The 113,612-nt window shown below is 43.3% G+C and overlaps 1 protein-coding gene across 2 annotated transcripts; it reads right to left on the bottom strand.

Moving 5' to 3' along the window:
* Window positions 1-730: 730 nt before the first annotated feature.
* Window positions 731-67,091, bottom strand: LOC112252482 (genetic suppressor element 1). Of its 2 annotated transcripts, none has more exons than XM_024423731.2 (15): window positions 66,927-67,091; window positions 24,651-24,818; window positions 14,735-14,937; window positions 11,967-12,139; window positions 11,616-11,810; window positions 8,264-8,425; window positions 7,410-7,687; window positions 6,911-7,187; window positions 6,091-6,704; window positions 5,829-5,941; window positions 5,461-5,743; window positions 5,095-5,208; window positions 4,406-5,017; window positions 4,068-4,171; window positions 731-3,805 (listed from the first exon to the last, which is right to left on the bottom strand). In XM_024423731.2, the coding sequence occupies exons 2-15, from the start codon at window positions 24,814-24,816 to the stop codon at window positions 3,494-3,496; spliced, it is 3,606 nt and encodes a 1,201-aa protein (XP_024279499.1). In that variant the 5' UTR covers window positions 24,817-24,818; window positions 66,927-67,091; the 3' UTR covers window positions 731-3,493. The 2 variants fall into 2 exon arrangements, with proteins under 2 accessions (XP_024279499.1, XP_024279498.1); XM_024423730.2 differs by lacking the exon at window positions 66,927-67,091 and adding an exon at window positions 44,885-45,121.
* Window positions 67,092-113,612: the final 46,521 nt, after the last annotated feature.

Below are 113,612 nucleotides of genomic sequence, written 5' to 3'. Positions count from 1 at the left end.
GGAGGTTTGCCAGTTCTCTGGGGGAAAAGTCCTGGAGGAAGTGAGCTGGCAACCGTTGCGTTGCTGGCATCAAATCCTAGATGCCATTGTAAGGCGTTGTGCCCTTGAGCAAGGCACTTAGACCCCCACAACAACAGTTCCCCGGTCCCCAATGTGTCACCCTCTCGCACCTCTCCAAAACCTGTATGTATGCGTGTGTGTCTTTCGGAGAAGTAACATTTTGGTTGGAACTTGTGGGCAATTGAACAATAAAGTGTTATGCCAGGTCTGGCCAGCAGAGGGCATAAACTACATGTAAATACTTGAAGCTTTTCTACCTTTCAATGTCCTTTACTCTCTTTGGTCAGACATATTCTCAGATATTAGAGTCTACATAGTATACAGTGGTTTCCTTTCCTTGTCTCCTCTCATCTGTACTGATCTAAAAAATAATAATACAATAAACCCCCCCAGTTCAGAGTGGATGGACAGGAGATGTAGCCTAGCTGAGGAGTAAAATGTTGTCAACGATGACTCCAATTTAAACATTTTTATTGATCAAAAGGATTATTTATACAGGTAAATCCCATTTACATTGATCTACACAAGTTCTAAATTATACAAACATTTTATTTGCATTTCCATCAGAAAATTACAGCAATATTTCCATAAATATATATTACATTATAGGCCTACAAGCAAAAGATTAACTAGAGCAGGTAGAAACATGTTTTCACAGAATGTGTCGTAGTTTTGTTTTTCATTTGTTGTGGGGGAAGGGGGGGGGGGCAGATAGTGGTTATGTACTGTAGGTAGGCTAGGTTAGGCGTGAGGTAGAGCGGGCAGACTTTGGGGTTAGACTGGGTATCTACAATGGAAAGGGCTGAGTTCCTCTAAAGTCAATAGGATGTAGAGAGATGACCCGTCATTACTAAAATGTGCAGTAGGTCTCTGTGGTAAACCTGTGTCAGCATGGGGACCATCTGTTTACAATTAGCTGGGTGACTTTTATTTGTCATTTCTGTCCTGTGGCAGAAGATGGCTCAATGACAGACAGGTTATGAGGTGATTGTGGCTGGGACTCAGTTTAAAAGAAGATAAAATAGCTATCATTATCGAAATATTACCCTTCGTGTCCCCCGCCTCCAGCGCACAGCCATCTGCCCGCTCATTAGGCGGGATTAGGCTAGATTGACGAGGGCGGCAACAATACATAAAACCTCACATAATTCTGCCCCAAAACAATGACAATTTCTCTCAACCAGTGGGATATTTAGGTGATCGCTGATTCCACCCTGTGATAAGCAGTGCCCACTTTGTCAAAGGTAGGGGCGAACAATATTTTGCTTCCTCATTCCCAGCGTGCCTCTCCAGGGTGCTGTTGGAGAGACTCATCGCTGCAGCGCTCCACCAACGTTCCGTCAAAAAAAAGAATCGAACATAAATCATGTAGCAGATATAAGATATGGTAGATAGGGTATGTAGCCATTTCTGTAGGCCAAGGAATGGAGATATAAAACGTAAGACAATGTAATGAGACGGACACTTTTTTTTACATCATGTAGGTTTCTCCGATCAAATTGCCTAACTAACCTAAATGGTGCTAAATCTAATAAAATATGTGCTGTAATTTTAACAAACAACATATCCTAAAAACAGGACAGGTCAAACAAAGTAAAATGGACAAAATGGAATGGACAATCACAGCTGTTGTCCAGGAGTTTCACCCCTTTGTCATGATCAATGGTTTAAAGTTTGTATCTGTACAAGCTGGTCATAGTGAAAAAGAAAATCATTCTGCTTTCCCCGCCGTGTAAACACATTGCAAACAGGCTCACGATAACTCCTGATAAAGTTGAGTAGCTGATATACAGAATTTAAATAGCCAAATTGATTATTCACAGGAATCAGGACTAATAAAGCCAATACAACAGCCTGTTTTTACAAATGGTGGTCCTACCACATGAATGAGCATTTATAAAATTCCATTGTGGCTGACATGGTAGGCTACACCCCAGTAAGCACGAGCCAACGTCTTTTGATGTCTTTTTTTAATTTTAAAGGGTAGGTTTACCACATAGATGGACATTCATAAAATTCAATTTCAGGCTACACCTCAGTAAGCAATGACCGACGGCGACGCCTTTTGGACATTTTTTTGGGGGGCAGTCTGGACCAGCCTTGATTGCCACAGACATTGGTTTTTGGTCCGGTCCAGACCAAATCTGAACAAATCATAGACGTCTATGTTTGGTTCAGATTTGATTTCAACGTCCACAGACATACATTTATGGACCAGCCTTGATTTGAGCCAAACATAGACGTCTATAAATGACCTCTTTTCAACTTTAATTTAAAACCAAAAATGTACCTGAATTCAACGTCCGGAAAATACATATTTTTCAACGTCCAGAAAACACGCCTTTTCAACATCCTGGAAAATATGTATTTTAAACATACGAAAAATACATTTTCACCTTTTATTCAGAACCTACATTTACCCTAACTTCAACGTCTAGAAAATACTTATTTTCAATGTCATTTTGCTTACGGGGATTATTCTAGTTTTGCAGGGGGCAGCATTTTTTGGTTTCCCCTAGGGCGGCAGAACGGAAAGGACCAGCTCCAGGGTACTTCTTTCTCACCTCCCCAAACTGTTTAAAATGGGATCAGATTGACATGGCATTGTCCAATGAGGTTGTAGAGTAAGCCCAAGCACGTGCATGTCTTTGTGCACAGCTGCAGGGGCTCGAGAGCAATTACGCGATGACATAGTACACAACTTTTATGGAGCGCCTTTAACATACAGCGGTTCTAAAATGTTTACTTCTCTGTGAATATTTCATACTGGCCAGCAACAGCACAAAATTATCCCAAGCATCTTGTTTTTACCCCAAATGTTTATTCTAAAGCAGGCTTTTAAATAACAATAATTAAAATAATAAAACATACAACATTCTGGCTTAATAGGTAGGCAATTTACATTATCAATGGCATAATTATTAAAAACATAACAGAGACTTCTAAATCCTATAAAAATGTATTTAACCTGATTTAAAAATATATTTTTCAAAACCTCCAGTTATTTCCTTATAGAAACACTGTCTTAAATATTCTGCACCTGTGTTTTTGCTCTTCCATGAACCCAAGTGAAAAAAGCTCCAGAATAGTAAAAGCTCTACAACACAGTGTTTAGTTCTAGGTAGTTTCAACAGTACTGTCACTAGTATGATCACTAGTAGCTCTTCTAGGTCTTTAAGTGCATCTTGGCTGATTCAAGTCCTTTCAGTTCAGTGGTTGGTTGGCTGGCTATTGGTTGCTTCCAAACCCTTCCAGACCATAGAGGGAGAAAGGGAGGACATATGACTGCTCCCAAAGTCTACGATTGGTTAAAGTGTGTCCCAATATTATGCCATACCCTTATGTAGCTATGTCCTCTAGCTTTTAGACTACCAGTCTTTCACCAGTGGTGAGTCTGACCACACGACAAAGTCTAGGAGAGTGGCATGTGAGGTTACAGGGCCTGTCCTCCTTTTCTCCCTCCTTCCTTTCTATCATCCTGTCTTCCTTCCCAGTCCAGAGCTCTCTTCCCCCTCTGCCTCTGACTGGGAAACAATTCAGTGTCCTCTCTCACTCCATCAGTCATCGGTCGTCGGTCTGTCTGTCGGTCTGCAGCTGGGCAGGGGGTCACCGGGGAGGGGCGACCTTTGGCCTGCCCCTTGCCCCAGTGCACGTTGGGAATGGTCAGACACTTCCTGAAGTGCTCCAGCTGAGCCTGTAGCCTCTCTCTCTCATCTCTCACCCTCTGTCTCTGACTCACCAGCTCCTAGAGAGAGAAAGAGAGGGATGGGAGCAAGAGAGAGATAAAGATCGAGAGCGTCACTAAAAGTGAGAGTGGGGGTGAACAAGCACATCAGTGTAGACAGAAACAGACAGTCAGAGTGCTGATCAAGCTTTACTTTCCACTTTTAGATCATAATAAATAAGATTGTATGGACAGATCCTATATCAGCACTCCTACTATGAGACACTGTGTATATGTGGACTTCGAGGACACTTTGTGCATCTATGCGCCTTGAGGTTCTTACCGCCATGCTGTGTGAGAGTTGTTCAGCTGTCAGACTGAGAGTGTAGTTCTGAGTCTCCAGCCTCCGGCACTGACTGTGAAGAACCTGTCTCTCCATACTCCGCTCTGAGAGAGAGGGTAAGAGAGATATAGAGAGTGCGACAGGAGGGTAAAGGGAGACATGGGGTCATAGAGGCAGAGAGAAGAAGACCGATAGAGAGAGCGGCATAGAGGGTGAGAAAGTGAGTGTGTGGGGGGGACAGCAAGTGAGACAAAAACATAAAAAACAAACATATTTGTAGATGAAACAGGTGTATTTTTATTTGACTCATCCCAAATAAAGTCCAAAGGTAAACGCACCATCCACATACTCCTGATACGCCTCAAAGACTGACTCTATGCCCCTCCACTTCCTAGGGGCTTCTCCCTCCTCCTCCTCCTCCTCCTCCTCATCCTCTTCCTCTGACAGCTCATCACGTACGTCAAGGTGTACATGGTGGGCTGGAGAGGGGTAAGGGTGATGCCCGTTGGTGGGGTGTAGGGATGTGTTGAGGAGGACTGGTCTCTTCAGTGGGGGGATGTTGTAGGGCACTGAGGGCTCAGACTTTATACTGGACTCTGGAACGCAGGTGGAGCCACTCAGTGTCTTGTGGGTAGACTGCAACACAGACTGGTGGAAGTCCTTCGGGATGAATCTTTCCCAGGTTATGTTCTGCCCGTTCTGCACAGCCAGGGGCACCTTCTGTTGAGGATGATGGCCAGGGTGGCCTCCTCCATCCTGGAGGCACTGGAGCCTCTTAGCTGGGTGACCTCCACCCAGTCCTTTCCTGTTTGGGTCGGGGGCCAGGGGAGGCGGTTGGCTGGGTGGAGGGGTGGATGGTTTTAGTGGGTCTGTATGGAGGTTGTTGGGGTGGTGGGGGTAGGAGGGCGAGGGGCTTGGGGAGTCTTGGTAGTGGAGTCCGTTTGATTCGCCTGATAACATAAACATAAACGCAGTATAAGGATCTCATGGGTGTTACCCTTTGTGTGTGTGTGTGTGTTTGTCTTACCAGTTGCGGAAACAAGGGGGCTTCTACAGAGGGGTAATGGGTTGTATCTGATGGTGTCCAACGTCACACTCTTCAGCTTTATAGCCTTCAACAACCCCTCCATCTTCTCCTTATCTAGAGAGAGAGGGGGCGTGTGGGGGATGGGACGGACGGACGGACGGGGGAGGGTGAGAATGAGACTGATTTAGACCTGGAACACCAATTAATTATCAGGTAGAAAAGAAAACCAGCAGTACTCTTGACCTCTTCGAGCAAGATTTGAATACCCCTGGGATATAGCATTACAGTACACTAGAGTGTAGTGGTTAGGGGTTGGAGAATAAGAGCTAGGGTGTAGTGCATAGGGGTTAGTGTAGTGTTTGTTACCTCTCCTCTGCTGGTTGGTCACATGGGACAGGCTGAACATGTTGAGGAAGTGTTTCTTGTCCTCCAGGTGAGGGGAGCAATTCATCTCCTCTGGGGTGAGAGTGGTGCAGAGGGTGGGAGCGGGTGCCGCAGGATGCGGAGAGGTCTTCCTCTTGCCTCGTCCTGCTGGAGGGGAGATGCTGCGCTCTCTCAACATCCTCCTCCTCTTCCTCCTCTTCTGATGAAGCAGCTGGTCACGATGGGCCAGCGTGGTCAGGCCACAGACACGCAGGAAACACACCTTCTACAAAAAAAACAGATTACAGAGAACGGACAATCACACAACATTATAGTAAGGACGTGGCGGTTCTTAAGTGTGTGGCAGTTACCTCTGAGGATGTGTCCAGTTTTAACGGGGGCTGCTCTGCTACCCTTCTGAGGTGGGCCCTCACTTCCTCCTCATCACTGTCATCATACCACTCATCTAGATCATAGTCATACCCTGGGGGAGAGAGAGATGGAGAGAGAGTGAGGGAGAGAGAGAGTGAGAGAGCACCGACAATATTTATGTTAAAGACCACACCAGATCTCGTCTCATACACCCCTCTCCTCACCTCCCTCTCTCTTATATCCCGTCCCCTCTCTTCTTACCTCCTTCCCTGGCCTCTCTCCTCCTGCTCTCCTCCAGGTCCAGCTTGCTGACCAGCCTGCGGTACTGCTGGAGGATCTCATCGTACACCACTGGGTTCTGAGGCTCCTGGCCTGGCCGTTCAGACCTCTGGAGGTCCATGGAGGGAGATGGGGAGCTGGCGTGGTGCTGGACCCCTAGGTTGGAGCTGGGGCTGGGGGAGGAGACGGACAGCGAACCACTCTGGTGGAGGTGGTTATGGTGGTGGAGACTGTGAGTGGATCTTTCAAGCTCAGCCCAGCCCCAGAGGCCAGGCTCCTGCAGAATGGGTCCCCTGACAGACGAGAGCCTCTCTGGGTCCTTCCCCCTCTTCCTGCACCCATCCTCCCCCCTCTCCCAGCTGGGGGACCGCTCGATTCTGGTCAGATCAGGAGGGGAGCGAGATGGAGGAACAGGGGAGTCAAACCTGAAACGGGGGTCTGGGGGGGTCTCAGTGAGGGAGGCAGGGTTCCAGAGGGTGGTGGAAGGGGCAGGGGGATGGGGGAGGAGGTGAGGTTTGGGTGAGATGAGTGGAGGCGGGGCTCCTCGGTGAGGTTGAGATTCTCTGTTGCCTGTGTCACGTTGGCTGGCGTTGGATCTGTGAAGACAACAAACACAATGTAGTCACAAACACACACTGGGTTTTATCCAAGTTGACCTTGATGATGCAGCCAATTTAAAAGTAGATGTCAGCAGAGTAGAGAGAGTACTGACTCGGGGGATACTGTAGTGTTATCAAACAAACACACACACACAGGTCAACCCCACTTTTCTCAACTGCTTGTTCCTTGATTAAACACTGACCTGTAGCTGTCTCTCCTAGGCTCCACCCCTTCCCCAGGTGGCCACACCTCCCTCTCCTGTCCCTGCCTGCGTTGACGTGCCAATCTGCGCTCGTCCCCATTGGCCTGTTGGAGCATCATGGCAGAGAGCAGTGTTCCATGGAGCCCCCCGGAAGAGGCTGAGGCAGTGTGTCTGTTCCCCATCTGAGAGGGCACCAGGCTGGGCATGAGGTGAGGGGCTGACTGGAGGCCTGGCTGTAGATGTTTAGGTACTGGGAGGGCAGGGAGGGTGGGCTTATCTGGGGAAAATAGATGAGTTATTACAATGAATGCTTCATTTTATTTTAGGAACACACTTTGAAATACATTATGGATGTTATAATGTATGATATTGATGGCAATCAGGCTCTACTTAAAAGATAAATCTCTGGTCCATAATTAACGGGAAATCAACCAATCAATGTGTGTGTATTGCGTCTATACTGTGTGTGTGTGCATGTATCTGTGTGTGTACACCGTACCCAGTCTGTTAGGTGTCAGCCTCTCCCCAGGTCTGACCCTGTCCTCCGGCAGAGCCGTGAGAGCCTTCAGCCCAGCAAGGTACTGGCTCTTCACCGCTCTCACCATCTGTCTCTCCCTCTCTCTCTCCCTCTGCCTATCCTTCTGTCTTTCCATCTCTGTCTCCCTCTCTCTCTCCCGCTCCCTCTCTCTCTCCCGTTCAAGCTCTCGCTCCCTCTCTCTCTCTCGTTCATGCTCTCGCTCCCTCTCTCGTTGGCGAAGCTCTTCCTCCATCTGTATTCTGTGGGGAGGTCAAAAAATACACACACACACACACACACACACACACACACACACACACACACACACACACACACACACACACACACACACACACACACACACACACACACACACACACACACACACACACACACACACACACACACACACACACACACACCAAGGACACAGGGGAGAGAGAGGGTGAGAGATGCAACACCCACCATGGGGCAGATTAACCACACACTGTTTAACACACACACCTATGCACACACACGCCCAAGCAGGCACACACACACACACACACCATATTAGACATAAACAGCATGAGTGAGCAAGAGCAGATGAACAATTAATAGGTAACCACAGGATGAACACACACACACTGATGTGGGTATTGGTGTGTGTTCGTGATGTGTCTATGGTAGCATGGTGGGGTGTGTTCTAAAAATATAACAGTCAGCAACCTGTGCCTTTCCTGCAGAGAGATGTGTGTTTGTGTGCATGTATGAGTGTAACACCTTTCAGCCAGTGTGATGTGTGGGAAGGTGCAGGTGTGTGTGTGTGTGTCTTATACGTGTGTGTGTTACTGTACCTCTCAGCCAGTGCACTGTGTGTGTGGCTGAACTCCCCAGGGTAGCGTGCCCCAGGCAGTTGCATGTGGAGGGCAGAGGGGTGGAGGTGAGGGAAGGCCCCCCCTGCTGGTACAGAGTAGAACTGAGACCGTAGTGCAGAAAGACACAAAGACTCCTCCATCCTGGAACACACAGGGACAAGTGGAAAAGAAGGAGGGAGAAAACGAAAACAGTAAGGCACACTTTGGGGTTCAGTCGCGTTTGTACAGCTCATCCTGGAAACACAAACACACAGGCTGCTGCAAACCCCTGTCTCCCTGTGTCCCTGTCTGTCTTTTCATCTTTCTGTCTGCCTGTCTCTGGGTCTCTGTCTCCATATCTGCAAAAAAATGACTCTGATAATTGCAGAGCCAGACTGAGGTAGGCAGGGTGGTCTGTAGAATGACTGTGTAGGTGGTGGAGGTAGGCAGGGTGGTATATAGACTGACCTGTGGAGGTTGTGGAGGGAAACAGGGTGGTCTATAGACTGACCTGTGTAGATGGTGGAGGTAGGCAGGGTAGTTATAGACTGACTTGTGTAGGTGGTGTTGGTAAGGTGGTCTATAGACTGGCCTGCATATGTGGTTGAGGTAGGCAGGGTGGTCTATAGACTGACTTGTGTAGATGGTGGAGGAAGGCAGGGTAGTCTATAGACTGACTTGTGTAGATGGTGCAGGAAGGCAGGGTAGTCTATAGATTGACTTGTGTAGGTGGTGTAGGCAGGGTGGTCTATAGATTGACCTGTGTAGGTGGTTTAGGCAGGGTGGTCTATAGATTGACCTGTGTAGGTGGTTGAGGTAGGCAGGATGATCTATAGACTGTCCTGTGTAGGTGTCAGGGTAGTCTATAGACTGACATATGTAGGTGGAAGAGGTAGGTATTGTGGTCTATAAACTGATCTGTGGAGGTGGTGGAGGTAGGCACGATGGTATAGACTGACCTGTGTATGTGGTGGAGAAAGGCAGGGTCGTCTATAGACTGACCTGTGTAGGTGGTGGAGGTAGAGTGATCTATAGACTGACCTGTGTAGATGATGTACACAGGGTGGTCTATAGACTGACCTGTGTTGGTGGTTGAGGTAGGCATGGTGGCCTATAGACTGACCTGTGTAGGTGGTAGAAGTAGGCATGGTGGTCTATAAACCTACCTGTGTATGTGGTGGAGGTAGGCAGGGTGATCTATAGACTGACTAGTGTAGGTGGTGGAGGTAGGCATAGTGGTCTATAGACTGACCTGTGTAGGTGGTGTAGGCAGGATGGTCTATAGACTGACCTGCTGAGGTAGGCAGGGTAGTCTATAGACTGACCTGTGTAGGTGGTGGAGTTGGGCAGGGTGGTATATAGACTGACTTGTGGAGGAAGGCATGGTAGTCTATAGAGTGAACTGTGTAGGTGGTATAGGTAGGGTTGTCTATATACTGGCCTGTGTTGGTGGTGGAGGTAGGCTTGGTGGCCTATAGACTGACCTGTGTAGGTGATGGAATTGATATGCTGGTCTATAGACTGACTTGTGTAGGTGTTGGAGGTAGCCAGGATGGTATAGACTGAGCTGTGTATGTGGTGGAGGTCGGCAGGGTGGTCTATCGACAGACCTTAGTTGGTGGTTGAGGTAGGCAGGGTGGTTTATAAACTTACCTGTGTAGGTGGTGGATGTAGGTATGCTAGTCTATAGACTGTCCTGTTCAGGTGGTGGAGGTAGGCCCGGTTGTCTATAGACTGACCTGTGTAGGTGGTGTAGGCAGGATGGTCTATAGACTGACCTGTGTTGTTGGTGGAGGTAGGCATGTTGGTCTATAGACTGACCTGCTGCAGTAGGCAGGGCAGTCTATAGACTGCAGTTTGTAGGTGGTGGAGTTAGGCAGGGTGGTATATAGACTGACCTGTGTTGGTGGTGGATGTAGGTATGCTGGTCTATAGACTGACCTGTGTAGGTGGTGGAATTGGTATGCTGGTCTATAGACTGACCTGTGTAGGTGTTGGAGGTAGCCAGGATGGTATAGACTGAGCTGTGTATCTGGTGGAGGTTGGCAGGGTGGTCTATCGACTGACCTTAGTTGGTGGTTGAGGTAGGCAGGGTGGTCTATAAATTGACCTGTGTAGGTGGTGGATGTAGGTATACTAGTCTATAGACTGTCCTGTTCATGTGGTGGATGTAGGCAGGATGGTCTATAGACTGAGTTGTGTAGGTGGTGTAGGTAGGTATGATAGTCTATAGACTGACCCGTGTAGGTGGTGGAGGTAGGCATGCTGGTCTATAGACTGACCTGTGTTGGTGGTTGAGGTAGGCAGGATAGTCTATAGACTGACATGTGTAGATGATGTAGGCAGGGTGGTCTATAGACTGAACTGTGTAGTTGGTGTATGCAGAGCGGTCTACAGACTGACCTGTGTAGGTGGTGGAGGCAGGCAGGGTAGTCTATAGACATGTGTAGGTGTTGGAGGTAGCCAGGATGGTATAGACGGACCTGTGTAGCTGGTGGAGGTAGGCAGGCTGGTCTATAGACTGACATGTGTTGGTGGTCTACAGACAGAACTGTGTAGTTGGTGTATGCAGGGCAGTCTATAGACTGATCTGTGTAGTTGGTGGAGGTACACAGCGTGGTCTATAGACTGACCTGTGTAGGTGGTGGAGGTAGGTAGGGTGGTCTATAGACTGGCCTGTGTAGGTGGTATAGGCAGGGTTGTCTCTAGACTGACCTGTGTAAGTGGTGGAGGTAGGCAGGGTGATCTATAGACTGAGTAGTGTAGGTGGTGGAGGTAGGCAGGGTGGTCTACAGAATAACCTGTGTAGGTGCTGGAGGTAGACAGGATGTTATAGACTTACCTGTGTATGTGGTAGAGGTTGGCAGTGTGATCTATAGACTGATATGTGTTGGTGGTTGAGGTAGGCAGGGTAGTCTATACATGGACCTCTGTATGTGGTGGATGTAGGTATGCTAGTCTATAGACTGTCCTGTTCAGTGGTGGAGTTAGCCAGGATGGCATAGACTTACCTGTGTAGCTGGTGGTGGTAGACAGGGTGGTCTTTAGACTGACCTGTGTAGGTGGTGGGGATAGGTTGGGTGGTCTATAAACTGACCTGTGTAGGTGGTGGAGGTAGGCAGGGTGGTCTATAGACTGACCTGTGTAGGTGGTGGAGGTAGGCACGGTGGTCTATAGACCGACCTGTGTAGGGGGTGGGGATAGGTAGGGTGGTCTATACACTGACCTGTGTAGGTGGAGGTAGGCAGGGTGGTCTATAGACTGACCTGTGTAGGTGGTGGGGATAGGTTGGGTGGTCTATAGACTGACCTGTGTAGGTGGTAGAAGTAGGCAGGGTGGTCTATAGACTGACCTGTGTAGGTGGTGGAGGTAGGCAGGGTGGTAGTAGGCAGCAGCAGCAGTAACGTGGGCAGCAGTGGTGGGGTCGAGCCCCAGGGGCAGCGAGCGCAGGCGGAGGTCATCTGAGGTGGCGAAGGGGCGTAGTCCTCTTAGGTACTCCTCTTGGACCGCCCCTGAGTGAACTGCAGGTTGTACCAGACCAGGTAGACTACAGGAGGGGGAGGAGTTGGGGATCAGATTGCAAATTGGAGTTAAAGGAGGTGTATGCGTTTTAAGCAAGTATAGAGACATGTGTGTGTGTGTGTGTGTGTGTGTGTGTGTGTGTGTGTGTGTGTGTAGGCATCCAGGTGATAGAGTGGCTCACCTGAGGCCCTGTAGTCGCCGGTCCTGCATGACAGAGCTGGGGGTGAGGGTGAAGGGGTAGGATGGGTGAGCCAGGATGTGAGGAGAGAGGACAGGATGAGCCCCTTTCTCCTGAGGAAGGCTGGGCTCAGACCCCACAGGCTCCCTACTCACCCCCAGAACACCCAACTCAGCCTGACAGAGAGAGAGGGAGAGACAGCAGGAGAGAGACAGAAAGACAATCTTTGTTTGGCAAAAAAGTTCCTACCCACAACATGTGGAACTTCCATTTATGGACATTTTTCAAGTCAGGATTTGTCCCTTAATGTTGATCTATCCATAGCATCCTAACGCTGTCACATCCTAGCTAATCCAACCACCCACTCTGTTTTCAGCAAGCATCGCTGACTCACATGCCAGTAATGCTCTCATCGTTACTTTGGCACCTTTGTCATATCTGTTCGCCATTCACACACACACACACACACACACACACACACACACACACACACACACACACACACACACACACACCTTCTTCTTGGTCAGGTTAGAGACTCACACGTTAATAGCTCTAAGAGCCTTGAGGCAGGGAGGGAGAGCGAGAGGAGAAAGGATGGAGAGTAGGGTAGAGGAAGGAGAGTAGGGTAGAGGAAGGAGAGTATGGTAGAGGAAGGAGAGTAGGGTAGAGGAAGGAGAGTAGGGTAGAGGAAGGAGAGTATGGTAGAGGAAGGAGAGTAGGGTAGAGGAAGGAGAGAAGAGGGGGGAAAGGGAGGGGAGATGACCTCTCAGCTGCGAACTAAAAGCCCACCCGGGTGGAGAAGTGCTTCTGATATGTCAGAGGAAGTCTAGATCAGGGCAGGAGGGGACATCCTAAAACTCATCCTCCCTATACTACACCCTTCATCTTTCTCTGCTGTCTACCTCTCTCCATAAAGTATAAACATTCACTCACTCATTCACTCACTCCACCAAACTACTCCCTCACATGAGTAACCTTGCTGAGGACTTGTATTAGCTCCCAGTGCTAATGCCTAGTGTTGGATAATAAAGTCTAGGTTCACTCCAACAACCAGGGTTTCTGGCTGCAGCAGTGAAATCTCTGTGCTTTGAATATCTTTGACTATCTCTCTCAGGGAAATCAGATTCACACCAGGCTTTCCAATAATGATCAAACACACTCCAGTCTCTTTCTGGTCTCTCTTTGGTCTTTGGTCTCTGATCTCTGATCTCTCTCTCTGATCTCTCTCCCTAGTCATTATCGCCTCTCTCTGGTCTCCATCCACCGTTGTAAAGAGGAGGATCAAGGGACAAAGCATGCTTGTGTCTGCGTGTGTATATATGTATGTGTGCGTGTGCACGTGTGTGTGTGTGTTGGGGTTATCCGGTGCAGAAAAAATTGCAGCAGCTCCCAGAACACACCTTGACCCCTGGCCTTACAGACACAGGACAAGCTGTCCTTATTGGTTGAACTGGATGTACTCTGACTGAATGTGAAGCACCTGCTACATCAATGTACCGGAAGTCAAAACATCACATCCTTTCAATCTTTAACTTCCTTCATACTCCCTTTTATTTATCCCCTCTCCCCCTTTCTTTTTCAGTCTGTCCCACTCCCTCCCCTCTCTCTGTCCCACTCCTCTCTCTCTCTCTCTCTCTACCTCTCTCTCTCTACCTCTCTCTCTCTACCTCTCTCTCTCTACCTCTCTCTCTCTACCTCTCTCTCTCTACCTCTCTCTCTCTCTCTACCTCTCTACCTCTCTCTCCTCTCTACCTCTCTACCTACCTCGCTCTCTCTCTACCCGCTCTCTACCTACCTCTCTCTCTACCCCTCCCCTCTCTCTCTCTCTACTTTCCTCTCTCCCCCACTCTCTCTCCATCTCTCCCCCCTCTCTCCCCCACACTCTCTCTCTCTCCCCAACTCTCTCTCAACCCCTCCTCTCTCTCTCCCCCAACTTTCTCTCTCCCCCATCTCTCTCCCCCACTCTCTCTCCCCCACTCGCTCTCTCCCAATCTCCCTCCCCACTCTCTCTCCCCCACTCTCTCTCCCCCACTCTCTCTCTTTCTCTCTCCCCCACTCTCTCTCCCCCACTCTGTCCATTTCTCTGCATCTTTAACCCTCACTCTCCTTGCTCTCTCTTTCTCTCTTCCGCTGACCCCTCTCTGAATAGGAGCCCCAGGGTAGGAAGCCGAGCCAGACAGACTGCTCTTTGTGAGGGGGAAAAAGGCTGCTCAGGGGGCTAACCCCTGGATTGTTTAGGGGGCTTGGTTCCTCACTCCAGCTTAAATACAAACACACATACACAGAGGGGTCTTGGGACAAAAGCAAATGTACACAAAGCTCCCTCAAACTACACACACACACCACACACACACAATCCGGAAATATAACAATTGGAGACAGCGTCTACAGCTACTGCTTTTTCTCTCCAGTATGGGCCCACTGGGTGACTCCCTCTTTACCCTCTCTCTCAGAGAGAAGCAGAGATGGGGACAGAAATAGAGATGAGAGGGACGGGTGATTTTGACACATTGACTTGGATAAACGTTGGGACTATTTCTTTAATGGTGGAAGTGGTAGCAGGTGGGGTGGGGGAAAGACAGAAAAAGACAGAGAAGATAAGAGGGAGAAAAAATTAGAAAGCGAGAGGGAGATGACTCCATGGCTCATTGACCCCCTATATAACCTTGTCAGGAAAAGAAGGGAGAAGGGGTAGATAAAGAGATAAAGACAGAGTAAAGTGGAGGAGTGAAGAGAAGAGTTCTAAGGTTCTGTGTGTGTTTTCTTACCTGGCGCCCTTCTCCTCTCCAGAGAATGCTGCCGCTCTTGGTGGGAGTGGGGGCGATAGTGACTACAGAAGGGGTGGAGGGAAGGCCGTGTCCCCGAATTGGGGTCTGGAGTGGTCCTGACAACCCCCTCTTAGGAGTGTTGACTGGAGAACTGAGACTGGTGGCTGGAGAGGAGACTGGAGACTCACTATTGGGAGAAGAACCTAGGGGGGAGAGAGAGAGAGAGGGGGATTTCACAACAAAGAGGCCATCAGAAAGCCATTACTATAAAAATTAGATGTCTCACTAATCAACACAAGCATGCACACGCACGCACATAGACACACAAAATCAGCTAATGGGGCTCATCCACAGAGAGAGAAAGAGAGAGGAAGAGGGAGAGAGATGCCAGAAAAACAAATGGAAGAGAATTGTGAAAGAGAGAGGGATAGTATAAAGGAGTTAGTATAAGGGATAGGCAGGGAGAGAACGAGAGAGTGAGTGGGAGTGAAAGAGAAGGAAAGAGAGGGTGAGAGAGTCAGTGGGAGTGAGAGAGAAGGAAAGAGAGGGTGAGAGAGTCAGTGGAAGTGAGAGAGAAGGAAAGGGAGGGTGAGAGTGAGAGAGAAGGAAAGGGAGGGTGAGAGTGAGAGAGAAGGAAAGAGAGGGTGAGAGAGAGAGAAGGAAAGAGAGAGAGAAGGAAAGAGAGAGTGAGAGAGTGAGTGGGAGGGAGAGAGAAGGAAAGAGAGGGTGAGAGAGAGAGAGAAGGAAAGAGAGAGTGAGAGAGTGAGTGAGTGGGAGGGAGAGAGAAGGAAAGAGAGAGAGAGAGAGAGAGAGAGAAGGAAAGAGAGAGTGAGAGAGTGAGTGTGAGGGAGAGAGAAGGAAAGAGAGAGTGAGAGAGTGAGAGATAAGGAAAGAGAGGGTGAGATAGTGAGTGGGAGTGAGAGAGAAGGAAAGAGAGGGTGAGAGAGTGAGTGGGAGGGAGAGAGAGGAAAGAGAGGGTGAGAGAGTGAGTGGGAGGGAGAGAGAAGGAAAGAGAGGGTGAGAGAGTGAGTGGGAGGGAGAGGGAAGGAAAGATGGTGAGAGAGTGAGTGGGAGGGAGAGAGAAGGAAAGATGGTGAGAGAGTGAGTGGGAGGGAGAGAGAAGGAAAGAGAGGGTGAGATAGTGAGTGGGAGTGAGAGAGAAGGAAAGAGAGGGTGAGAGAGTGAGTGGGAGTGAGAGAGAAGGAAAGAGGGTGAGATAGTGAGAGAGAAGGAAAGAGAGGGTGAGAGAGTGAGAGAGAGAGAGAGAAGGAAAGAGAGGGCAAGAGAGTGAGTGGGAGTGGGAGTGAGAGAAGGAAAGAGAGGGTGAGAGAGTGAGTGGGAGTGGGAGTGAGAGAGTGAGTGGGAGGGAGAGAGAAGGAAAGAGAGAGTGAGAGAGAAGGAAAGAGAGAGTGAGAGAGCGAGTGGGAGAGAGAGAGAAGGAAAGAGAGTGAGAGAGTGAGAGATAAGGAAAGACAGGGTGAGAGAGAAGGAAAGAGAGGGTGAGATAGTGAGTGGGAGTGAGAGAGAAGGAAAGAGAGGGTGAGATAGTGAGTGGGAGTGAGAGAGAAGGAAAGAGAGGGGGAGAGAGTGAGTGGGAGGGAGAGAGAAGGAAAGATGGTGAGAGAGTGAGTGGGAGGGAGAGAGAAGGAAAGAGAGGGTGAGATAGTGAGTGGGAGTGAGAGAGAAGGAAAGAGAGGGTGAGAGAGTGAGTGGGAGGGAGAGAGAAGGAAAGAGAGGGTGTGATAGTGAGAGAGAAGGAAAGTGAGGGTGAGAGTGAGTGGGAGTGAGAGAGAAGGAAAGAGAGTGAGAGAGTGAGTGGGAGTGAGAGAGAAGGAAAGAGAGTGAGAGAGTGAGAGATAAGGAAAGACAGGGTGAGAGAGTGCGAGAGAAGGAAAGAGAGGGTGAGATAGTGAGTGGGAGTGAGAGAGAGGAAAGAGGGTGAGATAGTGAGTGGGAGTGAGAGAGAAGGAAAGAGAGGGTGAGAGAAGGAAAGATGGTGAGAGAGTGAGTGGGAGGGAGAAAGAAGGAAAGATGGTGAGAGAGTGAGTGGGAGGGAGAGAGAAGGAAAGAGAGGGTGTGATAGTGAGAGAGAAGGAAAGTGAGGGTGAGAGTGAGTGGGAGTGAGAGAGAAGGAAAGAGAGAGAGAGTGAGTGGGAGTGAGAGAGAAGGAAAGAGAGTGAGAGAGTGAGAGATAAGGAAAGACAGGGTGAGATAGTGAGAGAGAAGGAAAGAGAGGGTGAGATAGTGAGTGGGAGGAGAGAGAGGAAAGAGGGTGAGATAGTGAGTGGGAGTGAGAGAGAAGGAAAGAGAGGGTGAGAGAAGGAAAGATGGTGAGAGAGTGAGTGGGAGGGAGAGAGAAGGAAAGATGGTGAGAGAGTGAGTGGGAGGGAGAGAGAAGGAAAGAGAGGGTGAGAGAGTGAGTGGGAGGGAGAGAGAAGGAAAGAGAGGGTGTGATAGTGAGAGAGAAGGAAAGAGAGGGTGTGATAGTGAGAGAGAAGGAAAGAGAGGGTGAGAGTGAGTTGGAGTGAGAGAGAGAGAAAGAGTGAGTGGGAGTGGGAGTGAGAGAGAAGGAAAGAGAGGGTGAGAGAGTGAGTGGGAGTGGGAGGAGAGAGAAGTAAAGAGAGGGTGAGAGAGTGAGTGGGAGGGAGAGAGAAGGAAAGAGAGAGTGGGAGAGAGAGAGAATGAAAGAGAGTGAGAGATAAGGAAAGACAGGGTGAGATAGTGAGAGAGAAGGGAAGAGAGGGTGAGATAGTGAGTGGGAGTGAGAGAGAAGGAAAGAGAGGGTGAGATAGTGAGTGGGAGTGAGAGAGAAGGAAAGAGAGGGTGTGATAGTGAGAGAGAAGGAAAGTGAGGGTGAGAGAGTGAGTGGGAGTGAGAGAGAGGGAAAGTGAGGGTGAGAGTGAGTGGGAGTGAGAGAGAAGGAAAGAGAGGGCAAGAGAGTGAGTTGGAGTGAGAGAGAGAGAAAGAGTGAGAGAGTGAGTGGGAGTGAGAGAGAGGGAAAGAGAGGGTGAGAGAGAGAGAGAAGGAAAGAGAGAGTGAGAGAGTGAGAGAGAAGGAAAGAGAGAGTGAGAGAGTGAGAGATAAGGAAAGACAGGGTGAGATAGTGAGAGAGAAGGAAAGAGGGTGAGAGAGTCAGTGGGAGTGAGAGAGAAGGAAAGAGAGGGTGAGATAGTGAGTGGGAGTGAGAGAGAAGGAAAGAGAGGGTGAGATAGTGAGTGGGAGTGAGAGAGAAGGAAAGAGAGGGTGAGATAGTGAGTGGGAGTGAGAGAGAAGGAAAGAGAGGGTGAGAGAGTGAGTGGGAGTGAGAGAGAAGGAAAGAGAGGGTGAGAGTGAGTGGGAGTGAGAGAGAAGGAAAGAGAGGAGATAGTGAGTGGGAGTGAGAGAGAAGGAAAGAGAGGGTGAGAGAGTGAGTGGGAGTGAGAGAGAGAGAGAGAAGGAAAGAGAGGGTGAGAGAGTGAGTTGGAGTGAGAGAGAGAGAAAGAGAGTGAGAGAGTGAGTGGGAGTGAGAGAGAGGGAAAGAGAGGGTGAGAGAGAGTGGGAGTGAGAGAGAAGGAAAGAGAGGGTGAGAGTGAGTGGGAGGGAGAGAGAGAGAAAGAGAGGGTGAGAGAGAGTGGGAGTGAGAGAGAAGGAAAGAGAGGGTGAGTGAGAGAGAGGGAAAGAGAGGGTGAGAGAGTGAGTGGGAGGGAGAGAGAAGGAAAGAGGGGGTGAGAGTGAGTGGGAGTGAGAGAAAAGGAAAGAGAGGGCAAGAGAGTGAGTGGGAGTGAGAGAGGGGGAAGGAAAGAGGGTGAGAGAGAGTGGGAGTGAGAGAGAAAGAAAGAGAGGGTGAGAGAGTGGGAGTGAGAGAGAAGAGAAGAGAGGGTGAGAGAGAGTGGGAGAGAAGGAAAGAGAGGGTGAGAGAGTGAGTGGGAGTGAGAGAGAGAGAAAGAGTGAGAGAGTGAGTGGGAGGAGAGAGAGGGAAAGAGAGGGTGAGAGTGAGAGAGAAGGAAAGTGAGGGTGAGATAGTGAGTGGGAGTGAGAGAGAGGAAAGTGAGGGTGAGAGAGTGCAAGAGAAGGAAAGAGAGGGTGAGAGAGTGAGTGGGAGTGAGAGAGAGAGAAAGAGTGAGAGAGTGAGTGGGAGTGAGAGAGAGGGAAAGAGAGGGTGAGAGTGAGAGAGAAGGAAAGAGAGAGTGAGAGAGAAGGAAGGAGAGAGTGAGAGAGTGAGAGATAAGGAAAGACAGGGTGAGATAGTGAGAGAGAAGGAAAGAGAGGGTGAGATAGTGAGTGTGGGTGAGAGAGAAGGAAAGAGAGGGTGAGATAGTGAGTGGGAGTGAGAGAGAAGGAAAGAGAGGTTGAGATAGTGAGTGGGAGTGAGAGAGAAGGAAAGAGAGGGTGAGAGAGTGAGTGGGAGTGAGAGAGAAGGAAAGAGAGGGTGAGAGTGAGTGGGAGTGAGAGAGAGGGAAAGAGAGGGTGAGAGAGTGAGTGGGAGGAGAGAGAGAGAGAAGGAAAGAGAGGGCAAGAGAGTGAGTTGGAGTGAGAGAGAGAGAAAGAGAGTGAGAGAGTGAGTGGGAGTGAGAGGGTGAGAGGGTGAGAGTGAGTGGGAGGGAGAGAGAGAGAAAGAGAGGGTGAGAGAGAGTGGGAGTGAGAGAGAGGAAAGAGAGGGTGAGAGTGAGTGGGAGGGAGAGAGAAGGAAAGAGAGGGTGTGATAGTGAGAGAGAAGGAAAGTGAGGGTGAGAGAGTGAGTGGGAGTGAGAGAGAGAGAAAGAGAGGGTGAGAGAGAGGGAAAGAGAGGGTGAGAGTGAGTGGGAGTGAGAGAGAAGGAAAGAGAGGGTGAGAGTGAGTGAGAGAGAAGGAAAGAGAGGGCAAGAGAGTGAGTGAGAGAGAGTGAGTGGGAGTGAGAGAGGGACAGAGAGGGCGAGAGAGTGAGTGGGAGTGAGAGAGAAGGAAAGAGAGGGCAAGAGGGTGAGTGGGAGTGAGAGAGGGGGAAAGAGAGGGTGAGAGAGTGAGTGGGAGTGAGAGAGAGGGTGACAGAGTGAGTGGGAGGGAGAGAGAGAGAAAGAGAGGGTGAGAGAGTGGGAGTGAAGGAGAAGGAAAGAGAGGGTGAGTGAGAGAGAGGGAAAGAGAGGGTGAGAGAGTAGGAAAGAGAGGGTGAGAGAGTGAGTGGGAGTGAGAGAGAGAGAGAAGGAAAGAGAGGGCAAGAGAGTGAGTTGGAGTGGAGAGAGAGAGGGAAAGAGAGGGTGAGAGAGGGTGGGAGTGAGAGAGAGGAAAGAGAGGGTGAGAGTGAGTGGGAGGGAGAGAGAGAGAAAGAGAGGGTGAGAGAGTGGGAGTGAGAGAGAAGGAAAGAGAGGGTGAGTGAGAGAGAGGGAAAGAGAGGGTGAGAGAGTGAGTGGGAGGGAGGGAGAGAGAAGGAAAGAGGGGGTGAGAGAAAAGGAAAGAGAGGGCAAGAGAGTGAGTGGGAGTGAGAGAGGGGGAAGGAAAGAGGGTGAGAGAGAGAGAAAGAGAGGGTGAGAGAGAGGGAGGAGAGAGAAGAAAAGAGAGGGTGAGATAGTGAGTGGGAGTGAGAGAGAGGAAAGTGAGGGTGAGAGAGTGCGAGAGAAGGAAAGAGAGGGTGAGAGAGTGAGTGGGAGTGAGAGAGAGAGAAGGAAAGAGTGGGCAAGAGAGTGAGTTGGAGTGAGAGAGAGAGAAAGAGAGTGAGAGAGTGAGTGGGAGTGAGAGAGAGGGAAAGAGAGGGTGAGAGAGAGTGGGAGTGAGAGAAGGAAAGAGAGGGTGAGAGTGAGTGTGAGTGAGAGAGAGAGAAAGAGAGGGTGAGAGAGAAGGAAAGAGAGGGTGAGAGTGAGTGGGAGTGAGAGAGAAGGAAAGAGAGGGCAAGAGAGTGAGTGAGAGAGAGTGAGTGGGAGTGAGAGAGGGACAGAGAGGGCAAAGAGAGTGAGTGGGGTGAGAGAGAAGGAAAGTGAGGGTGAGAGAGTGAGTGGGAGTGAGCGAGAGGAAAGAGAGGGTGAGAGAGTAGGAAAGAGAGGGTGAGAGAGTGAGTGGGAGTGAGAGAGAGAGAGAAGGAAAGAGAGGGCAAGAGAGTGAGTTGGAGTGAGAGAGAGAAAGAGAGTGAGTGGGAGTGAGAGAGAGGGAAAGAGAGGGTGAGAGTGAGTGGGAGGGAGAGAGAGAAAAAGAGAGGGTGAGAGAGAGTGGGAGTGAGAGAGAAGGAAAGAGAGGGTGAGTGAGAGAGAGGGAAAGAGAGGGTGAGAGAGTGGGAGTGAGAGAGAGAGAAAGAGAGGGTGAGAGAGTGGGAGTGAGAGAGAAGAAAAGAGAGGGTGAGAGAGAGTGGGAGAGAAGGAAAGAGAGGGTGAGAGTGAGTTGGAGTGAGAGAATGAAAGAGAGGGTGTGATAGTGTTAGAGAAGGAAAGTGAGGGAGAAATAGTGAGCGGGAGTGAGAGAGAGGAAAGTGAGGGTGAGAGAGTGCGAGAGAAGGAAAGAGAGGGTGAGAGAGTGAGTGGGAGTGAGAGAGAGAGAAGGAAAGAGAGGGCAAGAGAGTGAGTTGGAGTGAGAGAGAGAGAGAAAGAGAGTGAGAGAGTGAGTGGGAGTGAGAGAGAGGGAAAGAGAGGGTGAGAGAGAGTGGGAGTGAGAGAAGGAAAGAGAGGGTGAGAGAGAAGGAAAGAGAGGGTGAGAGTGAGTGGGAGTGAGAGAGAGAGAAAGAGAGGGTGAGAGTGAGTGGGAGTGAGAGAGAAGGAAAGAGAGTGAGTGAGAGGGAGTGAGAGAGGGACAGAGAGGGCGAGAGAGTGAGTGGGAGTGAGAGAGAAGGAAAGAGAGGGCAAGAGGGTGAGTGGGAGTGAGAGAGGGGGAAAGAGAGGGTGAGAGAGTGAGTGGGAGTGAGAGAGAAGGAAAGTGAGGGTGAGAGAGTGAGTGGGAGTGAGCGAGAGGAAAGAGAGGGTGAGAGAGTAGGAAAGAGAGGGTGAGAGAGTGAGTGGGAGTGAGAGAGAGAGAAGGAAAGAGAGGGCAAGAGAGTGAGTTGGAGTGAGAGAGAGAAAGAGAAAGAGAGTGAGAGTGAGTGGGAGTGAGAGAGAAGGAAAGAGAGGGTGAGAGAGAGTGGGAGTGAGAGAGAAGGAAAGAGAGAGTGAGTGGGAGGGAGAGAGAGAGAAAGAGAGGGTGAGAGAGTGGGAGTGAGAGAGAAGGAAAGAGAGGGTGAGTGAGAGAGAGGGAAAGAGAGGGTGAGAGAGTGAGTGGGAGGGAGGGAGAGAGAAGGAAAGAGGGGGTGAGAGAGTGAGTGGGAGTGAGAGAAAAGGAAAGAGAGGGCAAGAGAGTGAGTGGGAGTGAGAGAGGGGGAAGGAAAGAGGGTGAGAGAGAGTGGGAGTGAGAGAGAGAGAGAAAGAGAGGGTGAGAGAGTGGGAGTGAGAGAGAAGAAAAGAGAGGGTGAGAGAGAGTGGGAGAGAAGGAAAGAGAGGGTGAGAGTGAGTTGGAGTGAGAGAATGAAAGAGAGGGTGTGATAGTGTTAGAGAAGGAAAGTGAGGGAGAAATAGTGAGCGGGAGTGAGAGAGAGGAAAGTGAGGGTGAGAGAGTGCGAGAGAAGGAAAGAGAGGGTGAGAGAGTGAGTGGGAGTGAGAGAGAGAGAAGGAAAGAGAGGGCAAGAGAGTGAGTTGGAGTGAGAGAGAGAGAAAGAGAGTGAGAGAGTGAGTGGGAGTGAGAGAGAGGGAAAGAGAGGGTGAGAGAGAGTGGGAGTGAGAGAGAGGGAAAGAGAGGGAAAGAGAGGGTGAGAGAGAGTGGGAGTGAGAGAGAAGGAAAGAGAGGGTGAGAGTGAGTGGGAGTGAGAGAGAGAGAAAGAGAGGGTGAGAGTGAGTGGGAGTGAGAGAGAAGGAAAGAGAGGAGTGAGAGGGAGTGAGAGAGGGACAGAGAGGGCGAGAGAGTGAGTGGGAGTGAAAGAGAAGGAAAGAGAGGGCAAGAGGGTGAGTGGGAGTGAGAGAGGGGGAAAGAGAGGGTGAGAGAGTGAGTGGGGGAGAGAGAGAAGGAAAGTGAGGGTGAGAGAGTGAGTGGGAGTGAGCGAGAGGAAAGAGAGGGTGAGAGAGTAGGAAAGAGAGGGTGAGAGAGTGAGTGGGAGTGAGAGAGAGAGAAGGAAAGAGAGGGCAAGAGAGTGAGTTGGAGTGAGAGAGAGAGAAAGAGAGTGAGAGTGAGTGGGAGTGAGAGAGAGGGAAAGAGAGGGTGAGAGAGAGTGGGAGTGAGAGAGAAGGAAAGAGAGAGTGAGTGGGAGGGAGAGAGAGAGAAAGAGAGGGTGAGAGAGTGGGAGTGAGAGAGAAGGAAAGAGAGGGTGAGTGAGAGAGAGGGAAAGAGAGGGTGAGAGAGTGAGTGGGAGGGAGAGAGAAGGAAAGAGGGGGTGAGAGAGTGAGTGGGAGTGAGAGAAAAGGAAAGAGAGGGCAAGAGAGTGAGTGGGAGTGAGAGAGGGGGAAGGAAAGAGGGTGAGAGAGAGTGGGAGTGAGAGAGAGAGAAAGAGAGGGTGAGAGAGTGGGAGTGAGAGAGAAGAAAAGAGAGGGTGAGAGAGAGTGGGAGAGAAGGAAAGAGAGGGTGAGAGTGAGTTGGAGTGAGAGAATGAAAGAGAGGGTGTGATAGTGAGAGAGAAGGAAAGTGAGGGTGAGATAGTGAGTGGGAGTGAGAGAGAGGAAAGTGAGGGTGAGAGAGTGAGTGAGAGAAGGAAAGAGAGGGTGAGAGAGTGAGTGGGAGTGAGAGAGAGAAGGAAAGAGAGGGCAAGAGAGTGAGTTGGAGTGAGAGAGAGAGAAAGAGAGTGAGAGAGTGAGTGTGAGTGAGAGAGAGGGAAAGAGAGGGTGAGTGAGAGAGAGGGAAAGAGAGGGTGAGAGAGAGTGGGAGTGAGAGAGAGGGAAAGAGAGGGAAAGAGAGGGTGAGAGAGAGTGGGAGTGAGAGAAGGAAAGAGAGGGTGAGAGTGAGTGGGAGTGAGAGAGAGAGAAAGAGAGGGTGAGAGAGAAGGAAAGAGAGGGCAAGAGGGTGAGTGGGAGTGAGAGAGGGGGAAAGAGAGGGCAAAAGAGTGAGTGGGAGTGAGAGAGAAGGAAAGAGAGGGCAAGAGAGTGAGTGGGAGTGAGAGAGAGGGTGAGAGAGTGAGTGGGAGTGAGAGAGGGACAGAGAGGGCGAGAGAGTGAGTGGGAGTGAGAGAGAAGGAAAGAGAGGGCAAGAGGGTGAGTGGGAGTGAGAGAGGGGGAAAGAGAGGGCAAAAGAGTGAGTGGGAGTGAGAGAGAAGGAAAGAGAGGGCAAGAGAGTGAGTGGGAGTGAGAGAGAGGGTGAGAGAGTGAGTGGGAGGGAGAGAGAGGGAAAGAGAGGGTGAGATAGTGAGTGGGAGTGAGAGAGAGGGAAAGAGAGGGTGAGAGAGTGAGTGGGAGTGAGAGAGAAGGGAAGAGAGGGTGAGAGTGAGTGAGAGAGAAGGAAAGAGAGGGCAAGAGAGTGAGTGAGAGAGAGTGAGTGGGAGTGAGAGGGTGAGAGAGTGAGTGGGAGTGAGAGAGAGGGTGACAGAGTGAGTGGGAGGGAGAGAGAGGGAAAGAGAGGGTGAGATAGTGAGTGGGAGTGAGAGAGAGGGAAAGAGAGGGTGAGAGAGTGAGTGGGATGGAGAGAGAAGGAAAGAGAGGGCAAGATAGTGAGTGGGAGTGAGAGAGAGGGAAAGAGAGGGTGAGAGAGTGAGTGGGAGTGAGAGAGAAGGAAAGAGAGGGCAAGATAGTGAGTGGGAGTGAGAGAGAGGGAAAGAGAGGGCAAGAGAGTGAGTGGGAGTGAGAGAGAAGGAAAGAGAGGGCAAGAGAGTGAGTGGGAGTGAGAGAGAAGGAAAGAGAGGGTGAGAGGGAGTATGTAATAGCAGGTAATTACCTGCATTAGGAGCTAACACACAAACACGGATGGATGGATTTTGTATAGATGATATTGTCTGTCCTGAGGTAAGATGAGGCGGGGTCACTGTGCTAACCTCTGGGGTCTTCAGCCTGTTTGGCCAGTTGACGGAGAGCGGCAGCGAATCCGGAGTGAGCAGCCACACTCCCGTTGGCTAGCGGGGTAAGAGGGCTGACCGTCGCCGTGGTGCGAGTTGCAGTGGAGATCATTCCTAATGACCGCGACTTTGACTCATGGTTCATACCTGGAAAGATAGAGGGAGAAGAAGAGGACAAAAAAGTGAAATGAGGAATATTTAGCCTCTTTGGATTCTCTCTATCATAATAGAGCAGTGTGTGTGTGACGGCTCTGAGAGATGGGAAGGAGCTGAGGTCAAGTATAAGGTCAAGTTAGTCTGTCAGAGCCGTGACAATGACACACACACACGCAAGCAAGCAGACACACACACACACACACGCATAGACGCGCACGCACACACACACACACACACACACACACACACTAACATTATTACTGTTCCCCCACTGCCCTCCCAGTGACCCACATACAGCTATTAGCACTGAATTTAACCCAAGCATCATACACTCTACCGCCCCACCCCCACACCACTTCGACAGACAGAGAGACACACACACACAGATCCTTACAGCTGCATGTGAGTTGAGACATCGCCACATCCTCTCTCTCTCCTATTCCCACTCCTTTAGCCCCCCCTCTCTCTCTGTTTGCCCTGTTTCTCTCTCTGTTTTTCCCTGTTTCTATCTCTCTCTGTTTCTCTGTCTCTCTCTCTGTTTCTCTCTCTCTCTGTTTTTCCCTGTTTCTATCTCTCTCTGTTTCTCTCTGTCTCTCTGTTTCTCTCTCTCTCTGTTTCTCTCTCTCTCTGTTTTCCCTGTTTCTATCTCTCTCTGTTTCTCTCTGTTTCTCTGTCTCTCTCTCTGTTTCTCTCTCTCTGTTTCTCTCTCTCTCTCTGTTTCTCTCTCTGTTTTCTCTCTCTCTCTGTTTCTCTCTCTCTGTTTCTCTCTCTCTCTGTTTCTCTCTCTCTCTGTTTTTCCCTGTTTCTCTCTCTCTCTGTTTCTCTCTGTTTCTCTGTCTCTCTCTCTGTTTCTATCTCTCTCTGTTTCTCTCTCTCTCTGTTTCTCTCTCTCTCTGTTTCTCTCTCTCTCTCTGTTTTTCTCTCTCTGTTTCTCTCTCTCTCTGTTTCTCTCTCTCTCTGTTTCTCTGTTTCTCTCTGTTTCTCTCTCTCTCTGTTTCTCTCTCACACTGTTTCTCTCTCTGTTTCTCTTTTTCTCTGTTTCTCTCTCTCACACTGTTTCTCTGTTTCTCTCTCTCACACTGTTTCTCTGTTTCTCTCTCTCTCTGTTTCTCTCTGTTTCTCTCTCACACTGTTTCTCTGTTTCTCTCTCTCTCACACTGTTTCTCTGTTTCTCTCTCTCACACTGTTTCTCTGTTTCTCTGTATCTCTCACTGTTTCTCTGTTTTTCTCTCACACTGTTTTTCTGTTTCTCTCTCTCACACTGTTTCTCTGTTTCTCTGTTTCTCTCTCACACACTGTTTCTCTCTGTTGCTCTGTTTCTCTCTCTCACACTGTTTCTCTGTTTCTCTCTCTCACTGTTTCTCTGTTCTCACTCTCTCTCACACTGTTTCTCTGTTTCTCTCTCTCACACTGTTTCTCTGTTTCTCTGTTTCTCTCTGTTTCTCTCTCTCTGTTTCTCTCTGTTTCTCTCTCTCTCTGTTTCTCTCTGTTTCTCTCTGTTTCTCTCTGTTTCTCTCTCTCTCTCGGTTTCTCTCTGTTTCTCTCTCACACTGTTTCTCTGTTTCTCTCTGTTTCTCTCTGTTTCTCTCTCTCTCTGTTTCTCTGTTTCTCAGTTTCTCTGTTTCTCTGTTTCTCTCTGTTTCTCTCTGTTTCTCTCTCTCTCTGTTTCTCTCTGTTTCTCTCTCTCTCTGTTTCTCTGTTTCTCTGTTTCTCTCTCTCACTGTTTCTCTCTGTTTCTCTGTTTCTCTCTCACACTTTTTCTCTCTGTTTCTCTCTCTCACACTGTTTCTCTGTTTCTCTCTCTCACACTGTTTCTCTGTTTCTCTCTGTTTCTCTCTCTCACACTGTTTCTCTGTTTCTCTCTGTTTCTCTCTCTCACACTGTTTCTCTGTTTCTCTCTCTCACACTGTTTCTCTGTTTCTCTCTGTTTCTCTCTCACACTGTTTCTCTGTTTCTCTCTCTCACACTGTTTCTCTGTTTCTCTCTCTCACTGTTTCTCTGTTTCTCTCTCTCACACTGTTTCTCTGTTTCTCTCTCTCACTGTTTCTCTGTTTCTCTGTTTCTCTCTCTCACTGTTTCTCTGTTTCTCTCTCTCACTGTTTCTCTGTTTCTCTCTCTACACTGTTTCTCTGTTTCTCTCTCTACACTGTTTCTCTGTTTCTCTCTCTCACACTGTTTCTCTGTTTCTCTCTGTTTCTCTCTCTCACTGTTTCTCTGTTTCTCTCTCTACACTGTTTCTCTGTTTCTCTCTCTCACACTGTTTCTCTGTTTCTCTCTCACACACTGTTTCTCTGTTTCTCTCTCTCACACTGTTTCTCTGTTTCTCGCTCTCACACTGTTTCTCTGTTTCTCTGTTTCTCTCTCTCACACTGTTTCTCTCTGTTTCTCTGTTTCTCTCTCACACTGTTTCTCTGTTTCTCTCTGTTTCTGTTTCTCTCTGTTTTCTCTCTCTCACTGTTTCTCTGTTTCTCTGTTTCTCTCTGTTTCTCTGTTTCTCTCTCACACTGTTTTCTCTCTGTTTTCTCTCTCACACTGTTTCTCTCTGTCACACTGTTTCTCTCTCTGTTTCTCTCTCACACTGTTTCTCTGTTTCTCTCTGTTTCTCTCTCACACTGTTTCTCTGTTTCTCTCTCTCACACTGTTTCTCTGTTTCTCTCTTTCTCTTTCTGTTTTTTTCTGTTTCTCTCTCTCTCTGTTTCTCTCTGTTTCTCTCTCACTGTTTCTCTGTTTCTCTGTTTCTCTCTCTCACACTGTTTCTCTGTTTCTCTCTCTCACACTGTTTCTCTGTTTCTCTCTCTCACACTGTTTCTCTGTATCTCTCTCTCACTGTTTCTCTCTCTCACACTGTTTCTCTGTTTCTCTCTCTCACACTGTTTATCTGTTTCTCTCTCTCACACTGTTTCTCTGTTTCTCTCTCACACTGTTTCTCTGTTTCTTCTCTCTCACACTGTTTCTCTGTTTCTCTCTCTCACACTGTTTCTCTGTTTCTCTCTCTCACTGTTTCTCTGTTTTCTCTGTTTTTCTCTCTCACTGTTTCTCTGTTTCTCTCTCTCACACTGTTTCTCTGTTTCTCTCTCTACACTGTTTCTCTGTTTCTCTCTCTCACACTGTTTCTCTGTTTCTCTGTCTCTCTGTTTCTCTCTGTTTCTCTCTCTCACTGTTTCTCTGTTTCTTCTCTCTCTTCACACTGTTTCTCTGTTTCTCTCTCTCACACTGTTTCTCTGTTTCTCTCTGTTTCTCTCTCTCACACTGTTTCTCTGTTTCTCTCTGTTTCTCTCTCTCACACTGTTTCTCTGTTTCTCTCTCTCACACTGTTTCTCTGTTTCTCTCTCTCACACTGTTTCTCTGTTTCTCTCTCTCACTGTTTCTCTGTTTCTCTCTCTCACACTGTTTCTCTGTTTCTCTCTCACACTGTTTCTCTGTTTCTCTCTGTTTCTCTCTCTCACTGTTTCTCTGTTTCTCTCTCTCACACTGTTTCTCTGTTTCTCTCTCACACTGTTTCTCTGTTTCTCTCTTTTCTCTCTGTTTTCTCTCTCTGTTTCTCTGTTTTCTCTGTTTCTCTCTCACACTGTTTCTCTGTTTCTCTCTCTCACTGTTTCTCTGTTTCTCTCTCTCTGTTTCTCTGTTTTCTCTGTTTCTCTCTCTCTGTTTCTCTGTTTCTCTCTCTACACTGTTTCTCTGTTTCTCTCTCTCACACTGTTTCTCTGTTTCTCTCTGTTTCTCTCTCTCACTGTTTCTCTGTTTCTCTCTCTACACTGTTTCTCTGTTCTCTCTCTACACTGTTTCTCTGTTTCTCTCTTACACTGTTTCTCTGTTTCTCTCTCACACTGTTTCTCTGTTTCTCTTTCTCTGTTTTCTCTGTTTCTCTGTTTCTCTGTTTCTCTGTTTCTCTGTTTCTCTCTCTCTCTTTCTCTGTTTCTCTGTTTCTCTCTTTCACTGTTTCTCTGTTTCTCTCTCTCACACTGTTTCTCTGTTTCTCTCTGTTTCTCTGTATCTCTCACTGTTTCTCTGTTTTCTCTCACACTGTTTCTCTGTTTCTCTCTCTCTGTTTCTCTGTTTCTCTGTTTCTCTCTCTCACACTGTTTCTCTGTTTCTCTCTCTCACTGTTTCTCTCTGTTTTCTCTCTCACACTGTTTCTCTGTTTCTCTCTCTGTTTCTCTGTTTCTCTGTTTCTCTCTGTTTTCTCTCTCGGTTTCTCTCTGTTTCTCTCTCTCTCTGTTTCTCTGTTTCTCTGTTTCTCTCTGTTTCTCTCTGTTTCTCTCTCTCTCTGTTTCTCTCTGTTTCTCTCTGTTTCTCTCTCTCTCTGTTTCTCTCTGTTTCTCTCTCACACTGTTTCTCTGTTTCTCTGTTTCTCTCTCTCACTGTTTCTCTCTGTTTCTCTGTTTCTCTCTCTCACACTTTTTCTCTCTGTTTCTCTCTCTCACACTGTTTCTCTGTTTCTCTCTCTCACACTGTTTCTCTGTTTCTCTCTGTTTCTCTCTTTCTCTGTTTCTCTGTTTCTCTCTCACTGTTTCTCTGTTTCTCTCTCTCACTGTTTCTCTGTTTCTCTGTTTCTCTCTTCTCTCTGTTTTCTCTCTCTGTTTCTGTTTCTCTGTTTCTCTGTTTCTCTCTCTCACACTGTTTCTCTGTTTCTCTCTCTCACACTGTTTCTCTGTTTTTCTCTCTCTCTCTGTTTCTCTGTTTCTCTCTCTCACACTGTTTCTCTGTTTCTCTCTCTCACACTGTTTCTCTGTTTCTCTCTCTCACACTGTTTCTCTGTTTCTCTCTCTCACTGTTTCTCTGTTTCTCTCTCACACTGTTTCTCTGTTTCTCTCTCTCACACTGTTTCTCTCTGTTTCTCTGTTTCTCTCTCTCACACTGTTTCTCTGTTTCTCTCTGTTTCTCTCTCACTGTTTCTCTGTTTCTCTCTCTCACTGTTTCTCTGTTTCTCTCTCTCTGTTTCTCTGTTTCTCTCTCTCACTGTTTCTCTGTTTCTCTCTGTTTCTGTTTCTCTGTTTCTCTCTCTCACACTGTTTCTCTGTTTCTCTCTGTTTCTCTCTCACACTGTTTCTCTGTTTCTCTCTCTCACACTGTTTCTCTGTTTCTCTCTCTCACTGTTTCTCTGTTTCTCTCTCTCACTGTTTCTCTGTTTCTCTCTCTCTCTGTCTCTCTGTTTCTCTGTTTCTCTCTCTCACACTGTTTCTCTGTTTCTCTCTCTCACACTGTTTCTCTGTTTCTCTCTCTCACACTGTTTCTCTGTTTCTCTCTCTCACTGTTTCTCTGTTTCTCTCTCTCACACTGTTTCTCTGTTTCTCTCTCTCACTGTTTCTCTGTTTCTCTCTCTCTGTTTCTCTGTTTCTCTGTTTCTCTCTCTCACACTGTTTCTCTGTTTCTCTCTCTCACACTGTTTCTCTGTTTCTCTCTGTTTCTCTGTTTCTCTCTCTCACTGTTTCTCTGTTTCTCTCTCTCACACTGTTTCTCTGTTTCTCTCTGTTTCTCTGTTTCTTTCTCACACACTGTTTCTCTCCTTCTCCCTGTCTCTCTCTCACACTGTTTCTCTCTCTGTTTCTCTCTCTCACACTGTTTCTCTGTTTCTCTCTGTCACACTGTTTCTCTCTCTGTTTCTCTCTCTCTGTTTCTCTTTTTTTCTGTTTCTCTCTGTTTCTCTCTGTTTCTCTCTCACACTGTTTCTCTGTTTCTCTCTGTTTCTCTCTCACACTGTTTCTCTGTTTCTCTCTCTCACACTGTTTCTCTCTCTGTTTCTCTTTTTTTCTGTTTCTCTCTCTCTGTTTCTCTCTGTTTCTCTCTCACACTGTTTCTCTGTTTCTCTCTGTTTCTCTCTCTCTGTTTCTCTCTGTTTCTCTCTGTTTCTCTCTCACACTGTTTCTCTCTCTCTGTTTTCTCTGTTTCTCTCTCACACTGTTTTCTTCTGTTTCTCTCTCTCTCTGTTTTCTCTGTTTCTCTCTCACACTGTTTCTCTCTCTCTCTGTTTCTCTCTCTGTTTCTCTCTCTCTCTGTTTTCTCTGTTTCTCTCTCTCTCTGTTTCTCTCTGTTTCTCTCTCTCTCTGTTTTCTCTGTTTCTCTCTCACACTGTTTCTCTCTCTCTCTGTTTCTCTTTCTCTCTCACACTGTTTCTCTCTGTTTCTCTCTCTCTCTGTTTCTCTGTTTCTCTCTCACACTGTTTCTCTCTCTCTCTGTTTCTCTCTCTGTTTTCTCTTTCTGTTTTCTGTCTCTGTTTCTCTCTCACACTGTTTTCTCTCTCTGTTTCTCTCTTTTCTCTCTCACACTGTTTCTCTGTTTCTCTGTTTCTCTCTCTCACACTGTTTCTCTGTTTCTCTCTCTCTGTTTCTCTGTTTCTCTGTTTTCTCTCTCTCTTTCTGTTGTTTCTCTGTTTCTCTCTCTCACTGTTTCTCTCTCTCACACTGTTTTTCTCTGTTTCTCTCTCTCACACTGTTTCTCTGTTTCTCTCTCTCACACTGTTTCTCTCTCACACTGTTTCTCTGTTTCTCTCTCTCACTGTTTCTCTGTTTCTCTTCTCACACTGTTTCTCTGTTTCTCTCTCTCACACTGTTTCTCTGTTTCTCTCTCTCTGTTTCTCTGTTTCTCTCTGTTTTCTCTCTCACTGTTTCTCTGTTTCTCTCTGTTTCTCTCTGTTTCTCTCTCACACTGTTTCTCTCTGTTTCTCTCTCTCTGTTTCTCTCTGTTTCTCTCTCTCTCTGTTTCTCTCTGTTTCTCTCTGTCTCTCTCGGTTTCTCTCTGTTTCTCTCTCACACTGTTTCTCTGTTTCTCTCTGTTTCTCTCTCGAACTTTTTCTCTGTTTCTCTCTCTCACACTGTTTCTCTGTTTCTCTGTTTCTCTCTCTCTCTCTGTTTCTCTCTCACACTGTTTCTCTCTGTTTCTCTGTTTCTCTCTCTCACACTGTTTCTCTGTTTCTCTCTCTCACACTGATTCTCTGTTTCTCTCTGTTTCTCTCACACTGATTCTCTGTTTCTCTCTCTCACACTGTTTCTCTGTTTCTCTCTCTCACTGTTTCTCTGTTTCTCTGTTTCTCTCTCACACTGTTTCTCTGTTTCTCAGTTTCTCTCTCACACTGTTTCTCTGTTTCTCTCTGTTTTTCTCTGTTTCTCTGTTTCTCTCTCACACTGTTTCTCTGTTTCTCAGTTTCTCTCTCTCACTGTTTCTCTGTTTCTCTGTTTCTCTCTCACACTGTTTCTCTGTTTTCTGTTTCTCTCTCTTTCACTGTTTCTCTGTTTCTCTCTGTTTCTCTCTGTTCTCTGTTTCTCTCTCACACTGTTTCTCTGTTTCTCTGTTTCTCTCTCTCTCTGTTTCTCTGTTTCTCTGTTTCTCTCTCACACTGTTTCTCTGTTTCTGTTTCTCTCTCTCTGTTTCTCTGTTTCTCTCTTTCTTTGTTTCTCTGTTTCTCTGTTCTCTCTCTCACACTGTTTCTCTGTTTCTCTCTGTTTCTCTCTGTTTCTCTGTTTCTCTCTTTCTGTTTCTCTGTTTCTGTTTCTCTGTTTCTCTCTGTTTCTCTGTGTTTCTCTGTTTCTCTGTTTTCTCTGTTTCTCTCTCTCTCTGTTTCTCTGTTTCTCTCTGTTTCTCTCTGTTTCTCTCTGTTTCTCTGTTTCTCTGTTTCTCTGTTTCTCTCTGTTTCTCTCTCTCACACTGTTTCTCTGTTTCTCTCTCTCTTTTCTGTTTCTCTGTTTCTCTCTCTCACACTGTTTCTCTGTTTCTCTCTGTTTCTCTCTGTTTCTCTGTTTCTCTCTGTTTCTCTCTCTCACACTGTTTCTGTTTCTCTCTCTCACTGTTTCTCTGTTTCTCTCTGTTTCTCTCTCTCACACTGTTTCTCTCTCTCTCTGTTTCTCTCGCTCACACTGTTTCTCTCTGTTTCTCTCTCTCTCACACTGTTTCTCTGTTTCTCTCTCTCACACTGTTTCTCTGTTTCTCTCTGTTTCTCTCTCTCACTGTTTCTCTGTTTCTCTCTCTCACACTGTTTCTCTGTTTCTCTCTGTTTCTCTCTCTCACACTGTTTCTCTGTTTCTCTCTCACACTGTTTCTCTGTTTCTCTCTCTCACACTGTTTCTCTGTTTCTCTCTGTTTCTCTCTCTCTCACTGTTTCTCTCTTTTCTCTCTACACTGTTTCTCTGTTTCTCTCTACACTGTTTCTCTGTTTCTCTCTCTTTCTCTCTGTTTCTCTGTTTCTCTCTCTCACACTGTTTCTCTGTTTCTCTCTCACTGTTTCTTCTGTTTCTCTCTCACTGTTTCTCTGTTTCTCTCTCTCACACTGTTTCTCTGTTTCTCTCTGTTTCTCTGTTTCTCTCTCTCACTGTTTCTCTCTTTCTCTCTCTCTCTCACTGTTTCTCTGTTTCTCTCTCTCACACTGTTTCTGTTTCTCTCTGTTTCTCTCTCTCACACTGTTTTCTCTGTTTCTCTGTTTCTCTTTCTCTGTTTCTCTGTTTCTCTCTTTCACTGTTTCTCTGTTTCTCTCTCTCACTGTTTCTCTCTTTCTTCTCTCTCTCACTGTTTCTCTGTTTCTCTCTCTCACACTGTTTCTCTGTTTCTCTCTGTTTCTCTGTTTCTCTTTCTCACACACTGTTTCTCTTCTCTCTGTCTCTCTGTTTCTCTCTCTCACTGTTTCTCTCTCTCTGTTTCTCTCTCTCACTGTTTCTCTCTGTTCTCTCTCTCTGTTTTCTCTGTTTTCTCTCTGTTTCTCTCTCTCTGTTTCTCTTTTTCTGTCTGTTTCTCTCTTCACTGTTTCTCTGTTTCTCTCTCTTCACTGTTTCTCTGTTTTCTCTCTCTCACACTGTTTCTCTGTTTCTCTCTCTCACACTGTTTCTCTGTTTCTCTGTTTCTCTGTTTCTCTGTTTCTCTGTTTCTCTGTTTCTCTGTCTCTCTGTTTTTCTCTCACACTGTTTCTCTGTTTCTCTCTCTCACACTGTTTCTCTGTTTCTCTGTTTCTCTGTTTCTCTGTTTCTCTGTTTCTCTGTTTCTCTCTGTTTTCTCTGTTTCACTGTTTCTCTGTTTCTCTCTCACACTGTTTCTCTGTTTCTCTGTTTCTCTCTGTTTTTCTCTCACACTGTTTCTCTGTTTCTCTCTCTCACTGTTTCTCTGTTTCTCTGTTTCTCTCTCTCACACTGTTTCTCTGTTTCTCTCTCTCACACTGTTTCTCTGTTTCTCTCTCTCTGTTTCTCTGTTTCTCTCTCACACTGTTTCTCTGTTTCTCTCTCTCACTGTTTCTCTGTTTCTCTCTCTCACTGTTTCTCTGTTTCTCTCTCTCACTGTTTCTCTGTTTCTCTCTCTCACTGTTTCTCTGTTTCTCTCTCTCACACTGTTTCTCTGTTTCTCTCTCTCTCTGTTTCTCTGTTTCTCTCTCTCACTGTTTCTCTGTTTCTCTCTCTCACTGTTTCTCTGTTTCTCTCTGTTTTTCTCTCACACTGTTTCTCTCTCTCTCACACTGTTTCTCTGTTTCTCTCTCTCTCACACTGTTTCTCTGTTTCTCTCTCTCACACTGTTTCTCTGTTCTCTCTCACACGGTTTCTCTGTTTCTCTCTCTGTTTCTCTCTGTTTCTCTCTCACACTGTTTCTCTCTCTCACACGGTTTCTCTCTGTTTCTCTGTTTCTCTCTCTCACACTGTTTCTCTGTTTCTCTCCGTTTCTCTCTCTCACACTGTTTCTCTGTTTCTCTCTCTCACACTGTTTCTCTGTTTCTCTCTCTCTCTGTTTCTCTGTTTTTCTCTCTCACACTGTTTCTCTGTTTCTCTCTCTCACTGTTTCTCTGTTTCTCTCTGTTTCTCTGTTTCTCTCTCTCACACTTTCTCTGTTTCTCTCTGTTTCTCTCTCTCACTGTTTCTCTGTTTCTCTCTCTCACACTGTTTCTCTGTTTCTCTCTCACACTGTTTCTCTGTTTCTCTCTCACACTGTTTCTCTCTTCTCTGTTTCTCTGTTTCTCTGTTTCTCTGTTTCTCTGTTTCTCTCTCTCACACTGTTTCTGTTTCTCTCTGTTTCTCTCTCTCTCACTGTTTCTGTTTCTCTCTGTTTCTCTCTGTTTCTCTGTTTCTCTCTGTTTCTCTCTCTCACACTGTTTCTGTTTCTCTCTCTCACTGTTTCTCTGTTTCTCTCTGTTTCTCTCTCTCACACTGTTTCTCTCTCTCTCTGTTTCTCTCGCTCACACTGTTTCTCTCTGTTTCTCTCTCTCTCACACTGTTTCTCTGTTTCTCTCTCTCACACTGTTTCTCTGTTTCTCTCTGTTTCTCTCTCTCACACTGTTTCTCTGTTTTCTCTCTCTCACACTGTTTCTCTGTTTCTCTCTGTTTCTCTCTCTCACACTGTTTCTCTGTTTCTCTCTCTCACACTGTTTCTCTGTTTCTCTCTCTCACACTGTTTCTCTGTTTCTCTCTCTCACTGTTTCTCTGTTTCTCTGTTTCTCTCTCTCACTGTTTCTCTGTTTCTCTGTTTCTCTCTCTCACACTGTTTCTCTGTTTCTCTCTGTTTCTCTCTCTCACTGTTTCTCTGTTTCTCTCTCTCACTGTTTCTCTGTTTCTCTCTCTCACACTGTTTCTCTGTTTCTCTCTCTCTCACTGTTTCTCTGTTTCTCTCTCTCACACTGTTTCTCTGTTTCTCTCTCTCACACTGTTTCTCTGTTTCTCTCTTTTTCTCTCTCTCTCTGTTTCTCTCTCTCACTGTTTCTCTCTCTGTTTCTCTTTTTCTCTGTTTCTCTCTCTCACACTGTTTCTCTGTTTCTCTCTCTCACACTGTTTCTCTGTTTCTCTCTCTCTCTGTTTCTCTCTGTTTCTCTCTCACACTGTTTCTCTGTTTCTCTGTTTCTCTCTTTCACTGTTTCTCTGTTTCTCTCTGTTTTCTCTCTGTTTCTCTGTGTTTCTCTGTTTCTCTCTTTTCTCTGTTTCTCTCTCACACTGTTTCTCTGTTTCTCTCTGTTTCTCTGTTTCTCTCTGTTTCTCTGTTTCTCTCTGTTTCTCTCTCTCACACTGTTTCTGTTTCTCTCTGTTTCTCTGTTTCTCTCTGTTTCTCAATTTCTCTCTGTTTCTCTGTTTCTCTCTCTCACACTGTTTCTGTTTCTCTCTGTTTCTCTGTTTCTCTCTCTCACACTGTTTCTGTTTCTCTCTGTTTCTCTCTTTCTCTGTTTCTCTGTTTCTCTCTCTCACTGTTTCTGTTTCTCTCTCTCTGTTTCTCTGTCTCTCTGTTTCTCTGTCTCTCTCACACTGTTTCTCTGTTTCTCTCTCTCACACTGTTTCTCTGTTTTCTCTGTTTCTCTCTCTCACTGTTTCTCTGTTTCTCTCTCTCTCTGTTTCTCTGTTTCTCTCTCTCACTGTTTCTCTCTCTCTCACACTGTTTCTCTGTTTCTCTCTCTCTCTCTGTTTCTCTCTGTTTCTCTGTTTCTCTCTCTCTGTTTCTCTGTTTCTCTCTCTCTGTTTCTCTGTTTCTCTCTCTCTCTCTGTTTCTCTCTGTTTCTCTCTCTCTCTCTGTTTCTCTGTTTCTCTCTCTCTGTTTCTCTGTTTCTCTCTCTCTCTCTGTTTCTCTCTGTTTCTCTCTCTCTCTGTTTCTCTTTCTCTCTTTCTCTGTTTCTCTGTTTCTCTCTGTTTCTCTGTTTCTCTCTCTGTTTCTCTGTTTCTCTGTTTCTCTGTGTTTCTCTGTTTCTCTCTCTCTCTGTTTCTGTTTCTCTCTGTTTCTCTCTCACACTGTTTCTCTGTTTCTCTGTTTCTCTCTCTCACTGTTTCTCTGTTTCTCTCTTTCACTGTTTCTCTGTTTTCTCTCTCACTCTGTTTTCTCTGTTTCTCTCTCTCTGTTTCTCTGTTTCTCTCTCTCACACTGTTTCTCTGTTTCTCTCTGTTTCTCTGTTTTCTCTGTCTCACTGTTTCTCTCTTTCTCTTTCTCTCTCTCTGTTTCTCTGTTTCTGTTCTCTCTCTCACTGTTTCTCTGTTTCTCTCTCTGTTTCTCTCTGTTTTCTCTCTGTTTCTCTCTCTTTTCTTCTCTGTTTCTCTGTTTCTCTGTTTCTCTCTTTCTCTGTTTCTCTGTTTCTCTCTCTCACACTGTTTCTCTGTTTCTCTCTCTGTTTCTCTGTTTCTCTGTTTCTCTCTGTTTCTGTTTTTCTCTGTTTCTCTCTCTTCTCTGTTTCTCTGTTTCTCTCTCTCACACTGTTTCTCTGTTTCTCTGTTTCACACTGTTTCTCTGTTCTCTCTGTTTCTCTCTCTCACACTGTTTCTCTGTTTCTCTCTCTCTCTCTGTTTCTCTGTTTCTCTTTCACTGTTTCTCTGTTTCTCTCTCTCTGTTTCTCTATTTTCTCTGTTTCTCTCTCTGTTTCTCTGTTTTCTCTGTTTTTCTCTGTTCTCTCTGTTTCTCTCTTTCTCTGTTTCTCTGTTTCTCTCTCTCACTGTTTCTCTGTTTCTCTCTCTGTTTCTCTGTTTCTCTCTCTCACACTGTTTCTCTGTTTCTCTTTCTGTTTCTCTGTTTCTGTTTCTCTGTTTCTCTGTTTCTCTGTTTCTCTCTCTCACTGTTTCTCTGTTCTCTCTCTCACACTGTTTCTCTGTTTCTCTCTCTCTTTCTCTGTTTCTCTGTTTCTCTCTCTCACTGTTTCTCTGTTTCTCTCTTCTCTGTTTCTCTGTTTTCTCTCTCACACTGTTTCTCTGTTTTCTTTCTCTGTTTCTCTGTTTCTCTCTCTCACACTGTTTCTCTGTTTCTCTCTCTCTCTGTTTCTCTGTTTTCTCTCTCACACTGTTTCTCTGTTTCTCTGTTTCTCTGTTTTTCTCTCACACTGTTTCTCTGTTTCTCTCTCTCACACTGTTTCTCTGTTTCTCTCTGTTACTCTGTTTCTGTTTCTGTTTCTCTCTCTCACACTGTTTCTCTGTTTCTCTGTTTCTCTGTTTCTCTGTTTCTCTGTTTCTCTGTTTCTCTCTGTTTTTCTCTCACACTGTTTCTCTGTTTCTCTCTCTCACACTGTTTCTCTGTTTCTCTGTTTCTCTGTTTCTCTGTTTCTCTCTCACACTGTTTCTCTGTTTCTCTGTTTCTCTGTTTCTCTGTTTCTCTGTTTCTCTGTTTCTCTGTTTTCTCTCTCTCTGTTTCTCTGTTTCTCTGTTTCTCTGTTTCTCTGTTTCTCTGTTTCTCTGTTTCTCTGTTTCTCTGTTTCTCTCTGTTTTTCTCTCACACTGTTTCTCTGTTTCTCTCTCTCACACTGTTTCTCTGTTTCTCTGTTTCTCTGTTTCTCTGTTTCTCTCTGTTTTTCTCACACACTGTTTCTCTGTTTCTCTCTCTCACACTGTTTCTCTGTTTCTCTCTCTCACACTGTTTCTCTGTTTCTCTCTCTCACACTGTTTCTCTGTTTCTCTGTTTCTCTGTTTCTCTCTCTCACACTGTTTCTCTGTTTCTCTCTCACACTGTTTCTCTGTTTCTCTCTCTCTGTTTCTCTGTTTCTCTCTCTCACTGTTTCTCTGTTTCTCTCTCTCACACTGTTTCTCTGTTTCTCTCTCTCACACTGTTTCTCTGTTTCTCTCTCACACTGTTTCTCTGTTTCTCTCTCACACTGTTTCTCTGTTTCTCTCTCTCACTGTTTCTCTGTTTCTCTCTGTTTTTCTCTCACACTGTTTCTCTCTCTCTCACACTGTTTCTCTGTTTCTCTCTCTCTCACACTGTTTCTCTGTTTCTCTCTCTCTCACTGTTTCTCTGTTTCTCTCTCTCACACTGTTTCTCTGTTTCTCTCTCTGTTTCTCTCTGTTTCTCTCTCACACTGTTTCTCTCTCTCACACGGTTTCTCTCTGTTTCTCTGTTTCTCTCTCTCACACTGTTTCTCTGTTTCTCTCCGTTTCTCTCTCTCACACTGTTTCTCTGTTTCTCTCTCTCACACTGTTTCTCTGTTTCTCTCTCTCACACGGTTTCTCTGTTTCTCTCTCACACTGTTTCTCTGTTTCTCTCTCTCTGTTTCTCTGTTTCTCTCTGTTTCTCTCTGTTTCTCTGTTTCTCTCTCTCTCTTTCTCTGTTTCTCTCTGTTTCTCTCTCTCTCTGTTTCTCTGTTTCTCTCTCTCACACTGTTTCTCTGTTTCTCTCTCTCACTGTTTCTCTGTTTCTCTCTCACACTGTTTCTGTTTCTCTCTGTTTCTCTGTTTCTCTCTGTTTCTCAATTTCTCTCTGTTTCTCTGTTTCTCTCTCTCACACTGTTTCTGTTTCTCTCTGTTTCTCTGTTTCTCTCTCTCACACTGTTTCTGTTTCTCTCTGTTTCTCTCTGTTTCTCTGTTTCTCTCTGTTTCTCTCTCTCACACTGTTTCTGTTTCTCTCTCTCACTGTTTCTCTGTTTCTCTCTGTTTCTCTCTCTCACACTGTTTCTCTCTCTCTCTGTTTCTCTCTGTTTCTCTCTCTCTCACTGTTTCTCTGTTTCTCTCTCTTCTGTCTCTCTGTTTCTCTGTTTCTCTCTGTTTCTCTCTCTCACACTGTTTCTCTGTTTCTCTCTCTCTCTGTTTCTCTGTTTCTCTCTGTTTCTCTCTCTCACACTGTTTCTCTGTTTCTCTCTCTCACACTGTTTCTCTGTTTCTCTCTCTCACTGTTTCTCTGTTTTCTCTGTTTCTCACTGTTTCTCTGTTTCTCTTTTCTCTCTCTCTGTTTCTCTGTTTCTCTGTTTTCTCTCTCTCTGTTTCTCTGTCTCTCTGTTTCTCTCTCTCTCACTGTTTCTCTGTTTCTCTCTCTCACACTGTTTCTCTGTTTTCTCTCTCTCACACTGTTTCTCTGTTTCTCTCTTTCTCTGTTTCTCTGTTTCTCTCTCTCACTGTTTCTCTGTTTCTCTCTCTCACACTGTTTCTCTGTTTCTCTCTGTTTCTGCTCTCTCTGTTTCTCTGTGTTTCTCTGTTTCTCTCTCTCTGTTTCTCTGTTTCTCTCTCTCTGTTTCTCTGTTTCTCTCTCTCTCTCTGTTTCTCTGTTTCTCTCTCTCTCTCTGTTTCTCTGTTTCTCTCTCTCTCTGTTTCTCTGTTTCTCTGTTTCTCTCTGTTTCTCTGTTTCTCTTCTCTGTTTCTCTGTTTCTCTCTCTCACTGTTTCTCTGTTTCTCTCTCTCACACTGTTTCTCTGTTTCTCTCTCTCACTGTTTCTCTGTTTCTCTCTCTCACACTGTTTCTCTGTTTCTCTCTCTCTGTTTCTCTGTTTCTCTCTCTCACACTGTTTCTCTGTTTCTCTCTCTCTCTGTTTCTCTGTTTCTCTCTCACACTGTTTCTCTGTTTCTCTCTCACACTGTTTCTCTGTTTCTCTCTCTCACTGTTTCTCTGTTTCTCTCTCTCACTGTTTCTCTGTTTCTCTCTGTTTCTCTCTCTCACTGTTTCTCTGTTTCTCTCTCACACTGTTTCTCTGTTTCTCTCTCTCACTGTTTCTCTGTTTCTCTGTTTCTCTGTTTCTCTGTTTTCTCTGTTTCTCTGTTTCTCTGTTTCTCTGTCTCTCTGTTTCTCTCTGTTTCTCTGTTTTCTCTCTCTCACACTGTTTCTCTGTTTCTCTCTCTCTCTGTTTCTCTGTCTCTCTCTCACACTGTTTCTCTGTTTCTCTCTCTCACACTGTTTCTCTGTTTCTCTCTGTTTCTCTCTCTGTTTCTTTCTCTGTTTTTCTCTCTCTCTTTCTGTTTCTCTGTTTCTCTCTCTCTGTTTCTCTCTGTTTCTCTGTTTCTCTCTCTCTCTGTTTCTCTCTCTCTCTCTGTTTCTCTGTTTTCTCTCTCTTTCACTGTTTCTCTGTTTTCTCTGTTTCTCTCTTTCACTGTTTCTCTGTTTCTCTCTCTCACACTGTTTCTCTGTTTCTCTCTCTCACACTGTTTCTCTGTTCTCTCTCTCACTGTTTTCTCTGTTTTCTCTGTTTTCTCTCTCTCACTGTTTCTCTGTTTCTCTCTTCTCTGTTTCTCTGTTTTCTCTCTCTCACACTGTTTCTGTTTCTCTGTTCTCTCTGTTTTCTCTCACACTGTTTCTCTGTTTCTCTCTCACACTGTTTCTCTGTTTTCTCTCTCTGTTTCTCTGTTTCTCTCTTTCACTGTTTCTCTGTTTCTCTCTCACACTGTTTCTCTGTTTCTCTCTCACACTGTTTCTCTGTTTCTCTCTCACTGTTTCTCTGTTTCTCTCTCTCACACTGTTTCTCTGTTTCTCTCTCTCACACTGTTTCTCTGTTTCTCTCTGTTTCTCTGTTTCTCTCTTTCTCTGTTTCTCTCTCTTTCACTGTTTCTCTGTTTCTCTTTCTCTCTCTCACTGTTTCTCTGTTTCTGTTTCTCTGTTTCTCTCTCTCACTGTTTTCTCTGTTTCTCTCTCTCACTCTGTTTCTCTGTTTCTCTCTCTGTTTCACTGTTTCTCTGTTTCTCTCTCTCACACTGTTTTCTCTGTTTCTCTGTGTTTCTCTCTCTCACTGTTTCTCTGTTTCTCTCTCTTCACTGTTTCTCTGTTTCTCTCTCTCTTTCTCTGTTTCTGTTTCTCTCTCTCTCTGTTTCTCTCTCACACTGTTTCTCTGTTTCTCTCTTTCACTGTTTCTGTTTCTCTCTCTTCTCTCTCACACTGTTTCTCTGTTTCTCTCTCACACTGTTTCTCTGTTTCTCTCTCACTCTGTTTCTCTGTTTCTCTCTCACACTGTTTCTCTGTTTCTCTCTCTCACACTGTTTCTCTGTTTCTCTCTCTCACACTGTTTCTCTGTTTCTCTCTCTCACTGTTTCTCTGTTTCTCTCTCTCTCACTGTTTCTCTGTTTCTCTCTCTCTCACTGTTTCTCTGTTTCTCTGTTTCTCTGTTTCTGTTTTTCTCTCACTCTGTTTCTCTGTTTCTCTCTGTTTCTCTGTTTCTCTCTGTTTCTCTGTTTCTCTCTCTCTCTGTTTCTCTTTTCTCTGTTTCTCTCTCTCACTGTTTCTCTGTTTCTCTCTCTCACTGTTTCTCTGTTTCTTTCTCTTTCTCTGTTTCTCTGTTTCTCTGTTTCTCTGTTTCTCTGTTTCTCTCTTTCTCTGTTTCTCTCTGTTTCTCTGTTTCTCTGTTTCTCTTTTCTCTGTTTCTCTGTTTCTCTCTCTCTCTGTTTCTCTGTTTCTCTCTCACACTGTTTCTCTGTTTCTCTCTCACACTGTTTCTCTGTTTCTCTCTCACACTGTTTCTCTGTTTCTCTCTCTCACTGTTTCTCTGTTTCTCTCTCACACTGTTTCTCTGTTTCTCTCTGTTTCTCTCTCTCACTGTTTCTCTGTTTCTCTCTCACACTGTTTCTCTGTTTCTCTCTCTCACTGTTTCTCTGTTTCTCTCTCACACTGTTTCTCTGTTTCTCTCTGTTTCTCTGTTTCTCTCTCTCACACTGTTTCTCTCTGTTTCTCTGTTTCTCTCTCTCACTGTTTCTCTGTTTCTCTCTCTCTCTCTGTTTCTCTGTTTCTCTCTCTCACACTGTTTCTCTGTTTCTCTCTCTCTCACTGTTTCTCTGTTTCTCTCTGTTTCTCTCTCTCACTGTTTCTCTGTTTCTCTCTCTCACACTGTTTCTCTGTTTCTCTCTCTCACTGTTTCTCTCTGTTTCTCTGTTTCTCTCTCTCACACTGTTTCTCTCTCTCTCTGTTTCTCTCTCTCACACTGTTTCTCTCTGTTTCTCTCTCTCTCACACTGTTTCTCTGTTTCTCTCTGTTTCTCTCTCTCACTGTTTTCTCTGTTTCTCTCTCTCACACTGTTTCTCTGTTTCTCTCTCTCACACTGTTTCTGTTTCTCTCTCACACTGTTTCTCTCTGTTTCTCTGTGTTTCTCTCTCTCACTGTTTCTCTGTTTCTCTCTCTCACACTGTTTCTCTGTTTCTCTCTCTCACACTGTTTCTGTTTCTCTCTCTCTCTGTTTCTCTCTCACACTGTTTCTCTGTTTCTCTCTCACACTGTTTCTCTGTTTCTCTCTCACACTGTTTCTCTGTTTCTCTCTCACACTGTTTCTCTGTTTCTCTCTCACACTGTTTCTCTCTTTTCTCTCTCACACTGTTTCTCTGTTTCTCTCTCTCACACTGTTTCTCTGTTTCTCTCTCTCTCACTGTTTCTCTGTTTCTCTCTGTTTCTCTGTTTCTCTCTCACACTGTTTCTCTGTTTCTCTGTTTCTCTCTGTTTCTCTCTCTCACACTGTTTCTGTTTCTCTCTGTTTCTCTCTCTCACTGTTTCTCTGTTTCTCTCTCACACTGTTTCTGTTTCTCTCTCTCTCTGTTTCTCTCTCACACTGTTTCTCTGTTTCTCTCTCACACTGTTTCTCTGTTTCTCTCTCTCACACTGTTTCTCTGTTTCTCTCTCACACTGTTTCTCTGTTTCTCTCTGTTTCTCTGTTTCTCTCTGTTTCTCTCTCTCACTGTTTCTCTGTTTCTCTCTCTCACACTGTTTCTCTGTTTCTCTCTCACTGTTTCTGTTTCTCTCTCTCTCTGTTTCTCTCTCACACTGTTTCTCTGTTTCTCTCTCTCTGTTTCTGTTTCTCTGTTTCTCTCTCTCACACTGTTTCTGTTTTCTCTCTCTCACACTGTTTCTCTCTCACACTGTTTCTCTGTTTCTCTCTCACACTGTTTCTGTTTCTCTCTCTCTCTCTGTTTCTCTCTCTCACACTGTTTCTGTTTCTCTCTCTCACACTGTTTCTGTTTCTCTCTCTCTCTGTTTTCTCTTTCACTGTTTCTCTGTTTCTCTCTCTCTCACACTGTTTCTCTGTTTCTCTCTCTCACACTGTTTCTCTGTTTCTCTCTCTCACTGTTTCTCTGTTTCTCTCTCTCTCACTGTTTCTCTCTGTTTCTCTGTTTCTCTCTCTCACACTGTTTCTCTGTTTCTGTTTCTCTCTCTCACTCTGTTTCTCTCTGTTTCTCTGTTTCTCTCTCTCACACTGTTTCTCTGTTTCTCTCTGTTTCTCTCTCTCACTGTTTCTCTGTTTCTCTCTCTCACACTGTTTCTCTGTTTCTCTCTTTCTCTGTTTCTCTCTCTCTCTGTTTCTCTGTTTCTCTCTCTCTCTGTTTCTCTGTTTCTCCCTGTTTCTCTCTCTCTCACTGTTTCTGTCTCTCTCTGTTTCACTGTTTCTCTCTCTCTCTGTTTCTCTGTTTCTCTCTACTGTTTCTCTGTTTCTCTCTCACACACTGTTTCTCTCTGTTTCTCTGTTTCTCTCTCTCACACTGTTTCTCTGTTTCTCTCTGTTTTCTCTCTTACTTTCTCTGTTTCTCTCTCACACTGTTTCTCTGTTTCTCTGTTTCTCTCTCACACTGTTTCTCTGTTTCTCTCTCTCACTGTTTCTCTGTTTTCTCTCTCTCACTGTTTCTCTGTTTTCTCTCTCTCACACTGTTTCTCTGTTTTCTCTCTCACACTGTTTCTCTGTTTCTCTCTCACACTGTTTCTCTGTTTCTCTCTCACACTGTTTCTCTGTTTCTCTCTCACACTGTTTCTCTGTTTCTCTCTCACACTTTCTCTGTTTCTCTCTCACACTGTTTCTCTGTTTCTCTCTGTTTCTCTGTTTCTCTCTGTTTCTCTCTCACTGTTTCTCTGTTTCTCTCTCTCACACTGTTTCTCTGTTTCTCTCACAGTTTCTCTGTTTCTCTCTCTCACACTGTTTCTCTGTTTCTCTCTCTCTCTTTCTCTGTTTCTCTCTCACACTGTTTCTGTTTCTCTCTGACACACTGCCTCTGTTTCTCTCTCTCTCACACTGTTTCTCTGTTTCTCTCTGTTTCTCTCTCTCACACTTTCTCTGTTTCTCTCTCACACTGTTTCTCTCTCTCACACTGTTTCTCTGTTTCTCTCTCTCACACTGTTTCTCTGTTTCTCTCTGTTTCTCTCTCTCTCTCACACTGTTTCTCTGTTTCTCTCTTTCTCTGTTTCTCTCTCTCTGTTCATCTGTTTCTCTGTCATTCTGATTCTCTGTCTCTCTGTTTCTCTCTTTCTCTCTCTGTTTCTCTAACAAGCTCTTGAGCATATTTAGCAAAATAACTCACACGAACATGAATGCACACACTGCCTCTATATTTCCCCCTTCCATGCTCGCTTTGGTTTGTTCATCTTTTCTCTCTCGCACTCACTGGGTCTCTTTCTCTCTCACAAAAATACATACACACTGATACACATGCTCACCATACCAGGCACACATACACTAGGACATAACAAACAACACTCACCGGCCCTGTTCTTCCTGCTGGCATTATCTTTTCTCTCACGCTCTCTTTCCCTTTCACACTCTCCCTCTTTCTTCTTCACGCTCCGTCTATCTCTCATTCCCTCTCTGTCTTGCTCTCACTATCTCTCGTTCTCTCTCGTTCTCTCGGTCTTGTTCTCGCTCCTCCAGGAACAGCCCTCTCAGTCATGCAGCTGCTACACGATCACGTGATTCCCTCACTGTCCCCCTCCCTTCTCTTTCACCCTCTCTCCCTTTCTATCCCCATACCCTTATTTCTCCCCTACATCCTACTCCCCCTTCCTGTCTACCCCCTCCCCCTCACACCTCCAGCCACCTCTTCTCTTCTCCCTCTCTCCTCCCCCACTCTTAAGAATGAGGAGGAGCAGGAGGATGGAGGGAGGGAGGAGCAGGGGTAGACTTCATCCATCACTCTGTCTCCACACATCAGCCCTGTCTGCTGCAGGGGCCCTGACAGTGACATTTCTCCCCTGACCCCTGAGTCTATGCTTGGCCAGGGGGACAGGGGCTGACGAGGGATGGAGGAGTGTTTAGAGTGGACAACATGACAGCCAAGCGCTTACACACACATATAAACAAAAAATAACTCAGCCCCCTGTCTCTCTTACACACACACACACACACACACACATACACACACACACAGCGTGGCAGGGGACCTGCTCTATCCTTTGTGTGTGTGTGTGTGTGGCAGGTTAGCGTTTTCGTCATGAATAATGTTCTGGAGGCAGCTCTCCAGAGTGGTAAGTCGCTGGCACAGGCACAGGCACAAAGTCATACAATCTTTTAAACATAACCACACTGCTAACTCTAATGCCTAAACTTAACCTTAAATTAACACCAAAAGCTCAATTTTGCTTTCCTGAATTTGCACAATATAGCCAATTTTGACATTGCAGCAGTCCTATCTGGTGGAAATCGCTCAGTTCTGCCGCAAGGACAAGGCTCTATAAACGTCATCCTGTGTGTGTGTCTGTGTGTGTGTGTGTGTGTGTGTGTGACATTAGGATTGGTAAACAAGCATTTACACTGCCCAAGCTCATTTACCCCAAGAGTATGTGTATGTTATTTCCTGCCCTGTCATTACGCCACGGAAGAGAATGGAACACACACACTGTAAACACCGCTCACTCCTACCCCCATTTCAGTTTTATACAGTAGCTGGCAGAGGATTTTATGTTCTACTGACACGGAAAGTAGGGTCAGAGCCAAATGTTTACAATCCTCGTAATCATGGCTGCAATATAAATTCTGAGTGCAATGTGTGTGTGCATGAGGAATTGTAATCTCTCAAATTAACAGCCTCAATCACACAACATTATGACGTCAGTTACTGGCATCTAAGAACACACATACACACACAGTCACACACACACTATCTGCTGACTCAGTATTTGTGCATCATGTGTCACACATCCTATGGCCCTAAACATCTAATCTCCAGGGTAGAGGTCGATCGATTAATCGGAATGGCCGATTAATTAGGGCCGATTTCAAGTTTTCATAACAATCGGAAATCTGTATTTTTAGGCGTCGTTTTGCCAATTAAAAAATATATTTTATTTTTTATACCTTTATTTAACTATGCAAGTCAGTTAAGAACACATTCTTATTTTCAATGACGGCCTAGGAACGGTGGGTTAACTGCCTTGTTCAGGGGCAGAACCACTGATTTTCACCTTGTCAGCTCGGGGGATACAATCTTGCAACCTTACAGTTAACTAGTCCAATGCAATAACGACCTGCCTTTCTCTCATTGCACTCCACAAGGAGACTGCCTGTTACGCGAATGCAGTAAGCCCAAGGTAAGATGCTCACTAGCATTAAATTTATCTTACAAAAAAAAAATCTATCATAATCACTAGTTAACTACATGGTTGATGATATTACTAGATATTATCTAGCGTGTCCTGCGTTGCATATAATCTGACTGAGCAAACAAGTATCTAAGTATCTGACTGGGCGGTGGTAGGCAGAAGCAGGCGCGTAAACATTAATTCAAACAGCACTTTCGTATGTTTTGCCAGCAGCTCTTCGTTGTGCGTCAAGCATTGCGCTGTTTATGACTTCAAGCCTATCAAGATGATGAGGCTGGTGTAACCGAAGTGAAATGGCTAGGTAGTTTGCGCTCGCTAATCGGGTTTCAAATGTCACTCGCTCTGAGCCTTCTAGTAGTTGTTCCCCTAGCTCTGCATGGGTAACGCTGCTTCAATGGTGGCTGTTGTCGTTGTGTTGCTGGTTCAAGCCCAGGGAGGAGAGACACTGGCAATACTAAAGTGCCTATAAGAACATCCAATAGTCAAAGGTTAATGAAATACAAATGGTATAGAGAGAAATAGTCCTATAATTATTATAACTACAACCTAAAACTTCTTACCTGGGAATAGATGACTCATGTTAAAAGGAAGCACCAGCTTTCATATGTTCTCATGTTCTGAGCAAGGAACTGAAATGTTAGCTTACTTACATAGCACAAATTGCACTTTTACTTTCTTCTCCAACACTTTGTTTTTGCATTATTTAAACCAAATTGAACATATTTCATTATTTACTTGAGGCTAAATAGATTTTGATGTATTATATTAAGTTAAAATAAGTGTTCATTCAGTATTGTTGTAATTGTCATTATTACAAATAAATATCGGCTTTTTTGGTCCTCCAATAATCGGTATCAGCGTTGAAAAACCATAATCGGTCGACCTCTACTCCAGGGACAAGACTGCCAGCTAGCATCTTCAGCCCTGAGAAGCTAGGGAAATGTAAGGTAGTAGTAATTACTGTAGTGTACCTCATTACTAGATAACTATTTTATAGTGCAAACAATACAGTACATACAGTGCAACATTGAAAACACACACACATATATATATATACAGTTGAAGTCAGAAGTTTACATACACCTTAGCCAAACACATTTAAACTCAAATTTTCACAATTCCTGACATTCAATCCTAGTAAAAAGTCCCTGTCAGTTAGGATCACCACTTTATTTTAAGAATGTGAAATGTCTGAATAATAGTAGAGAGAATGATTTATTTCAGCTTGTATTTCTTTCATCACATTCCCAGTGAGTCAGAAGTTTACATACACTCAATTAGTATTTGGTAGCATTGCCTTTAAGTTGTTTAACTTCAGTCAAACACTTCGGGTAGCCTTCCACAAACCTCCCACAATAAGTTGGGTGAATTTTGGCCCATTCCTCCTGACAGAGCTGGTGAAACTGAGTCAGGTTTGTAGGCCTCCTTGTTCACACACGCATTTTCAGTTCTGCCCACAAATGTTCTATAGGTTTGAGGTCAGGGCTTTGTGATGGCCACTCCAATACCTTGACTTTGTTGTCCTTAAGCCACAACTTTGGAAGTATGCTTGGGGTCATTGTCCATTTGGAAGACCCATTTGCAACCCAGCTTTAACTTCCTGACTGTTGTCTTGAGATGTTGCTTCAATATATCCACATAATTTTCCTGCCTCATGATGCCATCTACTTTGTGAAGTGCACCAGTCCCTCCTGCAGCAAAGCACCCCCACAACATGATGCTGCCACCCCCGTGCTTCACGGTTGGGATGGTGTTTTTCGGCTTGCAAGCCTCCCCCTTTTTCCTTCAAACATAACGATGGTCATTATGTTCAAACAGTTCAATTTTTGTTTCATCAGACCAGAGGACATTTCTCCAAAAAGTATGATCTTTGTCCCCATGTGCAGTTGCAAATCGTAGTCTGGCTTTTTTATGGAGGTTTTGGAGCAGTGGCTTCTTCCTTGCTGAGGGGCTTTTCAGGTTATGTCAATATAGGACTCGTTTTACTGTGGATGTAGATACTTTGTTCCTGTTTTCCCCAGCATCTTCACAAGGTCCTTTGCTGTTGTTCTGGGATTGATTTGCACTTTTCGCACCAAAGTATGTTAATCTCTAGGAGACAGAACGCGTCTCCTTCCTGAGCGGTATGATGGCTGAGTGGTCCCATGGTGTTTATACTTTTTGACTATTGTTTGTACAGATGAACGTGGTACCTTCAGGCATTTGGAAATTGCTCCCAAGAATGAACCAGACTTGTGGAGGTCTACAATTGTTTTTGGAGGTCTTAGCTGATTTCTTTTGATTTTCCCATGATGTCAAGCAAAGAGGCACTGAGGTTGAAGGTAGGCCTTGAAATACAGGTACACCTCCAATTGACTCAAATAATGTCAATTAGCCTATCAGAAGCTTCTAAAGCCATGATATCATTTTGGGGAATTTTCCAAGCTGTTTAAAGGCACAGTCAACTTAGTGTATGTAAACCTCTGATCCACTGGAATTGTGATACCGTTTTGTGATATAAGTGAAAATAATTGGTCTGTAAACAATTGTTGGAAAGATTACTTGTGTCATGCACAAAGTAGATGTCCTAACCGACTTGCCAAAACTATAGTTTGTTAACAATACATTTGTGGAGTGGTTGAAAAACGAGTTTTAATGACTCCAACCTAAGTGTATGTAAACTTCCTACTTCAACTGTATATATACTGCACAGACATAAAACAATTTTAAAGGTACAAACAAAACATAGCAAAAAAAAACATTTTAAAAATGAAATAGAGCTTAGTTATAAATAAGACAGTAATGGTAATATTACAACAAAAATTGTTAAACTCAAATATACAAATTGATTTTAAAAAACAATATAATAAAAAAATGTAAGTATACTTTTTGGAGATAATACCATAAATAGGACTGGTGGAGTTGTCACACATGCAGCTAACAAAAGTATATGGAAAATTGCTGCTCTACTCTAAATTACAACCAACTAATTGCCACAAAAATGGAAGAGGCAAGTAAAGGGGGAGAAAGTATAGACCTTGTCTGTTGGCCCTTAAAGACCTAAATTGGCTAAAGAAAACTATGATAAATAAAAAAGTATATCAGTTTCATTTAAGGACCAAAAAAATTGACAGGTGTGCCATATAGATAGGAAATTAGTTGGGAAGAGATTTTCGATGTACCGATTCCTTGGACATGGTTTATGAACTAATACACAAAAAGAGTTTTTCAATTGAAATTATGACACAAAATTCTTGCAACCAATAGAATGCTATATATATGGGGAATACAACCATCCCAGCTCTGCAGATATTGCTTTGTTTGTTTTGGTATTGTCATATGTAGCTTGTTTTTGGTCACAGGTTTAGGAATGGCTAAAGAATTGAACATTGACCTGGAGCTAACTCTGCAAATACCACTGCTGGGTGATTTAAAAAATCATAGTCAATCGATCAATAATCTAATAATACTCTTGGCAAAAAATGTATAATCAGTAGAATCTATAAGAATATAAAGGTTCAGAACTTTTGTGAAACATCGCAGCACAGTTGAAAAATATATTGCAAAATAGAAATCAAAACTGGATGGTGTTCAGAGATAGATGGGAGGGGTTGAGGGTAGTTGAAGGATGGGACTGAAAACAAACAAAATATAAATATTGTAAAATATACTGTGTCCGTAAAATGTGTGTGTATAGGCTGGAAGTAGGAGCCTAAGTGTTGTTGTCCATCAGTGTACTCCATTTAGGGGGGTTAAGGGAAAATAATAAAGGAAAAATATACATATTTCTAAAATATAATTTATATACAGTACGAGTCAAAAGTTTGGACGCACCTAGCCAAGGTTTTTCTTTATTGTTTACTATTTTCTACATTGTAGAATAATTGTGAAGACATCCACATATTGAAATAAAACACATGGAATTTTGTAGTAACCAAAGTGTTAAACAATTCAAAATATATTTTATAGTTGAGATTCTTCAAAGTAGCCACCCTTTGCCTTGATGACAGCTTTGCACACTCTTGGCATTCTCTCAACCAGCTTCACCTGGAATGCTTTTTCCAACAGTCTTGAAGCAGTTACAACTAATGCTGAGGAATTGTTGGCCACTTTTCCTTCACTCTGCGGTCCAACTCATCCCAAACCATCTCAATTGGGTTGCGGTCGGGCGATTGTGGAGGCCAAGTCATCTGATGCAGCACTCCATCACTCTCCTTTTTTGGTGAAATATCCCTTGGTGAAATGTGTGTTGTTCATTGTCCTGTTGAAAAACAAATGATAGTCCCAATAAGCGCAAACCAGATGGTGTGACTTATCGCTGCAGAATGCTGTCGTAGCCATGCTGGTTAAGTGTGCCTTGAAATCTAAATAAATCACAGACAAGAGTCACCAGCAAAGCACCCCCACTCCATCACACCTCTTCCTCCATGCTTCATGGTGGGAACTACACAGGCAGAGATCATCCGCTCACCTACTCTGCATCTCACAAAGGACAGATTCCACCGGTCTAATGTCCATTGATCGTTTTTCTTGGCCCAACCAAGTCTCTTCTGCTTATTGGTGTCCTTTAATAGTGGTTTCTTTGCAGAAATTCAACCATGAAGGCCTAATTCAAACAGTCTCCTCTGAACAGTTGATGTTGAGATGTGTCTGTTACTTGAACTCTGTGAAGCATTTATTTGGGCTGCTGGTAACTCTAATGAACTTATCCTCTGCAGCAGAGGTAACTCTGGGTCTTCCTTTCCTGTGGCGGTCCTCATGAGAGCCAGTTTCATCATAGTGCTTGATGGTTTTTGCGACTGCACTTGAAGAAACTTTGATATTTTCCTGATTGACCTTCATGTCTTAAAGAAATTATGGACTATCGTTTCTCTTTGCTTATTTGAGCTGTTCTTGCCATAATATGGACTTGGTCAAATAGGGCAATCTTCTGTATATCACCCCTACCTTGTCACAACACAACTGATTTGTAACGGCTTTCCTCCGTCGAAAGAGAGTCGGACCAAAATGCAGCGTGATGATGATGATTCATGATATATTTTAATGAAGGAAAACCTATACATACAGAAACTACAAAACTAACGAAATGAAATGAAATGAAACAATGAAAACCGAAACAGCCTATCTGGTGAAATACAAAACACTAAGACAGGAACAATCACCCACAAACACACAGTGAAACCCAGGCTACCTAAATATGGTTCCCAATCAGAGACAACGAGAATCACCTGACTGATTGAGAACCTCAGGCAGCCATAGACTATGCTAGACACCCCTACTCAGCCACAATCCCGATACCTACTAAAACCCCCAATACCACAACACAACACAAAATAACCCCATGTCACACCCTGGCCTGACCAAATAAATATATAAACACAAAATACTAAGACCAGGGCGTGACATGATTAGCTGAAACACATTAAGAACTAAATCAATTCCACAAATTAACTTTTAACAAGGCACACCTGTTAATTGAAATGCATTCCAGGTGACTAACTCATGAAGTTGATTGAGAGAATGCCAAGAGTGTGCAAAGCTGTCATCAAGGCAAAGGGTGGCTACTTTGAAGAATCAGAAACACTGTTTTTTTTGGTTACTACATGATTCCATATGTGTTATTTGATAGTTATGTATTCACTATTATTCCACAATGTAGAAAATAGAAGAAAAAAAACAACCTTGGAATGAGTAGGTGTGTCCAAACCTTTGACTGGTACTGTATACGTTTACAAAAAAACATGGGGAATGGAAATGATGCACAGAGAGAGAGAGAGAGAGAGAGAGAGAGAGAGAGAGAGAGAGAGAGAGATTTCCATTATGCACAAACTATTCAACAATTCAAGCAAATTTTCTTCTAAAACATATTCCAATACTGAATAATGCAAACAAACCACATTACACTCTTGAATAATGCAACAATCCACAAACATGTGCAGACAATTCAAGGGTTTATTTTCTTGTACTTAAACATTCAATTAGCTGACATTACACAGCTAACTCCTGCTAGGTAGCTAGTTAACGAACAACATGCTTCATGATCAAGTAATGTTAGCATATCAATAATTAACGTTTACCCCTCCCATACAAATATAAAAGTACAGTAATGTTATCATACAGTGTCATTCATATTATAATATAGGCTACACAGCTAGGTTATGTTAGCTAGCTAGCTAAACAAAGTCATTTCTGCATCCTCACATTGTCACATGAATGCTGACATTTAGCTGAACCTTAGCTAGACAGGAGCTCTTACACTAGCTACTGTACCATATTAAAGTTAAAGCAGCCTTCATTTGATCAATTTCATGGAAGTTATTATGAGGTTAAAGCAAATTGTGACTGAAAACGTTGATAATTCCCTGGGGCCTCAGGAAAATTATGTGTAAATTTCACACAAAATTTCTGTGTGCACCATTTCTTAAAAGTCTTCGAACTTACAAAAATATTGAGATTTATAAACTTGGCACACGCCATACATGTTTCCCGTTATAAATCAGACCTATCATAAAACTGTGTGTGTGAACCAGAATTTAGACTCCACCTTGAAAACTCCTCCATTTTTTATTTCACCTTTATTTAACCAGGTAGGCTAGTTGAGAACAAGTTCTCATTTACAACCATGACCTGGCCAAGATAAAGCAAAGCAGTGCGACACAAACAACAACACAGAGTTACACATGGAATAAACAAATATACAGTCAATAACACAATAGAAAAAATTTATATAAAGGAGTAAGATAAGGGAGGTAAGGCAATAAATAGGCCATAGTGGCAAAAAAATACAATTTAGCAATTAAACACCACAGTGATAGATGTGCAGAAGATGAATGTGCAAGTAGAGATACTGGGGTGCAAAGGAGAAGAAAAACAATAACAGTATGGGGATGAGGTAGTTGGATGGGTTATTTACAAGATGGGCTATGTACAGGTGTAGTGATCTGTGAGCTGCTCTGACAGCTGATGCTTAAAGTTAGTGAGGGAGACATGAGTCTCCAGCTTCAGTGATTTTTGCAATTTGTTCCAGTCATTGGCAGCAGAGAACTGGAAGGAAAGGCAGCCAAAGGAGGAATTGGCTTTGGGGGTGACCAGTGAGATATAACTGCTGGAGCACATGTTACGGGTGGGTGCTGCTATGGTGACCAGTGAGCTGAGATAAGGCGGGGCTTTACCTAGAAAAGCCTTCTAGATGACCTGGAGCCAGTGAGTTTGGTGACGAATATGAAGCAAGGGCCAGCCAATGGGAGCATACAAGTCGCAGTGGTGAGTAGTATATGGGGCTTTGGTGACAAAACGGATGGCACTGTGATAGGCTGCATCCAATTTGCTGAGTAGAGTGTTGGAGGCTATTTTGTAAATTACATCGCCAAAGTCAAAGATCGGTAGGATAGTCAGTTTTACGAGGGTATGTTTGGCAGCATGAGTGAAAGATGCTTTGTTGCAAAACGGGAAGTCAATTCTAGATTTAATTTTGGATTGGAGATGCTTAATGTGAGTCTGGAAGGAGAGTTTACAGTCTAACCAGACAAACAATGTATTTGTAGATGTCCACATATTCTAAGTCAGAACCGTTCAGAGTAGTGATGCTGGACGGGCAGGCAGGTGCTGGTAGCGATCAGTTGAAGAGCATGGATTTAGTTTTACTTGCATTTAAGAGCAGTTGGAGGCCACGGAAGGAGAGTTGTATGGCATTGAAGCTCATCTGGAGGTTTGTTAACACAGTGTCCAAAGAAGGGCCAGAAGTATACAGAATGGTATCGTCTGCATAGAGGTGGATCAAAGAATCACCAGCAGCAAGAATTCCATCATTGATGTATATAGATGTATATAGAGAAAAGAGTCTGCCTGAGAATCCTGTGGCACCCCCATAGAGACTGCCAGAGGTCCGGACAACAGGCCCTCCGATTTGACACACTGAACTCTGTCTGAGAAGTAGTTAGTGAATCAGGTGAGGCAGTAATTTGAGAAACCAAGGCTGTTGAGTCTCCCAATAAGAATGTGGTGATTGACAGAGTCGAAAGCCTTGGCCAGGTCTATGAATACAGCTGCACAGTATTGTCTCTTATCGTGGAGGTTATCCGGGTTGGCAGAGTCTGCTAAAGCACCGAATAAAACAAACTTAGGGAGGAGGCTTCTAATGTTAACATGCATGAAACCAAAGCTTTTACGGTTACAGAAGTCAACAAATGAGAGGGGAATGGGAGTGGAGCTAGGCACTGCAGGCCCTGGATTAACCTCTACATCGCCAGAGGAGCAGTGGAGGAGTAGGATAAGGGTACGGCTAAAAGCTATAAGAACTGGTCGTCTAGAACATTCGGAACAGAGTAAAAGGAGCAGGTTTCTGGGCGCGGTAGAATAGATTCAATGCATAAATTACAGACAAAGGTATGGTAGGATGTGAATACAGTGGAAGTAAACCTAGGCATTGAGTGACGATGAGAGAGGTATTGTCTCTAAAGACATCAATTAAGCCAGGAGAAGTCACCGCATGTGTGGCAGATGGGACAAAAGGGTTAGCTGAGTCATATAGAGCAGGGCTGGAGGCTCTATAGTGAAATAAGACAATAGTCACTAATCAAAACAGCAATGGACAAGGAATATTGACATTAGGGAGAGGCATGTGTAGCCGAGTGATCATAGGGTTTACTGAGTAGCTGGGCAGGCTGGAGACACGGCGATTCAGACAGCTAGCGGGCCGGGGGTAGCAGACTAGTAGAAGGGCCTTAGAGGGACATCGTGATGGAAGAAGTCTGTTGTAGCACCCTCGTGCGGTTACATCGGCAGACCAAGTCGTGATGGATCAGCAGGGGTCCGTGCAGTAAAAGCTTCCAGGTCAATTGGCAAAGTAGGTATAGTAGCCCAAGAAATTGGTTGTTGGACCTCTTCAGCTAACAGTCCGGTATGCGCTAGAAAGCTAGCGGGCCACGGCTAGCAGGCTAGCAGATGGGCATTCAAGGGACGTCGCGACGGAGGAGCCTGTTGAAAACCCCCCTCGGGCAGATTACATCGGTAGTCCAGTCATGATTGATCGGCGGGGCTCTGTATCGGCAATTAAAAGGGTCCAGGCCAATTGGCAAAATAGGTATTGTAGCCCAAGGACTGCTGATGGACCTCTTCAGCTAGCCGGGAGATGGGCATAGCATAGGCTAGCTGCAGGCTAATTGGTGCTTACTTCAGGACAGAGACGTTAGTCAGGAGAAGCCAATCTGATAGCAGCTAGCTAGCTGCGATGATCCAGGTGAAGAGGTTCAAAGCTTGCGGTAGGAATCCGGAGATACGGAGAAAAAGAAGTCCGAACAGCTCTGGGATGAATCGCGAAGTGCAGACTGGCAGGAGTTGTCCGGGCTAAAGGTAAGCTGATGACCGCTATCAGTGGCTAGCTGACTACGAGCTAGTAGCTAGTTAGCTGGCTAGCTTCAAATCAAATCAAATCAAATTTTATTTGTCACATACACATGGTTAGCAGATGTTAATGCGAGTGTAGCGAAATGCTTGTGCTTCTAGTTCCGACAATGCAGTAATAATGAGCAAGTAATCTAACTTGTATGCTTCTGTTGGGGGTTCCGGTTCTAAAGTAAAGAAAATAGCAGATCCATACCACATTGGGTGAGGTGGGTTGCAGGAGAGTATGTTGAAGTTGGGGCTAAGAAAAACATTTGTAAAAATATATAAAATATATACATATAAAGATATATACATGGGATACGACAAGACGAAGACAAAGACGCCTGACTGCTACGCCATCTTGGATAATTCACCTTTTATGGTGACAACAACGCCCTTATTTGCTGTATAATTTGGAACTATTCGAATTAGGCCACGGCATGCAAAAGACATTGTTGTTCAATATTCAGTTGATGAGTAGATTATTGGGTTTGTATGTCCTGCCTTAGTATAGGCTCTGAGATTAAATAGGCAATAATGTCACCCTCCTATCGCACAGCAATACTGTAGCCTACCCATACTGTCAAATACATACACTACCAGTCTATTTACTGTGTTGGCAGAATGTTTGAATATCTTGCAGTAATTGTGCACGTGACAATAAAAACTAGAAACTTGATACATAGGCCTACTTCAATGTAAGATCAGCTGTTAAATTTGACTGTATACCGGTATATAAACTGCGCTGCCTATGATATTGCAAAACTTGGACTACATATAGCCTATCTATTTACTAGGCTTCTAGGCTACATGGTATTTTGTTGTATTGCTCTTTCGGGAATATAAACCCATCACGGCCAGAAAAGGTGACTAATATTGTATATTCGGCAATGGCTATGAATATAAATCGGAAATAGATTCTTATGTCTAGTCATAAGATTACTTTGTCAATTTATTTTAGATGCTAAAAATAAAACAGATTTTCACTCTTCGCACTAATGGCAAATGGTTGAATTCTTGTTAATATGTTTTCCTGGTTTAGTTTTTTATGAATAAGCTTTTCATCATAGCCCCCATTTGTACAAAATACTTACTTGCCAGCTTGCAGTACAATATTTCAACCACTAACAGATGTGCATACGCATGATCTAAAGTTTGCGGGAAGTGAGCACATTCTCACATTAAGTTAAAATATATATATATATGATAACGCAATTAAATAAATGATTCCCTCTTCGCTGCAATTTTCCATATCTTTGCTTATGTTACCCTGGCCTTGCTGCCTTTTTTCCAGTTGCAAGTTCATAGCATCCTGCATCCCACTGCTGGTTCACTTTTGAAGCTAAGCAGGGTTGGTCTCTGGATCGGAAACCAGATGTAGCTGGAAGTAATGAAAATAATAATGTGTACAAATAAACGTGAAAAAAAAAAAAATCTTCACGAGGGAAAAACGTGAAAAATGTATGTGAAACTTCACACGTGTCCAAAAACCACGTTTTTCACTTGAAATTGTTCACGTGCTTTTTTCACGTGATTTTTGTTTGGTCATGGGCTCTTTCCCTCACAATCTTCTCTTCTGTTTTGAACACTGATCTGGAAGGACTACGCACTTAGAAAACAAGGTGCTATATAGAACCTAAAAGGGTTCTTTGGCTGTCCCCATAGGAGAACCCTTTGAAAAAATATTTTTTGATTACAGGTAGAACCATTTTGGTTCCAGGTAGAACCCTTTTGGGTTACATTTAGAACCCTTTCCACAGAGGGTTCTACCTGGAACTAAAAAGGGTTATCCTATGGGGACAGCCGAAGAACCCTTTCGGAACCATTTTCTCTAAGAGTGCAGATAGGTTGAAGCTTTACTTCTGTACACCTATCCAGTCCTTTCACCTAGGATCAAGTAATGAAAGAAAGCTAGGAAACCAGGAAAAGAAAGAGCAATAAAGGGAAAGAGAGGGGGAGGGGGGTTGTAGAATTGGGACTGAGCCTATACTGGTTCTGTTCCTGTAGTCTCCCATTGGAGAACAATAACAGAACCGTTCTATGGGCAGTTTGTCAGCATAATCACACTGTAATCACTGTTTCTGTGATACGAGCTGCTTATCATGGTCTCTAGGATTAGGAGAGCTCTCATGAAACAGTGTTATATTCTCTCTGTCTCTGTCTCTCTCTGTCTCTCTCTCTCTTTATTTCTCAATTCAGTTCAATTCAAATGAGCTTTATTGGCATGGGAAACGTGTACATTGCCAAAGCAAACAACATCAACAAAAAAACAACATCAACACATTAAAGTAAACATTGCACTCATAAAGGTTTTAAAATAATAGATGTTTCAAATGTTTTATTATCAGCTATGGACAGTGTTTTTAGCAATGTATAACTAGTTGTAGTAACGAATAGTAGGGGAAGATAAGTAAACAGATCAAAATTGGTGGTATTCATAATGTTGTTTGTGCTCCACTGTTGCCCTGTTTTCATGGCAACGGGCCACGAATCTTGCTACTGTGATTGCACATTGCAGTATTTTTCCTAACAGTTATGTGAGTTTATCAATGTTTGATTTGTTTTCAAATTCTTTATGGGTTTGTTGTATCTGTGGGAAATATGTGTCTCTAATATGGTCATACCTTTGACAGGAGGTATGGAAGTGCATCTCAGTCCACGTCATTTTGTGAGTAGTGTGCACATAGCCTTTCCTCTCTCAAGAGCCAAGTCTGCCTATGGCAACCTCTCTCAATAACAAGGCTATGCTCATTGGGTCTGTACATAGTAAAGGATTTTCTTTGTTTAGGGCCAGATAACATTCCAGTTTGCTCTGTTTTTTGGTTGATTCTCTCCAGTGTGTCAAGTAATTATCTTTTTGTTTTCTCATAATTTGTTTGGGTCTAATTGTGTTGCTGTCCTGGGGCTCTGTATGTGAACAGAGATCCAGAACCAGCTGGCCGAGGGGACTCTTCTCTAGGTTAATATCGCTGTAGGTAAGGGCTTTGTGGTGGAATGTGTGGACATCGCTTCCTTTTAGGTGGTTGTAGAATTTAACAGATCTTTTCAGGATTTGGATATTTAGTAGGTATGTTCTTAATTCTGCTCTGCATGCATTGTTTGGAGTTTTGCAATGAACATGAAGGATATTTTTGCATGAGGCTCAATTGGGTGTTTGTCCCATTTTGTGAATGCTTGGTTGGTGAGTGGACCCCAGACCTCACAACCATAGAGAGCAATGGGTTCTATAAGTGATTTAAGTATTTTTAGCCAGATCCTAATTGGGATGTCGAGTTTCATGTTCCTTTTGATGGCATGGAATGTATTTTTTGCCATGTCTCTTAAATCGTTCAGAGTTTTGTGGAAGTTACCTCTGGTGTTGATGTTTAGGCCGAGGTAGCACAGGAGGTTGGTGGCAACTTAAGTGGGGAGGACGGGCACGTGGTAATGGCTGGAGCCGATTGAGTGGAATGTATCAAATACATCAAATACATTGTTCCCATGTGTTTGATGCCATTCCATTTGCTCCAGACATTTTTATGATCCATCCTCCCCTCAGCAGAGGTAGGTATAATTATTTGTGTGCTCTAGGGCAATGGTATCTAGATAGTATTTGTATTTGTTGTCCTGGCAACTGGACCTTTTTTTGGAACATTATGTCTTAATGAGATTTACTGTCAGGGCCAAGGTCTGACCGAATCTGTGCAGAAGGTCTGTAGGCCCTCCTTGGTTGGGGACAGAAGCACCAGATCATCTGCAAACAATAAACATTTGACTTCAGAGTCTAGTATGGTGAGGTCGGGTGCTGCAGACTGCTCCAGTGCCCTCACCAATGGGGCTCAAGCTGCATCCCTGTCTCACGCCATGGCTCTGAGGAAAGATATGTGTACAAGGATTGTATAATATCTGATGATCTCCCGCAACACTGCTTTCCATCAATTTGTATAGCAGACGCTCATGCCAAATTGAGTCAAAAGCTTTTTTGAAATCAACAAACCATGAAAAGACTTTGCTTTTGTTTTGGTAGTTTTTTTTGTTGTCAATTAGGGTGTGCAGGATGTATATACGTGGGGTGGGGTCTGCTGTTGATGATACTGCAGAGGATTTCTCCTAGGTTACTATTGATGCAGATTCAAGAGCTGAGGACAATGTTGAAGAGTTTAAGAATAGCCCATTTGAATTTGTGATCTTTGTATTTTATAATTTTGCTTAGTATACCATCAACACCGCAGTCCTTTTTGGGTTGGAGGGTTTGTATTTTGGCTCATCCAATGTAATTGGAGAGTTCTGGTAGTCTTTAATAGCTGATTTGCAAATGATCATGTATATGTGTTTGCTCTTGGTTCTTTGTTATATGGCAGAAAATGCTGGCGAAGTGGTTTATCCATACATCTCAATTTTGGATAGATAGCGCTTCATGTTGTTGTTTGTTTAGTTTGTTCCAATTTCCCAGAAGTGATTTGATTCTATGGATTCTTCAATCACAATGAGCTGTTTTCTGACATTCCTTTTTTTTTTTCTTAGTGTATTTCTGGACTGTTTTAGTGTTTCCCCATAGTGAAGGTTCAGGTTTTCTGGGTCTCTGTGTTTTTGGTTGGATAGGTTTCACAATTTCTTTTAGGTTTTTGCATTCTTCATCAAACCATTTGTTGTTGTTGTTGTTGTTAGTTTTCTTAGGTTTTCTGCTAGAATTGTTTTAATTTGATATGTTAGCTGATAAGTCAAATATACTGTCCATCGCATCTACAGTGGGGCAAAAAAAGTATTTAGTCAGCCACCAATTGTGCAAGTTCTCACACTTAAGAAGATGAGAGAGGCCTGTAATTTTCATCATATGTACACTTCAACTATGACAGACAAAATGAGAAAACAAATCCAGAAAATCACATTGTAGGATTTTTAATGAATTTATTTGCAAATTATGGTGGAAAATAAGTATTTGGTCACCTACAAACAAGCAAGATTTCTGGCTCTCACAGACCTGTAACTTCTTCTTTAAGAGGCTCCTCTGTCCTCCACTCGTTACCTGTATTAATGGCACCTGTTTGAACTTGTTATCAGTATAAAAGACACCTGTCCACAACCTCAAACAGTCACACTCCAAACTCCACTATGGCCAAGACCAAAGAGCTGTCAAAGGACACCAGAAACAAAATTGTAGACCTACACCAGGCTGGGAAGACTGAATCTGCAATAGGTAAGCAGCTTGGTTTGAAAAAATCAACTGTGGGAGCAATTATTAGGAAATGGAAGACATACAAGACCACTGATAATCTCCCTCGATCTGGGGCTCCATGCAAGATCTCACCCCGTGGGATCAAAATGATCACAAGAATGGTGAGCAAAAATCCCAGAACCACACGGGGGGGCCTAGTGAATGACCTGCAGAGAGCTGGGACCAAAGTAACAAAGCCTACCATCAGTAACACACTACGCCGCCAGGGACTCAAATCCTGCAGTGCCAGACGTGTCCCCCTGCTTAAGCCAGTACATGTCCAGGCCCGTCTGAAGTTTGCTAGAGAGCATTTGGATGATCCAGAAGAAGATTGGGAGAATGTCATATGGTCAGATGAAACCAAAATATAACTTTTTGGTAAAAACTCAACACATCGTGTTTGGAGGACAAAGAATGCTGAGTTGCATCCAAAGAACACCATACCTACAGTGAAGCATGGGGGTGGAAACATCATGCTTTGGGGCTGTTTTTCTGCAAAGGGACCAGGACCTCTGATCCGTGTAAAAGGAAAGAATGAATGGGGCCATGTATCGTGAGATTTTGAGTGAAAACCTCCTGCCATCAGCAAAGTCTTTCAGCATGACAATGATCCCAAACACACCGCCCGGGCAACGAAGGAGTGGCTTCGTAAAAAGTATTTCAAGGTCCTGGAGTGGCCTAGCCAGTCTCCAGATCTCAACCCCATAGAAAATCTTTGGAGGGAGTTGAAAGTCCATGTTGCCCAGCAGCAGCCCCAAAACATCACTGCTCTAGAGGAGATCTGCATGGAGGAATGGGCCAAAATACCAGCAACAGTGTGTGAAAACCTTGTGAAGATTTACAAAAAACGTTTGACCTCTGTCATTGCCAACAAAGGGTATATAACAAAGTATTGAGATAAACTTTTGTTATTGACCAAATACTTATTTTCCACCATAATTTGCAAATAAATTAATATAAAATCCTACAATGTGATTTTCTGGATTTTTTTCCCTCATTTTTTCTGTCATAGTTGAATTGTACCTATGATGAAAATTACAGACCTCTCATCTTTTTAAGTAGGAGAACTTGCACAATTGGTGGCTGACTAAATACTTTTTTGCCCCACTGTATACTATGCTTCTTGCAGGATGACAACGTCTGTATTTCTGATTTATTTTGTGAAGTCTGGGTTACTGCTCTTTAGGCCAAAGGCAGATTAACTCTCAGACCTTGTATATTCCAGGATGAGATAGTAAAATTTGGTGCCTGGTGGTGCTGTGGTCTTGATTTAGGTCCTCTCGGCATGGGTCCTCTCAACATGGGTCCTCTAGGTGCAGGTTCATGGGGAACCCTCGCAGGTCTGGGTGGGATGTCCATTGCTCTGTTGCTCTTGTGTGAGGTGCTGGTGCTGCAGCAGAGGAAGATGTCTTTAAGGGTTCTTGCAAAAGTAGGGACTGTTGCTTTGTATAGGTGGACCTGGTCATAAAGACTGTTGAAGTCCAGGTTAGAGTGGTGGGCCAGGTAAACATTTTTTTTTGAAGCACAGTCACAGGAAATTCTTGCTTTTACCCTGCTGTATGGTAGCAGGGTGAAAGTATTTTCACTGTAACAGGGTGGAGATAACCACTTCTGAGTTGGAGAAAGTGGAAGAAGCTTTTTCAATCACGGCCTTGAGTGCTGTGGCCACCCTTTCCTGCTGTGCTCTCAGGTCGTCTGGGCCTTTGTGAATTATTATGTGGCTGGGTGACCCTAGTTGGTCTTCAGATAGCAGGTCTAGGTCACACTGGGTGTTTGGGCACCAGAGTTTAGACACTGTGTGCCTCTCTCTTCCTCGCTCCTTCTTTCTCTATGTGTGTTGTGTTTGCTCAGGAGGCTGTGGTCTAAATCCAGTGGGTTGACACCTGGTTACCCAGCCTTAGGGCCTTGGACTGACTGTCTGTGAGGAACAGACGGTCTGTATCTCAGCGGTCTACAGCAGAATCATACTCATCTTGTCTCTCCACGCACGCACACACACACACATTTACAAACACCACAATACACAAACCGCTCCTCACAAACAGGTGTTTAATACAGAGAGTTCCAAGGGGGAAAGTAAGTTGGTGCATTCAAACATTAAGTCATATAAATTAGTAACTTCAGGATGTTTTTAGCATAAATACCCGGAACAATGTATTAGATTGTATGATTATAATCTGCTTATAAACAATTATTGGTTCATTTGTTTACCGTTTGTAAGTTGTTTGTAAATCATTATCATACTGAATCAAAATGCAGAGTTAAGAATTCAAATAGAATAGGCCCATACAGTTTTGTAAAGGGAAGTGAACGGTAAAGCACCCAGCCAGGTCTGTTAAAGATTGACTTTGAAATTGGATGTCTATCTATGTCCTGAGGACATTGGGAACTGCATTCAAAACCAGACACTAGGGGCAACAGTGAGTGCAATTACAATCAAGTAGGTACAGTTGAAGTCGGAAGTTTACATACACCTTAGCTAAATACATTTAAACTCAGTTTCACAATTCCTGACATTTAATCCTTATAAAAATTCCCTGTCTTAGGTCAGTTAGGATCACCACTTTATTTTAAGAATGTGAAATGTAGAGATAGTAGAGTAGTTAGTAGAGAGAATTGTTTATTTCAGCTTTTATTTCTTTCATCACATTCCCAGTGGATCAGAAGTTTACATGCACTCAATTAGTATTTGGTAGCATTGCCCTTAAATTATTTAACTTGGGTCAAACATTTTGGTTAGCCTTCCACAAGCTTCCCACAATAAGTTGGGTGAATTTTGGCCCATTCCTCCTGACAGAGCTGGTGTAACTGAGTCAGGTTTGTAGGCCTCCTTGCTCACACATGCATTTTCAGTTCTGCCCACACATTTTCTATAGGATTGAGGTCAGGGCTTTGTGATGGCCACTCCAATACCTTGACTTTGTTGTCCTGAAAGCCATTTTGCCACAACTTTGGAAGTATGCCTGGGGTCATTGTCCATTTGGAAGACCCATTTGCGACCAAACTTTAACTTCCTGACTGATGTCTTGAGATGTTGCTTCAATATATCCACGCAATTGTCCTGCCTCATGATGCCATCTATTTTGTGAAGTGCACCAGTCCCTCCTGCAGCAAAGCACCCCCACAACCTGATGCTGCCACCCCGTGCTTCACGGTTGGGATGGTGTCCTTCGGCTTGCAAGCCTCCCCCCTTTTCCTCCAAACATAACAATGGTCATTATGTTCAAACTGTTCTATTTTTGTTTCATCAGACCAGAGGACATTTCTCCAAAAAGTATGATCTTTGTCCCCATGTGCAGTTGCAAACCGTAGTCTTTATGGCGGTTTTGGAGCAGTGGCTTCTTCCTTGCCGAGTGGCCTTTCAGGTTATGTCGATTTAGGACTCGTTTTACTGTGGATATAGATACTTTGTACCAGTTTTCTCCAGCATCTTCACAGGGTCCTTTGCTGTTGTTCTGGGATTGATTTGCACTTTTCGCACCAAAGTACGTTCATCTCTAAGAGACAGAACGCCTCTCCTTCCTGAGCGGTATGACGGCTGCGTGGTCTGATGTGTCACACCCTGACCATAGTTTGCTTTGTATGTTTCTATGTTTTGTTTGGTCAGGGTGTGATCTGAGTGGGCATTCTATGTTGGATGTCTAGTTTGTCTGTTTCTGTGTTTGGGCCTGATATGGTTCTCAATCAGAGGCAGGTGTTAGTCATTTGTCTCTGATTGGGAACCATATTTAGGTAGCCTGTTTTGTGTGGGGTTTTGTGGGTGGTTGTTTCCGTGTCTGTTTCACCACACAGGACTGTTTCGGTTTTCACATTTAATGTTTTGTATATTTGTATTGTTTTCCCGGTATTCGTCTTGATTAAAGATGTTTAACCCTAACCACGCTGCGTTTTGGTCCGCCTCTCTTCCCAGGTAGAAAACCGTTACACCATGGTGTTTATACTTGCGTACTATTGTTTGTACAGATGAATGTGGTACCTTCAGGCATTTGGAAATTGCTCCCAAGGATGGACCAGACTTGTGGAGGTCTGCAATTTTTTTCTGAGGTCTTTGCTGATTTCTTTTGATTTTCCCATGATGTCAAGCAAAGAGGCACTGAGTTTGAAGGTAGGCCTTGAAATACATCCACAGGTACACCTCCAATTGACTCAAATGATGTCAATTAGCCTATCAGAAGCTTCTAAAGCCATGACAATTTTCTGGAATTTTCCAAGCTGTTTGAAGACAGTCAACTTAGTGTATGTAAACGTCTGACCCACTGGAATTGTGATACAGTGAAATAATCTGTCTGTAAACAATTGTTGGTAAAAATTACCTGTGTCATGCACAAAGTAGATGTCCTAACAGACTTGCCAAAACTATAGTTTTTTTAACAATAAATTTGTGGAGTGGTTGAAAAACAAGTTTTAATGACTCCAACCAAAGTGTATGTAAACTTCTGACTTCAACTGTAAGTAAGTAATCCTATGACTGGATCTTTAGATTGTCTTCGATCCCAGTCGTGGACACTTTTTTATTTGAACCTTAACCATTTGGAATGAGTGCGTAAACTTAACCCTTAATTTTGACATTTTACATTTGGAGAAATGGAACGATAGAGTAGCAAGAGCAACAAAAACTCTTTGAAATTTGACGTTGGGAGCAACTTCGAAATTTGACGTTTGGAGAACGTGGTTGAACGTCTAATTCTGCAGTGAGATCTTGAATGCACCTGTGCAGTCCAGGCAGACACCAGTGCACGGCAGGTAGCCTTGCAGCCACCTAGGTGAAAAATCTGTTGATGTGCTCTTGTGCAAGGCACTTAACCCGAATTGCTCCTGTAAGTTCCTCTGGATAAGAATGTTTGTTTGCTAAAACACTTTTTTCCTAAATCCTATACGAGAGGAGACTTGTTGGTTTAGTGTAGGCTACTCTACCCCTGCTGAACAGCTGCTCTACCATAGGTCAGCTGCACATTGTGTGTGTGTGAAATGGCTTATCTCCTCTGCTGCGCCACACCTGCTACAACACTATCTACCCGTCTGTGGGAAAGTGTGTGTGTTTGGCCTACTCTACCTGCTGGGAGTATAGCCTACACACAAAGCGTATCTGATCCATTTGAATGCAGAGCAATGAGGCTGGCGCCATTAAAGTAGATAAACATGATGGTGCTGTTAAAGGTCCCTTCTACCTACAGAGGAACTTATGTAACATACACCCTCATGAGTAGCTACTCTTCATGGAGTAATGACTTTCCAACCACACAGCTAAACAAGAGGACTTGCTTGGCCCTCTGTTTGACTAAGGACTAGTTTGCCAGCTACTGAACTTCCACAGCAAACATTGACACAAGCTGTTATTGACTGGGCTACGCTTCAATTCTATAATTAAAAACAAAAACAAATGGGTATTAGATTAATCATAACACATACCACAAGAACGAGAGAGAGAGCTCCATCCTCACTACAGACATACTGTACCACAGCGGTAGCCTACATGGAGAGCGCAGAGACGAAGACGGCCGCGGCATCAGCAGTGCGTATCTTTCCCTCTCTGATTCAATCAACTTCTGGAGCGATAACACACATTTCACACGTAGGCTAACCACATAAATTAACGAGGTACACGAGCACTAAACGCCCACATACTACTTACACTAGTTTAGGCTACTTACCGCGTAAACAGAGACGGTTAAATCCTCGGTTTTGCGTTAATCCCAGTATAAAAGACGAACCATCAGCTACCGCTGTTCCTTGGCATAGACTCAGATGAAATAGCGAGGTGTACTCTACCACACTCTCTCTCTTTCTCGCGCGCGTTCGCGCGAGGTTTCTCTCTCTCTCTCTCTGTTTCTGTCTCTCAATTCAATTCAAGGGCTTTATTGGCATGGGAAACACGTGTTAACATTGCCAAAGCAAGTGAGGTAGATAATATATAAAGTGAAATAAACAATAAAAATGAACAGTAAACATTACACATACAGAAGTTTCAAAACAAAGACATTACAAATGTCATTATATATATATATACACATATACACATATACAGTGTTTTAACAATGTATGTATATATATATATATATATATATATATATACATACATATACAGTGTTTTAACAATGTGTATATATATATATATATATATATACATACATATACAGTGTTTTAACAATGTACAAATGGTAAAGGAAACAAGAGAAAATAAATATGGGTTGTATTTACAATGGTGTGTGTTCTTCACTGGTTGCCCTTTTCTCGTGGCAACAGGTCACAAATCTTGCTGCTGTGATGGCACACTGGAATTTCACCCAGTAGATATGGGAGTTTATCAAAATTGGATTTGTTTTCGAATTCTTTGTGGATCTGTGTAATCTGAGGGAAATGTGTCTCTCTAATATGGTCATACATTGGGCAGGAGGTTAGGAAGTGCAGCTCAGTTTCCACCTCATTTTGTGGGCAGTGAGCACATAGCCTGTCTTCTCTTGAGAGCCATGTCTGCCTACGGCGGCCTTTCTCAATAGCAAGGCTATGCTCACTGAGTCTGTACATAGTCAAAGCTTTCCTTAATTTTGGGTCAGTCACAGTGGTCAGGTATTCTGCCGCTGTGTACTCTCGGTGTAGGGCCAAATAGCATTCTAGTTTGCTCTGTTTTTTTGTTAATTACTTGACACATTGGAAATAATTATCTTTTTGTTTTCTCATGATTTGGTTGGGTCTAATTGTGCTGCTGTCCTGGGGCTCTGTAGGTTGTGTTTGTGAACAGAGCCCCAGGACCAGCTTGCTTGGGACTCTTCTCCAGGTTCATCTCTCTGTAGGTGATGGCTTTGTTGTGGAAGGTTTGGGAATCGCTTCCTTTTAAGTGGTTATAGAATTTAACGGCTCTTTTCTGGATTTTGATAATTAGTGGGTATCGGCCTAATTCTGCTCTGCATGCATTATTTGGTGTTCTACGTTGTACACGGAGGATATTTTTGCAGAATTCTGCGTGCAGAGTCTCAATTTGGTGTTTGTCCCATTTTGTGAAGTCTTGGTTGGTGAGTGGACCCCAGACCTCACAACCATAAAGGGCAATGGGCTCTATGACTGATTCAAGTATTTTTAGCCAAATCCTAATTGGTATGTTGAAATTTATGTTCCTTTTGATTCTTTCTCTGTCTCTCTCTCGCTGGCTCTCGCTCTCTCTCTCTTTCTTTTTCTCTCTCTGTTTCTTTTTCTCTCTCTCTCGTTCTCTCTCGCTCTCTCTCTCCCTCTGTCTCTCTCTCTGTTTCTCTCTCGTTCTCTCTTGCTCTCTCTCTCCCTCTGTCTCTCTCGCACCACTTGCTAGCTCTAGCTTTATTTCTCTCTATCTCAATTCAAGTGCATTTATTGGCATGGGAAACATATGTTTGCCAAAGGAAGTGAAATAAACAAAAGTAAAATGAACAATCAGAAATGAACAGTAAACATTTCACGAACAAAAGTTTCAAAAGAATAGAGATATTTAAAATGTTATACAGTATTCTCTCTCTCTCACAATTCAATTCAAGGGGCTTTGTTGGCATGGGAAACATATGTTTACATTGCCAAAGCAAGTGAAATAGATAAACAAAAGTGAAATAAACTCTCTCTTTCTCTCTGTGGATGCCTGATCAAGAGGCAGGCCTTCTCTGAGGGCAAGCACCTGCTCAAACAGACAACCCCCCTAGAGACACGGCCACAGACATCGAAGACATTATATTACTGAAAGTCTATAGGTGATGTCCACTGTTAGGAAGAAATCATCAGTATTTTCTAGTCCTATATTGTCATCATCAGTCATCACCATGCAGTCACCACTGTAATAAAAAATACAAATGTGTAGACTGAAGAGACTACTTCTACAAGTGAAAACAAAGTAACTTACATAAAGTGTCTTATACATGCAGTCAGTCACCATATAAGATTAAGAGGCAGGCCCATTGCTTCATAGGGTATGCCTAAGGCTATGCTACAGTGTATGACTGCACTTCGTCCATATTTTTATTTATTTAACTCGGCAAGTCAGTTATGAACAAATTCTTATTTACAATGACGGCCTACCGGGGAACAGTGGGTTAACTGCCTTGTTCAGGGGCAGAACGACAGATTTGACCTTGTCAGCTCGGGGATTCAATCCAGCAACCTTTCAGTTACTGGCCCAACGCTGTAACCACTAAGCTGCCTGCCATCCTGGCGGAGAGAGGCAGAGCGCAATAGGAGATAGAGGCAAGGAATAATAAAGTTTTACAACCCTGTGCAGAGCACAAATGTCTGGCTGTAATGTGTGACAGGTCTACAAGGCCCATGTGTGTTTTAGGGTAGTTGTAATACTTCTGTAATAGCATGGCCAGGCAGTAACTATCTGGTAAGACTCAGCACATTCACACCCAGAACATGTATCACTTATCTCTACTGTGTCACAGGTAAGAGACAGCTAATAGGGAGGGACTATGCATCAGTTACAGTATTAGATTAAAGTGATAGACACTTGAACTGAGAGATTGGTCATGTCTGGATGTGTTATCAGGAGGCGGAACACAAAGTGTCTTTTACAAAAACGTACATTTCTGGCAATCAGCAGCATAAGCCATGTAAAATAAATGAAGGAGTGAATGAAAATGAAAGGATGCCCTCTTCTTGATCCCACCTTCTACACTTAACCACTTTAATAATGGAACACTAGTCACTTTAATAATGTTTACATATCTTGCATTACTCATCTCATGTACAGTTGAAGTTAAGTTTACATACACCTTAGTCAAATACATTTAAACTCAGTTTTTCACAATTCCTGACATTTAATCATAGTAAAAATTCCCTGTCTTAGGACAGTTAGGATCACTTTTATTTTAAGAATGTGAAATATCAGAATAATAGGAGAGAATTACTTATTTCAGCTTTTATTTCTTTCATCACATTCCCAGTGGGTCAGACGTTTACATACACTCAATTAGTATTTGGTAGCATTGCCATTAAATTGTTTAACTTGGGTCATACATTTCAGGTAGCCTTCCACAAGCTTCCCACAATAAGTTGGGTGAATTTTGGCCCATTCCTCCTGAGAGAGCTGGTGTAACTGAGTCAGGTTTGTAGACCTCCTTGCTCACACATGCATTTTCAGTTCTGCCCACACATTTTCTCATTTTCTCATCTCATTTTCTCACATTTTTCACATTTAGGATTGAGGTCAGGGCTTTGTGATGGCCACTCCAATACCTTGACTTTGTTGTCGTTAAGCCACATTTTGAAGACCCATTTGCGACCAAGCTTTAACTCTCTGACTGATATCTTGAGATGTTGCTTCAGTATATCCACCTAATTTTCCTTTCTCATGATGCCATCTATTTTGTGAAGTGCACCAGTCCCTCCTGCAGCTAAGCACTCCCACAACATGATGCCACCCCCGTGCTTCACGGTTGGGACGGTGTTCTTCGGCTTGCAAGCCTCCCCCTTTTCCCTCCAAACATACCAATGGTCATTATGGCCAAACAGTTCTATTTTTGTTTCATCAGACCAGAGGACATTTCTCCAAAAAGTATGATCTTTGTCCCCATGTGCAGTTGCAAACCGTGTCTTTTTATGGAGGTTTTGGAGCAGTGGCTTCTTCCTTGCTGAGCGGCTTTTCAGGTTATGTAGATATCGGACTCATTTTACTGTGGATATAGATACTTTTGTACCAGTTTCCTCCTGCATCTTCACAAGGTCCTTTGCTGTTGTTCTGGGATTGATTTGCAGTTTTTCGACCAAAGTAGGTTCATCTCTAGGATACAGAACGCGTCTCCTTCCTGAGCGGTATGACGGCTGCGTGGTCCCATGGCGTTTATACTTGCGTACTATTGTTTGTACAGTTGAACGTGGTAACTTCAGGCATTTGGAAATTGCTCCCAAGGATGAACCAGACTTGTGGAGTTCTACCTTTTTTTTTCTGAGGTCTTGCTTGATTTCTTTTAATTTTCTCATGATGTCAAGCAAAGAGGCACTGAGTTTGAAGGGAGGCCTTGAAATACATCCACAGGTACACCTCCAATTGACTCAAATGATGTCAATTAGCCTATCAGAAGCTTCTAAAGCCATGACATACTTTTCTGGAATTTTCCAAGCTGGTTAAAGGCACAGTCAATTTAGTGTATGTAAACTTCTGATTTACTGAATTTATGATACAGTGAAATAATCTGTCTGTAATCAATTTTTGGAAAAATGACTTGTGTGATGCACAAAGTAGATGTCTTGACCGACTTGCCAAAACTATAGTTTTTTTACAAGAAATTTGTGGAGTGGCTGAAAAACAAGTTTTAATGACTCCAACCTAAGTGTTTTTACACTTCCGACTTCAACTGTATATACTGCATTCTATTCTACTGTATCTTAGTCTATGCCGCTCTAACATAGCTTGTCCAAATATTTATATATTCTTAATTCCATTCCTTTACTTTAGATTGTGTTTAAACAATTTTTATTTTATTTAACTAGGAAAAGGCTACCAAAAGGCGAAAGGCCTCCTGCGGGGGTGGGAGCTGGGATATTTATTTTTACAAAAATTAATTAAAATATAGGACAAAACAGACATCACGACAAGAGAGAAAACACAACACTACATAAAGAGTGACCTAAGACAACAACATAGCATGGCAGCAACACAACATGACAACAACATGGTAGCAACACAACATGGCAGCAGCACATCATGGTAGCAGCACAAAACATGGTACAAACATTATTGGGCACAGACAACAGCACAAAGGGCAAGAAGGTAGAGACAACAATACATCACGCGACGCAGACACAACTGTCAGTAAGTGTCCATGATTGAGTCTTTGAATGAAGAGATGGAGATAAAACTGTCCAGTTTGAGTGTTTGTTGCAGCTCGTTCCAGTCACTCGCTGCAGCGAACTGAAAAGATGAGCGACCCAGGGGTGTATGTGCTTTGGGGACCTTTAACAGAATGTGACTGGCAGAACGGGTGTTGTATGTGGAGGATGAGGGCTGCAGTAGGTATCTCAGATAGGGGGCAGTGAGGTAAAAGAGGGTTTTATAAATAAGCATCAACCAGTGGGTCTTGTGACGGGTAGACAGAGATGATCAGTTTACAAATGAGTATAGAGTGCAGTGATGTGTCCTATAAGGAGCATTGGTGGATAATCTGATGGCCGAATGGTAAAGAACATCTAGCCTCTCTAGAGCACCCTTACCTGCTGATCTATAAATTACGTCTCCGTAATCTAGCATGGGTAGGATGGTCATCTGAATCAGGGTTAGTTTGGCAACTGGGGTGAAAGAGGAGGGATTACAATAGAGGAAACCATGTCTAGATTTAACCTTAGCCTGCTTTGATATGTTCTGAGAGAAGGACAGTGTACCGTCTAGCCATACTCCCAAGTACTTGTATGAGATGACTACCTCAAACTCTAAACCCTCAGAGGTAGTAATCACACCAGTGGGGAGAGGGGCATTCTTCTTACCAAACCACATGAGCTTTGTTTTGGAGGTGTTCAGAACAAGGTTAAGGGCAGAGAAAGCTTGTTGGACACTAAGAAAGCTTTGTTGTAGAACGTTTAACACAAAATACAGGAAGGGGCCAGCTGAGTATAAGACTTATCATCTGCATATAAATGGATGAGAGAGCTTCCTACTGCCTGAGCTATGCTGTTGATGGAAAGTGAGAAGAGTGTGGGGCCTAGGATCGAGCCTTGGACTACACCCTTGTTGATACATTGTTGGAGCTAGAAACACAAGAATTTAGCTAAAATCATCTACTAAGCATGTGATGATTTGATTTTATCCTACCTCGTAGACTTAACCATGATCCCACCTCGCACACTTCATAACCTGCTTCACCTATTATCTCTCCTAGAGATATCTGCCTTCTTCTCTCTCTCTCTCTCTCATACTCTCTCGCTCTCTCTCTCTGTCTCTCTCTCTAACCCTCCCTCAGTCGGTCCGTTGCGTTCGGTCTATCCATTTCTCTCTCCCGTACCTATCCCCTCTCCCCTACTTTCCGTTCTCTCTCTTTCCCTTCACATGTCCCACCTCCCTCCTTTTCTCCATCCTTCCATCACCCTCTGTCTCCTGAGCAGCTGCTCCACTTCACAGCTATTTAACAGCTGTTTTGCATATATTTCCCTTCATAAATGCAGTTTTCTCCCCTTCCCATCCTCTTCTGTCTCTCTCTCCTTCCTACCTACCTCCCTCCCTCCCCCTTTCCTTCCTGTTGAACCATAGAATAAGATAATCTTACTGTGTGTGGAATATCTCTCACTCTCTCTTCTCCGACTGAACAAAATGCTTCCTTCAGTTCTGTTCCTGAAATCCCCTCGTTGCTGGAAGACGCACACACATACAAACAAACACTGCTCAGAGCCCCCCCCCACACACACACACACACACTCTCCCTTTGTAAAAACAAAAAGTAGCAAGCCTCTGAAGGAGGCACTGAGAGGAGAGAAGAAAAAAGAAAGAGAAAAGGGGGGATGTTCAGCCCACCATCACCACCGCTTTCATTTCTCCTCTCCTTCACAAAGACACACACACACACGTTCCACCAATTCGGTGCCTTTTGAGAAGTGTAACTTCGTTAATTTTTTTTTTATTTCACCTCGTTTTTTTGAAACATTCTATCATAAAGAGCACATTTTCATAAAAAAACATGTTTTCCCCTAAATGACTTTATTAAGTGCCAAATAAAGTGAGGGTTGACTGTAACAGGGGTGACGAGTTCTTCTTAAATCAGCCATGAATCCTCTTGTTACAGGGGGAATGGAAGCTTGTTGTGTGTAACTGGGGGTTGGCAATTGAATGCAAGCTTCACACATTTGTTTTACATTCTTAACATTTTTAGCCTGTCTATGGTAACAGGGTTGATGTGTTATGCTCGACCGCTCAGTTTTCCACCACAAAACACCAGTAAATGTCCAAAAAGAGTAGAACCAGCTCACCTGCTTTTACATTATGACTGAACTATTAGATGTTCGATGTTTCTTTTTAGAAAAACATTTTAAAAGGAATAGTTTCACCATATTAAAACAATAGTTCAGTTCATGATACAGGGTTTGAACTTAAAACGGGTGACAGATATAAATGAATCACTAATCACATTGCATAAATAATCATCTTCAGAAAGGACTTTAGAAAGCAACAACATAACTAGGACTTTACCATGATGGTGAAACCTGGTGTAGGTTTGGGGATTCAGTGGGTTAACATCTTCCTAGAAGTGGCACAGGGTTGACAGAGGGTCACGTCAAAATGCTGAATTTTGGCACATTAGCAAGAATTTATTAATGTAAAAAAAAAAATCTGATTTATTGAATTCTCCATGTGGTCTATATAAAAGGTCACTTAATTTAATATAACAGGCTTTTAAAATTTAATATTGGCGCACAATTTCTAATTAAAATATCAAAGGCACTGATTTCATGAAACGACCCAGTGAAAAAGAGAGAGAAAAGCATATGCATAGTAGGACCTGCCATAGAACAGGGACAGGAAAAGTATGTGTGTGTGTGTGTTTGTTTGCTTGTGTGCATGGGTTTGTGTGCCTGCCCACAGAATAGCAACCAAGATGATTAATGGTGTAGCTGTGCAGGCAGACACTCTCTGGGGTTCTAACCTTCTCTACTCCGCTTTGACCTTCTACACACAGGAATCACAGTGTGTGTGCGTGTGTGTGTGCAGTCGTTTAAGAGGTGTGTAACTGAGGCCACTACAATGTGTAGATCTACAGTGGTAATAATAACAGTAACAGTTTTACTGCTGCTGGAGACCCAGTCATCAGTCTACTTCACCCATAAACCCCCCCCCCCTCATAAACCTGTCTCACACACTGACAAGCACACACAAGGATATGCACACATATGTATGAGGGGTGAAATGGGGACTAAATCGAGTCTAATGTAGCTGCTGATACGTCTCACCAAGTCATGTGTAACTTAGCGCCTAAGAAACCGTCTTGAATTAACCTGGACTGTTAATGAAGACATATTTATTTTTCTTAGGCTTTCACACGCATGTTCACGTGTTCATTCACACGTGCGTTCACACATTGACACGTGTGAATGTGTCAATGGACCTGTCAACACACATGTGAAAGCGAATCAATGAAAACATATTTCTGCAAGAATTTTCTCTGCCTTGCGCCTCATGTCCCAGTTATCAGGGGATGATTATAATAGAGGGCATGTTTCATGCTGTGGGCAGGAGCAGTTGGTCAGGCAGACAACTTCAGAATATAAAGACATTTTGGTCCCATCTTTCTATTCTTTGGTCATTATATTCTAGGCTATAAAATACCTTTTTGTTGCATTATTCACAGATAAGTCCTGCTTGCTCAACTTCATTGTTCATTCATTCCTCTCCTCTCGCCAGTTTGGGCCACGTGTGTTTGTGTGTGGTGTGCTGAATGGAGGCTGCTTGCACGCTGAAACAGCGAGTGCAAGGCGAGCTGATTCATAATTACTATATAATAAAGGCATTTAGACTTCTTTTTGTTAGAATGGGATTTTTATGGAGAACAAGTTTAATTTAACTGCTCTACAAAAGCAACAAAGGCAACAACATTGTTTAAATAATGAAAGCATATACAGTGCCTTGCGAAAGTATTCGGCCCCCTTGAACTTTGCGACCTTTTGCCACATTTCAGGCTTCAAACATAAAGATATAAAACTGTATTTTTTTGTGAAGAATCAACAACAAGTGGGACACAATCATGAAGTGGAACGACATTTATTGGATATTTCAAACTTTATTAACAAATCAAAAACTGAAAAATTGGGCGTGCAAAATTATTCAGCCCCCTTAAGTTAATACTTTGTAGCACCACCTTTTTCTGTGATTACAGCTGTAAGTCGCTCTTGTATGTCTCTATCAGTTTTGCACATGGAGAGACTGAAATTTTTTCCCATTCCTCCTTGCAAAACAGCTCGAGCTCAGTGAGGTTGGATGGAGAGCATTTGTGAACAGCAGTTTTCAGTTCTTTCCACAGATTCTCGATTGGATTCAGGTCTGGACTTTGACTTGGCCATTCTAACACCTGGATATGTTTATTTTTGAACCATTCCGTTGTAGATTTTGCTTTATGTTTTGGATCATTGTCTTGTTGGAAGACAAATCTCCGTCCCAGTCTCAGGTCTTTTGCAGACTCCATCAGGTTTTCTTCCAGAATGGTCCTGTATTTGGCTCCATCCATCTTCCCATCAATTTTAACCATCTTCCCTGTCCCTGCTGAAGAAAAGCAGGCCCAAACCATGATGCTGCCACCACCATGTTTGACAGTGGGGATGGTGTGTTCAGGGTGATGAGCTGTGTTGCGTTTACGCCAAACATAACGTTTTGCATTGTTGCCAAAAAGTTCCATTTTGGTTTCATCTGACCAGAGCACCTTCTTCCACATGTTTGGTGTGTCTCCCAGGTGGCTTGTGGCAAACTTTAAACAACACTTTTTATGGATATCTTTAAGAAATGGCTTTCTTCTTGCCACTCTTCCATAAAGGCCAGATTTGTGCAATATACGACTGATTGTTGTCCTATGGACAGAGTCTCCCAACTCAGCTGTAGATCTCTGCAGTTCATCCAGAGTGATCATGGGCCTCTTGGCTGCATCTCTGATCAGTCTTCTCCTTGTATGAGCTGAAAGTTTAGAGGGACGGCCAGGTCTTGGTAGATTTGCAGTGGTCTGATACTCCTTCCATTTCAATATTATCGCTTGCACAGTGCTCCTTGGGATGTTTAAAGCTTGGGAAATCTTCTTCACAACAGTATCTCGGACCTGCCTGGTGTGTTCCTTGTTCTTCATGATGCTCTCTGAGCTTTTAACGGACCTCTGAGACTATCACAGTGCAGGTGCATTTATACGGAGACTTGATTACACACAGGTGGATTGTATTTATCATCATTAGTCATTTAGGTCAACATTGGATCATTCAGAGATCCTCACTGAACTTCTGGAGAGAGTTTGCTGCACTCAAAGTAAAGGGGCTGAATAATTTTGCACGCCCAATTTTTCAGTTTTTGACTTGTTGTTGACTTGTTGTTGATTCTTCACAAAAAAATACAGTTTTATATCTTTGTTTGAAGCCTGAAATGTGGCAAAAGGTCGCAAAGTTCAAGGGGGCCGAATACTTTCGCAAGGCACTGTATGCCTATAGGTTTGCTGCATGCAAAGACCAATTGAACCACTATTTTTATATAACCAGGTTAATTATTTATTATTTAACCTTGGTATTTCACCTTTTATTCAACCAGATTGGTCTAATTGAGATATAAAACAATATCATCATACAATAGATAGAGCAAAACAGTTCATCTCATGCAGGCAACCACAGGCAACAGAAATAAACCACGGGTGATTTTCGCTGCTTGCCGGCTGCAAACACAACGGCTCTTGTTTCATTAAACTATATTTTTTATTTCCATGATAGTGTACAACTTTGTTCCTTAAAATTAAAGGCCTACAAAACAATAGATCTCAAACAACACCTAGCATAGCCTAAAGTTGCTCCCAACATGATTTTTATCATAGCAACGTTTTTGACCTCCAAGTTGCAGCTGCTGGAGGAAACTGCATGAGAGGAGATTATGCAGGCAAACCGAAGAGCTCATTATATCTTAGGGCCTTGAGAGCGGAGCTGGAGCCGTAGGTCCCCCCCACTGCTGAAGAGCCAGGACCCTCACAGCCAAAGAGACCAACAGTCCCAACTGGGAGGATGGAGCAGATACCATTACACCTGAGTCAAGACCATGGGAAAACAAAATAAAATAATATGTGGCAGTCAAACTACTTCAGTTGAACACGCAGACCCAGCGCTGTTCTGTTGTGGTGGCAGGCAGAGATTTCAGTTCCGTGCACTCAGCAACCTTGCCAGCCACGTAGTCAGCATCCTGGCTTCCAGTGCCCCCTCCGAGCGGGCGTTCAGTGTGTGTGGCCCAATTTTGGAATAGAGACGCTCCATGCTCAAGCCCTCCTCTGTGAGCAACATCCTCTTTCTCCACGGGCATTTAAAGTGATGGATAAAAGGACTATGGACTGCATTTGTTTCATTAAAAAGGTTATTTTTTTGTGGTTAGCTCTGTTAGGCTTTATACTGCATGAGATATTTTGTTCTGTTTTAACAAACATGGTTTTGATATAACATGAAAATAAATAATATGGTTTCATTAAACAAGACCCATTGTGTTTTTATTAAATAATTTTAACATTTTATTGATTTATATGAATGCCATATATGTCTCAAGTTTGAGGGAGTTTGCAATTGGCATGCTGGCTGCAGATATGGCCACCAGAGCTGTTGCCAGAGAATGTAATGTTAATTTCTCTACCATAAGCTGCCTCCATTTGTCGTTTTTGATCATTTGGCAGCATGTCCAACCGGCCTCACAACCGGCCTCACACCGCAAACCAGCCCAGGACCTCCACATCTGGCTTCTTCACCTGTGGGATTGTTTGAGGAGGGGGGACCGGTGCTGAGGACTATTTCTGTCTGTAATAAAGCCCTTTTGTTGGGAGAAATTCATTCTGATTGGCTGGGCCTGGCTCCCAAGTGGATGGCCCTATGCCCACCCATGGCTGCACCCCTGCGCAGTCATGTGAAATCCATAGATTAGGGCCTAATGGATGTATTTCAATTGACTGATTTTTCTTACGGTATATGAACTGTAACTCAGTAAAATCTTTGAAATTGTTGTGTTTTATTTTTTTGTTCACTATAGAAGGTATTGGTAGGCTATGATACATTCTGTGACCACCCCCTAATGCTTTGAGTAATGAATGCCTGGCTAATATGTAGTTGACAGGTATGTGTAAAATATGTAACCATAAATGAAAACATACAGTATTTCTGCTATAATAATTTGTGTTTTTCATGTTCAAGTTATCAGGGGTAGTTTAGCTCCATAGTGCTGAATTGACAGAAACGCTGTCTAGCCAACTGTCATTGTTTTTTTTATTATTACGTTTTTGTATTACTTTCTGGGGGGGAGGGGTGTAATTCTTACTGTTTGTGCACCACTGGTTACGCTTCACAAGTTTGAATAGGTTAATAAACAACGATTCTTATATTAATTCAACAGTAGCATAACCTGCATGGAAGCCTCCATGTGTCTTGCTAATCGTTCATCTTTTTCAGAAAAGTTAGGCTATACAATAACTCTAAATATTATTTATGCATCTTTATTTATCGACCATAGTGAATAGACATTTCTCCTCCATGCATTTTTGTGGAACAGTTACATTTCAATATCAGCATTTTGAATGCTAGCACAATACATCTCTGGCACACGGAGGGATATGTTCAAATAAACATGCACGGTCATCTTGCTAGGACACACAAAATGGCCAAACAAATCCATCCCCCTCACCAGTATCTACAGCAGGAGTTGTATGAAGTCATTCATCAACTAATCTCTTTGCAACGTGTCAATTCAGCCATTTAGGCTATGACTTTATCCCCACCCGTCACTCACATCACATCCCACCAGAGATACTTCTCGCAGTTCATTTCCAAAGCTGCAGCCTACTCTGCTTTTCTCCTCTAATATTTGTTTTAAAAATGTCTCTAAATAAGTGAGAAAAAAACGGTATTGCTATTCCAGTGACTCGCATTGAGCTATAGGCTACTCGTTCAGTACAAAGCTATTAAGAATAGAGAGAAGAGGGGAAGCAAGAGAGGCCAGTGGAGCTGATGCCAGCAGAGATGGGAACAGTGAAGACAGAGATACAGTATGTGTTAATGAGAAATTAATCATATATTCATCTATCATTCACAGGACTACGCTGCCATACCACCTGAACATGTGCTATGCAAGACAGAGACAAGAAATATCCGGTGACAAATTCAAATAGGTCTATCATATACACAATGAAAATGTGGTATCAGCATAACCACACTAAAACGTTGAATGGTTGTACAGTTCATCTTCATCATATGTCTAGTATTGCATAGATGTCTCGCTATCCACCTTCAAACATTCCTTGTCAATTCATTTGATAGGCGACATTGTTTTGGCATGATCCTATAGGCCTACATAGGTTATTAACAGCCGACATTCTTAGGAAAGGAGAAATGTGATTTGTTGTTGTGCGTTTGAGGTGCGCTGGTGACTTTGATTAATGGGTTCTTTTGACAGGTGTGAGTGTGTGAGATTGCTAATTCTTTCAATATCTGTTCAGAACGTTTCCTAAAGAAAATTAATCCGGTTGTTGCATTGAGATGAGACTGTCGCGTTATCTATTTGGCTGAGGGCTGGTCATGGTCCTGATATTGTCACTCCCGCCACGGAGACGCACAAAACAGCCCAGCGTTTCATCTGGATAACACAAGTTAGCCTATTTCTGTCTCTATTTTACCTGTGCTTCTCCCAATTAGTTACAACATGCCACTCCTGTGTTCTGAAGTCATTTTCCAAGCACAGTTGGTTAAAGACGTTCTTGACCTGGGCTCCATAGTTGGTTGGTCCGGACCAAATAAATGGCTCTGGTCCGGTGAATATCGGAACAATGTTAATGCTTTGCTTATTGGTTATGTGCTGCATTGGCATGAACATAATAAACCTGTTAGTGGAAGATTCAATGCAAATATTTTATATACAGTGCATTCAGAAAGTATTCAGACCCCTTGACTTTTTCCACATTCTGTCACGTTGCAGCCTTATTCTAAAATGGATGAAATCGTTATTTTTTCCGATCAACACACAAAACCCCACAATGACAAAGCAAAAACAGCTTTTTAAACAAGCAGTGTATCAAGTAGCAGTACGGCTTGGCAGGGTCATGTTTCGGAGGACACAAGGCTCTCAACCTTTGCCTCTCCCGAGTCCGTACCGGAGTGGCAGCGATGGGATAAGACTAATTACCATTTAGATATCAAAAAAATAAATAGAAATACTGTATATATCCACTACCATTCAAAAGTTTGGGGTCACTTAGAAATGTCCTTGTTTTTGAAAGAAAAGCTCATCTTTTGTCCATTAAAATAACATCAAATTGATTAGAAATACAGTGTAGACATTGTTATTAATGTAGTAAATGACGATTGTAGTTGAAAACGGCAGGTTTTGTATGGGATATCTACATAGGCGAACAGGGGCCCATTATCAGCAACCATTACTCCTGTTTTCTAATGGCACGATGTGTTAGCTAATCCAAGTTTATAATTTTAAAAGGCTAATTGATCATTTGAAAACCCTTTTGTAATTATGTTAGCACAGCTGAAAACTGTTGTTCTGATTAAAGAAGCAATAAAACTGGCCTTCTATAGGTTAGTTGAGTATCTGGAGCATCAGCATTTGTGGGTTTGATTACAGGCTCAAAATGGCCAGAACCAAATGACTTCTTCTGAAACTCGTCAGTCTGTTCTTATTCTGAGAAATGAAGGCTATTCCATGCGAGAAATTGCCAAGAAACTGAAGATCTCGTACAATGCTGTGTACTATTCCCTTCACAGAACAGGGCAAACTGTCTCTAACCAGAATAGAAAGAGGAGTGGGAGGCCCCTGTGCACAACTCAGCAAGAGGACAAGTACATTAGTGTCTAGTTTGAAAAACAGACCCTTCACAAGACCTCAACTGGCAGCTTCATTACATAATACCCGCAAAACACATGCTGGCCTTCTAGGCAGAGTTGAAAAAAAAAAAGCCAAATCTCAGACTGGCCAATAAAAAGAAAAGATTAAGATGGGCAAAAGAACAGACACTGGACATAGGAACATAGAAGACCAACAACCCGGAGTCACCTCTTCACTGTTGACATTGAGACTGGTGTTTGGAATCAATCTTCGTTTCATCAGACCAGAGAATCATGCTTTTCATGATCTGAGAGCCTTTCTCCTCCGATTTCTCAGTTTGGCCAGGCGGCCAGCTCTAGGAACAGCCTTAGTGGTTCAAAACTTCTTACATTTAAGAATTATGGAGGCCATTGTGTTCTTAGGGACCTCCTATGATGCAGAATTGCCTTTTGGTACCCTTCCCCAGATCTGTGCCTCGACACAATCCTATCTCGGAGCTCTAAGGACAATTCCTTCGACCTCGTGGCTTGGTTTTTGCTCTGACGTCAACTGTGGGACCTTATAGAGACAGGTGTGTGCCTTTCCAAATTATGTCCCATCAATTGAATTTGTAGAAACATCTCAAGGATGATCATTGAAAGCAGGATGCACCTGAGCTCAAAGTGTCATAGAAAAGTGTCTGAATACTTATGTAAATATTTTATTCTGTTTATTTATTTTTTATAAATTTGCAAACATTGTTATTTAAAAAAATTTTTGTATTTTAGCCCCTTTTTCTCCCCACTTTCGATCTTGTCTCATCACTGCAACTCCCCAATGGGTTCAGGAGGCGAAGGTCGAATCATGCGTCCTCCGAAACATGACCCGCCAAACCATGCTTCTTAACACCTGCCGCCACATCAATGTGTCGGAGGAAACTGGCCAGGTCGCAGCTGTAAATGAGAACTTGTTTTCAACTGGCCTACCTGGTTAACTAAAGGTGAAATAAAATAAAAATACTATTCAACTGACGACAAGGTCAGCCTGCAGGTGCCCAGCCCACTACAAGCAGTCGCTAGGGCACAATGAGCCAAGTAATCCCCACCCGGCCAAACCCTCCCCAACCTGGGTTAAGTGTGCGCTGCCCGATCACAGCCGGTTGTGATACAGCCCGGGATTGAACCCGGGTCTCTAGTGATGACTCTAGCACTATGATGCAGTGCCTTAGACCACCTTGCCACTAGGGAGGCCCCTGCAAACATTTCTAAAACCTGTTTTGGCTTTGTTATTATGGGTATTGCATGTACATTTATGAAGAAAATGTTTTATTTAATGCGTTTTAGAATACGGCTGTAACGTAGCAAAATGTGGAAAAAGTCAAGGGGTACTTTCCCAATGCACTGTATCTATAAATAAGGCATCAAAAAGAGTGCCCCCTTGGGAAAAATATTCTCCCAAGCTGATCATAGTCTGGCAACAGCTCTGAGGCTAGGGAACTACAAAGGCCAAATAATAAATGTGCTAAAAATATTACATTATTATTGCAAAATACACAGTTTAATTTATAAAAACAACTGAAACAACTGGTAGGCTTGGCTACCAACAGCCCTAAACATTACTGAATGATCAGTCCAGAAGAAGATAAGACAAGACCGTATCTTGAGTGAAAACATGACTGAGACTCTCCGGTGTCCCTCGTCTGATTTCAAATCCTTCTGCACACACACACACGCACACGCACACACATGCACACACGCACACACCTTCACTTTTTTTCTATACATTTATTGAAATTGTAAAAAATTCTACATAAAAATATACAAATAATGACGTTCACGCATACCCGCATTCATGTGTGAATGTGTAACTATAATACATTTTTAAAATAATTGAAATATGCATTCAGGCTTTCACGAGTTCAACATGGTTTTACAGTTTTTTCCAACTGCTTACACACGTTTTCAAAACTGTCTCCTTTTCTTCAAAACTCTACACACAATTCCCAAAACTGCACATACAAAATGCAAAATGCCTCACATCTCCTTCAAAATGTAACACTGCATTCAAAATGCCATAAACACATGTCGGAATGAAGCATTTGCATCAAATGGCAAACACTGCTTTCACAATAGTACATTTTTGGATATACCATGTAAACATTGTTGTTCTAAAGCTCTTTGGTATTTCATAGGCTTATATCTACATTTCAATACAATGTTCTACAGTGAAAGTAATCTGCTGAGAGGGGTAACAAGTACACTGTAAACTCCAATGCAATGTAGAAACAAAAAATATTTATTAGGCCAAACATTACTGCTGTATACAGTAGCATACAACAAAACCATAAACATATGTAAACCAAAAGTATATTCTTTAGAATACAGTAAAGAACACAATTGTGTGTGTGTGTGGGGTCCCGGGGGGGTAGTCCAGGAATTGGTGGGGGGGACAGTCACCAGGGCTAAGTTACGCTTCATCTCTTCTCCGGCCTGGGTCTGGCCACAATACAATACAAGATACGTTTTCTCTTGCCAAACATCGAGGGAAGTATCTCCTAGCATGGCGTATCCAACCTTGGACAGAGGCAACCTCTATGTCCCCACATGGAGGGAAGTATCTCCTAGCATGGCGTATCCAACCTTGGACAGAGGCAACCTCTATGTCCCCACATGGAGGGAAGTATCTCCTAGCATGGCGTATCCAACCTTGGACAGAGGCAACCTCTATGTCCCCACATGGAGGGAAGTATCTCCTAGCATGGCGTATCCAACCTTGGACAGAGGCAACCTCTATGTCCCCACATGGAGGGAAGTATCTCCTAGCATGGCGTATCCAACCTTGGACAGAGGCAACCTCTATGTCCCCACATGGAGGGAAGTATCTCCTAGCATGGCGTATCCAACCTTAGACAGAGGCAACCTCTATGTCCCCACATGGAGGGAAGTATCTCCTAGCATGGCGTATCCAACCTTGGACAGAGGCAACCTGTATGTCCCCACATGGAGGGAAGTATCTCCTAGCATGGCGTATCCAACCTTGGACAGAGGCAACCTCTATGTCCCCACATGCGTCCTCCATTGCCTGGAGAAGCGGCATGCGGGCAAAGGGTTGGCGATCACACACTTTCCAGCGCCAGGCTGAGAATTCCTCTATGGGATTTAGAAAAGGTGAATATGGGGGGAGGTACAAAAATACAAATTGTGGATGGGTGGCAAACCAGTTTTGGACCAGAACAGCCCGGTGAAAACAACTAACATTGTCCCATTAAAAACAACAAATCTAGCAGGCTCCTGATCTGGATCAGGGACAAGCATTGTGTAAATTGCAACCAGAAAAGTGAGCATATGGCCGGCGTTGTACGGACCCAGTGTGACATTGTGATGGAGAACCCCGTTTTGAGTGATGGCAGCACACAGTTATATTATCCACACGCTGTCCAGGGACATTGGTAATTGCCCTCTGTCCTATTACATTTCTTCCGCGGCGCCTGGTTTTTGTGAGGTTGAAGCCAACCTCATCCACATAAATAAATTCATGGCGAATTACATGGGCACCCTGCTCCAATACTCTCTGTAACAGACAAAAGGATATACAGATGAGTAAATATGGTATGTCTGAAGTACTGGAAGTAGTGTTGCATGCATACCTCCGCAAAGTCATGTCGCATATTCTTGACTCTGTCCGAGTTTCTCTCAAATGGCACCTTGTAAAGTTGTTTCATCGTCACTCGGTGCCGTTGGAGGATGAGTTGTATGGTCGACAGGCTTGTATGGTCGACAGGCTTACAGCATTGATGTTGTTAAATATGGTGTCATTATTCAAGATATGCTCTCTTATCTCTCGAATCCTAATTGCATTGTTGGCCAAAACCATATTTATAATTACAGTTTCTTGTACATCTGTAAACAAGCGTCCTCGTCCTCCATGATGTCTTTGCCTTTCCACTCTGTACAGAATTCAAACACAGTATGTGTTCAGCATAGGAACTGTAAACAATGTACAAAAAAATGTAGTACAGCATGATAACCAACCTCATTCATTCATTGCAGTGCAGTAAATGGATGGCTATAGTTGCATACCTGTTCTCATTTCTGAAGGTTCGAAGTATGGACGCCACTGTAAATCGACTCAAGTTGGGCTGGACTCTCAGTCCAGCCTCTCTCATGGTCAAACTGTGGTTGATCACATGATCAACAAGTGTTGCCCTAATCTCATCATAGATGGCTCTCCTTCCTTCTCTTCTTTGCCCCCGTCCTCTTCTTCCTCTTCCTCTCCCTCCTACTCCTCTTGCTCTCTGTCCATTGTTGGCATCCATTGTTCAAAACAGGTAATCTGACCTTTGACCTATTTATGGGCCTATACTACAGTAAAGCAGTGATTGGTAAGTGATCAGTTAAGCTATTAGTGTTTGCACATGTGAGGAGTGTGTGTGACCTGGTGAATAATTGTAGCATTTTGATTGGTTGTGTTTGTAAAAGGAAAGCAAGTCACTTCCTGTTATATTTTTGTGTTTTAGGTAGAGAATTGTGTAGTGTTTTGAAAAAAGTGTTTTATGCAATTGATAACTGAGTCAAAGGCTGAGAAATAGCTTATGGTTTTGGATATTTGGTGTGTGGTTTTGCACTTTGAGTGAGAGGTTTCAAAAAGTGTGTGACATGAAAAGATTTTGTGTGTAAGCAGTTGGAAAAAACTGTAGTAAGATGTTCAGTCACCCCCTTCGGTTCATGTATGGCCTTTATCACCCCTCATACATACGGACATGCGCAAATAGGGACACACACACAGTAACCTAGCCCACAGCAGGGGAGGAAAATACACTACATCATTGATTTGTATAAATTACATCAAGCACTGTCACAAAAGCTCTCTATTTTTTTCTCTCTCTCTCTAATCTGACTTTATTTCTGTCCATTCTCTATTCCTCTCCTTTTCCTCCTTTCTCTGTTTTTCAGTCATCATTCAACAATGGCAGCTGCGACATGTTGTGAGAGACAGACAAAAAAAGAGAGATGGAGGAAAGACAGACAGAGAGAAAGGGAGAGGAAAGGGAGACAGAGAGAGAGAGTAGTGTGACCTTTAGAGAGAGATGAAAGAAAACAAGAAAGGGATGTCATGTTAGGCTGTTGAGATGCAGTCTAACTAAGCCAGCCAAGAACAGAGAAATGCCTGAGCCACTGTAACAATTACTAAGGGAAACCATGCAGAGAGAGAGCGAGAGAGAGAGAGAGAGAGAGAGGTGCTTGTGCTGTTTATCTTCAGCCAACACACACACTGCCACACGCACTGCTGTTAGATGAGCTATAATCCTGTTTATTACCCTGCCTCCACCCCCCCCACCCCCAGGGAGGAGAAAGGGGAGGAGTGGGTGTGTTTGCTCTGCTTTTGAAGTGTACTGTTCGTGTCCTATATAGAGAGAATTACCTTTCTTTGTTTGCGTGAAAGGGTTACTTACCCCTGCCATCTGTGTAGCAGATACAGTGGCAGTGTCACACACACACTCATTCACATACAGGCACACACACACACACATATAGAGATAGAGGGAACGAAGGAGTGTGGGTGAGATGATGGAGAACATTGATCCCTGTATTATATAGTCTTCATACACCTAGAGGTTTCTGCATGACAACAGCAGAACATTAGAGAGATCTATTCTATTCTCTTCACCTCCTCTCTCCCTTCCCCTTCCTCTCTAATCTCGTCTCCTTTCTCCATCCCCCTCCCTCCCCATGTCCTTTCCTTCTTCCCTTCCCTACCTACTTCCCCCTCTCCCTTCCTCTTTCCCTCCCCTTCTGTCTCATACTCTCTCACTTCTCCTCCCTTTCCCCCTGTTCATCCTCCCCCTCCCCTGCTCCATCCCACCCTTCCTCTTTCCCTCCCCTTCTGTCTCATCCTCTCTCACTTCTCCTCCCTTTCCCCCTGTTCATCCCCCCCCTCCCCTGCTCCATCCCACCCTTCCTCCTCCTCTCCAGATGGGAGGTAGATGTAGAGGAGCAGCTTGTTATGTTCAGGCCAATTAGTGTGATTCATTATCATCTCCTACTAAACCACATGATCTCCTATACCTGGCCACGGCCAATTACAGCCAGGCTCATTATGCAGATTATGCAAATGAAGTCAGAAGCGGAAAGATGTGGTGAGAGATCACACATGAGCGTGCTCACACAAACACACACACACACACACACACACACACTGCAAACCTGCACACCGACACACATTGTGTAAGGGCGTACTCCCGAGTGTGTAAGTAGAACAGTAACCTCCTGCATGCTGTGGCCAGGTGGCAGGCAGAACCATGCCCGAGGCCACTCAACAGGCTGAATATTGAAGCAACATGGTGTGTGTGTGTGTGTTTGTTTTTATGTGTATCATTTTGTTTCAAATAAAATAAAAATGTATTTGTCACATGGGCCAAAGACAACATAGTGTAGACTTTACTGTGAAATGCTTACTTGCAAGCCTTTCCTCAACAATACCGAGTAAATGAGTATGAAAATGTGTAAAAAGAAATTGTAACACAATGTAATAACAATAACGAGGCTATATAAAAGGAGTACCGGTACCGAGTCAATGTGCAGGGGTACAAGGTAGTTGAGGTAATATGTACATGTAGGTAGGGGTAAAAGTGACTAGGCAATCAGGATAGATAGTGTGCATATGTGATTGTCTGTGTGTTTTGTGGGTAGAGTCCAGTGAATGTGCAAGAAAGTCTGTGGAATTAAAAAGGGGGTCAATGTAAATAGTCTGGGGGACATTTGATTAACTGTTCAGCAGTCTAATGGCTTGGGGGTAGAAGCTGTTCAGGAGCTTTTTGGTCCCAGACTTGGCACTCCGGTACCGCTTGCCGTGCGGTAGCAGAGAGAACAGTCTATGACTTGGGTGGCTGGAGTCTGACGATTTTTAGGGCCTTTCTCAATCACAACCTGGTATGGAGGTCCTGGATGGCAGGAAGCTCGGCCCCGGTGATGTTTTGTGTGCAACCTCAGTTGGCTTTGCTGTTGACTAAGTTAAGGTAAACACCCCAAGCAGGGGATGGAAGAGAGAGTGTGTGCGTGCATTTGTGTTTGTGTTTGTGCGTGTGTGCTGAGTGAAAGTGCAGTTAATTAGCAGCTCGTTAGAGACAGCAGTTCCTTTGACCAATTAGGGCTGCTGATTGGATGTTTGTTGTCCGGCCCCAAGACCTTACCGAAACACACTTGTTTATCCCTCCCCCTCTTCTGTTCATCACCCTCTTCTGTTCATCCCCCTCTTCTGTTCATCCCCCTCTTCTGTTCATCCTTCTTTCCATCTCTGAAGGATAGAGAGGGTGAGGATTCTTTATTTTTTGTTATTTATGTTTCATTTTCATCTTGGCGAGAGACCGTGTCCTGTTCTTACATGATTGGGGAGCAGTGTTTAGGTGTGTGTGTTTTCTGTACACAAACTGTTGACATAAAGCTGTTGACATAAAGCTGTTGACATTAAGCTGTTGACATTAAGCTGTTGTCATGGTCTCCCATATAAGCACTGGTTGGCTGCTAGTTAGCGCTGGCACGCACTGGCCTCACTGTCAGGAAGCACTTATTGCTAAGTGACATTGTGTCACTGGTGGCATTAACAGCAAGATAACCCATTGTGTGTGTGTGTGTGTGACATCACCCATTAATCAAAGCTCTTGGTGTCCTTGTAGCTCTCACACGTCATAGAAATCACTGCAGAGGTCAAGTCATACACAGTTGACCAGCTCCTAGAAATGCCACAACAGCTAATAAATATGGCTGACTAACACATACGTCAACCACGCTGTTTTTTAACCTTATTGACTCATGATCAATTATCTAAGGTGTATGTGTGTGCGTATGTGTGTGCGTATGTGAATGAGTGAGAGAGTGTGTTTTGAACAGTCAAACCACCACCACTGGGTATAGTGTGTAAAGGTCACATAGAGCTCTGGGATGATTGACAGAGGAGAGTACCCTCTGTGCACACATCTCCTCTCCTCTCTTTATCTTCTCTTCACCTCTCCTGTCCTCTTTTCCTCTCCCCCCACCCCACCCTGTTGTCCAATAATCATTGTAGAGCTACTGTAGATGTGGCTGACACACTGTCTCCACGGCAACCACACTTAGACCAGGAGGGGGGCTGGGAGACCATTAACTCTGTGGACAAGGAGAGAAACACACACACAGACACGCAGAGAAACACACACGCAGACAAAAAAACGCATGCAGGCGGCATACACACACACCAAAGGGAGAAGTGTAGAAACGTACTAAACAGAAAAAAGGAGGATGAAAGAGAGAGGAGAGGGGGAGTTTTTATCCCGAGGAGGAAGAGAAATTGTCTCATCTCTCTCCACCTATCCCCCATCCATCTCTATGGATAACCCCCACACAGAAGACACACACACACAATGACAAAGCATCACATAATCACTTTGGTTCAATCATTTATGAAAGCAGATGTATAATTCAATAACCAGCATGAAAGATTCAGGAGGTAATGAGCATTGTTTAATCTTGCTCTACCCTCCCTCCCTCACTCCCTCAATTGAGGTCTTACCTGGTAGATAGAATTGTGGAGTTTTTAACCCAAACAAAGTTCTCAACCACTCATCTGTAGACAATGCTATGAAAGATCCTCCAGGAAAGGTGGGAAGAGGGGGGACTCTGGCTGTATGTGGGGGGTGAGTTATTAGACTGGTCTCTGCTCTGTCTTAAAGCCTGGAGGTGGGCATGTGTTACCCCCCTTGACTGCTCTCACACAGAGGGAGATCAGACAAGCAGAAGAATGAGGGATCATGAAAACAGATGAAAAGAGAGAGGGTTACTCTGCCATACTAGGCTGAGAATGAGTGTGTGTGTGTCATCCTGTCATCCTATGTTCATGGGATCCTCAGAGAGAGAGAGCGAGAAAGACAAAGAGAAAAGCTGATTTGTTCCACTTTCCTCCTCTCTTCTTTTAATTCTCAGCTTTGTACTCCTTTTGCTTTTATTCTTCCATTAGACACGTCTTCTGTTTTTTAATCCTACATTCTCTTTCTGTTCTCCCCCTTCGTCATCCTCAACACCTATGTCACATTCACTGCACTGCTCATCTGAACACTGAAGAGGAGAGAGAGAGTAGAGAGACGTGAGGAGAAGAGAAAAATGAGACAGATAAAGGAGAGAAAGGGTAGTGTTTTGTGAGAAGATAGAGAGGAAGCGAAGAGAGATGGGTGAGAGAATTTGAGACAAAGACTTCTAGAAGAAGAATTGAGCTGAACTGAATTGAGACGGGGAGGATGGAGAGAGGAGGATAATGTCGGACATTAACAGTAGATTGGACTGGTGCCTGACTGACAGCTGATTCATCACACCCTGGCTGATGGGGGGTGAATAGGACTATTTACAAAAAAGGGATGGAAAAAGATACTTCCCCCACACGCTCATATACACACACACACACTCCTCACGCACAGGCCTGCCATCAACCACAGCTGGGCTCGTCGACCTGAGGTTGCATCCTTATGGGCCAGAGGTCAACAGAGGTCAAGAGGTCAGCCACAGGCCAATGAACACCCCGCATGATCTGTGATGATTACAGGCAGCAGCCAATAACGATTGATGATCTCTGGCCTCATCACTGTGGATACGTGACGGAATGCTTTGGGATTATAGGATAATTCAATCTACCCCTGACACACAACACACACACAATTACGATATTCCTCTCTCTCTCTCTCCTCCCTGTGAGGTCACTGACCCTCTCTCCGTCCTTCTCTACCATCTGTACATCTGTCGGTCCAAACGTGTGAGCAGAGCCACAGTCATACTGAGTGTGAAATAAGCCTGCTGTGTGTGTGTCTTTGGCCCCACTCTGTCGGTCCAGATGGTGGATCACTGCAGTGGCCAATGGCCATCTCACTCTTTCTCTTTCTCTCCTTCTCTCTATTTCCCTCCATCCCTCACCCTGTCAGTCAGTTGGAGTAGGTCCTGCCCTGTCACTGCCAGAATAACGTGACACGTCAACAACTCTCCCCAAGTGGCTTTTGAACTTAAACTCAGAACAGTGACCACTGATCTCTAACCCTTGATCTGAGCCTGTGACCTCTGACCTCTCCCATCTGCCCCTGGAGATACATTAATCACATCACTTCTCCCAGACAGGGTAGAATGACACTGCAGGAACGGAATGACTCCTACACCACTAACACTAGCTCAAGGCCTCATTTATCTGCAGGATTTTGTTTTTCTAGCTCTATTTCATAGAACTCAATCAATGTCTATTTGTGTAAAGCCAAACATATTCTGACAAACTTCATGAGTAATAACATCAACAGTTTTTGTAGTCAGTCTGTCAGGCTGTCAGTCCGTCCGTCTGTAGTCAGTCAGTCAGTAAGCCAGCCAGTTAGCTAGCCAGCCAGTCAGTCTAACCTGCGTTGGTCCTGATCCATTATTGAATGTGAAGATACTGTACTGTGCCTGTCAGTCATTCTTCTGACTTAATTCTCTAATTTCAGTTATTACCTGGGGGGTCTCATCCTGCAAGCTACTCTCAATTAATCAGCCAGCAGAACAGATGTCAGGGACAATGGAAAGATCTGGAAGCCTGGGGGTAGAGGGGTAGCTAAAGGAGAATGGATGAGGGGGAGGAAAGAAACATGGGGGAGGGTGGTTAGTGGGAGTAGGCGTGTGGGATAGAGTGATGGGGGATGGAGGGAAAGAGAGGGGAGGGTAAATGAAGAAGAAGAAGGAGTTGGTTGGATGTTGTGTGTACTGTATACTGTAGAGGTGTATAGTGCCTGGGGAGGGTGGGGCTGAACACACACATACACACACACACACACACAAGCAGACACACACCCACCCCAATTCCACTGGGGGTGCTAGCCTGACCTCTTTATCAACTTCCTCAGCATCTGTCTTAGGCGCTGCAGCTAATCGCTAATGAAGGAGGCAAGAATGTGTCGTGTCTGGACTGTCATTACATGTGAAGACTGTATATTATCAAATCAATTTTCTAGGTTTAATTATTACGCGATTAAACTAATCATGTAAACATTAATGAACTAGGAAGTCTGAGCACCACGGGAAAATGTTTAGCGTTACAGGGTTATAATTTCCAGAATATAACTACCCAGATATTTTAATATCTTATCAATTAGTCTTCCATTATTGATTTTTAATTACCTCATCAGTTCTCAGTACTGAACATCGCAAACCATTGGATATCTGCAGGAAACCTAGTTAAAATCCTGAATCAGCGATATACAAAGTGGCTTAATTATTTATTTACTAATTAACTAAATAATCACACAGAATTACATAAACAAACAGTAGATATTGGTTACTAACAATGATAGAATAGTCTGCAGTGGGCTAAGCCGAAATGATGGCTTGGAAAGACAAAGGCAAGGGGTGGGGACAGAGAAAGAGAGGGAAAGACTAAATGGATTCACTACACAGTCTAGAATTATATTCATTGAAATGCTAATCCTTTGCACATGAACGGCCGCTCATTCGAGAATAATTGCAATATATATATTTACGCCCGTATGCCGTTGTTGTCCGGGAGGCCCGTGGCTACGACCGGGAGGTCCGTGGGGCGACGCACAATTGGCCTAGCGCCGTCCGGGTTAGGGAGGGTTTGGCCGGTAGGGATATCCTTGTCTAATCGCGCACCAGCGACTCCTGTGGCGGGCCGGGCGCAGTGCGAGCTAACCAGATCGCCAGGTGCACAGTGTTTCCTCCGACACATTGGTGCGGCTGGCTTCCGGGTAGGATGTACGCTGCGTTAAAGAAGCAGTGCGGCTTGGTTGGGTTGTGTTTCGGAGGACGCATGGCTTTCGACCTTCGTCTCTCCCGAGCCCGTACGGGAGTTGTAGCGATGAGACAAGATTGTTAGTAGTTACTATTGGATACCACGAAATTGGGGAGAAAAGGGGGTAAAACCATTTTTTTTTAAATTTAAAAGAATATATTGCTAGCTAGCTACCGACAGCAAAACTTCCCTACTTGTTTCTCATTACCCTTCTGTCCTGGTCTAGGCTGGCTGCTTGCTGGTCTCGCAATCATTTTTCTCGCCGTCCCCTCTTCAGTGTATTCAGCCTCAAATAAATAGGGCTGTATGTTCCTATGTAAAAGGACATCAAAAAGTTTTCTATCCCAGCTCCTTTTGAAAAGAGGAATCATCAGAATCAGCCATTAACTTTGTTTACATACTCATCTCATATGTATATACTGTACTCGATACCATCTACTGCATCCTGCCTATGCCGCTCTGTACCATCACTCATTCATAAATCTTTATGTACATATTCTTTTCCCTTTACACGTGTGTGTGTGTATAAGGTAGTAGTTTTGGAATTGTTGGTTAGATTACTCGTTGGTTATTACTGCATTGTCGTAACTAGAAGCACAAGCATTTTGCTACACTCGCATTAACATCTGCTAACCATGTGTATGTGACAAATAAAATTTGATTTGATTATTTAACCATGTTTCCATCCACAGTTTTATTGTGAGTAAAATCATAACATATAAAAATAAATCATGACAAGCTGTGATGGAAACAAGACGTTTCGATACAATTTTTACATGCAGACAGATCATTTGTTTTTTTGACATGGTGGGATCTTTTAGTGTCTGTAAAATTAATAATGCAAGAAATATTGGTGGAAATGCCTTTATGCACAAATATTGATATAATAACCATCAAATCGAATTAAACTTGAAGTCAAACGATGAGTAGCCTAGTGGTTAGAGCGTTGTAAGATCAAATCCCTGAGCTGACAAGGTACAAAATCTGTCGTTCTGCCCCTGAAGAAGGCAGTTAACCCATTGTTCATAGGCCGTCATTGAAAATAAGAATTTGTTCTTAACTGACTTGCCTAGTTAAATAAAGGTAAAATAAATATTGTGTGTGGTCCACCCACTATGACTCAGGAAACCATGCAGTTTATTAGGCTATAGAGGAAATAACTTATGATGAACTGTTTTGTGACAAAACTATCGGTAACTATCGGTTGAAATTCCAATGGAAACACATTGAACATTCTATTTTTATTCTGTACATGAGAACTTTATCGAAAACATATTGTGTGTGCACTACGTCCTCATTTAGGGATTTTTATCCATAACAAGTCAGTTTGGTGGATTCACACTACTGTTGGGAAAATGCACATTTTTTTGTGTTTTTTTTAAATATTCGCATGAAAATCTGTCGCCAATTGGATGAAAACCTAGCTAATTATTTAGCAGTCTCGGATAGACAGTGCACGGTAATAGACCTCCCGTGAACCTGTGAACTAGTTCTGCCCCGTTTTGAAAAGCCTGCCTTCTATGGAACGCCGTTTGGGTCTTAAAGCAATAGCCTTCGACTCATTTTTAGATCAGACAGCAGCCTCAATCAACCAATGACGTCAAAAATACAGCTATAGTGCATAGTTATGTCTGAAACACCCTCTCATCACTCATCATTATGTAGGGAGACTTGAAAAACACCCCAAATAGTGTCTAGTGGTGAAGTTTTCTTTTAAGTACCAATTTCAGTTCAATGAAGGCTTTCTGCAGGGTAATACATTCTGACACAGCCTGGTCAACTGTGGGGGCAATAGCATACACCACAGTATAGTATCATCTGCATACAGGTGAAAGTTATTTTTATTTTTTATTTATTTACAATAAACCAATTTTGAAAAGAACCAGGCCAAAAATCGATCCTTATGGGACACCCTTTGTTATGTCCTGAAAACCAGATTTAACACCATCAGTAAATACAAACTGTCATTTCAAGTGATCCAAATAAATAATCTTCAAACCAGCTACACACAGTCTTGTCCAGGCCTTGTTGATGAAAGCATCTGAATAAGTAACGAATGATCCACAGTGTTGAAGGCTTTAGATAAGTCCGTAAAAAAGCCTCAGTGTTTATTCTTATCCAAACAATTTAGAACCTAATTTAAAACAAAATAACTAGCAGAGATGGTGCTATGACCTGGTCTGAGACTGACTGGTGTACATTTATTATTGAAAAACGAATGTAAATCGAGTATTTACCTAGGATTGTAGAATTTTTGCTGGGCAAGAGTTTGGAAATGGGGCGATAATTATTTAGGTCACACGGATCACCACCTTTGTGAAGGAGGAATATATGGGCCGCTTTCCAGACCCTGGGGATGGTACCATAAATTATATAAGGTAAAGAATATATGTTTAAGATTCTGCTATCAGAGGACCAGAAACCTGCATCAAGAAAGGATCAAGCAAATCAGCCCCAGTTTTTTACAATAAACTTCACAAGTAGAAAGTTGTTGAAATTAAATGAAAGTTGCACTAGAAGTTGAACTTCCATCAGGCCAGCTACTGTAGTGGCTGGGAGTGGGGCAGGCAGTTGAATGGCTGACCAGGGTCAGTTAAACCACCATTTCTTTCAAATAAAAAGCCTGCCAGGATAAAATGTTGATCATTTTACGCATAAGCATCACTTATCTATTTTTTCTCAGTAATGATGCTTATGATGATGGCTCCGACAGAGATGGCCGTCTCGCTTTGCGCTCTTAGGAAACTATGCAGTATTTTGTTTTTTATATATTATTGCTTACATTGGTACCCCAGGACATCTTAATTAAGTGTTATTATATACAGCCGGGAAGAACTATTGGATAGAAGAGTAATGTCAACTTACCAACATTACGACCAGGAATACCACTTTCCCGAAGTGGATCCTCTGTTCAGACCACCACCCAGGATCTGATCCCAGCAGGCGACCCAAAACAACGGCGCCACAGAATGGGCAGACGAAGCGGTCTACTAGTCAGGTTCCATAGACGGGCACATCTCTTACCACTCCCAAGTATATAACTCGCCAATGTCCAGTCTCTTGACAACAAGGTAGACGAAATTCGAGCAAAGATTGCCTTCCAGAGAGACATCAGAGATTGTAACGTTCTCTATTTCATGGAAATATGGCTCACTGTGGATACGTTATCAGAGTTGGTACAACCATCCGGTTTCTTCACGCATCGTGCCAACAGAAACAAACATCTCTCTGGTAAGACGAAAGGCAGGGCTGTATGCCTTATGATTAACGACTCGTGGTGTAATCATAACAACATACAGGAACTCAAGTACTTTTGTTCACCTGACCTAGAATTCCTTACAATCAAATGCCGACAGCATTCTCTACCAAGAGAATTATCTTCGATTATAATCACAGCCGTGTATATCCCCCGCAAGCAGGTACCTCGACGGCCCTGAAAGAACTTCACTGGACTCTATGTAAACTGAAAACCATATATCCTGAGACTGCATTTATTGTAGCTGGGGATTTGAACAAAGCTAATCTGAATACATGGCTCCCTGAAATTTATCAGCATATCGAATGTGCGACTCGAGCTGACAGCATTCTAGATCATTGCTACTCTAACTTCCGCGATGCATACAAGGCCCTCCCCCGCCCACCTTTCGGCAAATCTGACCACGACTCCATTTTGTTGCTCCCAGCCTATAGACAGCAACTAAAACAGGAAACGCCTGTGCTCAGGTCTGTTCAACGCTGGTCCGACCAATCGGATTCCAAGCTTCAAGATTGCTTCGATCACATGGACTGGGATATGTTCCGGATAGCCTCAGACAACAACATTGATGTATATCCTAACTCGGTGAGCGAGTTTATTAATAAGAGCATCGGTGATGTTGTACCCACGATGACTATTAAAACCTTCCCTGACCAGAAACTGTGGACTGATGGCAGCATTCGTGCAAAACTGAAAGCACAAACCATTGCTTTTAATCATGGCAAGGCGACCGGAAACATGACCGAATACAAACAGTGTAGCTATTCCCTCCGCAAGGCAATCAAACAAGCTAAATGTCAGTATAGAGACAAAGTAGAGTCGCAATTCAATGGCTCAAACACGAGACGTATGTGGCAGGGTCTACAGTCAATCACGGATTACAAAAAGAAAACCAGCCCCGTCGCAGACACCAAAGTCTTGCTCCCAGACAAATGAAACAACTTCTTTGCTCGCTTTGAGGACAATACAGTGCCACTGACACATCCCGCTACCAAAGTCTGGGGGCTCTCCTTCACCGTGGCCAACTTGAGTAAAACATTTAAACGTGTCAACCCTCGCAAGACTGCTGGCCCAGACGGCATCCCCTGCCGCGTCCTCAGAGCATGCGCAGACCAGCTGGCTGGTGTTTTTACGGACATATTCAATCAATCCCTATCCCAGTCTGCTGTTCACACATGCTTCAAGCGGGCCACCATTGTTCCTGTCCCCAAGAAAGCTAAGGTAACTGAGCTAAATGGCTATCGCCCCATAGCACTCACTTCTGTCATCATGAAGTGCTTTGAGAGACTAGTCAAGGATCATATCCCCTCCACCCTACTTGATACTCTAGACCCACTCCAATTTGCCTACCGCCCCAATAGGTCCACAGACAACACAATCACACTGCCCTAACCCATCTGGACAAAAGGAATACCTATGTGAGAATGCTGTTCATTGACTACAGCTCAGCATTTAACACCATAGTGCCCTCCAAACTCGTCATTAAGCTTGAGACCCTGGGTCTCGACCCCGCCCTGTGCAACCTGCCTTTCTGACAGGCCGCCCCCAGGTAGTGAGTGTAGGAAACAACATTTCCACCCCGCTGATCCTCAACACTGGGGCCCCACAAGGATGCGTTCTCAGTTATCTCCTGTACTCCCTGTTCCCCCATGATTGCGTGGCCATGCATGCCTCCAACTCAATCATCAAGTTTGCAGACGACACAACAGTGGTAAGCTTGATTACCAACAACAACGAGACACTTGTGTGTATAAGGTAGTTGTTGTGAAATTGTTAGATTACTTGTTAGATATTACTGCACTGTCGGAACTAGAAGCACAAGCATTTTGCTACACTCGCATTAACATCTGCTAACCATGTGTATGTGACCAAATAAAATAAATGATTTGAGAGTCTGACAACTAGCTTAGGCAGGGGAAAGATTCAGAGCATTAACTGTTTTCCAAACCTTTGACAGATCATCAGCAGAGTCTGAGATAGAACTTAGAAAGTAGCTAGATTTAGCTTTCTTGATTGAGGAAGTGCATCTATTTCTCAATTGCCTGAACTGCCAATCAGCTGCAGAATTAGTTTATCTAGCCTTGGACTAGGCTTGATTTGTCATCATAAGAAGATCTGAAAGTTCTGTAGAGAGCCAAGGATTTGTTTTATTTTTTACTCTAAGGCATTTAAGGGGAGCATGTTTATCTGCCAGAGAGATACAACTAGATGAGAACAATTCGAGAACTAATTCAGAGTCAGGCATGCAGCTGATAGAGGAGAAGTCAGAGTAATACACACCATGAAGAAAAGCTTATGGGGAAAAATGTTTAACTATAATTAAACGAAGATCATTGTTAATCTGTTTGGGATCTATAGTACATGTAATAGGATAGTGATCTCTGAGATCATTAGAAAATACATCACTAGGCAAGTATTTGTCAGAATTAGGTCAATCAGTGAGGAGTTTACTGGATTTTTTACATTAATCCATGTGGGTTTTGCAATCAGTTGAGTCAGGTTTAAGTCAAGACAAATATTCTTAAAATGGGGTGGTAAATCCTTGCAACATATACATGTGTATTTTGGCTGATGGCCACATTAACCAAAAGCTAACATTTTGGGGGGTTAGTGATATTTAGAGAACATGAGAACACGAGTTGATTTCACATATATAGCTAGCAACCAAAATGTCCACGCTTGTGTCATGCACCCAGATATCAAGAAGATCCATCTTTGACATCAAACTTCGTAGGTAGATATGGAACAGCCCAAATCCTCTACCCGATTTGAAAATAGTGGGGGTATCCATTTTGATGCTATTATAGCACTGGACAAGCTTTACCACAGTGTGTTTCCCGAATGGGCTAACAGGAACAGATCGAACAGTGGAATTCAATTTTATGGCTACAAGATTATTACTGACAATGCCGCTGGGAATATAGTTATCTGGAGCAGTACGATGATAACACCGTGAAATAGAGGGAACGGAAAAAAGTTACCTCACCATGGGTTGGGCAATGTTTTACAAGAGCCTTCTCGATGTTGGCTGAGAAATTTTGCCCATTTATATTTGGATGCAAGCCATTCCTCTTGTAAAACTGGGCCCTCTCCCAAAGGTGGTCAAAATGTTCACCAAATCCATCGAGGAACAGTAGGATGTAAGCCAGTAGTGTAGCCAGTAGATGACTAAAGTGTTCCATTCCGAGACCGTTTGTAGGTAGAGGACCGGAAATGAGAATCCATTTGTCTGTGTCCTTTAGTTTGCTTATAGACAATCTGAAGTCAACCTTGAATTTACAAAGATTGTAGTCGATTGTACCAACATGAATGACTACTGTGTGAGCATTTGGGGGCTTCTCCATCACAGCGGGGACCTGGTGATATGTGTAGAATATAAAAACAGCTTCTAACCTGTCCATCCACTGTTAGTGTAAAACAGATAAATAGCATTCTGTTATGAGAGAGAATCGTGTCTTATTCCCTAGAGCAAACATACACATATCATAGGTTTGGAATAAGTTGCACATAGGCCTACTTGTAGAAAGAGAGAGGGAGGGAGAGAGTTGTGGGGGAGAGGAAACAGAAGAGTGAGGGAAAGAAATGGAAACGGGATGCTTCCATGCTGTTCCAATGTGTAGTATCTGTTCAGCTTGTGGGCTGTTTTCTATCTAGACCATAATGTACATAATGTGCTGTCCTTTATAGAAATAGGTACACATTAACCACATCCTTTAACCAACTCTGTTGCATGCTCAGTTTAGATACAATCACTTACACACACATCTGTGTGCATGAGTGTGTGAATATATGTGTGTGTTGAGCTGTCAGAGAAAATCAGGTGTTATTGGGGTAATCAGTGTTAATTCCCCATCTGTCTGATAGCCAGCAGACCTGGGCCGTTAGTAGAGACCAGTACAGCCACAGGGGAGACTCATACTCTCTTTCTCTATCTCTCTCTCACACTCTCTATCCTCTCTTTTTCTGCCTACGTATATTGTTCTCCCCCTGCTCTCCTCTCCTTCTCACTCTCTTGGTATCGCTCCCTCTCTCCCTCCTCCGCTCTCTCTCTCTGTTTAGAATGAATCACGTTGATTAGCAGCCACAGGCGATGACTCTGAGATGATTTTCTATCTGTTTGTAATGAAAAGATACTCCAACATTCTGATGATCTTAATGCTCCTCAGATTTAATAATTTTATACCAATGTTTCAGTATCAATAAACCATCATCAGGGTTTCTCTCTGGATGTGACAGACAACATATGCCCTCTGCTGGCCAGACACTGTCTGATATCGGAGTTCACACAGAACCGGTTGCTACAACCTAGCCTACGAATTAAAGTTTGCAACATAGGTGCACAGGACAAGATAAAAATGTTGAGTAATGAATGTGACAGATAGTGACACATTCAATACCGCCTTGCACACTCTTGCCTGCATCTAGCTAGGGTGTAATCATTAGTCCAACATTTGCAAATGAGAGTTTCTAGTGGACAAATTCAGGTATGTTTATTCCCATTTCGTTCTGTTTGCTTCCGTTTAAGAAACGTTTTTCAACAGAATCAACGTAATGAATACAACCCTGATCACATAAAAAAAGGATGCTCATTTTGCTCGTTGTATATGTCCTTCTGGCATCTACGCTCCCCCTCATCTCACCTTTTCCATTTGCTTGTGGATTTCAGTGCACAATACAACAGCTGTCTGAACAGCCGAAAAAACCTTTCCAAGCCAAACCTTTATACCATAACCGCTAACTGCTACATCGTTGTCACCATATTAGCTAAAGTTATAGTCAACATACAGTGCATTCAGAAAGTATTCAAACCCCTTCACTTTTTCCACATTTTGTTACGTTACAGCCTTATTCTAAAATGGATTAAATAGCTACACACAATACCCCATAATGATGAAGCAAAAACAGGTTTAGAATTTTAAGTAAATTTATTACATATAAAAAACTGATATCACATTTACATAAAAGTATTCAGACCCTTTACTCTGTACTTTGTTGAAGCACCTTTGGCAGCGATTACAGCCACGAGTCTTCTTGGGTATGACGCTACAAGCTTGGCACACATTTATTTGGGGAGTTTCTCCCATTCTTCTCTGCAGCTCCTCTCAAGTTCTGTCATGTTGTATGGGGAGCGTCGCTGCACAGCTATCTTTAGGTCTCTCCATAAATGTTCGATCAGGTTCAAGTCCGGGCTCTGGCTTGACCACTCAAGGACATTTCAGAGACTTGTCCCGAAGCCACTCCTGCGTTGTCTTGGCTGTGTGTTTAGGGTCATTGTCCTGTTGGAAGGTGAGCCTTTGCCCCAGTCTGAGGTCCTGAGCGCCCAGGATCAGGTTTTCATCAAGGATCTCTCTGTACTTTACTCCATTAATCTTTTCCTCGATCCTAACTACTCTCCCAGTCCCTGGATCTGAAAGAAATCTCTGCAGCATTATGCTGCCACCACCATGCTTCACGTAGGGATGGTGCCAGGTTTCCTCCAGACGTGACGCTTAGCATTCAGGCCAAAGATTTCAATCTTGGTTTCATCAGACCAGAGAATCTTATTTCTCATGGTATGAGAGTCCTTTAGATGCCTTTTGGCAAACTTCCTTTTACTGAGGAGTGGCTTCTGTCTGGACGCTCTACCATAAAGGCCTGATTGGTGGAGTGCTGCAGAGTTGGTTGTCCTTCTGGAAGGTTCTCTCATCTCCACAGAGGAATTCTGAAGCTCGGTGAGAGTGACCATCAGCTTCTTGGTCACCTCCCTCACCAAGGCCCTTCTCCCCCGATTGCTCAGTTTTGCCAGGCGGCCAGCTCTAGGAAGAGTCTTGGTGGTTCCAAACATCTTCCATTTAGGAATGATGGAGGCCACTGTGTTCTTGGGGACCTTCAATGCTGCAGAAATGTTTTGACACCCTTCCCCAGATCTGTACCTCGACACAATCCTGTCTTGAAGTTCTACGGACAATTCCTTTGACCTCATGGCTTGATTTTTGCTCTGACATGCACTGTCATCTGTCGGACCTTATGTAGACAGGTGTGTGTGCCATTCCAAATCATGGCCAATCAATTGAATGTACTATAGGTGGACTCCAATCAAGTTGTAGAAATATCTCAAGGATGATCAATTGAAACAGGACGCACCTGAGCTCAATTTCGAGTCGCAAGAATCTGAATACTTATGTAAATAAGGTATTTATGTTTTTAATTTTTAATACATGTGTTTTCTCTTTGTCATTATGGGGTATTGTGTGTAGATTGATGAGGATTATTATTTATTTAATAAATTTTAGAATAAGGCTGTAACGTAACAAAATGTGGAAAAAGTCAAGGGGTCTAAATACTTTTTGAATGCACTGTAGCTACTAGAACTAAGGCATTAACCCACTACAATCATGCAGTAGTGTATAGCAAGCATAGTGTATAGCAAGCAGTTTAGCAGTTACAAAACTGCAGGCCCGTTGGCAATAAATTAATAAAACCAAAAGCTTACCTTGACTTAGTTTTAGTGTTGACTAGTTTTAGTGTTGGGTATCCATAGCCAGCTAGCTAAGGTAGCATCCCTCTGTTTGAGCCGGGTGTTTGAAAAGGTTAAACTAGTTAGCTGCATTTTCTAGCTAGGTTAGTAAAAGTGAAAACGTGAAAATTAAAAAGTGAAAATTAAAGAAGCAATAAAGCTAGCTCTCTTTTGTTCAAATCTGTTCAACTATTGTCAGTCTCTCTCTTTGAGTCAACTACTCACCATATTTTATGTACTGCAGTGCTAGTTAGCTTTAGCTTATGCTTTCAGTACTAGATTCATTCTCTGATGCTTTGATTGGGTGGACAAAATGTCAGTTCATACTGCAAGAGCGCTGATAGGTTGGAGGACGTCTTTGGGAAATTATAATATTAATGGTGTAAGTGTATGGAATGGCTGAGAACCATGAGCCTCATAGGTTCTGTATTGAAGTCAATGTACCCAGAGGAGGATGGAAACTAGCGGTCCTCCGGCTACACCATGGTGCTACCCCAGAGAGTGCTGTTGAGGCTACTGCAGACCTTCATTGACAATTAGTGTGTTTTAGTAAATTATTTGGTGATGTGAATATATTTAGTATAGTTTTATCTAAAAAGGATAACTAACTTACTATTTTTATTTTTATGAAATTCACTGAGGAGGATGGTCCTCTCCTTCCTCTTTGGATGAGCCTCCACTGCCCAATGCCTTTTCTGAGGAAAAACTCTCTACTTACTGAATTAGTGGAATAACTGATGAAGACAGGACTCCAAACTGCTCTTCCCCTTCACTGTTGTGCTGGACCTTTAGGTGTGGGGTGTGACATCTGCACTGGGAGAAAACCCATAGCTGTCAAGTCCTGTCTGATTGTCACTGGCCTCTTACTGTGAGACTCACCTGAAACTTTATAATGCACTCAGCCCAGGAAAAAAAACACATGCTGGTTAATGCCACTGGACAACTAGAGGAGAAGATCCCCTCTCATCATGCCGTACCGATCAGCAGTGTATCTGTCTGCTGTGTGTGATGGATAAACATATAGGCCATGATACAGTTTCAGTTGCATCTGAAAGGACTGAGAAATGGGTAAAGATGGGAACATTCAAATTTACCCATCTAGCTACATATTAACATTAGTTGTTTTTATTTTAGCCTGACATCAAGGCCAGTGACTGAGAATACTGTAATAAGAAGAGTAGAGAGACTCCCACGTAGTTCATTAACTAGCAAAAACAGTCTGATAGTGCCCATTTTTGTTACATAGCCTGTTGATAACTTTTTGCTACCTCATGTTCCATCTTATAGGTTGATACCTCTGGTTCTGCATACAAAACAGAGAACTATAGGTTCAATTTGAAAAGGGGTCATCCAATCAGTTGTAAGTCCAACCCATTTTAGCTGACAGACTGTTCAGTCATATCACAAATTGTAATGAAAAAGCAAGATTTCTCACAGAGAAAAAAAACTGTCTGATTTTATTTGATTAGGATCCCTTTGAGTCCTGAGTTGGACTAATCTTCCAAGAGTCCTTAAACATGAAAATACAATTTATATGACAATCACAATTTCACATATAAAAACTATTACAAGCAACAAGCTTAATACACTGCCATATTGACCAGATAAATACTAACAGTCTGAAAAGATTGGTTTCTTCACCTACCATAGTCCTACACAACCTTCCAATTCATTATATTTAAAGGGTTCTTAAATTGCTAGGTGGCTTCCTCTCTTACAAAATTTGGTAAGGATAGGAACTCCAATGGCAAGGCAGAGGGAGAAGATAGAGCAAGATGAAACATTCAGATACTTCCCTCTCGGCGCAAACTGGTTGAATCAATGCTATTTCAATGTAATGTGACATAGAATCTATGTGTAAAATACATTGGATTTGAAAAAAGCCAACTGTTATTTTGAGGATGAAATTTAAACCACAGGACTATGTAATCAAGGTAACTAAATTTCAACATGGACTAACCTTGTACGAAATACAGTTGAAGTCAGAAGTTTACATACACTGTAGCCAAATATATTTAAACTCAGTTCACAATTCCTGACATTTAATCATAGTAAAATGTCCCTGTCTTAGGTCAGTTAGAATCACCACTTTATTTTAAGAATGAAATGTCAGAATAATAAGAGAGAATTATTTATTTCAGCCTTTATTTTTTTCATCTCATTCCCAGTGGGTCAGAAGTTTACATACACTCAATTAGAATTTGGTAGCATTTCCTTTAAATTGTTTAACTTGGGTCAAGAATTTCAGGTAGCCTTCCACAAGCTTCCCACAATAAGTTGGGTGAATTTTGGCCCATTCCTCCTGACAGAGCTGGTGTAACTGAGTCAGGTTGGTAGGCCTCCTTGCTCGCACACGCTTTTTCAGTTCTGCCTACAAATGTTCTATAGCATTGAGGTCAGGGGTTTGTGATGGCCACTCCAATACCTTGACTTTGTTGTCCTTAAGCCATTTTGACACAACTTTGGAAGTATGCTTGGGGTCATTGTCCATTTGGAAGACCCATTTGCAACCAAGCTTTAAAACCTCTTAGAGCTACCCCCCCTACTTTTTTCAATTTCCGCCTGAAGACATACCCAAATCTAACTGCCTGTAGCTCAGGCACAGAACCAAGGATATGCATATTCTTGGTACCATTTGAAAGAAAACACTCTGAAGTTTGTGTAAATGTGAATTGAATGTAGGAGAATATAACACAATAGATCTGTTTTAGATAATACAATGAAAAAAACATACGTTTTTTTATTTTATTGTTGTATCATCTTTAAAATGAACAAGATAAAACAAACATTCAGATAGGATGATGGGGACAATTTCAGTGAAAAACATAAGAGGTTTCAGAATGATAAGTTTCCAAAATGAGTGTGCTACATGACATTTATCATGAAGTCACCCAGGTGTCCCACACAAGTAGCCCAAATGTACCCAAGTGGCCAAATTGGTGAAGTTATACATTTTGAATGGAATAACTATATACAAAATACCAAAATGGTATTCTAACACACACCCCCAAAAAATGGAGAAAAAACATGAAAAAAAAAAATACATTTACAAAATAACACTTTCAATATTTGGAAGACCCTCAGTCCTCTACACAATATTGTGCTGCTGATGCCAGGTGCCATAGCAGTCTCTTTCTGCTGTAAAGCAGAGGGTCACCAAGCATGTGGCGCGGGTGATGGGGGACTTAATTTTGCAAAGAACACAGTGATGCCTCCATGCTGTGCCCTTTTGGCCCTGAGGCACATCCATGCCTGCAGAAATAAATTTGGGCAGATGAACACCACTTGTGGAAGGAGCTGGATGAACCAGCTTCAGTGGGGGATGGACACATTGGCACTGGGGGCTCCCATTCGGAGTCAGTGTCACTGTGAAAGAAAATGTTCAGTTAGAATAGTTTCACATATGAGCCCTGAATCAACAGGTATAATAAACATATACAGTGGGGCAAAAATGTATTTAGTCAGCCACCAATTGTGCAAGTTCTCCCACTTAAGAAGATGAGGCCTGTAATTTTCATCATAGGTACACTTCAACTATGACAGACAAAATGAGGAGAAAAAAATCCAGAAAATCACATTGTAGGATTTTTAATGAATTTATTTGCAAATTATGGTGGAAAATAAGTATTTGGTAAATAACAAAAGTTTATCTCAATACTTTGTTATATACCCTTTGTTGGCAATGACAGAGGTCAAACGTTTTATGTCTTCACAAGGTTTTCACACACTGTTGCTGGTATTTTGGCCTATTCCTCAAGGCAGATCTCCTCTAGAGCAGTGATGTTTTGGGGCTGCTGCTGGGCAACATGGACTTTCAACTCCCTCCAAAGATTTTCTATGGGGTTGAGATCTGGAGACTGGCTAGGCCACTCCAGGACCTTGAAATGCTTCTTACGAAGCCACTCCTTCGTTGCCCGGGCGGTGTGTTTGGGATCATTGTCATGCGGAAAGACCCAGCCACGTTTCATCTTCAATGCCCTTGCTGATGGAAGGAGGTTTTCACTCAAAATATCACGATACATGGCCCCATTCATTCTTTCCTTTACACGGATCAGACGTCCTGGTCCCTTTGCAGAAAAACAGCCCCAAAGCATGATGTTTCCAACCCCATGCTTCACAGTAGGTATGGTGTTCTTTGGATGCAACTCAGCATTCTTTGTCCTCCAAACACGACGAGTTGAGTTTTTACCAAAAAGTTATATTTTGGTTTCATCTGACCATATGACATTCTCCCATCTTCTTCTGGATCATCCAAATTCTCTCTAGCAAACTTCAGATGGGCCTGGACATGTACTGGCTTAAGCAGGGGGACACTTCTGGCACTGCAGGATTTGAGTCCCTGGTGGCGTAGTGTGTTACTGATGGTAGGCTTTGTTACTTTGGTCCCAGCTCTCTGCAGGTCATTCACTAGGTCCCCCGGTGTGGTTCTGGGATTTTTGCTCACCGTTCTTGTGATCATTTTGACCCCACGTGGTGAGATCTTGCGTGGAGTCCCAGATCGAGGGAGATTATCAGTGGTCTTGTATGTCTTCCATTTCCTAATAATTGATCCTACAGTTGATTTCTTTCTACCAAGCTGCTTACCTATTGCAGATTCAGTCTTCCTAGCCTGGTGCAGCTGACAGCTGTTTGGTCTTGGCCATAGTGGAGCTTGGAGTGTAACTGTTTGAGGTTGTGGACAGGTGTCTTTTATATTGATAACCAGTTCAAACAGATGCCATTAATACAGGTAACGAGTGGAGGACAGAGGAGCCTCTTAAAGAAGAAGTTACAGGTCTGTGAGAGCCAGAAATCTTGCTTGATTGTAGGTGACCAAATACTTATTTTCCACCATAATTTGCAAATAAATTCATTAAAAATCCTACAATGTGATTTTCTTCTCATTTTGTCTGTCATAGTTGAAGTGTACCTATGATGAAAATTACAGGCCTCTCTCATCTTTTTAAGTGGGAGAACTTGCACAATTGGTGGCTGACTAAATACTTTTTTGCCCCACTGTACCTATCTTAAAATTAATGGACTCACTCATCAACTTGACTAGGCCATCTCTGCTGCTGAAGTCTATGCCCATTATTTCTCACCCCCTTTTGGAAACTCACCTGGCTGACGCACAAGAAAAGGTCGCAAGGGAGGTGATTGGCCAACATACGGGAGCAGAGATTGGATGACTGGCAGTGGCTGGTCAATAAATGACCTTAAAAGGCAATTGGCCTTTTTGACATGCTTTATTTGTCCTCTTCCTAGACTGGTGCTAGCTGACATTGAATCCCAGCACAGCAAATCAACTACTGTTTCTGTCTGAGGGAAACAAAGGTGACCAGAAGTGATAAGGTCAAGCCTTATCCTTACCATCAACAGATTTAGCCACTGGTGTTTTGTAGAGAGGGTCTGGAGCCTGCTACTGGGAGGTAAGAGTGGAGCGGGGATGGCATTGATGTAGCTGTCTCGTATAAAGGGATCAGCCGGAGATGAAGTGGCAATGAGTGTTGGTTTGGAGGTAATGATCTGTCCTGGAGGTCGTACTGCTCTGCATCCAGATGCATTTTCTACCACAATAGTAGAGACTGGTATACCTACCATCTGTTGCTCCTGAGCAGGAATATACAGTACCTGGACCACAGGGCATGAACTCTGTCTTTACAGTGTCTCTGACACAATGACCCTCCAGAGTCCAGACCACATTCACTCAGCCCATCTATCCAGGTTTTGGTTCATCTGTGATGATACTGACATTGTGTGGGAACTAACAAGCACTGTGTAAAAAAAGTAAACTGTACTTGCCTATGTACTGCTATGTAAATGCATAAGTATTATGGACACATTGTAAAGTAGAACCATTTTATTATTTACATTTGGAAAATGCCCTGCTGACTTGGAAATGAGATTCCTCTACAAGGATGTAGACTTGGCCACCTTGTGTCCAATCTCCCACATATATCATACTCCCTACACCGGCAATATGCAGTGGTGGGAAAAGTACTGATACTTGAGTAAAAGTAAAGATACATTAATAGAAAATACTAAAGTAAAAGTGAGTCACCCAGTAAAATACTACTTGAGGAAAAGTCTAAAAGTTTAAACTATTTCAAATTCCTTATTAAGCAAACCAGTCGGCACAATTACTTTTTACATTTTTAAATTGATGGATAGCCAGGGGCACACTCCAACACTCAGACCTAATTTAGAAATGAACAATTTGTGTTTAGTGAGTCTACCAGATCAGAGGCAGTAGGGATGACCAGGGATGTTCTCTTGATAAGTGTATGAATTGGACCATTTTCCTGTCAAAATATAACTTTTGGGTGTCAAGGGAATGTAGTGAAGTAAAAATAGGTAAAATAATAAAAAGTAAAAAAATACTTTAAAGTACTTTACACCACTGGCAATATGTACAGTGAAGGATAAGTTCAGATGCTTTACAACTTACTCTAAAATGAGACAAAGATTTGTTGTGAGCTTTCTGCATGTCTATTCTCAGTCCAGTGACAGACCACATCCCTGACAGAACTAGGAAGCCACCTCTACTCCTCAGCACAAACAGGAAAAGAAGGAAACTCTGTCTCTGTTATTCTGCTACACACACTGTCCGTTAGTGCAGTGTTGTCAATTCCTTATTAAAACGGAATCCTGGTTCTCTTCGGTGGGGCACTAGATACTGTGTACTGTGCTTTCCACACAGTACAAAGGGGGTGGCTAATTTCAAGAATCTCAAATATAAAATATATTTTGATTTGTTTAACACTTTATGGGGTTGCTACATGATTCCATGTGTAATTTCATAGTTTTGATGTCGTCACTATTCTACAGAGTATAAAATAGTAAAAAATTAAGAAAAACACTTGAATGACTAGGTGTCCAAACTTTTGACTGGTACTGTATATATTCCCGTTTCTATTTGCATGCTGTATGGTAGTACACCGTACACTGTTTTACTCCTGTGCACTTGGCAAATAAACTTTGAATCTTGCTCCATCTGGTCTGAAAGGCCATGTGGAATTGATGTCATTGTGGGACACCTATCCAATTCTATCAGATCTCAAAAAGTTGCAGATGCTAAATGCCTTTACTTCTCAATCTTTTTCTACAGTTTTGTTTTTTCTCTGTCCCTCATGGATCTGAGGCCTTACCCAGGATCTCCGTCAACCAATTTATTTCATCATACTGTGAGTATAAACAAATTAGGCATACAGGCACTTCAATGGTGGAGGGAATGATTGTGAAGTGAAAGACTATTCAATGTCAGAGTGCAATACTGCTGAACTATTCCAGGGTAGTAATCAATTATACTTGATTATGAAGTATTTTGGCTTGGCTGTACTAATCAAAATGTGTGTATTTGGGACATTATTAAAGCTTTAATGAAACTAGTACTTTATACTGTATTTTGACTGTGTGCCTTAATGAATATAAGATTGTATTTTATATCATGTTTGTGTCAAATGAAGTAGAACCATTTCATGAAGTGGAGGTACTTTGGTTCACATTCAGTGTCATCTATTTAGATTTCTATGTTCAATTGTTAGGTTTATCAATATCACTGTACAAGATCTAAAGAACAATCTGTTTTAAAGGGATAGTTCAGCTAAATTACAAAATTACACATTAGTTTCCTTAACCTATAATCCAGGGGTGTCAACTCACTCCATGCAGGGCCTAGTGTCTTCAGGTTTTTGGTTTTGCCTTTCATTTAGCCCTAAGACAACCCGGTGTGGGGAGTTCCTTACTAATTAGTGACCATTTATCAATCAAGTACAGGGTAGAAGTGAACCTGCAGCCACTTGGCCCTCCATGGCATGAGTTTGACACCTGTGCTGTGTCATGAACTGGCTCGTAGCAAGTAACAGAGGGAGACAACATGGAGATAATATATTTTTGTTATTCTTAACTTAAGTAAACTATATACAATTAACAGTGGTGTTCGTGTAGTCAGTATTCAGTAGTGTAAGTGAGTGGTTATATGCATAGATGGTGATAATGAGGGGTGTTGCAGTGCCAAAACAAACAAAAATAAGTGTCTGCACAGAGTCTAAATGAATGGGGAAAGGTGTATTTATCCCCGGGACACACCCTAGCCCAGGGGTGTCCCATTTCGCTGACGACCCTCCCGGCTCCACCCACCGACATCCTATTAAGGAGAATTCTGCAGATGGCAGTGGGTGGGTCGTCACAGCTGTAAGGTACACTAAGACTTTTCTGTCATTACAACAGTAAAACACTCTAGAATGCACAGTAAAATACCGTAAATGTGTTTTACAGCATTAATGCTGTAGATTGCAATACATTATGGGTAAAATGCAGAAAAATACTGTTATTAACTGTAATTGAAAGCCTCCTTCCAAGACACAAGCTCAGACTATTTTAGTAAATCTTGAAGTGGAAGAATATTTTCAGCAGCTGCTGGGTTGATACTTTGACTTGTTTAAGTATTTTTTATTGTTAGCCAACATTGAATTGCTGCATGTTTTCTTAGCTAACCTAACTAGCTCTTTCGGTCTGCTCTAAATCGCTTGTAAATAAATATCTTGCTGTGCGACCTAGAAGAAAAAAAATCACCCAGACTGTTGTGATGGTAGGCTTCGCTGCCTGTACTGCAGCCTCTGAGTGCCTTAGAGAATAAACTGAGCGCCGATTCGTGACCGTTATGTTTTTACCATGATTACAGAGATAATTGCTTGTTTCTAGCGGTTCAAAAGATGGTTGTCACTAGTTACCATTGTAAAAATTCATGCAAACAAAAATGTGCTTTTTGGTCTTAAAGGGTTAGGCATACGTTTCAGTGAGGTTAAGGTTAGGTTTAAAATGAGATTTTAAGAAGAAATTGTAGAATTAGACAGGGTTTAGCCATAATTGACTTTGTGGCTGTGGTAAAATACCGGAGCAACCACGGCATGAGCCACTAAATTACTCGCAAACCACTAAAACCGATGCGAATGACCCATGCACCGGTTTTGTATCGAGGGGCCTCCCGACCTAGGTAGCTTGGCCAACCTTTCCCTTCCAGGATTATAGTTTCAAGTAGGATAGCCACCTACACAAAAACAACTAATATAGGTATCCATCGAGATTCCACTGTCTACTTAATGGGGAGAGCATGAAAGGCAACACCAGGACACAGTGTCCTTCCTCCTCAGCTGTCACAACCCTGTGTGATTGGATCACTCGGCTCTCAGCTCGTCTCTGTCTCTCTCCACAACCAGGCACACAATATAGTTTTAAAATTTGTGTTGTAATGATGCTCTCATTTGGTTACATGATAACTGTTACTTCTATTGAACATTTAAAAAATGTTTTTACCAATTTGAATAAATGTATTTTGTACAAATGGGTTTTTCTTACATTTAGATTTCAGGGAGAATTACTGTAAATTTACAGCATCACACTGGCACCAGAGTTGCCAGTTTAATACTGCAATTTTGCTTTACAGCAGAGATGCTATTTTCCTTACCATGAAACACATTACAGCATCCCAACTCTGGTTCCAGTATAATACTGTACATTCACAGGGAAAAGTTTTAGTATATGACAGCAATCCATGCTTAGTTTGATGCATGAAAAATGCTAATATTGGTCCTAAGACTTAAATGGGATTTTTTACCACAAATGCTAAAATGTTAGCATGTGGAAACAGTGGCAGGGAAACTAAACCATAGCATGAATTGTTGTCATACCTTGTTCATAGACTGCTTACAGGGTAAGGAAACCAATGTCATTTTGTCATGAGTGAACTATCCCTTGAAGTGCTCTTCAACAACACTAATACTGTACTTGCGTAACTGATGACCATCATATCCTATTTAACTACCATGGAAATAATTAGGCTATGTATTAGGGACACATTGTAAAGTAAAACAACAAAGTTTGTTCTAGCCTAATAAAAGTGAGCCAATACCTGGAACCCGAGGAGGAGAGGCACATGTAGACCACATCCCCCACCTCCAGAAGTAGTGGCTGTGGTGGATAAGTAGTGGCTGTGGTGGATATGTACTCGCTATGGTCATTAGTAACATTTCCCTCATTCTCTTTACATTAGCACACCCACATACAGGCTCAATTCTGAACATCTGTTTTGAAAGTGTAAAAAACAAGTATACATTTTTGCACTCAATACTGTAAGTTGCTCTGGATAAGAACATCTGCTAAAATGTAAAATCACAAAACTGAGAGTGTGCTGTGACAGCCCACATATGCCCTTTGCTGGCCTGATCTGGTATTTGATTTGAGTCTACACCATAGATTTATAAAAGCAGAATTATTCAATTAGCCAGCCAACTTTGATAAAACAGCCACATATAAACTTTGATTTTCTGATTAAGAAAGATACATGGGTTGTTAAGTCAATGATACCTTGTAAATTC

Source organism: Oncorhynchus tshawytscha, linkage group LG06 (assembly GCF_018296145.1).
Source record: "Oncorhynchus tshawytscha isolate Ot180627B linkage group LG06, Otsh_v2.0, whole genome shotgun sequence".
In the NCBI taxonomy this organism is placed as follows: Eukaryota; Metazoa; Chordata; class Actinopteri; order Salmoniformes; family Salmonidae; genus Oncorhynchus; species Oncorhynchus tshawytscha.
Note: the sequence above shows the minus strand (reverse complement) of the source record. Positions and strands in the feature narration are given on the sequence as shown.

Coding starts and splice junctions, on each gene's coding strand:
- LOC112252482 (XM_024423730.2), bottom strand. CDS start 44,981: ATGAGAGATAGACGGAGCGTGAAGAAGAAAGAGGGAGAGTGTGAAAGG. Junction 12,140..14,734: donor GGAGAGGAGAAGGGCGCCAG/GTAAGAAAACAC, acceptor TCTCTCTGTCAG/GCTGAGTTGGGTGTTCTGGG. Junction 3,806..4,067: donor AACTCTCACACAGCATGGCG/GTAAGAACCTCA, acceptor TTCTCTCTCTAG/GAGCTGGTGAGTCAGAGACA.